At 40.9% G+C, this 123,664-nt stretch overlaps 1 protein-coding gene and 1 long non-coding RNA gene across 8 annotated transcripts; one reads left to right on the top strand and one right to left on the bottom strand.

Annotated features, from left to right (window-relative positions):
* Window positions 1-9,172: 9,172 nt before the first annotated feature.
* Window positions 9,173-12,439, bottom strand: LOC134421641 (uncharacterized). Its single transcript, XR_010028641.1, has 3 exons — window positions 12,177-12,439; window positions 12,052-12,098; window positions 9,173-11,403 (listed from the first exon to the last, which is right to left on the bottom strand). It is a non-coding gene; the product is annotated as an uncharacterized LOC134421641 (long non-coding RNA).
* A 3,831-nt stretch (window positions 12,440-16,270) lies between these two features.
* RBM20 (RNA binding motif protein 20) lies at window positions 16,271-112,158 on the top strand. 7 transcript variants are annotated; one of them, XM_063163215.1, is made up of 15 exons: window positions 16,317-16,404; window positions 17,267-19,642; window positions 88,687-89,866; window positions 91,486-91,547; window positions 91,705-91,796; window positions 92,142-92,233; window positions 96,118-96,261; window positions 97,188-97,319; window positions 99,109-99,188; window positions 99,997-100,681; window positions 102,536-102,634; window positions 104,045-104,714; window positions 107,077-107,196; window positions 107,895-108,016; window positions 111,874-112,158. In XM_063163215.1, exons 2-15 carry the CDS (start codon window positions 19,593-19,595, stop codon window positions 111,982-111,984), a joined length of 3,639 nt encoding a protein of 1,212 aa, XP_063019285.1. In that variant the 5' UTR covers window positions 16,317-16,404; window positions 17,267-19,592; the 3' UTR covers window positions 111,985-112,158. The 7 variants fall into 7 exon arrangements, with proteins under 7 accessions (XP_063019283.1, XP_063019282.1, XP_063019286.1 ...); XM_063163213.1 differs by lacking the exon at window positions 17,267-19,642 and having other exon boundaries at window positions 16,271-16,404; window positions 100,000-100,681; XM_063163212.1 differs by lacking the exon at window positions 17,267-19,642 and having other exon boundaries at window positions 16,271-16,404.
* Window positions 112,159-123,664: the final 11,506 nt, after the last annotated feature.

Below are 123,664 nucleotides of genomic sequence, written 5' to 3'. Positions count from 1 at the left end.
TGTGAGGCCACATGACTGCCTGCCTTGGCACATGAGGCTGGATGCTGTGCCATCCCCTCACACGTGGCCCAGGGTGTACATTCACAGGCACTTGTGGAGCCACACTGTAGGGAATTAGTAGATCTGCCATGAAGGAGCCTTGGCCCTTCTGTAACAGGCAGCACAGACATAGCCTTGGTTCTTCCTGATGGAATTTAGCTAAAAAAAATCCCTTAAGTCTCTCTCTGTGACTTTACTGGGAGTTATTGTGGAACAACCTAGAGGAAGAGAAAATGATTCCATTGCATGTAACCATACTGTGAGGAAATGGGGGTTGGTGCTGGAGTGACTGATAAAAGTTTAATGTGTTTTCCTGTGCCTTTTTTTTAGTGTTGAAGTGTTAATGAGCCTTTGAGACAATTTTTGATCAGTTCTCAGTGTATGCCACAGCATAAGGGATCATAGTTTCAAGAACAGAGATGGACTTATGTTTAAAACGAAAATCAAACATTCCCTTAGTTGTTGTTATAATAGTTCCTCTGTACTAATAATCCCTCAAAGACCAAAGCAAAAAATTGTTTGTTCCTTGTAAGGAAGAAAAGTTCAGAACCATAAAATTCAGATTACTTTGTGACTTCTGTCTCTCGGACTTCACCAACTGGCAGAAAATTAGATGGCGTCAAAGAATTACTGGAAAAGAACTTATTTAATTTTGAAATTAATTGGAAATTGTCATGTGTTTATAATGCTAACAGCTGTTTTCATGTCACTTTACTGCAAAAGAGAGCAGCATTATGCCTGGATATGGCTATAGAAGATGAAGCTGTGAACTGTGATAGAAATACAAGTCGAAATTAATGGGATGCACAAACAGGTATTTCTGCTGTCTGTATTGCACCTGTTAAGTGTTTTGCTTTCCTGTAGTTTTTTTGGAGATTTTGGAAGAGTTAAAAGTTAAAATGAATTAAATTAATTCTTAAATTTAAATCAATAATTTTACTTAAAAACTATTCAGATGAAATACGCAAATAACAATCTTGTCCTAAAAAGGAGTTGGAAAAATATCTAGTTTTTCATGGTTGTTTTGTTTTTGTAAAATGATGAAAATACTTCTATGGGGAACTCAACCCTTCTGTAATTTCTTACACATTGATCTAGGTCATATGTTTTTAGGGAAGGAACCAAAGAGGAAAAGTAGTTGCAGTAAAAATCAGCTGCAGGCAAACATGGATGAGTGTTGGCAATGAAGTCTGCTCCAGAGTGGTTTATTGTCCTTTGCTACCTCTGATTAGTGTGGCTTACCACACAGCTATTGGCTACCTTGAAAGATTGTTGGTAAGCAAATTGAGGAAGTATGATTCTAATGAAGCAACATTTGATGCACAGTGTACATGTGAAGGATTATCAGAGGCCTTGGGTGTACAGTGAGATATAAACCTGTGGGGTAAGTGCTTTCAACCCCTATCAGTGTAATAATTAATACAAAATGTGCCATTTAACCTATCTAATTGTAGAATTTGCAGGGAAATGAATAAAATCCAAAATAAAACTGTAGGGTGTATTAATAGCTGGTGTGAAAAGCAAAATTATTTCCAGGTTTGCATATCTGCTCTGACCTAAAAACCCAATTCCTTAAAAAACACATTTAAAGCCAAACAAAACTTATGGAAGCTGACAGTTCTTCCTGCAGCAAGACTTTAACAGTATCGAGGGTCCATTAATCATGTTCATTGGTGTGATCCCAACTGCAGTTTCTGAGATGGCTTTTCTAGGTTTGGGAATTGGGTGTTCTGTTTGTTTTAACCTTCTTTCCACCAAAATTGACATCTTATAATGGCACCACAAAATATGCCCTTATGAAAAATCTTACCAGGATCATTCAAAAAAGTTTTAAGGCTAGTTGCTCATTTAAAAGAGTCCCATTTATAGCAGCAAAAGTCCTGTCTTGTAGCCCTTGAGCTGAACTGGTGAGGAAAAGACCTCTCACCCACTGCTTAGACTGTCAGGAAAATAGTCTGAGTTGTGGGAGGACAAACAGGGATTGAGAGCAGCCTGGGGGAAGGGCTGCAGCCACACAGTGCATTTGTCATCAGTTTGTAGTCCGCCCATCCCTTGCTGCTGAGCATAGGCTGTTAGTGGATTATTTGATGAAGATGCTGAGGGAAACAGCTTCCCTGAGTGTATTGTGCAATCTGTTATGCAGAATTAGAGCTGAAACAGCCCATTCAGTGGGAATGGGTTTGTTTTATGTCATTCTTCCAGCCCAGGTTTATCTGTGTGGACTGGAAATTACAATATTCAATGCCCAGCACAGAAATTTTGTGTGAGGATTATCAGACTTAAGTTTTCTCAGTATACTGCAGTCTGGGCTTCCTGCTGGCACAGGAGCTTCCACTGCCAAGGTTTTTGAACACCAATGCCTGGAGTTCCAAAAGGAGAAGAGAATGTTTTCTCTGTTTCACTCCTTCCACATGACAATGACTATTAAAAACTTTTGCTCTTCTCTCACTTCCGCCAAGCAATTTCTTTTAAGCTTCCCAGCTGAAATAAAGCCATGGCATTTTCCACCTGAGTAAAATTGCTCAGTTTTCTTAAACATAAAGACATAAGCCTTGGATACCCAAAAGATATATTTTTAATTCTGCTTTTATTTTCCCTTCTCCAGATTTACACATAAAATAGATGTACACAGAAGATTTGAGGTGTTTCAGATACTGAGTGTATCAGCTTCCTCTCCTGAGCTGAGCCTAGGATGATTATCTGCAAATGAAGCTGAGGCAGCTGCACAGCTGCTGCCTCCTCAAAGTTGGAGTTACTTGCTGTTGCCCCCTCTCTTTTGCTGGGTGCAGCTTGGCACATTCAAGGTCAGCCTTTCTCATTCTCACAGTGCACATGTGGGTGTGAGTGCTTGCATCTGACTCCTCTAGCGCTGAGACCTGTCCAGGGGTGCTACATGTCTGATCTCAAAACAGATCCACCAGATGTTTATTATCTGAGTGCAGTGTGATTATTTAGTGAGGATTAGATTTCTTTAGGTTTTAAACAGTAATGCAATTGTGCTGTGGTTTTAATTAAGTGTTCGTTTCAATGGGTGCAGCTGGTGCTGCAGTGGTGGAAGGCAGGGTTTTTGAATCCATGTGATGCATCACCACCACGTGCTCGGTGCCTTGCTGCTGGCCTGATCTTGTGAGGTCTTCATCACAGTCCAAAAATAAAACTTGCTCACAATGTGATGTATGGAATAGTCTTACAGGGGAAGGTAAGGGAGAGTTTTATTGCTTGTATCACTTGACATTGGGACTGAATGGAAACTGGAAAATATTATGCCACAGCAATAGCCTTTCAAATTGCCTCTGAGTTTGCAAGAAGCAATTACAAACATTTATAATCCATTATATAACTTTCTTTTCTTCATTCCATCAACTCAGTTCCATAGAATTTCTCCTTTCCTTTCCTTTCCTTTCCTTTCCTTTCCTTTCCTTTCCTTTCCTTTCCTTTCCTTTCCTTTCCTTTCCTTTCCTTTCCTTTCCTTTCCTTTCCTTTCCTTTCCTTTCCTTTCCTTTCCTTTCCTTTCCTTTCCTTTCCTTTCCTTTCCTTTCCTTTCCTTTCCTTTCCTTTCCTCTTTTCTTTAATGCCAAGAAATCCCAAAGGGTAAAGGATTTTGTTGGAAAAACTTGCTTACATTTCTATCCAATTCTGATGTTCTCTTAAAAGGTTATATTAATAAACAAATGATATAGACAAATTAAATTCCTGCATCTAACTACACAGACCCAGCATTTCACTGCAATCAGTGTGAGCTATAGCTAGACCTCTTCAGCCTCCCTTGCCTGAGGCTGCAATGCTCCCGCTATAAAGCCATTGGTCACACCTCATTATTGAGGCTATTTGCAATAGTCTGCAAAGGACCAAGTAACAGATGTTTTGAAATGGCTAATCAATTTTTATAGATTTAATTAGGTTGATGTCTGCATGTATTTCCAATGTGCTTTTTCACCAAAGCTAGGGAAAAGATCTTAATTACAAATTCAGTCAAGCCTTTGTGAGGCTCAGGCTTCAATGTTAGAGCATAAGTATTACTTGCATGCTATTGCAATATTCTATTTTGGCCACTTACACTGGAGATTCTTGTCTCTGAACTTCACTCTTAGAAAGTTACATTTGGACTTAGATGTATGACACTTGTTGTTTGGAGTGACACACACAAATCCCCATATACCAGAATGAAAATTCAGCCCTAATCATCAAAGGGAAGTGAGGACTAAATGAATGTGTCATGCATATCCAATTTCTCCACTGATCATCCAGAGAAAATAAATCACAGTGGATGTCCTTCCATTTCTTTTTTGTTTCAAAAGCTAGAAGGAGTTCTCCGTTAAAGTCACCCTGGGTTTCCCCAGGGAATACTAAAATAAATTAATATTGTCTGATTAAATGTTTTGACCCACATTTAAACCACAGGAAAATGATAGGCCTATTTTATCATGGCAGCAGGCCAGCTTTTTTTTTGTGTGTGTGCTTCTGGAATCAGAGGATAAAACTGGAGGATCACATCTTAACTGAACTAATAACCAATCTCATTCATTTTAATATTTTTTTGTAACTGTACTTTTCCAGATAGATTTCTCATGTATCAATCTCTCAGCAATGTCTAGTGTCCATCTGTGCTAAGATCTCCTGTCTTCTTCCCATTATACATCAGAAAAGACTGCAAAAGTGATCCACAGAAAAGAAAAGAGATAAAAATGGGGAAAGGCATTGCAGAAAGGTCTGGCCTGATTAAGTGGAAAATTTTAAATGGCACACATTGCAGATATCCAAGTCACATTGATTTCAGTGAGAATAAGATAGCTTACAGTCCCTCATCTCTCTGAAATGTTCCCTTGCACCCTAAGGCAATTTAATTTGGAAAGAATTGTTGGAAGAAATATGATAGGTGTATAAAAGGAGCAGTATAAAAAGCATGCTGCCACAGCAAGGGCAGTGCCCTGAGATTCAGAACCTGCTCAGAATTAATTGAAATAAATTGGAAAGACTTCTGTTGACTTAAATAAGCTCTGGATCAGCCTCTGTGAGAGCTACTTTCAACACCCAGGTCTACCACAAATTTTTTGAATGGCTCAAAGCAAGTCATTCAGAGCCATATCCAGAAAGGGGGCCAGATATTGTAATGGGATTGCTCCAAGTGAAGAGTGTGAAAGGTTCTCTGTGTAGCCTCACACTAGGGCTCTTTTCAGAAATGTGTTATGAGCTGCTAATGTAAAAATAAAAAGGTTTTTATTTTACCTGTGGTGCTTATAGTTGTAGGATGCTGTCAAGACAATTAGAAAAATATTTAAAATATTAGGATTAAGCATTTAGGATTTAAAAAACAGCATCTGTAGTCAGATTAGTTTTGATAAAATGTCATAGGCCACCAGTCCTCATTTTTCCAGCATAAACTCACCAACAGCTGGAATAATGAAGCAGATACCTCAAAGGAAGACTAGGTTACTGTAAGCAATTTATTGTATCACTTACATATTTTGTTATCCAGCCTTTATGTGGATCAGAAGGGGATCTGTTCTCACTGCCTGGAGAATGGCAGAGCTGTTTATAACTTGTGTAACTGGGGCCAGTCCCTTGAGGTGATGGAGGTTCCTGGTGAGTTCTGCACCCTTCAGACCCAGTGAGCTGGGTCTTCCTGGCTGCTCTAACCCTTCACAAGCTCTAGCAGTGGTTTTGGTGCAGTCAAGAAAGCTCTGCAAGCACAGGAGCTGGGCAGTACTCTGTGGGATGGAGCCTTTGCCATCTGAAATGAGATCAGCTCAGATGGTCAGAGCATGGTGTTAATAACACCAAAATTGTGGATTCAATCCCTGTATGGACCATTTACTTAAGAGTTGGACTTTTAATACTTTGCCCTCTAATCATATCCTAGGAAAGGACAGACAGTTTAGCTTCAGATATTATAAAAGCTCATCTGGAAGCAAATATTTCAGTCAAATAACTGCTTCTGATCATTGTTCAAATTCCACTTTGTTTACCCTTAACCCAAACCAACTTTTATGCAAATATTTTAAAAATTGAAGGAATTAGTTTTATGTTTACATGTTTACTCCAAAATAAAAAAAAGAGAAAGAAAAATAATCACTGATCTTGTGAAACCTTCACCAGAGTCAGACTTCAGGAGAGGTAACTTGCATTTGAACTGAATTCCTGCTGCTTTGCCTTTTATATATTTATATTAGCTAAAGTAGCTTCCATACAAAAGGAAGAGACCAGTCCCAGAAACTCAGAAGACTGGAAATTAATGTAACTTTGGAGAGATGGGAACATGCAGTGAAACCTCATCCTCTGAAAAGGCAGAGGAATTTGAACTTTCCTGACATTTCTCTTTACTCAGAATTTATTTTCAATTACTTAGACTTTTATTGAACTATGGTTTAACTTTTCCCTTTGGATTCTGTCTTACCTTCCTCCTGCCTGTCCTTATCAATGGGCTTTTTTTTTTTTTTAATCACAGAGTCTTGAGGAGTTTTCCTGCTTCTTTCAAGCATTAACCTCACTTGTAATGTCTGTGCCTCTGCTTACAGTTTTGGTGTCTCTTGAAACTGAGAGGGTAAGGACACAACTGTGCTTGTGAGAAAAAATCAAGACAAATTATGTAATTCTTTCAGGAGTATTACCTTTCTTCTGAGCTGAGTTCAGCTTGAGCTGATTGATAAAGTTTGCCTGAGGCTACATATTTTTTGGCAATTGATCAGCTTACTGAAAAAGACTGTGTGACATGTCAAGTTCTCTATGAAAAAACAAGAGGAAAGGGGAAAAAAGAAAGAGGAAAGACATGATTTTAAAAGCTTCTTTTTCTTATTTATAGCTTTTTGTCCTGTTAAAGAAGAAAACAAATGGAATAATCAATGTAACTACAGCCTAATAGATTTCTCTGTGAACTGTGAAAGGTAAGGGAGTTTTCAGTGCCTAAGATGGATTATGTGTTCTTTGGTTCAAGGAGACCACTGTGAGATTTCCAGAAATGAGCATTTCCAGAAAGCATCATTAATTTCATATGTGATTTTAGGTAGACTTTATGCTTTAGCCTTTTCCTGGCTGAAGGCTGTTTTTGTTTTTCCTTGTATCCCGAGCATGAAGTAATCAAATGGCTTTGCTTTGGTCAGTTTGCAGACTGCATGGTAGGCCTTGCATTCCAGATTGTATGTGTGCAATGTTTGGAAGATTAGTAATGATGTGCTATCACAGCCAAGGGCAGTCCAAGTAAAAGCTTTGTGGACTGTGACTGATGGGGTGGGGCTTATGCCACTTCTTTAACCCTGAGATTGCTGGCCACAGTCTCATCACACATCTTTTTTTAACAGTGGAGGGAAAAGGGCCTGCATTTATGAGTGGATTAAAGCATCTGACTTTTCAGAAATTATTCTTTAAGTGCAAACTATCCTGATATGATCATATTTATTTTATATTTTGTATGTAGAGACATGTCTTCTTCAAGACTCTTACTTGAACTGCCTATTAGCCAAAATATTTAATAACTTGGATTTAAACAAGCATCAGTTAAACTAAGATTTTCTTGGGCTCTGGTTCAGGTTTCCTGGATGGGGCTGAATTTAAGGGTCACTCCATGTGTGAAATTTTATTTTCTGTTTAGGGCCTGTGTTTGCAACGGCTTCTGTGTCTGGGAGAGTGATGCATTCATTCCTTAGAGACACTGTATGACTTCCCTTTCACTAGGAACAAATACAAACATTCAAAATGTTTGTGTGATCTCTGCTTCTCTCTCTCTCTCCCTAAGAAAACAGCTTTTTCTCCTTCCCTACTTTGACTGTATCACTTTCAAGATCCTCTTTAGATGTATGGTCGTGCCTTTTATTAACATACATTGTTGGCATCTTCAAGCCACCTGAACCATGGACCTGTAGGGACTATGAAGACTTGCTGGACCTGCAAACTACATAAGTTTTACTACCTTTTGCTCTTCTTGCTTTCCAATGGATTTTTCATTGCCATTCCAGAGTTTGCTTGCTTCAATAATCATGAATAATGGGCCACCTAGGTGTACCTAATCCTTCCTCTTGCCCCATAGCTGGATCATGTTTAATTAATTCCTGAGAGATGGTTTGTGCAACCTATTTTAAAGCTGCTACGTGAGGTGTTTCAAAATTTGACATATTCCCTTATTTGCAATTAGCAGATTTAATTTGAACCTCTCTTTCTGTGATTCAAATCCACTTTCCCCTATCTTCTTCATCCTGGGGATCAAAACCAATTTATTCCATTCTCTTTAAATGTTATTTTCTGCTTTCAGTCTTTTAATTTCTAGACTGAACAATGCCCTTTCAATCATCCATTTTTTGTGACTCTTCTTTTTCAGGCTTTTGGTTAGTTCTATACTTTCTTCTGAATTTTTAAATCTATTTTGTAGTGAAAGTACCACTGCCAGAGTGAATGTAGTGTTCTTACTGAGGCCTTATCTTAATACCAAGAAAAATAAGGGAATTACATCAGACAAAACTCCTATTTATATAGCTTAGGTTGATGGATGCCTTCCTTGCATGATATTGTTGACTCATGTTCAGCTGTGATCCTCTGTAATACCCCCAAGTCTTGTTCAGAACAACTGTTTTCTGTCTAGTCATTCCCCATCCTGTAGTTTCCCAAACAATATTTTCCTTTCCTAAGTACAGGACTTAACATCTGTCCTTCCTCAGCTAGATCCTGTGTTCTTCACAGTTTCTCTGATCTCTCCAAATTGTTCTGAAGACTCTTTCTGTGCTCCAATTTGCCTGTAGCACTTTACCCCACATGCGCATTTCAGACGTGTGATCTGTTCCGTTACCCAGACGCTGAATAACAATATAGGAAAAGGAATTAACCCTTGCAGATTTCCACATTATACGCCTTTCTAGTTTGACAGCAGACTACTCATACCAGCTGTGAGTGAAGGTTTCCAAGAAGCTATGCATTCATCTTCTTGTAGCCTCATCTACAGTATGCTACTAGTTCTCTTTTAAGATTATTTTCTGTGATGGTGGATCTTTTGCTGTGTTACCTGAGAACATGAGTTATTGCTCTTCTTTTTACCCCAATATTTATCTTTGCTGTTTGTTTTCTATGCTCTCCCTCACAAGCTGCCGATAAAGAAAGAGGTAAACTCACTACTAAAGTGAGAAGTAACAAAGGAGAAGCCCTCCAGAACTCAAATCAAAACAGTTTTTTTATTCTTAGTATTTCCCTATCTTAGATGGCACATTTCAATAAACTAATTTGACATCACAGTAATAACAGTTATGTGTTTTCCTCCATGATTATAATAAAATTTTGCAGTTTTATCCCTCTATAATTTTCTTTCAATACTGCTGTTTCATTTTTCAGTCCCTATGATAATTATTTACAAAATTTATTTTACAATCCTATATATTGCATATTCTTCAGCTTCCTAACAGGGAAATTACTTTTAAAGTCCTTGTAGATTTTCTAAGGGGAAGGAGCCTGTGAAAGGTTAGCAGCAGTGGTAGTTCAGTGAAAAAAAAAAGAGCTGTAGGTTCTAAACTGAAAGGCTAATTTTAGCAGATGACCTCAACAGGTGAGCAGATCATTTCAGGTAACTTCAGAGTCCTTTGCTTCTCTGCATTAAATGTCAATGTCCATTTCTCTGTTGACTCTTACCCTGAATATATAGATTGCAGGAGCTGAGTTAGATTCCAGATCAGCAAGATCATGTTTTCCACTGGAAGTATTCCAGATGATGATAAACATCATCAAATAACTTTGAGCTCACCATGAATGTCGATGAAAGCATATCTCAGACTTCAGGGACACATAGTCTCACCTACCTTATCTAAATGCCATGAGTTGTTTGAAATCACTGTAGTATCTATGCAGCAAATGCTACGTGGATTTGGCACACTTTTGCAGGACTTCTTTTCTTTCAACTGTAGAGCTGGCCTCGCTGCACTGGACTGCCTGTGGTTACATGGCTGCAGGTCAGAATGTCAGTGGATTCCCCACTCTTGTTCACTCAGGGCCCACGGTTCCCTCAAGAAGGTTGTCTCAATGTAATGGCTCAGCGCCACTGTCTGGCATGCAGAACATTCCTGGTTTGTCTCCGGAGATCCGCGCTGCAAGTGCTGACATGTAACACCACAGCTGTGCAATTTGTCAGCGGACAAGGGGGAAGGAGCCCTGCCTCGCTCCGTCAGGAGGCACTGCAGCTCTGGCCTCGGCTCTGCCGAGCTCCGCGGCCTCCCAGGCAGGGCACCTCGGCAGCTCATGCCAGCAGGCGGGGCTCGCACATGGGGTCTGTCAAAAACTCGGTCCTGCAGAACATCTCTCACGAGTGAGAGGTCCCAGGAAGGGATTTGTTTGCCATAGAACAGACCACCATATCCTCACTATAACCTAACATCATTTATAGGCGCATAAATTGTGCAGTCTTTGGTGCTGTTCTACTTCAGCAGACTTCCAGAAATCACCTGCCTTCATATAAAATATTAAAAGACCCTACTTTGTAATCTAATTTATACTTAGTTTGTCTTTGTGTGTCAGTAGTATTTATCATTATCAAATGATACTCAGCAGTTATACAAAAATCAGCGTTTTACCATGGGTAAAGAAACCATTAAGTTTAGACTTTTCCTCCAGCTATGCATATACCCTTAGAACCTGCATACACATAAAGAAGAGTTAGTATTTAAAGGTGTGACAAATTAAGCTTTTTAATGTCTGGATATTAATTCTTTTACATATTAAGAATGAAAAATTACTGAAGTAAAATCTGTACTAAATATATTAATGATGGGTATTTTTATTAATAGTGAAAATGTGATAGTTATTACCTAGCACTTTGGCGATGAGAGGAAAAACTCCCCATGTATACATTAGAAAGGAGTGGGGTAAACAAATAAATAAGCTTTTATTGTTATTCTTTTGTGCTTATGGGGCCATGAAGGATTAGAATCAGAAGTGAGGATGACTGGAAGCAGACCAGTTACACCATGATATGAATGGAAGTTTGTAGTAGTGAAAGCACAAAAAGATAAGTCAGGTTATTAACATGCATATTTCAGTTATCTGAAGAGATGACAGTAACATCAAGGATTGTTTTAAAAGTCCTTTTTTTTCCCTCAGAGTGGTTTAACATTCATTTTTCACTGTTGCCATTATGTTTTCTTTATTTACATTTTGTTGTTCTTTAAGCAGTTGGCTAAAATAGTTAAAATGGTAAACATTTGCAATTCTGCAGCTAGAAAAGAGCATGATACAAGCCATTAATGACATAAGCCAGTATTCTGGGATCAGAGTGTGTATATATCTCCTAGGTATGATCAGTTGCACATTCCAATGTTTTCTAAATTTATAATATGTGAATTGAGGATTATATTGTCACTGGCTGAAGGTGCTGAGGGAATACACAGCTTCTCACAGTACCTGCAAAAGACATCATTAGTTTATTCCACATTGTTCTGCATCAGGCTTAAAAATCTGCGATGTTTGCCTTTCATTAGCTGGCTGTCCCAGCACATTTGAAAATCTCAGCTATCCATGACTGAGTATCGATAGCTTATCTCCAAAGGTTATCCTTTAGCATCTTGATCTGCTTGACTCTTGAAAGCACCTGATCTGTACACTGCAGCAGTCAGTCCAGCCCCTGAGTTTTGTTTTTCACCTTTCAGAAGTCTGGGACCAGGCTGTATCTGTCATTCGTAAGCTTCATTTTCTGGTTATACATGGGTTGATTATTTTGCTCCTAACCTAATATGTTTAATCAAATTCTTCAGGTGATTCTGTTCTCCCACAAAAACATCTGCTCTGTAACAACCTAATTCTAAAGGACTAGATCTCCCTTGTATTTTCCTTTCAAACTATTAGGAAACTTTCTGCTTTCAAAAATTTTGAAAGAAATTTTGTTTGTTTGCTTATAAAGCAACTAGCAGGCTTGAGCTAAATTTTACCTGATCCTTTATAAATGTAGCCTGGTTTCTGAATAGCACCATTTCAATGACATGCAGTCATGAGCAGCAGAGCCCACACAGGTGCAGGAAAATGCAAAGCTAGAGTAACTGCAAAAGAACCTACCAGTTGTGGCCACCTGTTGCCATTCACATCCAGTGAAAAGAAAATCACTGAAAAGAAAAAAATCAAAAGTGGTGCTGACTGAAATATTTTTCAGGAGAAGCTGATAGAAGTAAATAGAGACTTACCCAGAAGGTGAATTTCACATACCCAGGCACTGGAAATTTCTGCTTCAGTCTTCAGCTTCTCTATCCAAACAATGATCGGAGAGAACAAGAAAACACGTACAGCAAGCTCCAGAAACAGGGTTCAGGGTAACCTTGGAAAACCTGATGCATGGATTACCATAAACCGACTGAAGTGTTTTTCATTTTTTTAACCTGAATTTTCCCTCATAAGTTTTGGAAGTTCAGTAAGAGAGTGCTTTTCTACCTCTCTGCACAGTCTGTTAAGGAGTATGATACCATTCTTCCTAGATGAAGTCTTTTATTCCTGCAACTGGATACTTATGTTACTTCAGTCCTATTTCAGAGATGACATCTCATTCCACATGAAATCATGTTTGTATTTTAATGACTATTGCTGCTGCAGAACCGTCACAACACTATCTAGATCACGCTTTATAAATATGAATTGCAGTACTTGTGCACAGTAGTAACAGTAAAAACCAGAGTTTATTCTCCATTGAGTCTGGGTCCCTTACCCACTTCGGGAATAAACCATGTTAGACACACAGTGGTGCCTAAACTGCTGCTGCTCATTGCAGTTTATGTGAGCAGGACATTTACACCAGGGCACAACATTTGCAGCTGGGCCAGCCCTGGCCCTGAGGTACTCACGTTATCTAGGTTTTCCATCTTTCTTTTTTTTTCAACTGCTTCTTTTCCCTGATAATGAAGAGTTGATTATATATTAATTTTCAGAAGATTAAAATTAAGGCAAATAATTCTCCAAGGATTAAATTTCAGGTCACAGAAAAACAGATTTATGCATGAACCAATGAAAGGCCTTAGTCAGACTAATAGGCAGATTGACATCTTTTATTCTTAGATGTGTTTCCTTGCTACTGTGTAACTCTAGAGTTAAATAAGCTCTTAAAGCAATGAAATCATTGCTGTTTTTGTTGTTTGATGCTGAACTATTTGGGGAGGCAGTATCTGTGTGTGCCTGGCTCCATCACTGTCCTACTTTATGATCCCTTTCTTTTTCTCTGAGTTCTGCCTGTGCCTTTCTTGATCTGCTCCTAAAAATGGAATATTCTGGGTGTGAGTTCATTTACACCAGAGAGCTGCATCTGATTTATCCTCATGCAAGTTAGAACAGCAGTTAGATCAGGATTTCAGTTTTAGCATGCAGACTGCTACAACTGGAAACTCCAAAAAGGCATTGTAAGAGGTGGGGATTGTATAATTGTATTGGGAGATGCAGTAAACATATTAATCTCAGCTGAAATTATTAGCCAGGAGTGTTTTTTGCATGAGGTCTCATTAATACCCTGGCATACATACTTTAAAAAAATCAGCAGTTTTAATCTAAAATCATAGATATTTAATACATACAAAGTCAGCAACAGGAAAGTCAGTGTTTTGCCAATATTTTTAACAAAATCTCTATTAGCTGACTGTTACACAAACACAGAATGTGTCTCTAGCCAAGTGGAAAAAACCTAGAGTTCTGATTTCTCCATGCACATAGCTACGTTCCATATTAGGAGAACGGGAACTTGTATAGCTGTTAGCACTTGTTCAGTTCTACTGCCAAACCCAGACCCTAAAAGTGTGGGTTTTGGACCAGCCACTGTTGTTTTGCTCTTATGGCAGTGCACCAGAAATACTGTAAGGTTCTGCCAGAAAACTGCTTATATTGATTTCTTGAATAAGAGAGTCCATGAACATTGGTCAGTCTGTGCCTGCTCACATCCACCCCCTTATTTCCCTGTAGGACAACCTCAGTGAGCTTTCTACTGCCTTATGGTAAGGCAGGGACCAGATGGTGGTGAGGGGTCAGTGCTTTTGTCACACCAGATCATGCCAAGCCAAAACATGGGGATATGACAGAAAAAGAGAAAGAAAACAAACAAAAAAACCAAACCCACAAACAAACAAAAACAAACACGAAAAAACAAAAACAAAACCAAAAAACCTCGACAAGAAGCAAACATAGGGATGAGAACTGTTAAAATAAATGGAGAAAATCTTTGCAGAGTTTTAGGACCCCGTGCTGAGACTGATTGCTGAGTTGTACAGTGGATGTATTAAGTGCAGAAATAGTAGTGCCTAGTAAAACACACTTGATCCATTATTACAAGTGATGTAATATGTCTGTGCGAAGTAACACGTTCTTGTGACTATCCACCTTCTAATCCAGGGCCGTGCATTAGTGTCATAGCTGTGCTCCTGTTGCCCTCTGAGCCATGAGTCACCATCTTTCACTTCCTCAAATAATTACAGGCAGCAGTTGGCTGTTGCTTGGTCTCAAGGGCTTTCACTGCTGCTCAGGAAATTCACACAAAGCCACTTTTCTGTGGATGATCAGTGGACACCTCGATTTGCTTTAAACCTTGGGCAGAGATGGTCCTACGTGTTAAACATTTTTTTCCCATGAGTCACCTCATCTGTCTGTTAGACCTTACCTTTTCTTTGTTGGAAGATCAGGCATCTTGTAGCTGCACTGTGCTGACCACCCCTTGGCCCTCACTGAACCAGAAAACACATAATTTGCAAATTTTTTTCCTTGTGGGAAAGGATGTGAAGCTCCATTTTTCGTATTTCCTAGAATATAGTGTAAGTCAATGTGTCTAAACAAGTACTGATGGCTGTTCATTTTTAGAAGGTGCATTTGGTGTTACATTACCATTAAGTAACTGCACAACTGCAATCTGGCCCAATTCTCCACTGCCCTGCACCTGGTTGGTGCTCTCCATCTGCAAAGTGTAAAGTATGTGATTAATGCAACTAACTTAAAATTTTCCAGTCACTGGAGGTGGCATTTTGTTCCCATTTAGAAGGCTACATAGTTGTAAATGACTGTGCCAGGTGCAGGGGAGGAGAACCTGACCCCTTCAAAATTTGTCTTCCTGAATTAGGATTAATTTTTCAAAGAAGCCAGGATGTTTCTGCTTTCCTTGGGGTATGTGTGTGTGTGTGTGTGTGCTGGGGGGAGGGTGCGTGGCAAGCAGAGGTAGTGCAGGAGCAAGTACTGAAATGGTCTTTGACTTGTCCCTCTCTAATACGCAGGACCTTACAAAGGGAGCAAGAGCTGGACCAAACATTCTCAGTGTTACTTGTTTAATGCAAGAGTGCAATTTCTGCTCCATCAGTCGCCTGAAATTTCCTCCCAAAACGCGTGCAGGTAAAACTTTTTTTGTCACATTGTATCATCAGGCAGCAATTCCACTCCTTAGTCCTGTGCTATTACAGTAGCAGGTAATGCCTTCCTGAGTAGGTCCTGATGGCGCTAAGGTATGTGTTTGGAAGCAGAGAGCCCAGGATCGACATCCTTTATTAAAAGCCCATCATGGCTGGGCCCAGACAGGGAGAAGGGTCTGCTGTAGAGATTACTTGCTGCTTTAGAAGGTTTATTAATTGATTCTCCTCTCCCGTTTTATATCAGCCGACAGAGCCTGTATCTGATAAATGACTGATTACATTTCTTCAAAGGTGCTACCAGCGAGAAATTAGAACAGTACACACGCTTTTCCCCATGCCCTTGGCATTTAATGATCGTTAATTATTGCCGGAGGGTGAAGGGGATGGTTTGCTCTCACTCTTTGCTGTACAGCCCGTCCTTTGCCAAGCGCGGCCCCCGGGACCATCCCGGGCAGGGCCAGGTGCGCCCGAGCCAGCCTGCCCCGAACAGGTGCGCCCGAGCCAGCCTGTCCCGGCTGGGACACAGGGCAGAGCCGCAGGGCCGCCGCGGGGCGTGGGTCCCTCCCGTCGGGCAGGTGCGGGCGGAGGAGGGAGGGAACGGGCCCGGCGCCCAGGTGGGGCCGGGCCGGGGGCTCCGCCCGCCCCTCCCTCCGGCCCCGCCAGCGCCTCTGGGGCTCCGCGCAGCACCGGCCGCCCCCGCCGGTGGCCGCAGCCCTCCGGCAGGGCGGGCTCAGTCGCAGGGGGTTGCCTGTCCCGCCGTCGCCAGCCCGGCGGGGGGGCGCGGGGGGGAGCGCGGTTGTCTCCAGGGCCGGTCCTCTGCCCCCTCCCTCCCTTCGCTCTGCCACCCTCCCTCCCGCCGCCGCGGCCGAGGGCTGCGCGGCCACCCGCGCCTCCCGCCGCAGGGGCCGCCCCGTATGGTCCCCGCCGCTGCCATGAGCCAGGCCCCGGCTCCCCGCGGCGCTGACCCGCCGGAGAGCGATGCCCGCAGCGGGGCCCCCAGCCGAGGGATGCCGCCGCCGCCGCCCAGCCTGCCCCAGCTCCTCCACAAGTAAGAGCCGCCCCGCGTTCCGCCGCGCCGGGAGGGCGGGCGGGCAGGCGCGGGTCGTTCTCCCTCCCCGGTGGCGGTGCCCCCCTTCCCTCCCCCCGCGGCCAGACTGACAGCCGGGCGGGCGGAGGGTCGGCCCGGCACCGGCCCTGGCCCTGGCCCTGGCCGAGCGGTGCCCCGCGGGGCTGAGCCTCGCTTCGCCGTGCGTGTGGCGGCGGGCCCGTCCCTGCTGTTAGGGGCACAGACTCCCCTAAAGACCGGCAGTGGCCTCGCTGCCCTCAGAAGTTTTCTGCCCGAAAAGCTCGTGTCGGTTTGCCGAGGGTTCGCCCCGGGACCGCGTCTTCCGTGCCCGGGAGCTGGGCCGGGGAAGTTTCCGTCGCTTGCCCCGCGGCGGTGTGTGCCGCCTGCCCGGCCGCCGTTCCGCTGCTGCCGTCCCCCCGGCAGGCCTGGAGCGAGGGGCTCCTGGGGTGCCAGAAGCGATCGCATCTCTGCGAAAGTGTCCCGGGGAAAGTAACCTGTGCGGGTTTGGAAGTCTCATTAATGAGTGCAGTGATGCGAGCGGTATTTTGCTGTTTTGTTTTCCATCCAGAAATAGGGGAGAAAGCACTTCTGCTACACAGATGCAGTGGTGCCAGTGATACTTATCTGGCTAAATGAGAAACTTGAGGACGAACCGAATGCATTGTAGCTAATAGGTGAAGCATGAGTAAGGCCTAAGCTGATGATCTGTGCTGATTCAAGGTGGTTAGGTGCACTGTATCTGATTTTTCCCCAAGTCGTAACGTATTAGAAGAGGTAAGGGCTTTTAATCTGCTAACAAATACCCGGCTATGGAGCTGTTAGAACTGCCTTCTATTACTTTAAGATTTGAGCTGACGAGCCGGACACTGGGTGCTGCGCAGTGGTGAAGGTTGAGAACCGCTTTCGATATCAAGTCCCAGACCGCCAAGTGGACTGAGCCCGTGTGCGGCCCTCAAGCAAAGCGCGAGTATGACAAAGCACTGAGGAGCTGCCACGGCCTTGACGCTGGGCTTGAGCCGCTTTCCTGCAACAACTCCTTCAGCAAAGGCGCTGGCTTAGGCATCTCCATTATCACCTTCTTAACAAAACCCAACAATGTAATTAACGGAGGAAATGCTTTCAATTCTCTCACATTTGCAAAATACACACACGTACAGATAGACAGAAGTGCAATGTGTTGATGTTACCGCAAATTTAACGTATGAACGTTATTTTCAGTTGGGAAGCACATCAGCTTTTATAAATATGTAAATAACTGGACTTTCAAACATTCTGCAGAATGTGGTCCATAAATTTGATGCTTTATTTTCTTTTAGTCTGTTTGTTTTTAAATCATGGTTTGTAGCTTAATCGTGAAAACATTCAAGGTTCTTGTTACCTACATTTTTATTTCTGATTGGAAATACAGATTTGGAGATTTGCACTGAAATTGAAATACTAATTGTCTCTTCCTAAGTCCACTGGGCTGTTGCTGTGGTACAAGAGATTTATTGTGCACCCACAGAGTAATTTACACTTACTCAAAATCAGTCTTAAACCTTTAACTACAGTCTCTAAAGTTGACCTTCATTTTCTCACAATTACCAAGACTATGTTGCTACATATTGCAAGTCAGATAGGTAGATCTGTGGAGAATACTTCACAATTTAATTTCTCGTGTGGTGTGTGTTACGTATACGGGCATCACATTCTTTCTAGTTATGCTTCCTAGCGGATTATAAGCGGGAAAACTTGAAATGCTTTCTTTTTGACCCTACCTTTAATGGAAAGATTTGAGAGAGATGCAGTCTTCTGAGTGTTCTTTGTCATGTTAATGTGACGTAGGGTGGCAAACACTGAACATCTCCATCTAAGGTCCTGCAACTCGATCTTAGAGTTTTGTAACCGTTGTGGCGTAATTTGGTGTGTGCCTGTTTACCTGATTAATAAATGCACTGAATTGGAAATGCAGGCAAATTGTACTTTATTTTTATGGTAATAACTTGGTATTTTATAATCTAAACTGAATGTACAGTTCAATTGAAAGGGAGATGTTAGAGAATGTCCAGAATTGCTCTTCCAAGTTTATTTCCGATACGCTAGTACAGGTATTATATCTGGTAAAATACAATGGAATGAAAGTGGTGATTCTTCTACAAAATGAAGTAATGGTTTCATTACAGGAAAGAAAACAATGATCTTGTTTTCTGAGCATTTTGTTTTTCTTGACTTTTTTCAACAATTGCTATCTTTTTGCTTTCCAAGATGCAGTAAACAAATGTGCAGTTGCAGAATGCTAATTCAGAGCCAAATAGATCAGAATATTCTGTGGTGTTTAACAAAACACCTCCCTGTTTGAAATCTTTCTTTATAATATCATATAAAATATGCATTTTTCATTATCCCATTTAAACTTTAAAAGCTCTCTGGATTCCTTCTTTCTTCCCCTTTAGTAGTTTTGTTACAAAGGTTTACAGTTAGGTGAAGAGCAACGTAACTTTAAAAAATGGCTTCCTACATGGGCAGCTGATGAAGATTCATTGTGAGTGCTGAGCTTTGAACAAGGATTAAAATTTAGTGAAACTGGACATCTGAAATGTCTTAGCAGCTACATTGGCTGAACTCATGCAACACAGGTAGCATGCACTGTATTCTTTAAATGCTCCTCTGCTTTAAAATTTATAATGTAATTTTACTATAAAAGTACTACTGAACCTCTAGTTTGAAATTCTCTGCTGGTAGTATCCAACTACAATAAAATATAAATTGAAATATGTTCTCTACATGTTGTACTTTTTCCCCGAGTGACTACGTCAGTTGCGTTGATAGTAAAGGTCCAATGATAAGATTTACAGAGTTAAAGCATTCTATCTATGCAGGTTGTTGTGATGTTTGATGGGTAAATACTTCTTATTTTCCAAAACTAAAATCCTTATTGCAGTCAAAGCCCTCAAGCTGTAGAGCTGAGAATGAGAAATTGCTGGGAAAAGGAAACTTGAATTTACATGCTTCAGAGGATGATTTATAAAAACATACCCTTCTGTATGAGATAAAGAAGACTGAGAAGAAGAACATTGTAATGGTGTTGGCCAGTGTTCATAACTGGTTTCTGCTGCTGCTGTGTGGAAATGCAGGGTAGGGTCTATAGTGCCAGCAAGTGAAACACGTATTGGATATCTCTGCAAAGACCAATGTGTGTTTGGAACTGTTTGTTGTCTTGGGGCTTTTTCCCCCTCTCTGGGTAAGTCTGCTCTTATGAGAAAATTGATATGGTTTGAAAGTTTCGTTTATAATGTGCAGTTGCACTGCAAAATGTAAGTTTTAGATGACAGGTCAGTGTGTGACAAATTTTAGTACCTGCTGTTAGATTGGCTGGAGTGACTAAGCAGCATGAGAGAGTGGAGACTCCTGTTAATAATTCCAGGTGTGTGATTTATTGCAGTTTGACAGAGCAACTAGCTGGAAACAACTGAGAGAGAGGACTGAGTGGTGACTGTGGGTTAACTACAGAGATATTGCATGAAGAGTGCTTTCTATGAGAGTTCTTGCTGAAAACATTTGTCACGAGTAAACTCTGTTATTACAGGAGACCTCATTGTATTGAAATCCAACTCTTTGTATGCTTTTGGTTCTAATGATTTGTCATGGGTCATATCTGTCCAGTGGAAATAGAGCAGTTTTTAACTCCCTGTGTTGATGTAGGAATATATGTTTGGTTTACAAATTGAATAAAAGGCACCTTAAAACAATGGGGGGAAAGGCAAAATTAATATTTTATTCCTGAGGGGTTGTGCCCTGGAGATTTTGAGCTCCTCTGGAAGGAAGATGGAATTTCCAACATCTGCGCCCAAGTTGTCATCAGTTTGTGCCAGTTCTGGGGGCAGAGAGGAGGCAGCAGGCTGGTGCTGAGTGCTTTGAGTCCTTTATTTCTCTACAGCAGCAAGGAGAAAACTTGTTGAGAAAAATTATCTCCAAAAATTTATCTTTTTTTAACTCTAGCCCACTATGTTAAACATGTGGGGTTTTTATCATTGTCATCATTGTCTGTTTGTTTTGTGTAGTGTGGGATTTTCTTTTTCCTTTTCCTTTCTTTTTTTTTCCCTCCCTGACTCAAAGTCTCTCAGGAGAGATAAAATATGAAATGTACTCCCATTATATACATTAGTCATGGCAAATAGTTTGGCATATATGGCAAAGGCTAAGCTGATACTTAACAAGGAGAAACACTGGTTTTACTGTTTCTCTTCTTACTGTTACTGATACAGGCTTTCCATATTTATTTGCCTTTTAAAGTACATCTCCAAAATCTCAGTTTCTCCTCTACCTGATAGGGCTCTGAAAACTCACGGAGTTTGTGTTGAGACAAATCTTACAGCCCTGACTGGAGAGGAAAACAAAACAGAGGGGGCTGTAGTTGTCTTAGCTGAGCAGCTTTACCAAAACAAGGGACAGGAGCTGTAAAAGCAGCATGGTGTGGGACTGGCCAGGGAATGTGGGAAGCAAACCCACATTGTTAAGCTCCTCCTTGTGTTTGCCATTTATTGTCTCTGTATATTATGAAACAGGCAGTGGGGGAAAATGCAGTTTTTCTGGAATTGTCCGGCTTCTTGCTGTGTAATTACTGAGACTCTTCTTGCACCTCACCTGAGATAAGAATCAGGACTTCAATGCTGAATGTGTGTAACAAATGTGTGTGTGTGAATGGAGGGGACAGGGACAAACGGAGGGTGCTTCACTTTTAAGTTTAGTTGTTTTCCAAAATCAGCATCAGTGATTATAATTATCTTCAAGTCATGCAATTAAGATTTCTTTTTTATTTATTTCTTTTAAAATTTATTTTCTTTTTTTGATGGAAAACAATGACCCCTTCTTTATATTGGCTGTGACACAAAGGTTTAAGATTACTTAATCATATGGAGGTTCTTTCTTTTAAACAAAAATGATTGAAAGTGTGGAGTTTGGGACTTGGGTTTGTTCTGTTTGGTTGATTTTTTTTCTTTAATCTCTGATTTAGAACCCAACAGCTTACTGGCAGAAAGGCAAAATAAAAAGACTGAAGAGAGAGCACAGAGGTACTAAAGCAGAAAGGAGTCAGAACAAAAGAATTTAGTAGGAATGTGTTGCATGCAAACATTTCCAAGTAATCTGACTTTTATTTTCAGTTATCAATCAATTCTTAGTTGCCCAGAAATGTCAAATTTTAGTGGAGAGAGACATAACAGCAGTGATGCCACCTTTAGTGAAAACTTTAATAATGCACAATTTTTAAGAAGAAATATACTAAGTGACTATTGGAATACAACACATGACAATGGAGTGCTCTTTAGTAAAACTCAGTTGCCTGGATGTTGCTTTTAACTGGAAATTTAATATACTGCTCCCATCAGTGGGAAAGTTGGAAAATATATTCCTTTAGTTTTCCTCTTAATTCACCACTTGTCCTTTCAGAGCTGTGTGCACCTAACAGTAAGAGTTGTGTGTGACCTGCTGAGCTACTGCTATTGCTGTGGTGCTAAAATCTTCCTGATCTCATTTGGAGGAAAGTAAAATGGAGATGGGAAAAACCTCAGTAACCAGTTCTGATCCTTTCTGCTGGCTATCAAAGTGGGAAGAACTAGATCTTCAAAGATACTATTTTACTTCATAGAGATTGTAGAAATTTATTTAGGAAGGAAAAATGGGTTATTTACATGAAATAATAATGTCAAACACTTTAAAATGCTCCTTCAAAGAGAATCTGCTTTCTCAGAAGAGTAAGTTGTCTTGCTTTTTCTTTTATTTAGATGAATTAATTTCATATGATTTGCAGCTAGACACTTTATCAAACTGACTTTATTCCTCCTTTTTTTCCTCCTCTTCGTCCTTTGTAACATTTTATAGTTGATTTAAGGATGTAATCGCTCTGTTAGCCTCTGCCCCTCTCTATGTCCAGCTGCTTTCCCTTTGTCACGCTAATGACCCATCACAGTGGAGCTGTCACTTGACACAGAGGGGGAAACCAGAAAACGTCTCCCTTTGGGCTTTAGAAACGTTTAATATCTGTTCTGTTCTGACAGCTCAAGCCTAGCCCGTTTTACAAATGCCTTTTGCCTATTTAGAAGAAATGTGGAATGAAAGCATCGGGTATTCTGTTGCAGGAAGGGGGCAAAGGCTTGTTTTCTTAAAGGATCAGTAGGTACGAGTGCACAAGAGTTACTGTGCATCAGGATAACTGCATTTCTGGGTGTGTGTCTGCAAACTTGTGAAATGTGAGTTTAACTGATTTTGAATATGCAGCTTGTGGTGCAATTATCTTGTGCATCTAAGGAACTACAAGGAGGATGCATTTGTTGTTAGTTTTCTCCATGTCTGTGTTGGGAGATGAGCTGATCAGGCAACTCCCTGTTCAGTTGCCTGTTCAGGACCAGGGTGGAGTTGCATGAATGATGTTGCATGAATGATGCAGTTCAGATTTGTTCTTTACCATCTCGGTTGTTTAAAGATGTGCAGCTGTCCCACCAGCCTCTGCAGGGTGCTCCAAAGGTGCCATGAGCATTGCTGACTCTGGGGGTGACAGCAATCTGTAGCTATGCTGGTTGTGAGGAGCAGTCTATCTCCTGCATGATTTTAAAGCCTGTGTTATGTGAAATTTTAATGACAATCACTCCTTGGGGAGAGATTCCACTTCTGGATTACTTCTTCTGAAGAAAAGATAGGGACAGGATAAGGAAGTCTTTAACTTGTGTTCCCTTGAGTAATATCTTCTGCTGGCCAGAATGAACAGAGAAAATGTCATTTTGGGCAGCTGATGAGCAAGCTCCCTGACAGCTTTCTGATCACGTGGTCCCTTCTCTGACTTACCAGCTTTTGACGTAACAAAAGCATCTGGTGTTATCTAGTCTTAACTTTTCTCAGCTTACCATGAAACTTGTGATTTTGTGTAGATTAGGATGCAGAGTTTTAGAATTCAAGCAATGTCAAATGTCTTGAATTTGGTAGTGTCAAAAGCTACAGTTTTATTTGTCATGCCTTTGCTTTTTTCCTGGACGCACAGACACATGTGAGTTGGTGTGTCTATGAGTTAGGGACACTTGGGAAATGTGCAGAAGTTGCAGTGCATTTTTACTTATATTTTAATATTTGTGTTAGGAAACAGGCTTTAAGTACCTCTTCAACAAGTGGCTTGATGGCTTTACTGAGATAACAAATACTGTCTGTTTCTGCAGGAACAAATCTTGTTTGTGTCTCTGCTGATTAACATGTTTTCCCTCTAAGGGAAGATGCACCAAGTAGTTTTATTAGGCTGATCACACATGCAGTTTCTTACACTGACCAGCTTTTACTGTTCTATTTTTGGCCTCATTTTTAAGAAAATATTTTAATGTCTTTCTCACCCTTCTTTCTCACAATAGAGTGAGAGCAGATTAACTTCTGGTACAGAGTAGGTTGCTCCAGTCCCTGCAGGGCTGGGCACAGCTATGGGTATTTGCCTGGTTTGCAGTTTGGATGCTGTTCTCGTGATTGTCAGAGGTTTCCTCTGCTCCTCCACATAAAATTCTGCCTGAGATTATGCACAATTCAGTCTAAGGATGACATTTGGAGAAGAGATGACTGTCATCTCCTGAAACCATAGAGAGAAATATTAGTGAACTAGGGTGAGATTTTTTTTCAGTCCTAGGCTCCTCTTATCTTTCAAAGTCTTCCATTAACACGTCTTAACATTCACACCCTTGCTATCCATGTGCTCTGCACCATCCGTTTGTGTTCCTCTCATGGCACATTCTTTTAAGGTCACCTACAATTTTCCACTGTCCTGCCAACTCACAACCAAACACTGGCCTCTTTTCTTTATTTACTGCTTCATTCAAGGTCACTGTTGTGTTGTGTAGCAACACCTTCTCATGGTGCAGACAGGGCTGACCCTTTTGTTGGCATCTTCTGTTGACTCTCAGATGAACCAGGAGGTCTGCCTCAGGTTACTCTGCCATGCATTACACTCAGCAAAATGTCATTGTTGTATCTAGAGGTGGACATGTTTGTGAGAACTACACAATAGTAACTGATGGTTATATAGGTACCTCTTTGGTTGGCATGGGCAAACAGGTTCATAGGTAACATGTTGTAATAAAATAATCAAAGTTCTGTGGTACTTCAATTCAAGTCAACTCACTTTCTGCACTTGAATGTACCTCCTCTTTCCCAGCTTCTGGCAGATAAAAAATTGCTAATTAAATACTCCAGATTTGACAATGAAATTTAAATTAATCCCATGTCATGTATCTTTGTTAGATCAGACTTCTACAAGGCTTGGGATCAATTCTGTTCAACCTAGTAATCTGCATTGCAGATTACTAAAAGATTGAATTCCCTTCAAAAAAAAAGGAGTTAAGTTGAAATTTGGAAGGGCTAGAAGTGACTTTGTGATTTTGTGTAGATGGTTAAAGTATACATGTGCAGAGTAAAGCAACATGTCTTATAATATAAGTATATAACATATATATATTAGTACATACAAAATAGTATAACAATTTATAAATTGCATAAATAATGTTAGGTAGCCAAATGTTTGCTTGTCAGTGGTAAATAGGACTTGAATTCCTCTTTGGATATAGTGTATATGCCATGATCTTCTAAAGCCTTATTCATACACATGAGGATTATTTATGTGTGTAAGGCTTTAAAGGATCAGATCCTATCATCTAAATCTGCAAGGCTTCACGACTCTTTAGTGTTTGTTTCTTGGGGTAATTGCTGACAGAAGAGACCTAATGTAGTAGAAGCCAAAGTAAATATCAGAAAGTTTGAAGCATTAAAACTTCCATTTTTAAAGAGTATGGATCTGTGCAGGGAGGAGTAGGAGTCCATGCTCCTTTGTGGTGCTTAGTAGCATATTAGAAGTCTGACATGTTTTCAAACCAGTACTCTGGAGTGTTGAAGCCTCACCAGCTGCAGGGATTTGCAGAGTTGGAGGTGGAGAGGGGTCTACAAAGAGCCCATCAGCTCCTCTGCACAGAGCTGCCCTTACAGGGGGCCATCACTGCTGTCTTCTCATTTGTGCTGAGCATTTGGGAGAAATAAGGCATGGTCTTATGTCTCTCATCTAAGCTGGCTACTTGCTTTGCTTTCTGTGTAGGTTCTCAGGATTTTTTGTTTGTTATTTTTGCTGCCCTTTTAAAATGGAATAACAGGCAAATAGCAGATACAATTTCAGAGAAGCTTTTATAAATGTTATACCCCCGTCCATATGGCAAGAACATAAAATACCAGCAAATAATATTATTTTCTGGATCTCTGGCAAAATTTATGGAGGGAATCTGCTCTTAAACTGCAAGACAGCAGTTTGCAGTCTTTTCTGTACAACATACTGTCTCTTACTGTGTATTTTGGCAGCACTTGTAATCTCCTCCTGCTCTGTAAAAATATAAGACCCTTTTATACAAAGATGCAAACATTCAGAAGGGAGCCTCTGCATGCTTGTCTTATTGGTCTGCTTAGTATGATAGATTTTTCTCGTACCCTTCTCTGAAACATTAAAACCAACTGTTTTGCTTTTGACAAACTGTGTTATGTAGAAGTTGGTAGCAGTGTTCAAAGCCAAGGACTTGATTGGCAAGTTTTAGCTGTGAGTAAATTTTCACAGCTGATCCATAAATCCCCAGCAGACCATTAGGAGCTTCAGAGCGGCTCTAACAAACTCCCTTACAATAATTGTAGTTTTAAGTTTGTTATATTTAGTTTTCTCACCTCTTAGCTGGATGCCAGGGGGACCTCACTAGAAGTAAACCAGCTCTGTATTTACTTTTTTTCTCTAAGCTAGCAGTTTGCACAAATAGCACAGTGTGGGAGGAGGGCTTGCTGGTTGGCTCTTGGTGGACAAAACAGAGACTGACCAAGAGTGTGACTTGTGAGAGATGGACCCCAGATCTGGGATTAGACATTTTAGTAATTCGAGGAGACTTAAATACATAATTTTTAGCCCTCCACCTGCAGCCCCTGTTCTTAAGAAGCAACAAAACCATCAAGGGAGCAGGAAAAAATGCATCTTCAAGCTTCAACATGACAGAGTTGTATATAACTGTGTGAGACAGAGAGGCAGCTCTTAATTTAAGTTCCCTGAGGTAATTGTACTTATTTATCTGTAGTGAAGCTGGCAGAGTGACCAGCTTTTAGGAGTCAGCACTGCTCTAAGAACAGAACTGCATGGGTGGCAGCGGCGGGGGCAGCAGGCGTTGATGGTGGGAATGTTGCTGGATCACCTGGAAGCCTGGCTTGGAGAACACATCCCCCTCACATGCAGGAAAGCCAGTGCTGTAGGGACTGCATTGCATCTTCAGTAAGTCCTGGAGCATGCTTCTTATATAGCACTGCCTGACAGCCTAATAAAGCCAGAGAGGTTCCTGTCATTCCCCTACATTTAGATCCATACTGGGTGGACTCCGAAGCAAACTCAGACTTGAGTGCTTGTTTGAGCAAGCAATGAATATTTTGTATGTTTCCTTCTGAAATCGGAACTGCTTTGCCAAAAATGTACTTGCCCCTTGATGGAGTCTGGTGTATTACCTTGCTGAAGAGGGCTGTGTAGAAGGAAGGTGTGTCTGCATGGTAAACTATTTCAAAGGGTATTTTTCCTTTTTCAGGAGATAGAAAAATAAATTGAATGTTTCTGTCTTCTGCCTCAGAAAACCAACCTCTCATACCTAGAATCCTTGAAGGATTTGTTTATACAGGAGGGTGAAAGCAAAGCATTATCTGAATGATTTAGGAAAGGAAGTAATGAAGAATTGGTCTTTGAATTTTCAGTATTTTTTTTTAAATTTAGAGCAAGAAAAGCAGAAATCTCATTTATATTAAAAACTCTTTCAGAGAAATGCCTTCATGTTACAATTTTAATTTAGGAGGATCAGAAGCTTTGTTGATTAAGGTCTTGTTAGGATAACGATAGAGTAAGTAACTATAAATAGTGATGCAGTGAGTGATGATCTCTTCCTACAAACTTTGTGTTGAACTTAAGCAGGAGAAAGGAAAAATATCAGCCAGCAAGTTTCTTGCGAGGGAGCATCTCTAAAATAGAGGGGTCTACAGTAAAACAAAAAGAGTTGGTCATCTCTTCAGTCTTTAGTTTCAAGTGCTTTAACTTCATTTGATGCAAGAAGTCAAGTGGAAGTTGTCATTCCAATGGTGGGGATAGTGCTCTTGATGCCTGGGCCTGTTTTGGTATCTGACACTTAAACTAGAAATGCTAGGAGTGATAAGAGTAAATGAGCTCATTTCATGTGTACAAATGAAATGCAGAGCATACTTCTGCTGGGAGAAAAGACAGTGACCTTCATCTGAACAGCATAATGGAAAAAAATTTTCAGAATTGTATGGGATTTCTAACATAAATTTGGATTGGGTTTGGTGGGATTGTGGGGAAAAACCACATTGTGGTAATTAAAAATTCAAAACTCTGTTAAGATTAAAACCAAAAGGTATTGGTTATATGGATGTAAACAAACTACACATCTTCCTAGGCTCAGCTGCCTAAGTGTTGTGCTCTGCTTTATTTCCTCAAGAGCTAAATGGATGGGAAGCAGGTCACTAAAAGGGATGGCATGGTTCTTCTGTGCTTTTGGGGATGCCGTTCATTAAGACAGTGCACTAAAGATCATAATGGCAGGGCATCCTCACCTAGGAAGTGCTGACCAGCAGGTTGTTAATGCAAATTTCAACTGACTTGCATTTCACTTCCCTGGCAAATAGAGTTTGCTGGCTCACAGAAGGACCTGGAATGAATCAATGACCAGTCTTGAAGTATGTGAAATTTTACAGGTGGAGCCTCAGATGAATCTGTAAATAAATGCCAAATGTAAGAGGGAGAATCTTTCTGATTGTTGCTCTAAAATACAAGCAAGGGAATGTAACTGTGGAAGAGGATGGGAGACTTAGCAGGCTTGTTTTCACTGCAGGATTAACTCAGACTCCCGCCTCGGTTTTAAGCATTGTCATCTATCAAGAAAATTATTCTTAGGTAAAAATGTGCTTTTGTGACACTTGAGGATTTGGGGGAGAATCTGACCTTCACTTGCATAGCTGACACTTTGGAAAGAGTATGCCAGAAAAATAATCTACAAGCTGATTAGTCTTCATTTCCACCATTCCCTGAAGGACAGAAAAGTTGTCAATGTGATGCTATTGACCAAGAAGAATTTCAGTTCTGCCCTGCTGTCAAAATTTGCCAGCTTGAAACAGTGTTGGATGAGCAGGGCTCCCTCAAAATGGGGAACTTTTGCTTGGATTAGGTTAATCAGAGAAGTGTCAGCAAGGTGAAATGTATGAGGTATGAGGGAGCCATACCCAGAGCAGAATCTTCCTTTATGTGGGAAAAGTCTGTGTACTTCTCCCAGCTTCTTTGGGAGAGCCTAGGCACAATGCCAACATTAAGTCAAACAACATTTCTTGCCTCCTGCATCCACCCACCTTTCTGGTTGGTGTTGACATTTTTTTCCCAGCTCTTAATTAAAATGAGAATGAAGTTAAGGTGCAAACTCAAATAATTTGCTTTTCCCTCCTCATGATAGAAAATTACAGCTTTAGTAATTGCAGTGGGTGACTAATGGGAAAACAAAGTGTCTACTCCTGCGTGGATGTTATTTACCTGTGAAGTGGCCAGAGCAGTAGGGAGGTTCTCTAATCTCTGTGTTTGTCTTTGAAAGTGAAGTGATTTGAAGAAGCAAACCAGAACTTTTTCCTGGTTGAAAGGGTGCCTAGGCTTATGTACAGCCACAACAGGATATTAATAGAACATACTGCATTTCCTTCACATAAAAATACGAAGGGCACTTTGCTGAGAAAAAATCCTCCTGTCCCTTTCTGTCTTTGGGACCAGCTCATCACCCAGCTAAAATTAAAACATGAAGTCAGGCAGTTCTTGCTCTCTATTTTTAAACTGCTTCAGCATATGAATGTGAGTGTGAAATCTTTCTTTAGGCCTCTCTTAACTTAATTACCTACTTATTCAAAATATTCTCTTCTCAAATTGCTGAGCTATAATTATATTAATCTTTTCTGTAGACACACTTTTGCTACTTGATGTTTGTTTAATTAGTTTCATGCTTAATTTGTAGTTTTGTTATTATTTACGGTGATGGAAACCTCATGGTAAGTGTTTAAAATCTATTTTGATATGTTAAAAAATTAGCAAGTAGGTAAGGTTTTTGTGTATCTGCTCCATGTGTTCTTCTGGAAAATATAATGAGAAAGTGCTCTTCAAAAAAAGGTATTAATATTAAATTAAAGGGAATGTCTTTTTATTCTTTCATTTCTTCACATCTTTTGCTTTGTACGAGGTTATTCTTATTTTATTTTGGTTTTATATCTTTTCATTTGTTTGTGTGAAAGGGATGATGTGATCCCAGAACAGGAGGTGTGGTGGAACTGCTTATATACCATAGATTTGTAGCACTTTTCTGCTGATTTAGATATACTGAATTCTTCTTCCTGCATTTCAGTGAGTTTGAAAAAAATCCATGCAACTTCCTTTCAAAGTGAGCTGCCTTTGCTTGCCTAGAGCTCTGCTGTTTTCCAGTGGCACAGTCTCAGCCTGCAGAGGGTGTGCTTCCTCCTGCAAACCCTCCGCTCCCAGCTCAGCCAAAACATCCTGTCCATGAACACGGTGTTCAGAACCCAGTGCTGCACCCAGAGGTACCAAGGGAAAGGCTGTCTCTGTTCCCTGTGGCATTTGTCCCTTGACTTCTTTGACTTTCAGCTGTTTGAAGCACAGGCTGTGTGACTTATTCCCAACTGACCCCTGTCACTGGAAAGGACACTCCTGAGAGAACACAGCGTTTCTTTGCATACTCTTGTAACTGCTCTTGATCTTAACCAAAGTGCAAAATGGAAAAAACCTTCTCAGGGTTTTCCTGGTTCATTTGCTTTTGTCAGTGGGGAGTAGCTGGGGTGTCAGAGATTTTGGGAAGAGTTTTCCCTGCAGTTTCCTATGTCTGGCTAAGCAGTGATCAGGCTCCACTGCACGGGGTCCTTTCTGTTCTGTCAGGTAGATGAAGTTGGGTGAGGTGATCGGTTTTAAAAGGCATCACCTTCAACATCCTCATACCCCTGCAGCTTGCATATGGGAGTCTATTGCACTCCTAGCCCTGACAGCTAAATGAGTAAATGGCCTGCTACAAACTGTCTGCAGGGTGGCTGGTACCTGGGCATGGCAGTAAGTGTGATTACATCTGCCCAAGCAAATCCCGTTTTGGGATTCAGCCTGTTCTGACTGCTGGACACCTTCACACATCTTACCAGAAATACCAGAGATTTCATAGATTTGGGTATTGGATGACAGGGCATTTCTATCACTGGTGAGAAACATGTTGCTATTCACAGTGGTTTGTGTCAGTATAGTTAGATAGCCAGACAGTGATGTTAAGTAACACAAACCTGGAGTCACAGTCTTTTGGACACATCTTCCTGTGCCAATCTTGGTGCTTGGAACAGTTTGCCCACTAATTTGTTCCAAGCTTCCACCCCCCTCCCTGCCCTCTCCAGAAAACCCTTGGCAAACCATCTCTTCAGTAAATCCTCCTGCCTTGGCTGGCTGCTGTCTCTCTGTTCATGTTCTCCTGTACTGCTGCCCATTTTTTACTTCAGATTGATAATTTGTCAGCACAAAGATTTATGTGAGCCTATTACATCCTGTAAAGAAATACACAGACTGCTTATTCTTTGAGAGATGTAAAATTTAGTTTTCAGAGTTCAATGCAGATGTGGTGTTCACCTAGACAATTTAACAAAAATAATGCTAATTACATCAATAGATTGTCTTTTCTCCAACTGAGACTGCAGTCCAATGTAAAAACGCCAAACTGACAGTACCTGCAGAACTTCTGCTTCTGTCATCTTTGTCTGCATCTTCTGCTGTTGCTTAGCTTAATAAACTGATTCGTTTTGTATGTTTATTTTTGTAAATGAATTAGTGAAACACATGCTTGACAAAAGTATCTTGGCAAAATCAGTGCATTTTAATGGTGTTCACATACTTCTGTGCTTGAAATGAAGCCTGAAAAATTTGTCCTCTGGGATGTTACATTATGTTTTGGCCACTGGAAATGAAGCACCTGACAGCATTAAGCTATCGGGATTTCCAGTCATGGGCAAGCAGCCATTATGTATATGTTGATCCACAGTAGGAGATCTGGACAGCTTTTGATTTACTAGTGCTCATCTGTTCAATATGAGCTGGTGATCAGGACAGCAATTACCTTCAACATTGATTGAAGAGTACTGAAAAGGAAAGGAGAATTCTATGAATGCAGGTCTAGAAGAATTGCTGATTGTTCTTCTAGATTATCTTAAAAGTACACTTCTCAAGGTGGCAAAAAACTATTTTTGTAATAGTTTAAAAATAGCCTGTTTAAAAATATCTTACTAGCTTTATCTTATTTTAAAGCAGACACTTTTGAATTCTCTAATGTCCTTTTCAATAGATGGGGTTAAGTAACTGGAGAATTAGAAACTCTATCTGTTTTTTAGCAGGTTGAGCATTTATCCATTTGTTCGAATAAACAGATTTATTAGCTGAGTTATACATTTGGTTTTAAAAAGACTATAAAAATTCTAACATTGTCTTCATATTTGGGCTTTAAATAGTTGTAATAGTAGACTTAATTTGAAGAATTTGAAACATCCTCCTGTTTATTCCAAAAACGGCACGTGAATTTTATTTGTTTAAGTGGGTAATAAAACTAAGGGGCCAAGTCGTAAAGCACTTCTGACTGAAATTAATAAAAATAATGACAAAATTCCTGTCATGTGATGTGACAATGAAAACAGACTTTTTTGTGTAGCATCTCATGCAGGTATCTCAGTGTTAGTAATAGAGGTGTGTGTAATACATGAATATTTTTATGTGTGCATGTGTTTTGTAGGGTGTGTATGTTTGTGCACTTATGCACAGTTTTATTTTTGTAAGGAGCTCTTGTTTTAGAGATTATGTACAATTTTAGCTATTAATATTACTAACCTTTCCCAGTGTATAAATATTCCTGGTCTCCCACACAGCTGCTGTGTCATCAAAAAAGGCCTATGCTCTTTTCACCAGTCAATTGCATAAAATTGGTGTTGGAACAAGGATGTATATGATAAACTACTTTGCCCAAAAGATCTCTTGGTTTCTTACCAAATTTCTGGGGCTGCCTGGGTCAAAGCATGGATATGGTGGAAACTGACTATATTTCTAGGGCACAATTTTAGAAACAAATGGTTTGCCTTTCTCCAGTTGAGATTTCAGATTATTGCATGACCTGTCACATGACCTAACTTTTACAGTAACTTCTAGAAAGTACTCCTTCTATAGGTTTTACCACATTTGTATTAAATTTGTGACAAGGCTAGCCTGACCTGATTGTTTGAAGAGCTAGAGATCATGTAAGAGTTGAGATTGTTGTATCAATGTGGCTTTGTGTGCAGAGTGTGTGTATTTATATATATATATATACACACAGACACAGATATATTTTCTTCAACTGTGGATAATCACTCTGTTGCATATCTCCTTAGGGATACTGAAGTCTTGGAAGTAAAATGGGGATGACGGCCTGGGAAAGCCAATCCAGAGGTTTCATTTACTGAGCTCTCTGCAGGTTGCCCTGTTAAGGGCTTGGCTTTGTCTTACTGGAAAAGATATCTTAAGGAGCACGGTGGGATTTGTCAGCCCAGGGCTATTTGTAAAGGGGATTCACTGTGAAACTAAACTGCTGCATGCTGTTGACCCCTGTTGGCTTTCAGCTGTGGAGCAAGTTTCACAGAAATGGATCTAAGGGCTGCTGTGCAGACTTTGCTTCTCATGTCAGAAGCTGTGCTAGTCCCTTGCTGGCAAGGCTGGCTTCTCTTGTAGTGGGAGCAAGCCCTGCAGCATGTGCATCCTGGGCCAGGAATAAGCTAGGATGCTGGACATTTATCCTGGGAAAAGTGGGTGACACTAAAGGCAACTGTGACTATACAAAACACATTGTCTGCTGAGTTGCTCTGTGGTGCATTCTCAGGGCAGCATTTCTCTTCAGCAGCTGACTGTGAGCAGTTTTTTCTGCCCATCAGCACAGGAGTAGTGGATAGACCAGGAATACCTGGGACTGCAGTGCTCTGCCCACTGTCAGTCTGTCCCACCCACTCCCTGAGCTGTGACCTAGCTTTCTGTGTTGTCTTATGCCATCACTCTTTAGTCTCTCTGTACACCTAATAGAGCATGCTAAACAGGCACTGGGGAGTGTTCCAATCACCTTGCTGGCTCTGGAAAGCTCTATCCCAGTATGGTTCCTCTGAGCTAACTAACCCACTGCAAGAATGGATTTAGCAAGAAAACTTACTGGTGGAGATATGCATTGGTACATAATTGGTTAAGGATATAAGCTGAAAATCGAGTTTGTACTTAGGTATGGTTTTTATTAAGAACAATATCCTACTTAGGATTTCAGTAACATATTTTACAAATCACTCTTCAGATGCTCTTTCTGGAACTCAAACAGTCATGTTATAAAAGAAGAATGGATTCAGGAGGCTTCACAGTATTAGTGATTATATTGTAATGCTTTCCAGATGGTAAAACATGATGTAATCCATACTGCCCAGTTTGTTTCACTGCACTGGATACAGTTATAGTCTGTAAGTAACCAAGAGACTCTAAGAAGCTCATCAGGCTGTTATGAACAATAGCTGGTTAATCCATATGTTCTTTATTATGTTATGAAAACTGCAGATTAACAAATCACTTGGTGAATGCAGGAAGATTGATTGCTGCTCAAAGCTCTTCGAGAACTGGATATGCAACTCGGATTAGCTTAGCTCAAGATACACATTGGTGAATGAATTCCATTTTCCTCAGGGCTATGAAGTAGTTTGCATCTGTTCAATTGCAAACTCCCCTATCTGCACTGGGTAGTTTTGATTCCTCTTTGGAGAAATGGCAGGAATGTTGATTTGTTGCTGTTTACATTGATCTGAAATAAAATCACAGCATTAGCATCGCTGGTTGTGTGGGCATGGTAGCTAAGGTCAAATTAATTGCAGCTTGCAGTTGCTCATAATTCTGCCAGTGTTCGTGCAGTAATGTTGTTTACTAACTGGTGCTTTTATTAGACTGACAGACCATCATTTGAATGGCAAACCCATCAAATTTAAGTAGGCACTTAACTCAGGATTTTCTCAGCATTAATTGAAGGCGCCAGGGGTACTGTGCTGGGACAGGTGCAGTGTTGCTGTGAAGAGGGAGGATTTGAAGAGTACATGGGGAAGGAAAACTCCCTGTGCATCCTGACATTCAGCTGTGTAGGGTTTCTCACTTGAACCCACATACAAGAAGTGTTCAAGTGAGATTAGGGCTGGGGTAGGAGGTTTCAGTCTGTTGGCAGTTATCCTGTAGAGTGGGTTTTGTAGGCGCTTCTTTGGGCTATCCTACCCTTTGGTTAAATCCAGAAAAATGGGATGGAGAGAAGAATAGCAAAAGAGACATAAATACATGGTTTTAACTAGCTTCTGGAAACAAGAAAATTTCTTGAGGTGGGTTTAGTATCTTGTGGTTATCTGAATATCCATCTGCCCGTAGGTTGCCATTGGCAGGCTCAGATCCCTGGGTTAGTGCTATGCCAGATCAGATCAACTTTCTACCCTGTCTATAGGATTTCAGGCAAGAAAGGTTGGAGCAGGAGTTGGGAAATGCTGGAAAGAAGAGTGGTTTCCAGCACAGTTGTTTTTTTAATGGTTGTGTGGTGCTGTTTTACCCAGTGACTCCCTCATCTGGTTTTTATCATGCATGGCATTGATTAGCTGGTATCTGTTTTTAATTTTCCTTTATCAAGTCTCTGGGGAATTCCACAGTTCAGTGTCAGATCAACGCCTTGTAGGGAAGGGTGGAAAGAGGAGAGGTTTGCATGGTGCGCATGTCTCATTTTACAGTTTCCTGATGATCTTAGTTTGGCTGCTCATAAGAAGTATTTGTTGTTTGTAGTCACTCAGCCAGGCTTGTTTATTGACTTAGGCTGTCTTTGCTCACTGCAGTGTTGCTGGTGATTGAAGTGCTTTGCCATTCTGATTGCTTCAGCCTGTCCTCTGAAACAAAATTAATGACAGTGGCTTTTGGAAATTGAAGGGTAGCAGAGACCTCATTACAGTTTTCATTAAATATTCTTGCAAGCCCAGGGGAAGAGCTGTGGTGCTCAGTTTCATGTAACCTCTTTGCTTCTTTTTGCAAAGAGTTTGTGGTGAATGGACTCACCTGTGATTTAAGGGCTGAGAGCGTGGACAGAGCTGGGAAAAAGTCTTGAAAGGATGCTGTTTTCGTGCCCTTCTCCCTTTCCTTCTCTGCTCCTCAGCAACTTTTTCATCAGGTGTTCTCCCACTCAAGATCTTTTTAGTCTTCCTGATGTCCTGCCATGCCTGGATCTGCAATATTCCTAGTTTCTTCTCCTTTACCAAGCCTTCTTTGATTTTAGATTTTTTTTTTTTTTGGTGTAATAATTGGCTGCTTCTTCTTCAACAGCTGAACCTTTTATATAAGGCACAAAGTAGAAATATTCATTGCTTCTTCCTGTTTTTAAGAAATGCCATAGAGAATCACAGTAGATTGGACACCTTGAAGAGTTTTGCTCAGAAATCCAGCCCACTGAATTGGTTTAAGATGGTAGGAATAGAAATTCCACATTTGTTTGACTGAGAGAGACCAGAGATTTTCAGACTTGATAGAAGTTTGAAAGGTGACATTTATCTAAAGCCTTAAAATGCTCTATTAACAGCAGCTTTCTAGCATTACAGGGTCTCTCCTCAAAAAAAAAATAAATTACTCTCTTGAGCAAGGAGGGAGCAACTGCAAAAGACATTACTTTCCTGAGGAGGAATAGGGAACCTTCTGTGATTCTAGGAAGACTTTGCTGTATTTTAAAGAGGCTATAAAGTGAGTGGGGATCCTGCCTGGGAGGGTTGTTGGTGTGCAGAGCGCTGCTGTAAGCATAGATTTTGTGTTGGCTCAGCGCACAGACTGCAGGGCTCGCAGCCGTAAGCGCAAAAGGTCAGGATCACATTTAGCCCATAACTATCAACTCTGTGATACACTATTAGTCATAGAAACTTGAGAAATTTGTTAGATACCCTGAGTTTGATTCGGATATCTCGGGACAGTTTTCAAAATTCCATCGCAGCTTAAAGTGGTACTGCCAGTAGGAAAATCAGTAGATCAAAATATGTTGTTTTTAAAAGATTTTACTTCTCTTCTGCTTTTTGTGTATTTGCCATCATCTTCTAATTTTAAAAGTTTGAAGTTATATGTCAGAGTAAAAGCTCTCTGTCCAGAAAGAAATTCTTTAGGCATAATATGATTAAAATACTTTCATGCATCTATTCAGTTGCAGCAGTAGTACAGGATCATTTTAGCACACAAATAGGTTAAACAATTATTCAGATACAAGTGAGATTTTTTAAAAATTATTTAGATGTTCCTTTAATATTCTTAACTACATTTTTCTTCCCACCTCAGCTCTCAATTTCTGATTAATCGAAATTAGGCAATTTTTGTTAATCAGTAATGTGGTACCGTATTTTGTCGTTGTTTCTTAGGAGCTGTGTTTACCTAAATCTGCCATGTCAAACTGCAACTTTTATAGGAAAGCTACAGAGGAAACTATAAACCATGTATCCTGCATAAATTACTTCAGTCATTAAACAACAGGTTGTGCATATTAACCTTGCCCTTTTTCTGTTTAATGGGGAAGGCTTTTACGAAGCAGTCACAGGGCATGGTCTTTTTTTTGTTCTACTTACAGAAAAAGCTTTTTTTTGCAGAAATAATAGAACAGGATATCAAACTGTATTGTTTATTTACTTCCCATTGATCATAGGTAAGATCAACTCAATAACCATCCAGAAGTCTTGTCCTGTGCAGAGGCTCTTTGAGTAGATTAGTGGGAAGTGATGTGCAACTGGCTTGTGAATGGGACGAGCAAAATGGAAAATCACTTAAGTTTATCCATCGGTCAACAGTAGCATACTGCGGCACATCAGACAACTTTATTGTAATTAAATATTTTCTATTTAGATTTAACAAAATAATGTCTCACATTTGTTCATATTGTAGCTTATTCTTGCTTACTCTATCAGTGTATTTCTTCCCTTCAAGACAATTGCAGAAATGTCCCATTTTTGTGCTTGTTCTCTAGATACCTGGAGCACAGAAAGTGAAATCATTAGCTCAAGAAGCCAATACTTTATGAGCAAATTTAAAGTTGTTTCCCATTGTTGAATATATATGTAGTGCAGAGGGAGAACACATGTTTTTATTTGTATCCCATCAAGAAGATCGCGTGTCACTGAAAAACCCTTTTCCAAAAGCCAGAGTTAATTTCTCTGGCAAAAGAAATTCCTGTGGGGTTAGAATCTCAGATTGGAGACAGGCAGGTCAAATTCCTTATCACTTCTAAACTAAACATGTATAATATTTAGCTTAGAATTTAGTTTCATTTATATAATGAAAGCTATTCAGGCATGTCTGAATCTCCTTAGTGGTATTTTGAATTATTTTTTAGAGTATATACAGGAAAAGCCTTTTTTTTTTTAACATTAAACGACTATTAGGCTTGGATATAATTCATTAATTTAATTTAGTTCAAATTTGTGAATATAATTTTTTTGCGTAAGAGGAAGTCACCGTGAAGAACAAACATAATTGCATAATGTTAATTTCATTGCTTTAGTGAGTAGTTTTGTTCTGTTCTATACACTGATACTTTGTCAAATGTGATTAGTTAAATCCTACTTTATAATACCTGTGCTTTCAGTTACTATTTACACATTATTTCTCCCCTTGATTTACTGAAATTTTGTTCTCTCTGCAACTATTAAATGTCTTAGAATTCCATTATACCTGAAGATTTTGAAAGGCAAATATTCATTATTTTCTGAAACTTTCTCATCTTGAATTTAAAACACATTATGAAATTTATGTTTGTGTATAGTTTTGGGAAACAACCTTTCAGTACTCAGTCTATAGAACGGATGATTTTAGAATATATGATTTTAAAATAAAAGCAGAGATTTTCCTTAAAAAAGAAGAAAAAAGTTTCTTATGCAAGAGAGCCTTCCACTAGAAAATGTTTTTTCTTCTATTGGTTTGCAGGGAAATCTGCATGTCTCAGCTAAAAAGTATCCCATCACCTTTGTGTTAATTAAACTACAAATCTCAAAATCTGTTTTATTTAATTTTATTATTAAATTATGCATTTCTGTAGTGGGGAAAGTGTGGATCCAAAATCGGCCTATTCGAATGAAATAAAATGAATTGATTTATAATTGGGAACAGCTAGTGGAACCTGGCAGATAATCTCATTCAATGCATTTACTGGGTCCTTCATCTACAAACTCTAGTTTACATTAACTTACAGATTGTCCTGACCTTAAATTCTGTTTCAAGCACTCTGTTCCCTTTCAAAAGATAAATTTTCCGTAGGCCAGTGCTTATCTGCCTGACTTCCTGGCTGACTGGGATTTAAGCTATACTGGCTTGGACAACACAAGCAGTTGAACCGTGTAAACTCACATGAGTGCTCAGCAAGAACATGGGGAATTACTGAGTTTTTATCAGAGGAAAGCAGACAAAATTTTATAAGAGGAGAAACGCAAAACCAAAGATAATGAATCAGAAAAGGTAGTGTATTCATTTGACTTGATGATACTGGTTTGTTGAAATTGTTTGGAATAACATTTGGTAGTTAATGCTATTTTTTCCTTGATATATAAGAAGGAGAACACAGTGTGTCTCACTGCTGTGTGGCTATCCAATATTTTGTTAAGCATTTGTGCCTTCAGTCTGGAATATTGTGTTGAGTAAAAAAGGCAGAGGGAGGTGTATGTGTTTTGGTTTTAATTTGCAGTGGAACGGGTTAGTGGTGGTTTTGTGAAGACGCCTATTGAAAGCATAATGCACAAGAGAACGGACTTCAGGGTAGGATTTATTTTTCTTAATTGCTTCTATTGCTCTTGAAAAACATGCTTTTTATTAAATATAATTCAGAATTGTTCCCAAATGATTCCACAGCAGATATGGGTGCTGTTTTTCTGAAGTGCCTTAATGTGGTTTGCAATATAACTAAGAATGAGATAACTGTGGAAATGTTCTCTGCTGCTTTCAGATGCAGACAGTCTATTTTTGACCTGGAGACCAGTATCAAGTCCTGGGTTTTTGTTAGGTCAGGGGGGTGGGCACAGAAGGCCTTATCTCTTTTTTCCTTTGTTGACAACATACCCTTATCCTTCCTGGGTCCTGGGCTGTCTGCTTGATAGTGCTGGCATTTGAAAGACCTAGATAGGAGAAGTCACAAACTTTTCTCTATTTTTAAGGATGTTCATTAAAGTCTCTAACAAGGCTTAGTGAGCGACAGGGCTGTGGGAGAACACTGCTAGTGAGACCAGGAAGCCATAAGAAATCATGCTTCCTTAAACAGAGACCTGTTAAAAGCATGAATTAGTGTAAACATTTTGGAAGTATAAAAAATTCTATAAAATCATTTATTTGTTTATTTATTGATTTTGTACAATAGGTGTACTTTCAACGTGTATTTTTCTGGTGCATTTGGGATATTTTTTTAAATTAAGTAGTTAATTCCTCTTAATTCCTTTTTAAGAAGGGCCGCTGTAATTACATAATGTTTTATTTAAGGAGAAGTTAGTTACGTGCATTATTTTAAAGATTTTTTGTTAGATAAGTGGTGAAAACTTAATCTAGACCCTCATAAAGGTAAGGCATTGAAGGAAGCTTTTGAAAGAACATAAAGTTCTGTGCAAACTGTTAAAATGCATGAAAAAGTGCTTTGTCAGTGCTGGAGTGTGGTAGTGGGCCAGTTCCCTCACATTATGTTAAATTATGGGTTTTCTTTAATCATTTAGTGTTTGGGCTTGACACTGCCCCCTGCCCAAATTCTTGGACGCTGCAGTGTTGAAAGAGCAAAGCAGGTTAACTGCACAGTTGCTTCTCTCTGTTTGTGGGTTAATAATAAAGAATTATATCTCTGAGAAACTTTATTCTTTGATTGGCTTTATTTATATTGGTATTTAAAAAATAGAATGAAATAATGTAAATAAACTGTAACTGTGAAAATTTATTTTTTATTTTTAGCTATAAATAATGCACAAGAAGAAAATCCCTTAAGAGACTGCACCTTGTTATCACTATGGATAAATATAGGTGGTTTTGGCAAAGTGGTAGTTTTTCCTCTGTTTTCAGTCTCTTACATATTATAGCTACTTCCTTTACTGGAAGGGAAGGAGCAAAGAGAAGAAAAAATTTATTCAAAATAGGCATTTAACTGGTGAATGGTTCCCTATCTAAAGACACATTTGCAAAATTTAAGCAGAACTTTGAAGGCGGAAGTGAAAATTCATGAACTTCTGTGTTAACAGAAAAATGAAATGTTCTTTTTGTGTGTTCAGACCGTATAAAAATGTAATTATTAATAATCACTAAGTTGCCTTTGTCTCTTCAACTTAATCATACCATGGAAAATACATTACAGGAATACTTTCCTCATGGTAAATACAAAATACACTTTTCAGAGGTTATGGAGGTTATTTTATGCCAATTGTTCACATGCCTATCAACATGAGCAATTATTGTGTGATTTGCAATATAGTGGTAAATTTTACCTGAAAAAGAAAATTAAGGTGACAGATAATACATATTTGACCTTGTGTTAGTGAAGCCTTGCAGAAACTATTATTTAACACTTGCATCTATGTAATTTTATTAGTCAATGGGTGAAAATCTCTGTATGAGGGGAAAATACTGCTGTGAACAAAGGAAAACTGAAATTCCTTCAAAATGAGTTCTTAATCAGAGAAACCATAATTATCATAGAGGCAGTTTACACAGTCCAGTAGTGCATGTATAAGGTCTTCTCTGATCATCTTCAATGTATTAACTGCTTTCTGTCTAAATGGGATTTATCTGCAATATTAATCTCATGGACTGAGGTGAACTGTTTTAAAATGGTTAGAATGGGTTTTATGAAATCTAACTCAGAGTATTTTTGTACAGAATGAAAAAAAAGTGCTGCAAGTTGGTATTGAGTAAGGTTAAAAAGTAATTAGAAGAGCTGAACAGATATTTCCTTGATATCATACTTCTTACTCATATCACTATAGATAATTTCTGAGTGTCTGGTGAAAAACAGAAGTTGGAACCACAGAATAAATTGTAGCCTAATTAAGTCCCTGTTTTTCCCGAAGCAACAAAGATCTTCATACCCTCCAGAAGAAATTTGTTGGTGTATCTCTATTGCCATAAATGGTTTCTGTTGCTGTCATCCCCACAGGTGATGCTTCTATATTAACTAAAAGCAGTCCTAGTTATTAACTAAAAAATCCGAATCAGACAATGTGGTCACTCCTTGTCCTGGGAGTTTGTAATTCTGACTACACAGATTTGTGAAATGCTCTTATGAAAAATTGCAAATGTAGCAGCATAGGCTTTTCTGAAGCACTCCCAAATCCTATAGAGTGTAAATGTAGATTAGTCCCCAGTGATTCCTAGGACTAGATGAGTAGATACAAAAGCATTTACCTGTTAAATACTGTACTGTCGGTTTTTCCGGTGGATTGTACGCGGCTCCTGGTTAGAGATCTGTGAAGTTGCCGAATGAAAGTGTCAACAATTTTTCATGTCATTAACCCGTTTTGCAACTGACAAAAAAAGGAAAAGAAGCTTAGAAGGAAAAAAAAAAAAAAAAAGAAAGCAGAAAAAATTAACTGTGGTAAAGAATGAGCTGCTTTGGTCCCAGCCAGGTCCTCTCCACCTCTGCAGTTGGAGAATTGGGATTATTTTTTTAAACCACCTATCTTGAAGGATTTAAAGAGCCAAAATCTTCTTGACTAGTAGAAATGGCTTAACATCTGCAACACATTGATGTTTTTTATGTTAAAATTTGTCATGGTGACTTGTAAAATTTTCCAAACCCCAGCTTTCACGCTCTTCATGTATCAAACAGGTAATACAAGTCAGCAGAGTATCAGAACCATTCTTTCAGTAGTATTTTGCTGTCCTTTGCTTGAAGTTTGCTTTCTAAAGCAATGACCCATGTGCTTTTATTTTAGCTGAAGTGAAAGCTGGAAAGATTACTTTTTTTATCAGATCTTACTGCTGGTCTTCAATATGGATTCAGTAAAATGCTTCCCAGTAAATGGAGTGACAAAGAAAACTCATAATCTTGTTGCTGTTGCAGCGTTGTGTGAATGAAAACTGGAGCTGCTAAACTGTGGCAAAACTTTTCAGTACAGGCAGTGACCTGCTGTGTACAGCACTGGGAGCAAACCTGTGAAGGAGTTTAAGAAACAAATTACTCATTTGCACAATTTATGAAATACCACATTGATGTGACACGAAATTTGTTTATCTCAAATACTCCAAAGCCATTGTTCAAGTACATTTAATAAAATCAGAATGGAATTGTATTCTGTAGGAATAATTAGTTCTGGAACAGTTCTTTACATGTGTACTTAGAAAGTGCCTTTTTACTCAGTGCATATGTATCATAGACATAAAACTAAGCAAATCATGCTGTTTTAGAACTCCAATAAATGACCAAATTATCCATTAAGTTATACCAGTAAATATGTCCTAACTTATTACCCTCGAAGAGCAGGAAGCAGTATGAACCTTTCTGTTTCAGGAGCATGAAAATACATTTTGTATTCTTTTTATTATCTTCATCATATTGCTCGGTGAGATTGTACCAAAAATTAATATTTTAGAGACTTCTGTTCAACTCTCTCAGAATTTTAGTTTAATGCCAAGTTTCCAAAATCAATTGGCTTGAGGTTTTCTGTATATTATTTATTAGTCCCCCTGGAGCTTGAAAATTTCTATTTTAGAATTAGCAATTCTTTCTCTGAATCTTTGCTTCAAGAAACCTTCCAAGGAATCTTCTGCATGCTGTTTGGTATCTAACCAAAATAGGTGTTAATATCCAGTATTAAGCAGAGGGAATAAATGCTGTATTTCTCAATAAAATGGCTAAAGAAAGGGAGTGTTGGCTTTGTTGCACAGGAAAAATAGCTCATTGCATTCAGTTAGTGATTTCAAATACTCCTTTATGAGTAGATGGCATGAGACAATTTAAAGTCCAAGCCAAATTAATTCTCATCAGTAGATCTTCAATCCTAGAGAAGTTATTCATAAAAATTAATTTACTTGTATTTCTAGACTTGAGAGAAAAAAAAAAACCAAAAAGCACCTTAAAATAAGCCAATTGTGAAACCTGTAGAGATGTTGGTGACCTTGACCACTATCATTGAGACGTGCCCCCTAAAGAGCCAATGGAATTAGCAATTTTCCTTCCTTCATAACACAACTGGGACAGAGAAACCCCGTTGTCTTTAGCAGGAACACTTGGAAGCCCTCCAGTCAACTGGGAACAAAGAGTTGTCTGTCAGGGTCCAGGGAGCCCCCACATCTGCTCTGTAAACAGGATGTGGGGAAGGGTAAAATCCTCTCCATTTGTGACGCTAACGTGGCTTTGAGAACACCTGGAATTACTAGACCCAGCATTTGAATCTTATCTCTGGAGCTGATTTCTGATAGACTAAATCCCTGTAGAGGCCAGGTTTCTGTGTTGTGTGGGACATTGGAGTTTGGGCAGATTTTGCACTGAAGGTCCTGAACGATAAAATCTGAACCCAGCTTTCCCTTGGAAAACTGTAAAATAATTTAAACAAATAACTTCTGGGGGACTGTTTAGCTTAATTCTAGATTTCATTAAAAAAAAACCCCAAAACAAATGATAAAACAAAATAATAAACAAACAAGCAAAATCTTTGAGTAGTTTTTACTGCATTTCATTGTCCACTCAGAATTTTGTAAGCAAAAACAAATTTAGGCCTTTTTTTTTTTTGTTGATTACTTTCTGGTTTAGTTGATTTAATTTGTGTGAATGTTCAATGAAGCAGAAAACATTAAGCACAATCAGGTTGTTTAAGGAAGTTCTTTCTGGGCTTGAAAGAGTGCTAAAAAATACCTGTGCATTTTCAGTAGAGCATGAAAGTGTTTCCTCTGATCAGTGCACAGTGAAAATGGCCCAAGTACGTTATATTAGCAGTCAGCTTTTAGCGGAATGTATTTCAGCAGTTTCTAAGATAAATGGCTAGATAATAAAAGGAAGAAATATTTTGGTAGACAATTTGTATTTCTATACTTCTTCATCTTAATTAATCTATCTCTCTTTCCAACTAAATGTGCTATCAGAGTGCTGTCAAAATTTTACATAATAGTGCTGTTTACTTTTATTATATTCAGGTTTGGTTTTTCTGTATCATATAAAAAAGATTTGTTGGGTATATATTATTTTGTTTGTGTTATTTGGAGTGGGGAAACCATAAATGGGCTGCTCTGGCCTGACTCTGAATACTGCTAGATTTAAGGAATGCTTGTTACAAACTTGTCTGGAAACTTATAAAAAAATCTGTTTTCTATTTCAAAGATATTTTTTTGAAATCAGTGGCCTAATTGCTTGCATATTAAGTAGTAATATAAAATAAATTTTTATATAAAAATAAATAATCTGCTTCAGAATGCATGTTGTGGTAAATTTTACAAAACAGTTGTCGTAAAAATATGTGGTTACAGTCATCTTTATTTCTGGAATTTTAAAGTTTGTAGGAAAGCTCTGAAAGTAAAGGGTTGATAACCATAATTGAAATTGTGTTATTGAAACTTGTAGTTAGGTGTGTTAATGACTGCTTTTTGTATTCATTTCTCATTATGTAGGATAGCATATAATCTTAAAAATATATAAACTTGTTTTTGATGTTTTTAGTATTGGAAAGAACCTACAATTAAGGGGATGATGCAGAACTTGTTGAGGGGTAATTGGGTGTGTTTATTCTTGCTGTTTCATTTTTATGGTAAATCCCAAAAGTTAAGAATGTTCATGGATATTTCAATCATCTGTGTTTCTGCTGGTTTTCTTGAGTACAAGTCTCATTGATGTGCTCAGAGTATTAAAATTTGTTTGTATTCAGCTTTGGTTACTAAGAATGTTAAATTTCATATGTTGTATAATTGTCATCTTAAAAAAATCTTTAAGAAGCCACAAATTACAAAAGAGTTAATGCCTTAGATGGGTTTGTTACATCCTTCTTAGGAGAGAAGTCTGCAAAATACTGAAACCATAGCACTGGACATATCATAAGTTCAAATAAAGATTATGATAAGAGTGTTTGAAGGATTACGTTTTAAATCTAAAAAAAGAAAGAATATTTTAAATTTAAATGTTATGTGCTGGAAGGAAAATCCTGGTGACAGCATTGGTGTTAATCTGGCTGGTTCGCAGTTTGCCTTCACTCTTTCTTCTGACAGTCTTAATGCCACGTAATCCTTCATAATCTAAAACTGGCTATGCACTTCCTTTTACTGTGAAATGAAATATCACCTAGAGGTAAAAAGAAAAGAAAGAGTAACTGTTATAAACAAAAATCCCAATGTAAATAACAGATGTTTTTCTAATCACTTGGGAGAAAGTATCATGGTTGCTGTAACTTTTAGAATAATTTTCCATTACTATGCTGTTGGCAATCTATTCGACATTTAAGAAATTTGTTTTTCTGAATTGCTGTTCTGAGATGATTGAGTTACACATACAGCTAGAAGCTGCTATGCTGTTGGCTTGTTGGAATAAAGCACAATGAAAATAATTCTAGGTATTGGCTGTCATAGTAGGAAAATATTATTTAAAACATCTCATTCTTTGTGAATTCTCTAAAAGTAATTTTTCTTATTTTAGAAGCTTGTTTTTAACAAATAGTAATACCTAGCCTGAATTGATGTTTTGTTATCTTTTTCAGTTAAGTATTTTCAAACTTTTTTTGGGGTAAATTTTAAGTATATTTCTAAGAAGGACAGTATAAGGAAAGTATAGCAAATATGAAGGGCCATTGATTGGTATAAAGGAAAAATAATATGTGAGAGTAGTTAAAATGTTAAATAATTTTTGTTTCTCTGTAGTTAATACATGTGTGTCAATACTGGCAATGAAGAAATTTTCTTGAAATCCTCACTGAGCTCAGAAAGTTCTGTGCTATCCAGAGTCTACAGGGAAGAAGTGCGAAAACATTTTGATGTTATAGTTAAATGTCAGTGTATCACAAAGATTGAATAATATAAGCTTTTTGTGTCAGAAAATTCTTTGATGTGTTTGACATTAGATTTTTGTGGGGGATGTATAATAGATCATTATATAAATAGTTTTAATTACTACTAGTCCACATTATAATAGAGAAGTCAGCTAATGGTTATGCTTAACTATTACAGTGGGTTTAAGGGTGCATGTAAAAATTTTTAAGGCTATAAATTTGTTTTTCTTTGTATGTGTTTAAATATCTTGAAGGTAGATGAGTTTTCATTCAGTTGTATAACTGTACTTTTTCTTTATCGAGCAATTTCTATTCTTCTACCTTAGGAGAAAGTGTTTGTCAAATAAAAATATTGTAGTGTGTTACCCACACACTTGAAAATGAACTGGAAATAAAGAGCAGTTGTGTATATTATGAATTCCCTGCCTAGAAACACACATATCGTGCAGTCTCTTCTTTCTTTTTTCTTTGAGTTTAGGAGGCTTCAAACTAACTGGCTTTTTAAAAAATAAAGTTTATATTAGATTACTTTCAATTTTTATATCCAAACCAACTACCAGTGCTTTTCTTTCAAGTACTTTTAAGGAACATGCAAAATAAAAATACCTAACAATTATTTTGTAGCTCCTGTAAGATCTGTAAAAAGCAATGGCTGGAATATAGGGCAGATGAAATGACAGACATCGCAGTAATCTACCACGATACTGCAAAATTAATTAAAAATGTAATAACTAAGTAAAAGCACGAGGATGCTATGTTTCCCACGATATTTAGGGTGGAAGCAGCCTGTCGGTGCTCGGACAGGAGTGGGCAGTTGCGGTAAAGTGCGGAATCACCCACCTGGCTCGGCCCTGGGGGCTGCTCGGCCCTCGCTGCCCGGTGGCGCTGCCAGCGCGGTCGCCGGGGACAGGCGAGGGTCCTGCGGCCCCCTCGGAGCCGGAGCTGCCACCCCCGGCACCGCCAGGGCACCCAGAACTGCCCGTGCCGTCCCCTGCGCGCATCCGACAGCGCTGCGAGCCTCCACCTCAAAGAGTTTGTTAAGGATTAGAGGGCTTTAGCAGGGGTTCTGTGGTTTCATTGCCCCGAGCGCTGGAAAATGCAGTTGCAGCTTACACGGGTAGAGGTTACAATCCGTTTTGAAAAATGAGCTACTAGAGGTCCCCATTACACTGTGGATTAAATAATATGAGTTGAAGCAGCGATAAAAAAGAAAATACAGGTGGAGAGAACAAAGGAGAAAAATAACACTGGCAAGTAAACTGGGTGCATGGACTACTTCTGGAAGTACTTGGCTCGTCTTGACACAAGAGTAAATATCTTAATGGTTATTAGCCAGTATATCTTTGGCTAGTGGCAAGGCTCTGCAGGATCTTGCGTCCTTTTAAATTTACATATTAATTAAAAATGGAATGTGTCATTCCCATGTGAATGTACTGGGATACTCTCTGAGTGCAGTTTAAAAGATCAGTATTATAGTTTAAGTCATAGAAAACACAGGTGCAGAGAATAAAAATAAGATTGCACATGTTTTAGTCATTCCATATCGTGAACTGTTTAATTATCCTTCTTTGCTTGTAACTGAATATAGCCAAACCAGGCTTGTGTTTATGAGCAGCAATGGGTGATATTTCTTACAAGGATCCTTTATGAGATTGCTGTCCTAACTGACGCTCTTGACCAAAAGTCATTTTATTACCTTTAAGCCTGTCAAGATCAGTAGGTGATTCTTTTTTCACAGCTTGATATCAGATGGGACTATTGTGGCACATGGAAATATTATTTATGCTAAGATGTAAATGATTAAGTTTTATAGCAGAGAGTTAAGAAAGCTTGCAGCTTTTTCTTTTTAAATGGGCATGAAAAGCATTGATGTGCGTCATCAATGGTAATAGTCGTCTCTAAGGAAAAAGCACCTGCCAGAAAACGTCATGGGGCAGGGAAAGACTGTCTGTGTTCACACCATGGTTTTTAGTGTAAAGCACAGTTGGAAGTATGAGCTTGGATGTTTTTGTTGACGTCTGCACAGCAAACTGATATGTCCGATTTGTATTCCCAGTGAATAAACATCTGTATCACCAAGCCTGCCTGTTGTTCTCAGCAAATGAGACTACATTACTTTAACCTCTGGATGAAGTCAGCATTACCATGGTATGGGAGCTACATGGGTTTACTTTATCCACTTCTGGCTGTGTTGCTGTTGCTTGGTGCATCAGTAGGATGAGGGTGGTTGGGATGGCTGTATTTTCCAGTAGTCTGAAGACTCTGATTTCATCTTTCTTGACAACTGGGATTATATGTTGCTTTTGGTGGCCTTCTCAAGCTGCTAAAATGGCCACACTTTGCCGTGAGTTTGCCCATTTTGATCATGTAGAAAGTGTTGGACAGAAAGAAAATATGAAAGAGGGGTGAAATTCAGTGTCAGCATTGCAGTCAACTTGTTTACTAGTAATTAAGAATAACACTTCAGAAATAACCACCCCCCCAAAACAGACTTGCTATCACAAACAAGAAAAGAAAATATAACTTTTTTTGAAGTTCACTACATGGAAGCAAAATACGTGCATTTTATGTGCGTTTTTCAGTTTGGGGAGGAGCTAGGTTTTTTCAGGCCAGTGTTAGGCAGGAGAGAGGTTTACAAAGAGGTCACCAAGCTATTGTAAGAGCTACTCTGACATTGCTGCAGTTAGTGGGTTTGTCATGTTGGGTTACTGGAGTGACATTGAGGCTGGTTGATCTCTTCCAGAAGCATCTGAACTCTGAGAATAAGTTTAGAGGTGATTATAGTACGCTGTATCATTTACATAACTTATCTATCAGTAACACTTCCCATATTGTCAAGTGTGTGTGTTTATATATATGCCTGCTGAAAGGATTGGGTTCAAAGGATAAACTCTGACAGCGATGTGGACTCTATTTGACCTTGTCAAAAGGTAAGTACCTCCTCTTTGGTTGTACTGCTTTTCATAAAAGAAAAACTAAATATCTGCATGAGCCGTTTCTTCTTCCTCTACACAGGCTATGCAGGACTTGTAAGAAAAAGGAGCAAGTCTGATTATAACCTTTAAGCTTTTGATGACAATCTATTTTAGTTTTTGTTTATAAGCATTTTATGTTGTTAAAGACTTGACTCAAGTTTAGAATAAAGGACTGAAATAACAGGGATTTGGGTCACTGTTGATAGTCAGCAATGTCTGTGAGTGTGGCTTTTCACCAGTTTTCATGCTATATTAATCACAAAGTTTGAGAGCAGTGGTGGGACCTGTCTCCTTGCCATCAGCCCTCAGCCTGTGTGCCGGATGTGTCAGCACAATGCCGCTGGCAGATGGAAGAGTTGCAGTAAATATGCACAGTTATGGTTTAAGTGAAAAAGCTGTGGGAAAGGAAATACATTAATCCACTGCGGCTGTTTTTGCTTTTATGTAAGCCTCTGTAATAATTTTGAGTTTTTCCTGGATTTACCCTTTAAATTTCTAGATTCCTTTCTTGATTGGAGGAGGGGGTAGAGTAAAAATTGAACTGTAGCATTAAAAACCTCCCAAAAAACCAGAAGCAACTGAAAATTAATTAGGTTGTGCAGGTGAAAAGAAATCCTCTTCCATGTGGCCATTTTTTTGAACACACTTCAGGAAATCTTGGTGTAGCAGATCATAAAATGCACTCTTGCATACAAGTGGATTGTTTGTTTAGGTTGTGTTGTGGAAGTGCTGTTTAGGAAGTGCTTTAAAGACAGAAAGGATCACATCCCTGAATCTGGGAAGAGATAAACTTGATGATTTGCGTGTGAACTTGATATTTGAAAGTACACTAAATGTTTGGTCCTTTAACTCTTTGGAGTTTTGATACTTTCTTCCTACATAATCAGGAATTTCACTGAATGAGTGTGTCTGATTCTCTTTCTTTGATATTTGCAGTTTTAATAACATTTAGCATAAAATTGCTCAGGCCATAAAGAAGAGGACGTTGAAAATTTTACAAAACTTTTTTTTTAAATTCAAAAGTATTAATATAGTTTTGTGCCTCAGACACCTAATTTTTGTTTTGATTCTTATGTCATCATCTTGTTATTTCTTCAGTCACTACAGTTTTTATATCCTGAAGCAACCTGGTATGCTAAGAAGGAAATTTCACATGCCATACAAATGTGGAGGAAAATAGCTTTTCCTGTCTCATTTCCCCTTCTCCACTTGTTGTAAATCACCTTTGAGGTACATGAAATCTTTATTCCTTACTTTCATATTGACCCCTGCCCAGTGGGTAGCAGTGCAGGTTACCATGGTGGTTGTTCCAGTGCAGGATCTCCAGTGTCTCCGTAGGGTTCTGAGGGAGGGGTTTAGGCTCTCTGCAGATGCCGCAGCTGCTGTTGTGACATGTGGCAGGCTGGTTTGCCTGTTTGATGTTGGCGTGGGTGTTGCTGCAAGGACTGGGGACAAGTGGCTGTGCGCGGAGGACATGGGTAGCAGGAGCCTAAGCTTTCTCTGCAGAAGTGCTGTTAACATGGAATAAAATGCCTGCTCAAAAAGGGGTAGGAGTGGCAGAGGTCGGCACTCATCCAAGCCTAATGTATCTGCAAGCTGTGCCAGTTGCTTTTGGTACTTGTTGGGATGGATGAAGCTGTGGGCAGAGCTCTGTGTTGTTACATCTCAACCCATTTCTTGTGCTCAAGCCAGTTTATTTTAAGCTATCTTGAAATATCTCTACGCTGCACCATAGTGGGTAATGTATGCAAAGTCATGCATCTCAGTGCTATCAGTTGCAAATTACTCTCCTGTCACATGGAAACCTTACAAGGAAAAAAAGATAAATAGATGTAAACAGTGTAAGACTCAAGTTAAACTGTTGCTGACTTTTAAATATTGCTCTCTTGCTTTCCAGAAACTTTTGTGGAAGCTGGAAATACTCTAGGAAAAGGTGGCACCTAAGGACACTGCTGAATTAAGCCATGGCTTATGTGTGTTCTGTTGTGTCAGTAATTTCATATCCTCCTAAGAGCTTGTCCATCTTCTTACAAGGGTTTGATGTGGACACCGTCAGGGCAGGAGCTGATGTAAAATATGTATTACACAGCCAAGTCATGCACAGTGAAATGGGTAAACCCACATGCATATGGCCTGTGGGCGCCTCCTCACTGGTTAAATGTTATTTTTGTCAGGTCTCTCGTGGTACTTATATACATGATCAGTTTTAGTCTCCTACTTGTGGCTTTTCACTGAAAGGACATTGAAAAATGCAAATATTACCATAATAACCTAAAGACCAGGAAAATTGCATCAGAGATAATATTTTAAAAAGTTATTGAAGTACACTGTGAGCAGAATAACTTCAAGTTCAACTCTCAAAGCAGCTTTTGTCCTTAGGAAAGGAGGAAAATTTTGTATTGGCCAGTGCTAGCTCTGATGCAGATGAAGGAGACATTGTAGCCATGAAAAAAGCCGAAGGTGCAGATGTTTTCCTTGTTCAGATCCTCTCCTCAGTTAATGCCATACTATGCACCATGTGTGCACTGTGCCATGTGGATCCTGCAATTCTAAGAAAGGCTTTCTTTAAACATACACTGCAGCACTCCAGAGCTCTGGTGACACAGATCCCCATCACAACCTTTCTCCATGCGTCTTTTCTAGTGCTTGGCCTGTGCCAGATCCATAAGTATCTTAGGAATTAACTTTTACATTCCTCTTACCCCATCTTGATAATCTGAAAATCTTCTGTGCTGAAGCATCCGCACCAGGGCAGTAACATAGGAACATCAAATAAATTCTGTGTTTCATTCCCTGGTAGATACATTTGCCAGCAAGTTATACAATAAGATTGTGTGAGAAAAGGGTGTTACACCAAAGGAATAAGAAAATTAGAAATGTATTAATGACAGTGCATAAAAGTATTGATGACTAAAAGAAACAGGACTGACTCTTGACATAATTATGTTATCAGAAAGAAATCTTACACTAATCTTCAGAAAGAGTATTGGAAGGCCACTGCTTAATCCCTGTTCATTATATCAGAACCCTAGGTCTGCTACACTTGAGCTGGAGATCTCCATTCTCCTGGGTCTGTAGCAGCTTTTTTCGGGCTCTCCTGAAATTTGGGGCCTGATTGCACGATGGGATAAACCTAAATTTGGGGATCATCTGCTGTTTTGTTTCCCAAAACACATTATTCCTCTAACATAGTTTTAATTCACATTTTGCTACTTTTTTTATATGAACATGTAGGAGTTGCACTATTTTTCTGATCTTACCCCAAAAGCAGCAGGAGCTCTGTGTGTGTTCACCTGTATAGCACTGAATCCCCTTTATCTTTAGCCAAGCAGAACAGAAAGCTTGAAAATTAGTTTAAAGGGGACAAGAGAGGCAGGGATCTGATGTGCAGGAGATATAGATTACCCTACACTTGCAGAGGTCACACTGCCAAAAGGGCTTTTAATCTCTCATCAAGACATCATGAGAGTCTGAGGAGATGTATGTCAGCCAGTTGAACGTAATCTTTAAACAGCCAATTTCAGTTTCTCACTGTTGGTTATCTTGGTGTACTTTAGCATGTTCATCAGAGGGCTGTGAGGCTTTCAGCCTTCCCCTGAAGAAGTGATTATTGCTGATAAATGCGATGGAAGGTTTGTTCATCAGTAAGTGAATACTCATCGTAATGAATGACATTAAGTATGCTGATTAAATAGTAGTGGCAATCAGTAAGTTCTGACAAAATTAGCACAAAGTGCCCTGTTTTTTCTCTTGATGACTCAGATCTCTGAAAACCTGTTAGAACTCAATCTCTTTCTAAAGAGTTTCCCTGATTGTTTATGAAGGTATACCTCAAGGCATCAGTAACATCTTGTCCTTGTTCACCTCCCCTCTGCTCTGTTAGTCTTCAGAAGCTCTCCAGAGCCCCAGGCATGGCTCTTCAGGGGGTTGTTCAAGCGTGCTGGAATGCAAAGTGACCTTTGCTATTAACCAATGCTATGGAGATCAGTGGGAATGCAGCAGAATATCCCAGTGGTAAATCTGGAATCCTTAATTTCAGTTGTGTGTATTTTTCTAAATCACTTGTGCAACCAGGCTGAAGTTTGGGCTCCATGTGGCTCAACAGTGTAAACTAATTCAAGAATTGTGAAGAAGTGTTACTTTTCAAAGTATTCTGCAGTTCAAGCTGCATCGTCAGGAATATGAATTGGGAAGATAATTTAAGGCATCAATAAGCAGTTGAATGAAACTGCATAAAATTTAATTCACTTTAAAGATTTTTGTACCAAATTTGACATCTCACACAAAAGCTTCATAGCACAAAAGTATGTGACAGTGATGCATAATGAAATGTATTGTTGTTGCACAGTGTTTGCCGAGGAGCAGAGAACTATAATCTTCACAGAAGAGAGAGATAATAAATTGTTAATCTATTTATTGTTCTAGCTACTACTATGAGCAAACATCAGATTATTTTGAGAAGTACATATGTATGTGAATATCTGTAATAAATAATTTCTCCCACATTCCATTCCAGGGCAAGATTATTATAATGTGCTGACTTTGGCACAGAACCTGAAATCATTTGGAAGATAAAGCCAGTGCAGAATGTGTCAGCTTGCTTGTTAAAGCAGTGTCCCTCTATGAAAAAAGACAGCAAGTATTGTGTGATCATAACTACTGGGCTACTTCTTGGAAGCATTTAAGATATAAAATTTCTGACTTGTTATTTTTTACTTCTCAAATGAAGCAAGTAGAAGCTTCCTTTTTGAGAGAGGTACTGGCTCTGAATCTGTTGCTGCATTGCATCTGAGGTCTTTGCTTAGGAGGCTGAGCTGGAGGAGCTCTTTACAGAGAAGCCCTCTCTTTACAGGACTTCCTGGCAGTTTCAGCAGCATGTGCCTGAGTTCCTAGGATGGAGCCAGTAGTGGAGCCAGTGCTTCACGTTCCTGCTTCCACAAATGCAAAATGCAGTCATGCACTGCCTAGGACCTTACTAAGATCCAGCAAACCAGCCCCAAAAACCCTGTCCACAGCCAGCTCTCCCAGGGCTTGTCAGGTTGGTGGGTGATGATGGTGGAGAAGCAGAAGCCCAACCTTGCAGACTTCAGTGGTCTGGCAGGAAATCCCAGGAGACCTGCCAGGGCTGTCTTGCCCTGTTCTTTTGCAAAGAATATTTTGATTACAAGTGAATTAAAGATTCAGAGGCAACATTTTTAAAGCCATGAATATATAGTTAAAATAATTTATTATTTTTGGAAATAAAGAGAAATCTTTCTATTGGCTTCATCAAAGTTTGGAGTAACAGCAGGATTGTTGTTTCTAATTGCTCTGAGTGTACTAAGGACTGACATTGAGGAGGTCATGGTAGTTATTTACATGATAGATAATCACTGTGTAAAATTATAAGTGTTAGTAGTCATCTAGGCATGACAAGTGACACAGACTAAGCTTGGGTTTTCATGCACATTAATTGCAAGAAGACTTGTGTTCACCCAAATAACAAATGAGAATTCATCCAGAGTAATTTATATGGTACTGGAGTTGGTGAGGAATGGAGTGATCATTCTGTTTTGAAAGTCAGATTTCAGATTTGTTCTCTGTGCTTAGAGAATGGGTTCTGGTTCCAGGTGATGCTGTGCACCTGGTTTAGACACAAGATGATTTATGCATAATTTTTCATTAAGTGATTATAAAGAGGAGAAAAAATGGGAATCTGTTTTGACTTCAAAAGCTCTATTCTATTCATTAGGCTTATAAAACAATACTAAACTTGTTTTTGTTTCTTGTGCTAAGAAGTCATAGAGAAATGTTACATTGTTCCTAATCCAGGCAATCCAAAATCCAAATTATAAGCATCATGTGACTTTATTTGTTGATCACCAGTTTTATCTGTTGACTGTAGAGGAAACCAGGGGTGATTACAAATCTAAGCTTATAATATTTGTATTGCAGTAGGTAAATATAACAATGGCAGTATTCCCAGGGAGAACTTCCTTGATTTGAAAAACCATTAATTCATCGTTCCATCCTTAGTATTATTACAGGGTTGAACTGTCAAGCAGGTTTTCTGGGCTAAGATGAAGTCTCTCTTTAACAGAGCAGAGAAGACCTACAATGGAGTCACTGAGTCCTGATCCTGTAGATCACTATCTCTGATCAAATTCTTGTATTTGCCCAAACCTGATCAATTAAGATCTTGTTGCCCTTTGCAACTTCCTTCAGCCTCCCACCCTGAGCAGTCAGCAAGGGAGAGGTGGGCAAGGGGACTCTTTTAGGAACATCTTCATGAATTTGCCGTAGGAACGTGAAGAGACAATGGCCGACCACAGGAAACAAATACAAATATAATAGGTAATAAAGGCAGTAGAGATAATTGACAATACTGGCAAAGTAAGTGGCTTTACATTTCATATCTGAATATTTCATAGGGACTTATAGTTACCTGCAAGGTTAATTTGAGATTAAATAATACTGAAATTGATAAAATGTGAAGTGGTGGACACACAGTAACATATGCAGTTTCCACGTCTCAGATCTCAAGTTCTTTCCACTATCTTCTGCAGATGGGCTTGTTTTGCTTTGCAGATAATTTGCCTGTTGTTTCTCAGGTGTTTCCTGAGGGATTTTGGCCCTGCATGTCCAATTGGGCCTTCCCTTTTGATCTGAGCAGTAAGAAAAGCCTGTAAGTCTGAGGGCAGCAAGTCCCCTGTATGTTTCCAGAGGCACAAGGATGGAAAGACACTCTTGAGAGACACACAAAGGTCACTACTGCAGTGTCCATTCAAGAGCTTTATGGCTCATAGAGAAGGGTTAAATGTATTTGCCTGTTGGAGAGTAATACCCAGTTGTCACTGATCATAAATAATCTAAACTGCAGGTGGTCTTTGGTACCAACAAATGCAGACTTTATGACCTATGTTCAAGCTAGTAAACACTTCAGTGAATCTCTGTGCTAGCTGGGCTAAAAATAGTCCCTAACTCCACTGAAATCTACTTTAAGGATTTCTGTGTTTAAATAACATTTCTGCTTTACTACCTGCATTTCAGGAGAGAATGAGTAAGAGGCCGTGATCTAAATAAAATCGTTATGGAAAATAAGAAAAATTTAGGAGAGGAGTGATTACAGCAGCCAAGTGTGAAGGCTGAAGGCCAACACTATAAAGATGTGTTTAGATTTGTGTCTTAAAATGATGGCAGTGCTAGAAGCAAGGAAGCAATATCCTTGCAACATCTATAAAATCTCAGTCAGCAAGACTGCCATTTACTTGAAATTGTTTCTCTGTGTTTAGATTGATTTTATGGTGCAGGACCGTTACTTTTAGATGATCATTATTCCAATTAATGATTAGAAATCAGAACTTCTGCATATAGTTATGAATTGTAGCTGCAAGACAGAGAAATGCAACAAATCTTAGAATAGACAAGCAGTCCAGCCTTCCTGGCATGTTTCTAGAATTTGCAGTTATTTAATCTGTGCATTGTTTCAAACAGTAGCTGCCTAAGCTTCAGTGAGCAATGAACCTCTCTGCTGTAGAGCACCATTGATTTAACTTGTGGAAGGCTTACTGAAGTCATGTTTGTACACCTCCTGCTAGTTAAGCATGTGTTAATCTGTTAAGATTTACATAAGAAAATGCCAGTGTCATGGTCCTTCTTTGGGTGGGTTTGCTCCATTCCTGTCTTCCTTCTCCTTGCTCTCCTGTAAAAAGTACATCGCACTCGATAGCCAACAGTCTGAAACAGCAAAACCATCATTAAGCAGATGTACTAAAGCACATAGGAGTTCTTGAATAAAGAAGAGATTTTGCAGATTGAAATACCAAAATCTAATTATGGGGAGGCAAGGCCAGCAATAGAAATCTAATGTGGTAAATCCAGATTGAGGTGACTTCTCCAGCTCTGACAGTGTTGTAAGATGCGGGGAGCTGAACAGTAAGAATTGATTCTGTGTATTTTTGCAGAGTACATACCAAAACCTCTACATTTTGGGGTGGTTGCCAGGCAGTAAGATATGATGTAATATTTTGCCTGGAATTTGTAGCCCTGGAAAGTGCTATCCCCATGCAAGTAGGGATGTCAGTGGAAGGGATGGGATTCACTTGCATAATTTTTCAACATCTCGAGGCTGTCGCTTATTCCCTGGTGGGAGTGGGAAGGAAAGTTACGAAAGACCGGCATGGAGGAGTGCTAAGAATATTTCCAAAGAGGTGTTTGGTTTTGATTTGTTGTTGTTGGTTTAGGGTTTTTTTTGCATTATTATGAATTCAGATCTATCAAATTGTTTGGCCTGACAGGTAGGTTTGTCTACTCACACTTATTTTGAAAACTGGGTAGCTGCTAAATTGACATTTTATTAATTCCAGTGCCCAGAAGTGAATCCATGCTGTCCCTTTTGATTAATGGCATAGGACACCAGTAGTTTTGGACAAGTGTGGTCCATTGTCCTGTGAATCTCAGTAATCTATGCCTACCTTCATCCAGAGAGCTAAGTCATTCTTTTATAAAAGCAGAAGAAGCAATAAAAGTTTGTATGGAGTTAAATTAAGTCAGAAGCATGTGTGCACATTTGCTCCGAGAAGGACCTGTAAGACAAATTGTGGTAATAAAGTTATTCCTGTGTTTTTGTCTTTGCAGGATCTGGCTCTAGGTATTGAACCACTTGCAAATGTGTTTAAAATAACCCAAAGGGAAGAAGGGAGGTAGAGTGTTTCTATTATAAGGTTGGCTGCAGAAATTTTTTAATAAGGATTACTTGTACTAAATTGTAGCACACAGAGTATTTTCTCTTTCTATAACTACTCTGAATGGGGAAATGGAGAGAGAGGAAGAAGGTTCCTTACATCCATTGTTAGATTTATGATTTTCGGTGTACTGAGCTAGGTTCTGTGCTATGCTCTGGATCTTGTAACAACCACCCCCTTCCCTTCATGTAGCAATGTACAGCCCAGTTCTGCCAGAACTGTTTTGACTCCTAGGAAGCAAAAAGCAATTTGCACATCCACATGTAAATGTTGCAAACTGCAAATTGCACAGGAGCAAATGAATCCCTTTTTGCATCTGTTTCTGTGAAAGGTTTGATGTTCATGTTTATTTATATCCCACAGTCCTTGCCAAGTGTATGATGTAATTTCCTAACTTGTGGCCTCATGACTACTTGCTGATGTTATTCAATTTCAGAAATAGCATGAATGAAATACAAACTTTGTACACCTAAAAGAAATCTTGTCTTGTCTGCTTCTCCCACCTGTCATGTCTCTGTATCTAGAGAAGATGCTGCTGCCATTGCTGGCTTCAGAGATCAGGTGGTGAACTGCTGCTCCAAGGACAGTTCCTGTATAAATCATTCTGTGAGAAATACAGAATACCTTTTCTCTTTTGTGCATAAATATATATGTTGTAGCTTCAAGGTTCAAATACATCCTGAGACACTGGTGCATATGGTTTCATCCATTTACATGTGCATTTAAGTTGGTGCAATAGCTTCCCATTTCTTCAGTTGAAGGGCTTACGCAATTTTCAATCCACTGCCCTTGTAAAAACAATAATTTTATGGTTTGGAGCTGTGTGGCGTGTGCACAGTAGGCTAAGCTGATTGGAAACACCAAGGTTTCCCGTGAAGCTGGTGGGATTGACAGCCACAGCTTGATGATGAAGACAGATGGAAATCTGCTGTGTCTGCAGGCTGTCATGCCCAGCAGATCTTAAGGTTGCAGCTATGTGAACACAAGTCACACAGCAAAGCCAAGGCCCCAAAGCCCTGGTCCCTGGAACTGGTGGGATATGGAGGAATGAAGACAGTTTTCCCTAAATGCCTGTAGTTGTTAAGCTTCTTGGCTTGCTGCTTTGGAGAGCTAAGGCTGATATTAAGACAAGCCATGATTAGTGCAGCAATCCCATGGAGGTGAGGAGTTAATCCAGGTATATTTCTCATACTTTCCCCAGGGAAGGTCTAAGCAGCATCTGCTTCACTTGTGTTGTTGACGCATCTGCTGAGTATGTGTCAGGTAAAACTGCTGTCACTTGACATTGCTTGTGTGGAATGGCTGTTCCTCCCTCCATCAGCTGGGCCGGGGCAGGCCACAGCCAGGGTTAGTCAGTGGCTGCATTTGGTCTTGTCTCTCCTGAGACACTGGGATCTAGGTGCCAGTTTTAATCACTATGAAGAAGTTTTCCCTTAGAGTCTGTATCTTTTATGACAGATAAGCAGAAGTGACACATTTTTTTCAATCAAATATTAAAAAAATTCTGTTTTGTGCCCATTACTCATCTGCAAGAACATTGAGAAAAATATGTCATTCTTATTTTCCTTTACGTTTCACATATTTTTGTTTTTATTTTTTCCGTTTCACCAGTTTTAAATCCAAGTATGGAGCATGTAAATAGGAAATATGAGTTTAATGCCTTTATATTATGTCTTTTTTTAATCATGCGGGGGTAGTTACTAAGTATGAGAGAGTGTAATACAATTTTTACCTTTACATAATAATATTCATGTTTTAGTAGCTGGCTTTAGCCTCTCCATCATAATTTGATTTTAGGTTTGCAGATTGGACTTTTTTAGGTTTTTACTCTTACCTGTACAAGACGTTTTTAGATGCAGTTAAGAAAAACAGTCTTGGTTTTCATTTCAGTTCAGAGCCATAACCAGAAGATAATTGTCGGGAGAAAGGAAGAAAAGTATACAGCACTTTATGAACTATTTTCTTATAAACCAATAGAACTTACCCCAGTAGCAGAGCCCAGGCCCAGCTCTGGGCTGTGTTCCAGGGAGTTGCAGAGCTCTCTGCATGCAGCAGCCTTGTACCTTGCAAACTGGAAGGCAAGGCATCTCTGACATTACAAGAAGCAGATATAAAGGCATTGAATTAACATTTCATTTACTGCATTGGGTGTTATTGCTAAGTCAGATGTACAAACTGAGCTTGGCTTGCAGTGAAGACATTGATCCCTTAATACAAAATATGTGCTGTGGGAGACCAGCAGGAGAGAACTGATATTCTCAGTGACTTTAAGAAATGTGTATTACTAAACCCTCAGGGAACTATTTGTGTGATGAGGGTCATAAAACTCATGGGATACTTCAGTGGCTGAACCACTGCCAGGTCAGGCTACTGTGAGTGAGCAGCAGCTTTGAGTACTCTATGCAGCTCTTGCAAGAAATCTCAGCAGCCCCAGTGGAAGCAGGTTTACAGAGCTCTGTCATTGTGCTGTCTGGTCCCTGCCTTGCTCTATATGGTGCCTGGTCACTTCTCATGCTTTCCAAGGCCCTGGTAGTGCGTGTGTGTAGTGCAATGCAGTTTGCTGGGAGTGAACTCTGTGAATTCCCCCTCTGCTCATGTGCTCATCCAGACTCTTAGAAAGGATGAGCACAAAAAAAAAAAAAAAGAAATCAAGCTGGATGTTATAGTATTAAAGAATTGATGAGTAATTCATATCCACTGAGTTTTGACTGCATGAGGATTAATTTGATAATCAAAGTCTGGAAAAGAATCTATTAAATAAAGCCAGAGACCAATGGGAACTAGTCTGCTGTATGGCGGTATGTGGGAGGAGAAGGAAAGCAGATATGGAATATTTAAAAATGGACCATTCAATGTGCCAGAGATCTGATGCAGCCAATAATAACTCACTTAGCATTGCTAAAAACAGATAATAATCTTTTAATGCAAAAACCACAGCACACAATACCAGCTGAACCCATTTCAGACGTCATGAAGAGGGATGCAGATGCATTGATCAAGGGAGTGAGATTTGGTGGTTGCCTAGGGACCAGTGAGCCTGACCTACTTCCCAAAGAGGAGGCATATGCAGATTTGGATGGCTAACCCTCTGATGTGGCATTTCAGAAATGCTGAATTTCATCTCTCTGGAGAAAAATCTTCTGAGCAAACTTGATTGAGAAGAAAAAATTAGAAGTGAATAAATTAATTTGAGATTTTTGTAAAGAAACCTTGCAGAATGTTTACTGCACTCTTCCCACTCAATAACAGAAAAATCAACAGGGGCGGTCTCTCTGGGAAGTATAAAATAAAATCTATGGCTGATGGAAGAATTTAGATGTTTCAGGAGAATGCCACTAGAAAGGACTGAGACCCAGTACCAGATAAAGACTGTAAAGGAGCTAGAATTGATGCAAAAAGCCAAGAACTGTTTGAGATATATCTTGCTTTCCAATAAATATTTCATTTCTCTTTGTAAAAGAGCAGGATAACTTTGTTGTATCAAAATAGAAGGATACAGTACGCTAAAGTCAATATTTAGTGAGACTATGGTAATGTTTTTCCTAGTAGAACTGCACCAAAAATCAACCCACAGAAATGGTAATTGATTTATTCCACTGCCTTAAATCCACCAGTAAGCCACTGAAAGTTAGACATATGCTTTGGTGGCTGGGAAGAATTAGTGGATAGGAAAAGAGTGGCATTATTTTTTTTTAAAATTATGGTGTATAGCCTTTTCTTCAGCAAGTTTTCAGCTCTAATCATGGATGATAATGCCACTTTGCAGATACTAGATTGTATTGTGAGGGAGTTTTATAAAAATTTGACAAGGAAATCTTAAGTTTGGTGTCCAGTTCAGCACTTGAGAGGGGAGATGTTCATAGGCTGTGTAACATCAGATTACAATTGATAAGGTTCCTCTGTGCTTCACCTAAATCAAGTTACGTTGAGCTGAATGAGAGTCTTGGGCTGAAATTTCTCTGGTGGTGTAGAGGATCCTGTGCTCTTCCTGATGATGTAGATGTTGTGAAATAGTGTGAAGCCAGTGTGCTTTGCTCTGGGGCTGGGAGGTGAAGGCTGGGTGATAAACCAAAGAGATAAATTTTAATTCAGAGCTTTGAGACCTTTCATAGGTACAACCTCAATGCTCTTGTTAGGTTTCTTGAAAACAGTGAGATTTTTTGCATACCCCACTAAACTGGTAGATTTAAAGCAGGTTTTTCCTCTTTCTTCTTCTAACAATGCTGTGAGGATCTAAAGAAAATTTCCTCTTCACTTTTTTTCCTGGGTTCAAGTAGTTTCAGCTTGAGAAGATACTGCATTGCATCCAGCTCATCTGTATGGTGACTGGGGTTTGCAGGCAGCTTTCTCTTTGCCTTCTCTTTCTGCAATAAATGGCTGCCAGGCCTCCCTGATGGGGTCCTTTAAAAAATAGAAAATATCAAATGTGTGTACAGAGTACTTCAAAATTACAAGAGAAATGAATCTACAACATTATTTTGTTGAAGAAAAGTTGTATTGTTGGTAAGCACTCCCCGCTGCCGGCAAGAAAGTCCCACGCTGGAGCGGAGAGGGTACAAGGGCAGTATTGTATGTGAGTCCTGGCATAAATCTCTGTCCTTGCTGCCCCAGCACACTGGAGCAATGCAGAGGCAATTGCTTTAGTGCAAGCAGGCAGATTGCTTTGTGCAAGCAATTCAGCTGCTGCTCGTGAGAAACAGAACTGCAGGAGCTGTTTGACTGACTTTCATATAAATGAAGCGTGATCAGAAGATGTTTCTGGTGGAGTTTTGAGTCCCAAAGATTTCACACTTCTGCGCTGCCCTGTGCAGATGCCAGGGTACTGATCTTGAATGCTAGCCCAGAATTCCCAGAGAGTCAGTGTTCAAGTGCTGGATGCAAGCTAAGAGACCTCTGCAGATGGTTGCAAGGTGGCTTTTAAAACACTTTTGGGAATGTGAGAGCTGGCACCAAAATTATTTTGGAATGCAGTCCGTCAGAAAGATGTGATGTAAACCAGATTTCTGTGTGCTGTTACAAGTCAGTACAATATTAATCTGGTTGAATTAGTATCATTATTACTTTATAAAGAGACAGTTCTATGGCTTCTCACTGATTTTTATGAAAGTCTCTGAAACACAACCAGGCATAACAATATTTTTTGGAGATGAGCTGAATTTGTACACTGGAAGAGAAGGCACTTAAAGGGCTGCCTTCCTCACTGGCGTGAATTTTACAATTTCACTGGAAAAATGGCCACTTAACTGAATGTGAACTTAAACAAAATGCTTGTCTAGCAAATCTTCATTCATTTTGATGATGATCCAAGAACCAAGGCAGGGAACTGGGAATACCTCTACCAATTCATGTCCTATAAATACCATTTCTTGGCTCAATTTTTATGGTTTCATGTGTTCTATAAATTACTCAGACATACCTGTAGCTGTAAAATTATTAAGCAAATGTACCTTTTGTGAACTGGGACATGGGGTGTTTTAAAACTTGAAATGGCATCTTTGGTAGAAGAGGTTAAATGCTGAACATTAGAGAACTTAAGGGAGATTCAGAGCTTTGTAGAGGCTTGGCAGGAAGAGGATGCTCTTTTATGGCACAAAATCTAAATCAAGATATATTTCTGTGTCTCAAAGTGTCATCCAAATCACATGCTGCAGCTCATCTCTTTCTGGTAATGCTGTTTGACATACTGTCAGTAACACCGAGTATGTTTTTTCCCTTCCTCAGTCTCTGTGTGTCAACACATTTACAGCTGTGATTAAGTATCCTCTGTTGAACATTTCATAAGTTTTTGGGTTATCTTACACTGAAATAAGTCAGTCTTCATCTGAGAGCACTAAACTGCATGTACGTCCCATTGCTTTTTTGAAATTAAAGAACATTAGAATGAACCTTGTGTGAAATAATAAAATCATGTGTGTACACCTAGGGAAAAGGTTGGTGAGAAAGCTGAAGTTGTGTAGCTGAGTGGGAGTTTACTTCTACAGTGTGCTGAAAAATGTCATAAATGTATTCACAAATTGTTTAAATTCTTAAGGGGGGGAGGGTTTCTGCCATGGCATGTGAAGATTTACTGCCCTCTACTGTGCAGTTGAACACTGAATATGCGTAACAGATAAAACAAAAGCAATGAATTGGGTTAGTGTACATTTTTTGGAAGGGAGGCATGGGTTAGGATTTAAGGTATTATCCCAGACAGACTGTGGGGTTTGAAGTTCTGGCTGAGCACGGGCAGGGTGATGATGCAGAGCAGAATCCAGTGCATCAGCTTCCAGACTGTGTGTGTAACCAAGTGGCCAGGCACAACCCTGGGCTCTCCCACTGGCACTGCAGTTACAGATCCGAGGGGTTTCTTTAAAGATGCCCTGCAAGTGTTAGAAGAACCTGCAGCTGTTTCCAATGGATCTGACTTTTATTATCTTTATAAGGTAGGTACTTATTCCTAAAAACCGTACTGAAGCTGATACCTCTTAGCACATTTGTACGAAATAGACTCTTAACCAGAGATAGAGATTTTTAAACCCCAGGTAGAGTGGTTAAATTCCTTAAGATTTCTGCATGTTTTATTAAGGTAAAAGGCAAAATGCTGAGTGAGAAATAGTTGAAGTGTCTCATTGCTCTGGCAGGGAGAGGGAACCTAGTAAGTGGATTCTTGTTAGTTACTGCCCTCCCACCTGTAATAAGGAGCTTTTGAGCTTCTCTCACAAACATTTTGCCATGATATGTGACTTTTTACTCCAGTGTGAATCTCTCCTTAGTACATAACTGAACGGACTTCTGAGCTCTTGCATCCTGTAGCTGGGGCTCTAGGTCCCTTCATGTGGGCCAGGAATGCAGCCCTTCAGATGACTGAATTCCTGTGCCACTCTCAGGCCAGCTGTATGCCTCCTTAAACCTGCTTCTGGATCTGCCCTGCCTCCTGTTAATTCAGGCTTGTTCCAAAATTTGGAAGATGCTAGTTAGGTGTCTGTGCTGGCTGCTGAATCCATAGTAGCTTGGCAGTGGGGGGAAGCGGGTGAGTGTTTAGATGTGGGTGCCATTGAGACTTTCCTTTCAGGATCATTATTGTGCTTCAAACTTTTGCTAGACAAGTCTTTGTAAGTTAAGAGAGAGATTAAATGGTCCTCCAGCATTAGTGCATCTTTTCCTTACAACAAAACCATACATTTCTTTTAAGAATCAATTAAGCCTACAATTAGAATTGCAATTTAAGGCAGTTCTAGGCAATGAGGAAGCTGTGGTGAACTGATCAAGAAATTCAGGCTGTTGTTAAATTCTTTTCTCCCCCAGACAGAAAAGTCCCAGGCCTTCTTCAAGTAAATAGGTCTTCACCTATTTAGATTCAATGTTAGTTGGGATAAAAACTTAAAGCTGAGTTTAATATCTAGAAAAAAGCCCACCTAGGTTTATATTGTTGCAGTAGAAGGAATCATTTAGGGAAGTATTCAGAAGGCTTTTTCTTCATTTTGCTTCTTGCAAGATTGTAATTTTTTCTGAAAAATTCTTACACGTGGGCTTGCATGTGTGCGGTACCTCAGAGCTGTACCTTGTAGTGTTTTGGCAGTGTGAGCAGTTCTCATTTTCTGCTGTGTAATTTTATTCTACTCTATAGGATCAGAGTTATTGGTCTTATTACAGCTGTGTACAACCACAGCTCTATTGCATCTAGTTTTATGTCCTTCACTGTAACAGTGCACTAAATTCTGATAGTAATAATGCTAATTATATCAAGAAGGAAAACAAACAGGGTGGCATTAGTGAGGAGTCCTTTTTCACACTTTCAAGACATCATTACAACTATCTGAAATTTCTTATTAAAATGCCTCAAAAAATTGCATCTCTCTCCTCTCTCTGTTTCTACCATTTTGTATTATCTATTCATCATTATTTTTCTAGCAGTTTGCTACAATTAGGAAAGATTTCCAGAAGGATAAAATTGTCTGATCTAACTGAGGCTGTTCCCTTCTTCCTATAGAGAGTTGAATGAGTCTTTGTAGTCCTGTTGCTGAATCTCTGACAGATACAGGTGCATGTCAGTTGTTAATTTAATTTCTCTGTACTCACTCTCAATTTTCCTGATAGATCACCCCTGAGGCCTGTATGTAAAGCATGTTTTAAAAAATCCCACTGCTTGTAGAAAACAGATCCTGGGAGACTGATGACACATTCACATAATTGTGAATCATGATGTGGAAAAATAGATTTTTCTGGATTGCTTTTAAGAGTTCTGCTCAGCTTTATCATAATTAAGGCTTTTCACTGTGGTATTGGAGTTCAGTGTGAAGCACACATTAACTAGTATATTATTAATGCTGTTTGTTCTTACTCTGTCAAAAGAACACCTCAGGGTGCCTACTATAAATGAGATCCTAAGATCATGGTAGGACTTGTGCCTTTTTGTTTATAACCATAAAGGAACCAGTATAATAGAAGTGCCAGTGTGTATTTTTTGCTGGGTGACTTAATATTGTGCTATTTCAAATGGTGCTAATTAAAAATGATGGCATTTTTGGTTTTCACATTTAAAACACCGCAGTGTAGAATTTGGTCATTTGTGGGGAGGATCTACAGCATCTGCTTATCTTTTCATTCTTGCTGTGCACCCTGCTGCTCTAAAACCTGTGATTCCCTGGAGCAAATTGGGGTTGTAAGATGCAGATGTAGAAAAGGGACAAGGATTCTAATCCCGAAGGAATTTGGCTTTTTGGCACTCGCTCTAGGCAGACAGGTGTGGGTGACTTTGGAGCTGGCTTTAGGTCTGTCACTCGATAGGGCTGCTAATGAGCTGTTTTATGCTTCCTTGCTGTAGTGGATGATGTTGTAATTCCGAGGATAGAATCAGGTTTCCTTTCGGGAGTATTGTCTGCAGCTCCTCAAGAGATCTCTGCCCAGGATCTTTCATGGAGCTGTAGTTAAAGTCTTTTCTTATGCACACATATAGTTATTCTTTTAGTAAATAGCAGTGCCCACCCAGATACTGGTATGCTGAAGCATAATGCAATGAATTACTTTCTTCATGCCTGATGGGAGGGAATTCCACAGCCTAATTGGTTGCACAGAGCACTGAGCAGGACCAGAGCATGGGGAATGCTGTCTTGCAAATGACAAAATGCTCCTTTACAGTCAGATGCAGAGCGTGTCAAAGTCTGTAATGAGCCTGACTGAATGTTTAGTAGTGTAAAGGCATGGAAGTTTAAGAATTACATTAAAAAATTTAATTCTGTCACTAATTCTGTCACAGTGGTGTGACAGAATTGCATTGTCAATGCACTGAGGCTCCCATCTGACCATTAACAGCATCTCCTCAGATCTCTAATATGTTACAGCAAATGCCCAGAGGAGGCTGAGTCTGTACTGCTGAGATCAATAAATATTTCATCTTTGGGTGAAAAGAATGGTGGTGAGGAATACAGCCTGCAGTGCTTTTTGTATTTACCTTTGCTTTCCAGCAGTTGGAAGCTATGACAAAGCATGCTGAACATAGACTGGTTTTTTGTTTGCTTACTCAAGAGTATAAAAGCCTGACTAAATATGTGTCATCTCTGAAACATAGCTTTAGAAATGAATCCAAGATTTTGCTCCCTAAGTTGAAGGAAACTTTTTTAATAACTTTTTTTTTTTAGTTCTATGCCATTTTTCACTCTTACACAACAGTGTTTTAAAAGGAGATGACCAGCTACTTTCAAAGCATTGAAGAGTGGTGTTTTGTTTGTAACCTTTTACCTTGGGACAAGAAAAAGCAGTAGATGAAAAGTTTAAAAGGCTTCGTGTGGTTTTTTTTTAATGTGAACAAATATCAGTTAGAAAGCTTTTATGGGAATAAATGGTTTTCAGCTTTAGAAAAAGGAAGATACAGTTTATTTGGAATACCCCCAAATCTGTCTGTGTTCCTAACAGGGCTCCTCAGGTGTCTTCTGTAAAAGAATCTGACTTCAGAGTGCAGCCTTCTCTTGACGTATACTGAGATTTTCAAGTGATATATGAAATATTTAAGTATCTCTGAGTAATCCCCCACTGCTCTACTGCTCTGTGATTATTTAGCCACTGCTGGGGAGGAGGGTAATACTGGAAGAGGGGATTTGAAGGTGGAGGGAAAAGGGACCTTGGATTTTAGTGCAGAAGGCATTGCACTCACAGGGAGAAAGAGAGACAAGTGAGCAAGTGGGCCCCAAAGCTGATAAAGTGGAAAGGAAAAAGCATTGCCTGTGCTGTGAAGAGTTTGAGGGTGAGGACATCTAAGAGAGACTTCAAGCCCTGGGATCTGCAGAACCACTTGAAGAGCTCTGTCATGGTGGAAGGGACAAGGGCCGTGCACATCTTATGAAGGTGTTGGTCCCACTCATTTAGACAGGAGATGCATGTTGAAGTTCTAGCTGTAACCTGGTGGAAAGGCATGGATAGGGGAGTGGCAGGACTTGGCTACCAGGTGCTGGAGGGAAGAGGAGAGGATCCATGTGGACAGCAGGGTGGAAAAAAGGACAAGCAGGTGGAACTGCAAAAGATCCCTTGCCAGAGAAGAAAGATGGTCAGAAGTGGGAGAACCTGCTAGAAGGTTGGGGAGATAGACCAGCAGTTTGCTGTTGCCTGGATATTTGTTGAAACTATTTTCAGGTCAGTTTGGAAATATGCACATTGATCTGAGACTGTTTTCTACCTGTTTCTCTTGTACTGTTTATCCCTTGCACAATATGAATCCACGCATGGTCTTTCACACAATCCAGTGAAAGACATGGAGAAGCCAAGTGCATGTGTTCTCTGTTCCTCTCATTCCTTTTTTTTCTTTTCCTCTGAATACTCTGATAAAGCTTTATTGCAGATATTGCTACACAGTTCTTAACTCTTTGCTCTTTAACATTCTGAAGCCAGACATCCCCATCTAGTGGTTATTCCACCTTCACTCACCAAATACCACTGTGGGAAGGATGCCCTGCACACAGAGCAGGACGACCAACTGCAGCCCCTCTGTAACTTCAGTGCATTCCTTATGGGTGTCTTAAGCTGTTGTGAGTCCAGAACAAAGCACTTACAATTTTTTTCCCAAAGGAAATTTTTTTAGTACTTAGTGGGAAAAAATATGCTGATATATGGAAGGGAATTATTTTACTACTGCTTATGACACAGCAAATACACATGAAGATGCTTATCATCATAACTGTATGCAGAAAATAAAGCAGGATCGGTCTTGTTTGTTAACAAGAAAATGACAAAACGAACTAGTTATTAGACATTGCTTTGTGAATCAAATTATTACATTAAAGTAAAATTGTTGGGACCTTGTAGCACATATAATAATGGGGTTTTTTTTCAGAGAAAAACAAAATCTCTTGTTTTTCTTGTTGGAGTCCTGCTTCCAGAAGGCCTCACCATATCTCCCTGTTGAGTGGCTGATGGGTGTTGTTGGTGGCTGTGAGTCAGGAGCAGGTCAAGGCTGGTCTTTATCCAAGAGGTGCCCAGGCTGGGGCTGTGGTGCAGCCATCTGACCCTCCTTGGCTGTGAGGGAAAGGGTGCCAACAAACAAAGTCAGGCTCTTGCAGCCTGGGATGGGGAGACATTTTCAGGACCACTTGGGATGGGAGAAAGAAGGGAACCCCCCTGTTAATTAAAGACAAAGTCAAGGTGTGCACCAGGTGTAAACTCCCATCTTCTTCCCCACAGGAAGCTTCATTGTGCTTTCCCCACTCTGGGATCTCCTCCACCTGTGGGCAAAGAAATCTCTCATGGACTTCATTGCAGGAATGGAAACAGAGTTTTCTATTTCTCCTCAATCTTTAATTAATTTTACTTCTCTTCTTGAAGTCCCTTTTACTTTCTCTACATACATACATTCAGAGATCACAAGATAATTTGTTGGATCCCTCACCATGCCCTGAATTAAAAAGTCTTCAGGGCCAGTCAGATTTTCTTTATATCAGGAAGGGCTAAAGTGTAGCCAGAGATAGAAAGCCAGAAAGGAAAAAGAGGCTCTTTATCCCTTCTCCTGCAGTGGGGGAACATCTTCAGAAGTGTCTGGCTGAGGACTGGGTGCAGAAGCTGCTGTCCTTGTCAGCTGAATAACTCACCCATGTTTGTTGCTGGAGATGGTAGTGAGAATATTCAGTTCCATTTCCACCATCCTCAAATTAGTATTTTTAACATGTATTTTATATAGTCATTTTTAAGAAGAGCTCTTTAATGGAAATGTCCTACTATGAAGGTGCTTTCTGTTCCCATAGCTGAAGCAGAACTGGTTCTGCTTTACATCTGCTTTAATTTTATTTTTTGTAATCTGTTAACGACTAACGAGCCATTGGGTGGCAGTATCAGCCAGTGAGCACCTCCAGCAGTTGCTGAGCTAAATGCAAAAGTCTAGGTAGGAAAGATGACAAATTACAAGTTTCTTAAGATGGAAAACATACATTGGTTTCTGTTTGAAGAGGCTGTGTTTGACTCCAAACCATATGTGTCTTGAAAATCTTTTAAAATTAAGTATGATCTCTTTACTCTACCTTCTTCAAAAGCAGAAGCCTTCATTTGTAATATCAAGATTTTTTTTGTTAAGAAACACCTATGAATGTAGAATAAAATTAATCCCGTGCTAAGAATAAGGAAAAGTGCAGTGCAGGAGTTCTAGCTGCTGTGTGCCTTTAGGGTTTGCCTGCACAGGGGCTTAGGTGCTCTTTGATCTTGGTGTTCCTGAGCTGAGCACACACACCAGGGTAATAGCATCTGGGATTCACATCATACATTTATTTTCATTTTAATTTTATTCAATATTTTGCTTAATACAGAACTCACTTGTGTATTCAGCTTCATGACTCAAAAATAGCATTTGTGGTGACCTACTATTTAATTCTAAATTTGGAGGCAGCCGACTTAAAATATCAATGTATTTGTGATGATGTAAAACTTGCAAAACTGAGTAAGAGTGCCTACTTTTAGGCTCTATTTCTAGCTAAGCCTGTGTTTTCTGTGATAGGCATTGTAGTTATTTTTGTCATGGAGATGGTGTCAGTTCCATTGTAGGCATTTTCACAGAATTACTGTTTTATACATTCATGCTGTTAGCTCTCAGCACTCTCTCCTGAGTTCAAGGCTGACAAGACCATGAATGCTGCAAGCAAATTTTAACTTGTTCATAACGTCTTTCACTTCAGGAACCCCATCCTGATCCTGAACAGGAACATTTTGAGAGGTACCAAAAAAAGCTTCCATGATCATGTTGTTCACATCTTGCTTTCAAATGCACCAGATAATGCCACTTGTTTAAGCTTAGTCATGTCTGGGGGAATGTCAGGAGTCTGCATCACATGAGCTGCTCCTCAGATTTCCCAGCCTGCATCAGCATGTTTTCCTGGGTAGAAGCAGAGTAGAGACATTATTAAATTGTTCATCCTAGATGTTAGTATTGATATTAACTCTTAGGCTTATTCTGTGATTTTCATGCAATATTTCACATTTACATTCAGCTGATTCATGTGAAAATACTTTAGTATCTTTTTTTCCTGAAAGTATGTGCCTCAGATGGAAGAACATACATTCTAACCAACCACTCTCTCTGTGTTTTTGCTGATAATTTCATTTTCTGCTCAACCCCCAGACTTACCACCTTGGGACATCTTCGAGCCACCATTCAGCTTAATTTTACACATGTGTATCCTTCCCATGATCTGTTCATAGACCTAGTGTTGCTTGTGCTCTTTCCCTCCTTGGAGACCAGGAGGCCAGAAGGACCATTGGCCTGTCCTTGCTCATGCTGCAGGTCAGCAACCTTCTCCTGAACAAACCCAGGATGCGGCACACAGGGAAGCACTCGGTACAATCTGAGTTTGTTCCCTCCTGCATTTGCGGCACTGGTGATAAATGCACCCTGCCTGGAGATACTCCAGACTGCTGAGATCTTTGAGCCTTTCCCCCTGAGCATCATTTCAGCTGCTCAAGGGCCGCTGTACTCACCACACCAGCTGTGCAACACGTGGAGAGGATGAGAGATGAGGAACCAAAAAGGCTGGCAGCACCAAAACGCTGGGTTGTCTTATGCCTTGCCATCAGGTGACTCATATTCAGGACAAAATCTGCTCAGTGTGTTTGACTGCTCCAGGGCTCTGTTCCCAGGGTCTCTGATCCTGTTTCAAGAGTCAGGAGTAGATTGACATTGCTTCCTAAGGCTTCAAGCCTGTGTTTTGTCTGTCCTCTCCCTGCAGTCCCTCCCCCGTGGGGCACATGGAGCTGGATGCCCCTCATGTGCCCATATAGGGAAGGGTGTAACTCTGTTGTTGACATTGGCTAATCCAGGCAGGCATGTGAAGGGGCAGCAGAGTGTGATGCTCACATGTAGCGTGGCAGATGGCACTTGGGACTGGCTGTCTCCATCACACGCCTCAGGACCGACATATAAGACAGGGAAAGAGCTTTTTTGCATACCTCTGCATGCTCCTGACAGAGTTGCTGAAGAGCTGGGCTGTCTAGCTCCATGTACTGAGCCACACTCATTCCTAGAGGAGAAAATTAATGAATCTTTCTTGTGCTGCAAATTATTGGCAGTTCTGCCATAGTTTTAATTTCCTCTACATCAGTGCATTGTATTAGGTGAAAATAACTGAGCAGGAGCAGATGTCTTGCAGAAAACACCATCCTGTATTGGTGAAAGCCTAGCTGACCATGCCTTTTTCCAAATGTATGGCCAAATGGGACAAAACTCAACTAAATGATTTGTTACTGAGTTTTCATCAATGACATCTAGATAGCCCTCTGAGTTATTTGTATGTTAATGCTGGAGTAGGCAGCCAAGCTTACTGTGTGTGTTATTCTCTTTGAAGCTCCAGTGATGAGCAAAGGCTTTGCTTTCAGTAGAAAAAACAGAGGGTGAAAGTGCCTGAAAGAATTAGCAACACAGAGAACACAGGCTGGATCATAGTTGGAAGACCTGACTGAAGGCTTACTAAATCTGACAAGAGACTTCGAGACTGATCTGTTGTGCAGGAGGATTTTAGATAATCCAATTAATTAACTGAAAACCAGTGTACCTATGGAAACTGCTCAGGATCTCTTTGTAATGGTGCTGAGCACTGAACACGATCTTCAGCTGCTGTCCCATCCACCAAGTTATTTCCCTGTGTGATAATGAACCACTGCATTCACTGTGGACTACAATACAAAACCTAGTAGGAGCAACAGAAAAATAGGAAAATCATTAAAGCAGGTGACTGTGCTCTGCCCTTAGATGGAAGCAGCCAGCAGTAGTGCAGGAAGCCAGCATTTCTCTGCAGGGAGAAGGCTTCAGCGTCTGTTACACATATGGATGACTGGGGATTTACTGGCCATGCTTAAAGTATAACTATCTTCTTTGCTAAATTGTATTTTATGTGCTGCAAAAATACTTGCTAGCGTATTTGATTGGCACAGTCTTTGAACCAGGTGGAGAAGAAGTGTGAATGCTGGACACACAAGCAAATCTCAGCTTGGCAGAGGTTTTCCTAGCTAGAAAAGACCACTAAAGAGTTGAGTCTGACCTCAGGTGTAACACAGTTATTTCATACTGTGTGACCCAGAGGGTTCTTTATCATCCCAAACCCAGGTTTTACAGCTCATCCCCCCTGATACCAGAATTGACCTGGACTCTGGCAGCAACACTACGCTGTGATTTCACTAGTATATATTAGCACATACATTTGATGCTGCCAATCTTGGAAGCCTCAATCTCTGCAGGCACTTGAGCATCTTAAAAAAATGATCAGAAATATTGATGTGGGCCTGTTTTATTATCAAACAGTGGTTGCACTTACAAACCCAGAAGACTATGTTAAGGTCTGTCATTGTTTCTTGATGTCATGTTAAAAAGTATTTATGAAGTTTGAATGGTCTTGCTAGTGGTTGTTCAAAAATGTCAATGTCCAGATGCCCAAACACTTTGGAATCACAGTTGCGTGGAATATTTCTGGTCTTCAACTTACTAGTTTAGATATAGATATTCAAGACATATGTTCAGTTTTCCTGTCTATCATAAAGAAGTTGTAGATGAAGTTGTCTGATTCCAGGCCCAGTAAGGAAGGTGGTTTCCTGTCCTGGTCTGTAGGACCAGGCTGTAATGCTTAATTAGGCTATAATGCTGACTACAGAAAGAATTGTAGCTTTCCTTTTTAAAATGATTTGTTTGAATATTGCTATATGGAGCTGGATGGAGCTCAGGAAGAGTGACTGGCTGTGAGTAAAAGCTGAAGAAATACATGAGAATTTTCTGCTTGCACTGTGAAGACAGTTTATTAAGATTTTTTTTTTTTTTTTTTTTTTTTTTTTTTTTGGGTGAAGAAGATAATTTATTTTACTGTGCATTACATTGTAGAGGTTAAGATGGATGAAACACACTCCATGTAAAAAAACCCCCAACTTATTTGATTGTTTTAGAAATATGGGAATTCTTACAGCAAATCCAACCACAGTTCTGACTGCTAGCATCTCATTTCTTGGCTATTATAGAAGCATGACTCTAAAGCTCATTTTTGTGGAATATGGAGATAAGCTTCTTCCAAAGCCCACTCTGTAGAAGGTAGTTTATGCCAAGAAACTTTTAGGCTCATATTCCATCCACATATCAGGACGTGTTCTTTATTCAGTAGTCTTCTTTGAGTGGGGATGCTCCCACATCTGGAGATCTCAGTCCAATTCTTTTTCTAAATTCTGTTGTTTAAATATTCAAATTGATCCGTCACATTTCTGCTTGGCTTGCGTTGATGCATCTGACTTCTCAGGATGTTTTCAAAATGACGTACTGATGGTTTTTGTAACAGTAATACTATGATCCAGAAATTCTGGAGACGGGGCAGAATCTAAATTTTTTTGATGCTTGCTGCGATAAAAAGAGATTTTTAAACAAGTGAAGAAACTTCAGAACCCAAAAATTATGCTTAGGTGATTTATATAAAAAGATTGATTGCCAAATTACAAAGTCAAGTCTAAACAATCCCAAATTAGAGTATTAGTGAGCAAATTTCCTGAAAAGCTGCATCACAGGACTTAAACCTCCTCATCAAATATATTCTTGCCTTTGACTTGATATCTCTCCTTGTATGCCAACTGCTCAGCTAAAATCTGTTCTCAGCTGCATTACTTCATCTATGCTTTTTCATTTTTTGATCCAAGTGGTCTGAATAGTTTTTTTTCCCTACTCCCACTAATATTTAAAGACTGCCAGTGAGCCTCTCTCATCTCACCAGCCCCAGAGAGCATCATATTACTTTAGCAGAGGGCATCAGGCAGTTAGGAGGCCTTGCAGGTGCCAAAAAGGTGGGTATTGGGACTATCTGAAAACAATGAAGATGCTCCCAGCTGAAATTGAACCAGCTGAGAGACTTCACAGTCTCTCTCCGAAGTGCATCCACTTTCAAAATTAATGGAGTTTTTGATCCCTTCTGATCACTTTTAAGGTTGCAAAAAACCCTAAAAAAGGCAGATAGATGTTAACTGTTAACTGATTTATTGTGAATGGCATGTCTTTCCTTGTGAGCAAGTAGGGAAAGGAGTAGCTGCTAGTTTCTTTCTCTTTCTTCTTCCTCCTAACTTAGCAGACAGATGAAGTGAGGACATGCTACAGGGATGAGACTTGCCAGACTGCCAGGAACACCACGGTTTTGGGGCACGTTCTTTCCCTGGGTGTGAAGGGAAACTCAAGTATCTGATGACAGATGAAAATGCAGGTTAGGGAAAACCCTATAACTGAGAGAGTGAATTTCTTCCGTCTTTGGAGAGATCAGCAGCCGTGCAGCCTGTATGTTAGGCAATGTTTTCTGCAATCAAGCTGCCTGTGTTACTCTCCTTGCTTTCCTTCCCCATTGGCCTGCCGTGCCTCGGTGGAAAGAATGCCATCCGCCTGCTGACAGGGCGCAGTTGGCTGGGCCAGCAGCTGCGGGCAGGGAGAACCTGCAGCGCTCGGTCACATGAACCGCGTGCGGGCAGCGGCGGGGATTAGCTCTGCTCCTGGCCGGAAAGGTCCCATGCGGTTCCCAGGCTGAGCTCGCCATATGTGCTTCACATGATTGTCCTGAGGGTGACACGAAGTGGAGAGTTCACATTCGAGTGAAAGTTGGTTTGTGTTTCTTCACCCCGTTTAATGTAATGCAGATGCAGAGCAGAGCATGAGGGCGCCTGTGCTGGGGGGAGAAGTGACAGGCTGTAGAAAAGCCCTGTAGCTTTTACTAATTCCTTCTCCTTCCCCTGAATTTTACGCTGTTTCCTGATGGGAGTTGTATGTGTGAAGGAACCCCCTTGGACCACCTGTTAGGTGCCTTTCCCCTTTCAGTCATGGTCTTCGCCATCTCTTAAGCTTTGGGGGTTTTATATTTGGAGAAAAGCCAAAAACTTGAACAATAGTTTTCTCCTTTTGAGGGGCGGGGAGAGCTCTCTGACGTGGTGCAGGAAGGAAGAAATAAGGCAAGAAAAAATTAGAAAATATGGATGGAGATCCCTCCAGTCTCCACTTTGAATGAGTGTGAAGTATTGCAGGATTATAATATTTTTTTTTAAGGTAAGAGGTGCGCGCTTGCAGGCTGATTTAGTTTGTGGTTTCCCTTACTGCAAGGTAATTTTGGAAATGGCATCTTCCATAGAAGGATCATGTCGCATACAGAGTGCCAGTGCTATTGCGAAAGGTTTCCAGACTAATGCTGGAAAAAGGAAGTTTAACAAGCTCTTGCTGTACGAAACATTGTCTGATGGGCTGAGGAGGCTCATGTCCCTGTGGCAAAATAGGAGTATTTGCCTTATTTTTATCTTTGGATGTGTGAGAACAGCTCATTTATTTATTAATAAGAGAATTTATTTCTTAATTGACATATATACTATGTCATGTTAGAAGCAGAGACAGCAAAATAGAAGGCTTTCTGTCTATGTTAATTTTTTAATAGTGTGAAATACGGGAAAGGTCTTCGATTTTGCCCCCTAGATGTAAGGCGTAATATATTTGGGTTTATGGAAGTGCAAACTTTGTTCTTGGAAAGCTTTGGTTTTCAAGGAAAAGGTGGATCAGCAATGAGAAGAACCTGCTGAGATAACTTGCCGAAGGCTGCATGCAGGTGTGCGGGCTCTGCGCTACCTCTTGCTCTTGCCTCGGGGTCCGAGCAGAACCTGTGGCACAGGTCAGCGATCGCACACTTTTGGGGCAGTGGATTAGTGCTGGATGATGACTTTTCCTTTCGCCGAGTGTTTCTGAGCGGGCGGAGAGCTGATTTGAGCAATAATATGCTCAAGCTAACAAATATCAGCAGTGTCTTTCCTCAAAACCTCAACTGTCCTTCAGAAGCAGCCAGCCCAAGCATTTCCAGGGACGAAATGTAATGTATTTGAGTGCGTGTTTTAAGAAACTGTTAAAACTTCAGCTGGCTAATGCTTGTTGTCTTCCAGAGCAAGGACTTGCTTTGTAAAATTCAGTCTCCCTCAGTCTTCATTAGTGAGCCGTGTTTTTTCCGCAGTTTGCCTAATTAGACTGTGACCCTCTTGCCAGTAGGATCCCGTGGTATTACACTGTACAGAAGCAGGATTTTGGTGCTGATACTTGAAGAGATCGAGAACATATGGCATAAACATCAACCGATATTGTTTGCCATCCACACTTGCTGCGTGTAATGCAACAGGACGGGCTCCTGGTGGCCACGTGATCCGCCTTCCAGTCCTCCATTTGGGGTGGGTTTTTTTGTTCCTAAAGTTGTGACTTTCTGGAAGGAAGCTTGTAAATAATCGGGGTGCAGAGAGCAGGTAGAATGTCAGTGGGACGTTCCTGGGAGGCATGTGCGCAACGCTGACATCGGCTCCTGGCCGCGCTCCCTCCGCACCAGCTCGCTGCTCCCGGCAGCCCTTCATGTTGCAAGAAGGTAAGATCATGTCGTGTCACCCGTGTCCACCCACCGCTGTGCCGAAAGGCCTGTGTCCCCCTCCTCTCAGCAAGGAGGGACACTAATATGCCAAGTGGAGTATCTTAAGGATCTTTAAAATTTGATTTTGAAGTTCAGCTCTTTCCGTAATGAAGGGAAAAGACAGGGAAGTGCAGCTCTGGCGGCAACAGCTAACTGGGATTTCAGATTAAAGATACGGTCTGCTTTGGGCAGTAGCTTCTTATCGTGCTTAGCTTTTTGTAATAAAGGGCTTTTAGACTTTAAAAGACATTCCACACCCAATTGTATCCTATTGATTTGCCATGGTTAACCACCCGATAATAAGCCTCATAGTCTGTGTTAGTAGGCACAAAGCAGAATTATATTAGTGCTGTTTACAAGCAGTGGGCAAAGAGTTGTTTGCAAATCGTGGAAGAACTCAAAATACCAAAATTTTTTGAAGATGTTTGAATTTGGAAATGCCTTCATTAGGCTATGAATAGAGTTCTTTGGAATAAAAAAAGAGGAATCAAAGCATTATTATTTTTTGTTTGTTTTGTCATTTTATTGTTTGATGTTTTTCTAATAACTGATACTTTATACTTCAAGAGAGTTTTTTATTTTCAGAAGTAAAGGCTGGTAAAGAAATATGATAGCATTAAGTAAAATAGAATTTTTTTTGAAAAAGGAAATAACAGTAATAACTTTTTTGGATGTCTTTCCACACAAAATTGAATCTGGGTCCTAGGGTGTTTTGCAGTTAAAAGATACATCAATAACACAAGGTGTAACATCTGCTGTGCAGGCCAGTGAGATAAGTAAAAACTTATTTTTCTTCGGTCCTGTAAGCTCCATAGACATTTAGACAATCACTACTCAACAGAGCATGTGCATTATAGTAAAATGGACAGACCATCAAGCAAAAATTGAGAGGAAATAAGGCAGTGCTTAACCTAAAAGTAGTGGCCGGCCGTGTCCATTGACAGTTCTGTCAGCAGGAGTGGGCAAATGCCCAGCTCAGGGTTGGGGATAGGTTAATATCTTCACACTTTTTCCTTCCTATGGCTGCCACATGCAGTGCTCTGAAACCTGATATTTTTGATCAAAAACTGATTCTTAGTTTCTGTCTTAGTATACTAATCAATTTTACCATGCAGAGCTTGGAGCATATTAACTGTCAGTTACTCCTAATTAATACTGAAGGCAGACAGAAGGAGAGAACAAAATAATTGATGTTATTTAATACAAAATGCCTCTTCCAATTTTGTTTCCTTTGTTTGGTTCCTGTTCAAGATTTAAGCACAGTCCTGTTTTATGTTTTGTTTCACAAGGTTGATTGAATGGCAGTTTATTATTTAAGACAATAAATTAAACTTCTCAAAGCCAAAGAGTTGCAACAGTTCTGGCACAGGCTGTTTTCTGCCAGAAGGAACATGCTCAGTCTGATTCATGCAACTGTTGCCCTCTAACATAAGAAAATTAAAGAAAACCTCCCATATACCTTTTAAGATTCACATTAAATTTCTGTAGCATAGAAATTGGAATTCATTAGAGAAAACAGTGAGCAACATTCATTGCAAAACAGATAATGAAAGCTTCTAGGCTAAAATACCCTGCGTATTACTTCTGTGTAATAGTATGAATAATATGGTCTAGTATTAAAGGCTGATTTCAAAGAGATCATGGAAAGAGAGCAAACTTACTAGATTTTTTATGCTTAAATTAAATATAACCAAAAAGGGGCACAGAAGCATTGCTCTTGTTACAGTGAGATCAGGAAGGCTTTGCAACATGCTTCAGTAACAGCTGAATTAGGTTGGGGCTTCACAAGGTTCATGTATAATTTATGTACACCAGTAGCATGTGAGAGTACCTAAACAATAGGAATTTATAACATTTATGTTGTGTTAAAATATGCATAAAGGGAAAACAAAAAAATAGGCCGAAGTATATAGTCGTGTAATATAAACATCTTAGGCAATCAACAGAGGTTCTGGTTTTCTAATCACAAATCTGACTGAAAAATAGCTGAAGCTTCAGGGGCTTTGGTTGGGTTTTTAAATGAATGTATTACTTTAAATTGCCAACATTTCAACATTAGCAGTAAAGAGAAAGTAAACCATCTCGGCCACTGCAGATAGGAGCTATTCCAGCATTTCTGCTCCTGCACTCATGCGCTATGTTGGTAAGGAGCACCTAGCATGTAAACAGCTTTTAGGGGAGATGGTGATACTAGATTAATTCTGAAGTGATTGTGATGCTCCTGGGTGACTTGTGGTCACAAGCTGTCACTTTTCAGCTGACCTAGCATAGAAACAGGAGAGCTGAGGTTTGCATGTGATTTCTGTAGCCTGTGTCAGTAGTGTTCTGCCAGAGACTTAGTTTACTAATATGCTTTTTCATTAAACTTTTCAAATGTATCATTGGCACTAATATTTAAAAATGAAAGGAGAGTTTAAATTTTTCCCCCCACAAATGGTAATCCTTTCTTTGAACACAAATGAAGCTACTTTAGAAATAAAAATCCTTCTTTGTACTCTATGCTTTTCACAGTTATATGTCGTTTTCCTGTCTACAAACTGAAGATATTACCTTGGTAAAAGGGCTTTTATGTTGTCTTATGTTACTGTGAAATAGAAATGGCTTATTCAAATGAAGAATTATCTGCCTACCACATTATGGCTCCTACTTTCAACACATAAATGAAAACAGCTGTGCCTCCAGGCACTGCAAGATATTGATACATTCAAACTTATTATTATTGTAGTGGTTAACAATGTCATGCAGAGAACACATTAGCAGGAGGTGTGGTGAGATATTACTGTAAAATCTCTTGTAGTAAATACTATATGTCAAGGATTATTTTTCAGTTGGGCATTTGTCTATGCGTTCATGTAAAAACCTTTAAAGGATTTCTGAATTGTGTTTCTTCTTTTTTAAGGTCTGCATTTTCTTTTCTTCATTACATTGAAATAAGTTTTCCAGATCCTTTCCCCCCAGAATTGTGTTCTTTGCGAGGGGAGGCCGGGAGCAGCGCTGGGTGCGCGGAGCCGCGTGGCAGAGCGGCCGCGCTCCGGGACAGGGGTGCGTCTGCTGGAGCCCCTGCCCTGTTCCCACAGAGTTACCTGGCTCTGCCAGTGCTAATCCTTGTGCCTGCCTTTTTGCCCACCCTTTGGATTTGCATTGTGGTCCATATCACCTTTTCTCCTGGTTTTCATCCCCCAAAGGACCATCTGTGCTCCTTGGTCCCAGGCAAGTTCCCAGTGCTGTTGTGTTGGCAGCTTGGGGCAGGAGCAGGAGGGGTTTGAGCACTCAGCACCCCGACACCACCATCTGCACAGGGCCTGTGGCTGTTGGGGTCCTGAGTTACTGGGGTCCCTCAACACCCCTCCTTACAGGACCCCTGCTGGGATGCTGGTTTGCAGAGATCATCCAACCAACCAGGACTTTGGCCAGTAAAGGGTATTTGAAGCCTAGCTGATAAGAGTTGTTGCAGGAAGGGTGCTGGGGAGACAGGCATGGGCAGAATGACACTGCTAGACTGTTATAGCAAGCCCTGAAAGCTCCACAAAACTGTGACACAATTTCTCTGCTAGTTTAGAACTTTGCAGCATGTTACTGAGGGCGCTGATCTGGTGCTATAGCTATTTCTGACAGGTTTTAGGGTAAATTTAAAATAAATTTTGAAAAATATTTTTCTTTAATTTCAGTAAATAAAGGATTGCATTTCCTTGGGAAGCAGTTGCAGTTAGCTGCTTGCAGTATAGCTAAAGGAATTACTATGCTGAAATTTAAAATATAAACCAATGTTCCTATGTGCACACTAATGTTCAAAGACATCTTTGACATACTGTGGAACATCATCAAAACCAAGCAACACTTAAATATCACGAAACAATATGATAACTTTCCCAGCTTTTGGAAATAATGACTTAGAGCCTTGGGCTTATGTAGTGCCTTTGCTAGAATATGTGCCTTACTTGAAAAGAGTTGAACTTTACCTAACTATTTGTGGAGAGATGCATTGCGTGGGGGAAAGCAGAGATAAGCCCAGTATGTAATCTGGAGTTTCACACAATGTAAGAAGTATATTTTCAGGATAAAACATGTACTGGGTAACATATACAGGAAATGTGATAGCCAGCATAGACCTCGGTGGTACCTGGTATTATTCTTGTGTTCTAAGTGCCAACTGTTTTCTATGGCCCTGGATTCAGCAACTGAAAGCAGCTAGAACAAAACAGAAGCAAATGTTGTTGCAAAGAAGCCAGAACACATAGTTGATCTTAAGCAACAATCCAAGATAACTTCCCCAGAAATATAGAGCAAGAGTTTTTAATAAGAAATCAGTCTCACCAGAGGTGATCCACTCTTTTGTTCTTGCAAATGCAAATATGTTTTGTTGGTTTTTTTAAGCAGAAATGACTGTCAGGGAGGAAAAAACATGGTCTCCTAAGCATGCAAAGCAGAGCTGCAAGGTGGATAACATGTCCTTGAATTACTGGTGTTTGGAGAGCAAATGGAAAGCACACCACAGTTTCCTTATTTGTAACATCCCTAGTTTATTTGATGCCTTCATTGATAACTTGGGTGAGCAAAGTGTCCATTAAATTGATGCTGAGAAGAGAGAGTTTACAAGTGCTCTGGAGGCACCATGGGAATTCAGAGTAATCCTGACAAACCAAATCTGATCTAATATGGATGCAATAGTGATGAGGATAAAATGAAATTGTGATACAATTAATCCTTTGGACAGTCAAAAAAAGCAAGGACTGAGCTAGTCCTTATTGTGTGGAAAGTCAGACCGCCTGAGCTCCCAAGATTCCTCCCAACCAGCATATCTGGGCAATATCCCTTCAGGAAAGGGGTTGGGTGTAACAGGGAACCACAGGGCTGTGCTGTTATAAAGAAAAGCAATCAGCCTGGGGTTTGCAAACAAGTGCAGCACACAAAATGTGTAGAGAAGGGAGCTGGGATGATTGCAGAGAAGATATGGCAGCAGCAGCTACAGGTAAGAGAAGCCCTTCTCTGTGGGCATGGGATGATGGGCTTAGGGTGTCAGCAGACAGCCACCATAGGCTTCTAATGAGTTTTATAAAATTAAGGGGATTTGAGCAATTTGACCCTGAAGGTCATGGAATATCCACCAAAGTAGCTTCCTAAGAGCAGATTAAACAAATATGTCCCAAGTGGTTGAGTTCAGCTTGATCCTGCTTCAGCAACTGGTCTAACCATCCTTCTAAGATCACTTCCAATTTTATTTCTGTGATCAAAACAAAGAACTGTTATCCAAGACAAAGCTACTGTGTTTTGCCCTTTTATCTTGTTCCTTTCTTAGTGAAAATTACCTGGCAAGAGAACATTTTGGCTTCAAAGTTTCAAGCCAAAACACAAGCACAAGGACTCTTGGTAGGAGGCAAGCACTTAACTCCCATTAGCTTTGTAAATATCAGGGTTAGCAGTTCTGTGATAACGTTTTACATTTCATCTTCTAGATAACTGTTAGGTTAGATAATTGTCTGGGTGGTAGAGTTTAGCATTGCCAAACATGCAAAACTCACTTGGCAATGCACATGTATACATTGGCTGATGTTTTATTTTCCTCTCTCAGTAGTGTAATGGAAGGCTTTAGAAATCATTATTTGGGATAAGAAAGGTTTTACTTGCAGCTTATACATGTATTAAAGTAGCTTAAGGTTTTTAGTGCTCCCCATCATTAGCTGAACTTACTGGGAAACATGATATCTTTTTTTTATAATTTCTAACCAGAGCTCAGGAAAAAAAAGTTTGGTGGTAGATGATTTCAGAGTTTAAATTATGAAGGTGAAGGGTTATCATCTTTCAGCAGTCTTTCTAAGCTTTTATGACAAAAAAATTCATTTTACTTAAACAAAAAAAACCCAACAAAACAACTTCTTGTGGAGATGAAGGGAAAATAAGCAGTTATTTAATATCAGCCAGAAACAACCTAAGAATATAGGAGAAATTTCCAGAGTTCATTTTCAACCAGTGCTCCAGTCTTTGTTGGTATAAGTGCTGGATTTATTCAACAAGCAAAAATGAATATAGATCCTGTATTATTAATAAGATCAGCAAAACAGCATTATATTAAATGTAATTATAATAATTTTATTATCATTAATATATGTTGTGGAATTTGCTGAACTTTGTCTTTACTCCTAACAGTGTTTGAAATATGATGTTGTAGTTCCCTTGTGTTCAAGAGGCTGGATTCTGTCCTCACATACAAGCATGCAGTTTTAATGAAGTGCTGTCAAATTATGCATTTTAATTTGAAAACTACGTCTACTGCTAATATCTTGCTAACTTCATCATCAAACAGTTGATTTGTATATTTTTGAGGCATATTTGCTTTTTTAGTACAGTGGCAATTGTTTTGGATGAGTTTAGAGAAGGCAGCCTGGTATATTTCTCATAAGTGATACATTACAGGGAAGGGATATGTTCACCTTTCTGCATAACAGAATTATTTTGTGCTTGCATAATTAGGAGATGGTTCTGTGTGATGTATTCAGGAGTCCTGAATCATTAATTTAAAGTTTGCTAACTGATTCAGAAGCAGCTTTAGAAAAACCAGCATGCTACTGCACACATTTAAATCTAATACTGTACTAGTGCAGAGTGAGGATGCATTTAGGATACTTGGGTATGTTAATGTTCTTGTCATTTTAATTCTGAATTTTTAACATAATAATACAGACTGCTTGGGGGAAAAAAAAGGCACACTCTGGAACAAAAATTATTAAAAATTTCTCTTGCGAATATTTTGACGGGTAGGTGTAATTATATGTAAAGGCATGTCTTGGGGAGGGAATGCAAAAATCTTAGAATATATGCAAGATTCATGGAAGAGACAAGAAAAATTCTGCACTGCTATGAATTAGATTTTTTTTAAAAAGTATTCAAATTCACACCTTATGCAGCATTTCAAATATTTGTGAATATATAAATAGTTGTAACTCAGATCATTAATTTATTAGTCCAGATTTTTTTTTTCTTTCCTAATTTTGAAAGGTGCTGGGCAGCATTGTGAAACCCTTAGTTTTATCAGTTGAAAATCAAGCTCCAGGTTGTTGGTCTGTTCTAATAGACATGTTTTGTGGTCAACCTTTTCATCACTCTTGTAGACAGGATTGCTCAAATAATCCAGCCATCTAGATACCTTACCTCTGACACTGTTCCTGGATACTAAAAGCATAATAAAGATTACAGGGATAGCAGGTGGGCTGAATTGATTTATGGTGATATGACCTTGCCAGTGTTTGCAATCCCATTGTGAGTGCTGCGATATCAATGTACAATTTCAACTCCCGTCTCTCAGAGCTGTGTGAAAACTTGTCTGGGCTATGGATTTCTTTGTTGAAACGGTGTGGCAGCGCTCCTGCCTGTCATTATTTCAGCAAAGAAAGACCATTTCTGGCCTTCCTAGTGGTGCTGGTGTAGGCCAGCTGTACAGCGGGTGTTAAATAAATAATTGCAGAGGACAAGTTCTGTTTACTTTTTACATTGCTGACCTTATAATCGGGAATGTTTTGCACAGGATAGAGCTAACTATGTCTGACGCAGGCCAATTCCCTGAGAGCTTCATTCAGCTGCTTTCAATCATCTTGTGGCAGAGACCCCCCACAAGCAGCTGGGGGCTGCCTTTCAGTAACCTGAGGATGAGCTGGGGGTGGGAAGTGTGTCCAAATGGGGAATGGCACCCACAAAATACCTTAGCTGAGTGCTATCCTCACCTTGTGTTTGCACTTTCCAGCAGGTTAGTAAGTCTGTAGCAAGATTATTTACAAAATTATGTTATCAAATACATAAACGTTGTGGTAGCAGAATAGAAAGAAAGAAAGAAACTTTCAAAGCTGTGCACGCTGGCCCGGTATATCTTTTGCACCATGTATTTCACAACAGAACAGAAATCCTTAAATCTGGGTATGTGTCTAAAAGATGCTTTATGTACAGCTCTTCTCCAACCTTCTATCTCTATATCTGCTTTCCCACTGACCCAAGAACAAGCACTTCCTTCTTTGCCTTGGTTAGATGATAAAATATTCTGTTTCGGCTGTGGGAGGATAAACTTCGCAACCCGAAACACCCTGAAATCTGGAAATTCATAATAGACATGGATTTTGAGGGTTTGGCCATTCCCAAACCTATTGGTGCATGGGAACAACTGTTCCTTCTTATTCTGTCCCTCTCTAAGTGGATTGGAGGCTGTGGCTTCTTCATACAACCATATGGTTGAGTACCACGTGGTGTGAATGCCATATGGTGTGAATGCCACATGGTACTCAACATACCATACAATGGGTTCATTTTCGGTAAGGTTTCCTGGAGCCCCAGTCTCTCCTTGGTTTGGCCTGCTGGCTTGCAATCCAGGATGGAGCCAGCAGGTACAAGGGGCTGGTGCTGCCCTGCTCCACAGCAGGGTCCAAAGGCTGTTGGTCTGAAGTGGCCAGAGCATTTCCAGTGCGGCTGTGCAGGGCACTCCAGGCCTTGCCTTCCCCATACCCAGCAGCAGATCCCAGGAGCAAGCACAGAGCTGGGGAGAGCCAGCACCCAGAGCATTGCCCAGCTGGGGGTGCCGGTTCTTGGAAACAATGTTCCAAACTTGGTCAAGACATGAGGAGGCTGAGGCAGCTTCAGGGCTTGTGGCAGTGTCAAGTGAGAAGGTTTCTCTGGAGAGGGAGCCTGTGCCTGTATCCAGCAGGTAACCACCAGAGCTGGGGAGTGGCTGCAGCTGTTGGGATAGGCACGCTGCTGCGTAGGCTTGCAGCACAGTGGAATTAGATTGCTGGGAGCAGGAGTCATCTGTGGCTCCTGTGCTGAAAACATTATATGCTCCTGGCTTTTCTTTTTGAGACCACTGGGCAGATCTTATTTGCATGCTTTGTAAAAGTTTTTTAAAGAGTTTTGCAGCTACTTAAAGAACAAAGGGTATAACTAGCTATAAAATAAAACTGTTGTCAGGCCTGTGGTAAATGCCAGAAAACACACCATGAGTCTGGACACTCCAGATGCTGGTGGCACAATACAGCCTAGGCACAGGGCCATGCCATGGCCCCCGGTGGCAGTGACAGTGCATGTGCCATTGTGGCATCCCCTCTCACCACATGCACTCCTCAGCAGCTTTGTGCGTCCTCAGGATCTCCCGGGCTGGGGTTTGTGAGGCTCTCCATGCTGTTTTGACTGTACTTGCACACTGACTCTCATCCATAATCAAATTTACAGCAAACTGGGTTGTAAGTGCAAGTCAGAGAGTAAGTGATGGAAACCACACGGGGAAACAAAAGGCACCTCAGCTCTGAAGCTGAGCACTGGTGTCAGCCTGTGCTGGCAGGGAGTCGTGTCATTACATAATGATGCATTTATCCAAACGGTGGTTTGTGTTTTGGGAGACAGATGTGCCTTGCAGTTGCTAGTGGAAGTTAAATGTTAAATATGAAACCCATTCATTTTCTCTTAGTCATACTTTGGATTTAAGCAGATGTTTTCCTAATTTGTGGTTTTCAAATGTAGCATGCTGACAAGACATTTATCATTAACTGCAGCTTCATCCATGCAGTTTAGCAAATTGGCCAATTATTAACAGTGAGGGTTGCGTGGTGGTTGATGCATGGTTCCTGCTACTTTGAAAGGCCTCAATTGAAACTCAATACATTTTTACAATATAAATTAATTGAGCTTTGGACCACGTCCCTGTTGTATGAGTGTTCTCTGCTCTCACTGTCAGAATGAACAGCCATTTGTAATGCAATGAGTAGCTGTGCTGTCTGTGAGCAGAGGTGGTGGAAAGTGAAGGATAACATTTTTCCAGTAGGAGCATGAAAATGATAGTTTGGTGGTGGTGCTGGGAATTGGTGAGATATCTCAAAGGTGTTTCCCAAAGCAAGAAACCACCATATGCCTGAAAAATTAATCTTCTGTTTTCCCAGCTCTGGAGTTCAAGCAGGCAATTCAATAATTTACTCATCCCATGTATGAGACTTGAAGGACAACGCTGAGTGTACCTCTTATTTCTAGGAAGTATAAAACCTTGATTTTCACCAGCTGGCACTGCAGAAATTTTGTCTTTGATTCTAGCTGAACAAGGAATACTCTTGAGGACAGCTTGTTTGTAGTTGCTTCTCATTCACTTTTTTCATCCTCTATATTTGCATTTGCAAAACTATAGGCTTTGTTACAGAACAAGCTGCTGTTCAGATTAATAACACAAGGACTGTAAACAAAATAAATGCATGTGGAATATTTTCTCTTGCTTTATGCAGCCAGATGTGCTAGGTGGGAAATACCTGAGGGGCTGGCTTTAAAATCCCATTTGATGTCCTCTTCTTCACATTACCTGCTTTGTAGGAAAAGAGAATAATGAAGGTATCACAAAATCAGTCAGGATCAGTGATGTCTCAGCAGGGGGGCTGCAGGTTGCATGAAGTGCAGAAAAGGGGGAAAATTGCTGATTTGGGGACGGTGTGGGAGGGCCTGTATGGCCTTTGCTTTCCCTGAGTTTGGATACACTAAACCTCTGGCAGCAGCTGTGTATCCCATGCTGGGCTTTCACAGGAGTTGGGCGTAGGTAGGTGTGGGGTGAATTTGGCTAACCCAGATGCTGATCCTTTGCAGTGCTGCCAAACTCCTGGAGAAGAGTCCATTCTCTGTTGGCGCCCCGAGCCCCCTGCTCCCCTCGCCGGCGAGCCTGCAGCTGGCACAACTCCAGGCACAGCTCACGCTCCACAGGCTGAAGTTGGCTCAGACTGCTGTCACCAACAACCCAGCCGCTGCCACTGTCCTCAACCAGGTGCTCTCCAAAGTGGCCATGTCACAGCCACTCTTCAACCAGCTGAGGCACCCCACGGTGATGAGCGCCCCGCAGGGCCACAGCGCAGGCCCGCCCCAGGGGCCTGGCATCGCTGGCACGAGGTTTCCCTCTGGTGGCATTGCCTTTTCTGCCCAGAGCCCGGGCTTAGCTGCCCCAGGGGGAGGTCTGGGAGCCGTCCAGGCCCAGGCGCCCAACGCAATCGTCATGAATCCCTTTGGAAGTGTCATGGCTCCGACCTCCGGCCAGCAACCCGTGGTGGTGGGTCTCAGCAAGGCAGGGGCTTCCACATCTACTGCTGCAGGGGGCTTTTATGAGTACAACAAGCAAAATGCTGTCACTGCCACCTCTCAGGCATTCGCCTCAGAGGGGGAACAGTCCAGCCAGCACAGCTTCCTTGCTGGCGGCACCCACACTGCCACCCCAGCAGCAGGGCCGCGCTACGAGAGTCACTTTGGGGCTCCCGGCCAGCTGCAGCACGAGGCGGCAGCGACATTTCCCAAGGAGTCCTACGGGGCAGCAGCACAGCACGGTGCAGCACGGGCCTTCCCCAGCGACCCACACACGGGCTCCCATCCGAAAGGAGATCCCGGCCCTGTCTTGCATGGCAGCAGTACAAGCAACCAGTGGGAAAATATCCCTAATTTCCCCAGCCAAAACAAGCCTGACCTCATGCCCGGCGACAGCCTGTGGCCGTCAGCGAGTCAGCAGCAGTATGAAATAAGAAACGAGCTGTACAACCCCGAAGAGCCGACACCTGACACAAAGTTCAGCACGGCCGCCCCCCCCGCCTTCGGCCGCCTCAACCACAGCGCGCAGAGCTTCGGCAGCCCTCGCATGAGGCAGAAGGAGGAGCGCAGTGGCGGCACGCCCGACCTGCCCACCCGCTCCCTGCCGCCGCACCAGCTTGGCGACCTCCGCGGTGTGGCCCCTCTCCACTTCCCCCACATCTGCGCCCTGTGCGACAAGAAGATCTTCGATCTGAAGGTGAGTGGTTTGAGGGCGTCCCTGGGCATGGGTCAGACCCTTGGACAGGCTGTCAGGTGACTGATCTGGCCACCAGCTCCTGCCACCCCTCACTGCCAGTGTCCATCACCACAGAGGTGCCCTGAGAGACAAAGAAACAAAAGGCCTTAGTTTTGCTGAGGCCATGGTACATCTGTTTCATGGCAGTTACTGGGGCTTCGAGATCGGGTTTTGTTCCACATGCTGCCGTGAAAGATGGTGAGATTACAGCACTGATGTAAAAACGTGAGGTCTGAGCTATGTCCTAGCTCACCTCATGGGCCCAAAGTGAGGCAGGGAGGAGCTTGAAGCTGATCCCCCAGTACTCAAGCCAGTGTTGCAACCCCATGTCTGTAGTTTCATCTGCTTCTCTTTTTCCGATCCCAAAGGCTTCCGCCTAACACAGCCTCATGGAAGCAGCTTTCTTAAACAAACCAACATATTTTTTTTATAAACTTATTTTAACTATTTCTCTGTAGGAAATTTTTCCTCCTTGTGTCTCACAAGAAAATTAGGTCTCAGGGTCCCCAGGGACTTTGACCTGAAAGCAAGAAAGCTCTGCACATGTAGTACAGACTGTGCTCTCTCTCACTTTTTTGTTCATATTACCAAGGGAGCTCCAAATTCAACCTCACCCTCAAGAAACAGCTTCCTAGTTTCCCAGGCAGTGTGTTGTAGGTCACGTTATTTAGGTCAGGTCTGGAGAAGGCCACTTAAGTGGCCCTCTGAGCCCCACAGCCATCCATGGTTGTTCTGGCCTCCTGGTGAGCCCTGCTCAACAAGTGCTTGTGACCTTTTCTCTCACATCACAGGACCAGCACCTAACCACAAAGGCATGTGTTCTCATGCTGATGGTGGCCTGACAATAAAATTATAACAGCATGTATGTAAGAAGGAAAATGACCAGCAGATTAAATAGTACCTGATCCCTAAAAAACCTGGGGATTTGGGGTATTTGAATATATTTGCTTTCATGTTTACTTTTTAGTCTTTTAGCAATGGCTTACAAAGTGTTTTGCTTTGTTTACTGCAGCTTGTGGTGCTGGGCTGAAGCAGACCCTGTCTAGGGCATGCTGGGCATTTGTTTTTTTCATTGAACACTTAAAAAGTGCAGGGGGAATGCCATTGCAGTGAGTTTCAGGAGATCTGTTAGTTGGTGTTTAATGCCTGCCTCAATTGAATCATAGAAATGTAAATAGCTAAGTGTACTTTCACAAATGTTGCTGATCTAGTGAAATAATAAGCACTGTCCTGGCTGCCTTGAATACTGAACACGTTCTTTACAGACATTGCAGGAATTGAAGGTGCTTAGCACTTTGCAGGATGAGGTCTTCAGCAAGAATTAAATAGCTTCATTACTAGAAATACACTGAATTTAAAAGCTAATACAGAGAAGGTTTTCTTTTGTAAAATAATTGATAATATTCAATTAATGAATCAGTAAATGCACTGGTTGAAGGTGTGCTTGGCTCTGACATCACATGGTTTCTTCAGCATCTCAGTATTGGTTTTAGAATAAGGTAAACTGAATGGAAGAATAATCTTTTGTAAATTTGTCTCAGGATTTTTCCTGTGTTCATTGTCTCTTTGTTTCAACGTAGGACTGGGATCAGCACATTAAGGGAAGTCTTCACATTCAAAAATGTATGGCTTTTTCAGATAAGTAAGTATTATTTTAAAATGAATTCTTCAAAGTGAATTTCTAACCGAATATCCATTACTTCAGTGGTTTTCCACTGGGAATTTACTGCCTAACAATGAAGCTTTAATGTTTTTGGTATATCATGCATGTCCCTAAAGTTCTTTTCTTTCTTTTCCAGCACTGGTATCCGGTGTATGTTAAGCTCAGCAGATGGAACATTGCATTTATCACCAAATAATGCAGCAGTTTTCAATCCATCAAGTATCGAAGGTGAATGATTGTATGTGCAGTAGTTAAAAACACTTTTTTTAATTGAAGGGGAAATGAGTCTCTGAGGAGAACTGTGTTTTTAAAATGAAATGTGATAAAAGTTTCAAAGGAAAAATTTTGAGAAGTTGTGCACAAAATAATGAAAGCCAATACTGTGTCCTTTGAAATATGAATTTATTTTTCTTTCAAACAATAACTAGTTTTCATGCTACAACAAAACAGTGTATAATTTGGTGTAGAGACTATAAAATTATTTACTATGTAAATGGGGCATTGTTTACTGAGCACATTAATGCAATTAATATGAGCCAAGATTTAATGAAATGTGTGTAATCCATTCTTTAGATTATCCACCAAATGTTGGCACCTCCTTTATCGCTACACCAGGAAGATCCTTTGGCCAGCCAGGTCCTACATTTTCTTCTCCTCCATCAGGGGTAAGAGTGAGTACCTAAGCAAATTGATGTCTCTGTTTCTTGTAGAAGATTCTTGTAGAAGCCACTTCTGCTTACTGGAATTAAAACCCTGAAGGCTTTCTTTTAGGCAGTAGTCTGAATATGAATGTTATTTCAACTTCCCTACAGTTCTTTTATGCTTTTGATTTTGACCAAATATGAACTTGATTGTAGTTTTTGTTTTGCTTTGTTTTTTCCAGTGCTAACAGATGTTTGCTTGTCAGAGTTATTTGGGGAGGTTGGTAAATAGGTTTGTGTGTGTTTTCCATTGACTTTTTTCCCCCATTATCTGAGTCTTTTTGACCCAGGAAGGTCAGCTTCAGTTTGGGATGAAGATTTGGATTAATTTTGAGTTACCTTCAATATTGAGCCCATAGAACAACCTTCTATCTCTCTGGTTATTTGTAGCAATTGCTCTCTGCCTCTCTCACACTGAGGTCCTTCTCCCAGGTAGCAACAGTGGCATGGAGAGTGGCTGCAGCTTCACTGTTATTCTCCTGGAGGTCCCAGATCAGTTCATTATACTGGATTAGCTTTTCCTTTTTAGTGTATTTTAGTTTAGTTTATTTTAGTGTAGTATTTATATCCTCTGCTGTCACTGGTAGCCTTTCAGCAAGTTTGTTTTGATGTGGAGCCTTCCATGGTTTAGGTTTATTAGTCCCTGCCTGCTTTCAGCACAGGTACCCAGTTTTATATTGCTCTAATGCACACTTGAATTCCTAGCTCTATAGTCAAAAAATGCCAGAAAAAAGAACCAACATTAAAAGGAGTTCTTACACTGACAAAGCAGAAACATTTTAAAAGTGGAAAAAAAAGGCAAATAAAAGCAAACCATATTCATAATGAAAATACAAAGTTGTTAGGCTTATGAAACTCATAAAATGAAACTCATCACATATCAGAAAGCTACAACTAGAGCTGGACACACCAAAGACTTATGTTAGGGCGTTCATGGAATAGCAGCAGTAATCCAGGGGTTCAACTTTTCACCTTGTTAACTTTTATGTATATATCTCTCCTAATGTGGTCTCAGACACTGAAAAGCCAGGTTGAGTTGTGTCCCTGTGGCACTCCAGTTCATTGGAGTTCATCAGGCACTGCTTGCAGAAAGTTCACCCAGATTTCCTTAATCCAGCCAATTTTCTACAGTGCAGTTTTTACTGTGCAAGAGGTTATTTGAAGGGGTTTCAGCTTCTGCCTGTCACAGGCACTGTGAGTGCAGGCCAGCAAAGAGCAGAGCTGCTCATGACAGCTGCCTCCAAGGTCAGAGGTGGACTAGTAGTGGGCGCAGAGGAATGTTCCTTTTCATCATGTCTGTCAACTTCGCAACAAATGAAATCACTGCTAATACCAGTGTAATTTCTCTTTAGAATCTGTCACTATTTATCATTTAAGCTGCCTGAAGAAGTCCTCTTCTGAATGACCTGCAGTATTTTGAGACATAAAAGAAACAATAACTTTGATTTTCCTGGATGCTGTAAATCCCTTTTTTCTTCAGAAGCCTATTGGATGAACAGGGAGCTATATTAGAGGTGTTAAGACTGAGTTTGCCAGCTGTCATTCACTCTGCAACCCAGGTGGCTTATAATTTATTACACCTTTGCATGGTAGTATTCACTTTCAGCTAAGCTGCTGCCATTTAACTGAGCAGTAGGAGATTACACTTGACCCTGCATGTAATCATAAACAAAGTGTTCAGATTTCTGGAAGAGCTTGCTCTGTGCTGTCCATCTGCAAATAACTCTATCCCTCTGTAAAAGGCAAGTGCTACCAGTCTTCACTGGGGCGTGGTGAGCCATTAGCACTGCAGGGATGAGATTGGCAGTTTCTTACTATCTTTGTAAAAAAATTTCATGTGAAGCTCAAGAAAGGGATAAAGAATTTGAAAAGCAAGAAGCAGCAACAACAAATGTAAGAAAACAACTGTAATTAAAAATCACCAGATTGGATGAGTGAAATAATATTGTAATTAATATGAGGTACATTTTGCTGTTGTACATAATTTTTTTTTAGATTTGTGGTTTTTTAATAGCCATGCAGCTGCATTGGTAACCCCTTGTAGATATTGGTTGCCAAGAAAGTTAACTTTGAGTATTACTGAAAATTACATGCAACACCTGGCATGTAACAGCTCCTCTAACTTCCTGATTGTAGATATGGGAAGGGTATATTCCTTTTCTGGCCATGATTTACAGCTCTGTTTAATGAATGGATCCAGTTTAACTGCAATCAGCTGACAAGATTATTGCTTGGTGCAGCCTGTTGGCTTCTGGCACGAGTATGTGACCACTTCTTAATCAAGAACTACAGCAGGTTTATGGCATAGCATTTTCATTTAAGCCATTGCCAATTGTGGGGAAGTGGCAATGTCTTACAGTTGTTTGATTTAATGTACTGAGGGCTGTGTGTGGGAACGTGGGCTCTGGAGCCAAGGCACTGAAGAGCTGAGCCTTTCTAGTCCAATTGACTCTTACATATCATCTTTTAACAGATCCAACAAAACAAACAGAAGGTGATTGGTGATCTGGAGTGTTCTTACACTGGGACTGCATTTAATGTTTCCTTTTTCTCCAGCTGTAGCAGTGTTCTTCGATGCTACATGCTGCCTTAACAGATGTGTGCAGACATCACTACCTTTTCTGTTCAATTGGAGTTAATTGCTTCATCTTTTTTCAGGATCAGGTCTTTGTTATTTTTCTGCCAGAATAAAAACCTAACTTCTGGACTTTTGCACTTCTCTTTTGACTTACCTTACGCACCTGAGTGGGCTCTGTGAGATGCAAGCTCAGTAGCAGATCACTGTGTAATGCAGGGTTCTAATGCAGCAAAAATACACAAATGGTTAAGTGGTGAAGTCTGAGGGGAAGGCAACAGGATGGAGGTGTAAATAAGATAACATTAGCTCTGTAACTTGTGAACTTGCTGACAAGCCAAACATTTGTGATGGCTCTGGTGAACTTGATCCCACAAGATTACATGATTTGCATCTTCCCTTGAATGGCACAATTTTAAATGAAGGTAGAGTTACTTCTTCAGTAAAATCCTAATGGAGAGGTCATAAACATGGAGGTAGTCTGAAAAGATTTAATCCTGTGTGAGTGACGTTTTGCTTGTCATTAGCTATGGTAAATTAACATTCTCTCTGGCTGTACCCTGATGCCTTTTGCACAGGGAGTGTAGAGCCTGCTTCCCATGCCAGGGAGATGGGCAGCTCTTTCAGAACTGCCCCAGCACTCCAAAATAGACTTCTACCCTTGGGAAGTGATCACCACTCCAGTGCTTTGTGCCTTTGCCAGCCCAGTTCGGGAGCTCTGCGTCTCTGCATGTCCACTGCTCACTGTGCCTGCAGGGGGAAGTCCTTCTTCCTGTGTGTTGTTGCAGTTAGAGGGAAAAGTAGCAGGTTTTCTAACCCCAGGTACAGCTGTGTGTCCTCTCACAAGTCCGGTGGGATCACTTTTACCCCCCACCCTGTGTGTTCCATGAAGAAGGATTTTAATTTAGTCCCTGCTATCCTGAACACCCATGCAGTGATTTCCAATATCCATAAATTCAGCAAGGACTGCAGTGAGTAGTTAGTTTTTGCAGGAGTATTGTTGATCCTGTTAGAAGGAGGTGTCGGCCTTCTAGAAATCCTCTCTGGACTTTGCAAAGTCCAGGGACGGAGACTCCATTGGACTGCAGCTAAACATTTCCATTTCCATTTGTACTTCTAAACCAGGATTGTAAAATGCAAGTTTTAAAGAATATTTTTTCTTAATAGCAGGTGAGCAGAGCATATCATTTTTTTGCAGAAATGTAAGATGTTATCTAGTGGAGAGAATATCTAACATACAAACATTGGTTTAAGTTGGGTTTTTTTCCCCCAGTTTCCCCAGAGGAAATCTACATTGGGTCGAGTTGTTCACATTTGCAACCTCCCTGAGGGAAGCTGCACAGAGAATGATGTCATTAACCTGGGCCTCCCATTTGGAAAGGTCACCAACTATATCCTCATGAAATCTACTAATCAGGTACTGTACATTTGGGGTTTCCAGTGTTGACATCTGTTGGCAAAAAGACATAAAGATATAAAGACATAAACACGAAGACAGTCTTTGGGGGGAAACCTCTGATTTAGTAATAGAAACTTAAATACATGAAGTCTGCTCTCAAAGTGAAAAAAAAGTTGGTGGTCACTGAATTAGATGAGGATGTAAACATGACCACATGTAAACAAGTTCTTGTTTAAAAATCCTGGCAATCTTAATGAAAAAGTGTTGTGAATCTGTACTTCTACTAATTTTTTTTAAAGTGAATTACTCCCTGCCTTCTCTCAGCCATTTGTTAGCGTTACTTCAGACTTCTCTTGTTCTTTATAGTAGCTTAAGTATACTCTAAGTATCTTAAGTGTATCAGTGGTGTAAGCTGGTAAGAATAGAATATCTTCTCTCACATTCCTGCAGCAGACAAAATGGATGGACGTAGAATCCATGCTGGTGGAAAATGTTTGAGATTGTAATGTGTAAAAATCACAGAATCATAGAGTGGTTTGGGTTGGAGGGGACCTTAAAGACCATCTAGTTCTAACCCCCTGCCATGGGCAGGGACACTTTCACTTAAACAGGTTGCTCAGAGCCCCATCCAGCCTGGCCTTGAACACTGCCAGTCAAGGAAGATTAGATACCAGTCATTTTGTTTTTAACTGAACCATCTTCTAAGGTGACATATTGGCTTTAATAGCTGGTTTGAAACCATTATTTGCAGTTAAAGAAAAAATGAGAAATGGAATGGACTATTATAATCTCAGTTTCAGGCCTGGAAAGCTACCCAATTTTGTACTATCAAGACATTTTGCATGAGAAGCATCCAGAGAAAATTTATTATGCTGCCTTTTCTCTCTTTTACTTTGTATTCTTAGTTATGTAATAGATTGTAAAGTTCTCTTCATTTGTGCTAGGCCTTTCTGGAAATGGCTTACAGTGAAGCAGCCCAAGCCATGGTACAGTACTACAAAGAAAAACCTGCTATGATAAATGATGACAAGTTACTTATTAGGATGTCTAAAAGATACAAGGAATTACAGCTGAAGGTAAGATGGTCATTCTTGATCAAATTATATGAGTTTCCATGGCACATCTGGCGAATACATTTTAAAAGATTCTTGCTGATTACTGATTTCTAATTAATGCTTCAATATGATGGGAAAAGAAATAAAGATAAATTAAGCAGTGTATATTATTGATCTTTTACACTTGCTCTTATTCTAAATTGTAACTCTTGGAAGAAACCCCTTTTTCTATGATCGTTTCATACCATTATTTCAAAAATCCCTCCTGAACTTCATTGTGAGCAGACTCCTTGGTCTAACAAAGATCTAAAACACAGCCGTGTGTAAGATACAACATGTCAGCAAAAATAAGATTATTCTATCCTTTTAGTCAGGCATTAAGCCCAGAACAATACTTTTTTCACTGCTTCCATGCCTGAGCCATAGCAGTCTTGACACCAAGCAGTGGTAACAGGACTAAACAGAATACTGATTTCTTTTTATTTTTTGTGAATGACCTAAGTTATAAAACATGAGGGTTTTTTTCATTTAACATAGAGTCAAACCAGAGCAATATTATTTAGACTTTCTGTAGAGTGTGTGACACTTCTGTTCTGGACACTTGAGTGATGTCCAGAGATCACTGCTCTTGTGAAAGTATTTATAGAGGCTTATATACTGTCATGTAATGCTAAGAGAGTAATTTTATTTCATGGTGACTTGGACCAGAACTGGCAATGCAGAGCTTAAGAGCTCCATATTGTATTACCTAACACAGCACAAAGTTATTTTGTAGAACAGCTCTGTAATGTTCCAATTTAATGTTAAGAGTCCTTTATGAGCCTTGGGGAAAAAAAAAATAAAGGAACTTGGATAGTTTGACTTGACCTTTGGAAAAGCCTCTTTCTCTCCTGTATGTGTATACTAGCTTAAGGAGACTTAAAATGAGTTGCCAAAAGTTCATAAATCAGGGCAGACTTTCCTAATGGTGGCATAGGGAGGGGTTCAGATGTTTGGTGGTGGAGATTGACAGAGAGGCAGGAGTTACCCAGAGGAATGTGATAGTTTGCCTAGATTCCAGGAAGATTTTTCTGCTTTTCCAATGACAATTTTTCAGGTCACGGAATCATTTTGCTTTGCAAAAGAAAGCAAGCAAATAAAAATACCAAGAAGGAAATAGTCATGAGCTAGCACATACTGCTACAAACTGCTGAGTTCCTGCATGATTATGTTGCTCATCTGTGTGTGCTCCAAGTGTTTGAGGAATTGTGAGCACTCCAGCCTGTGTAGGGCATCCTACCTAGGAGTAATCAACACCCCAGGATACATCTTGCACTTAGCTTGTCTGAAGCTCTCCTTGTCTAAACATAGTCCTTTAGAGCTATAATCCAGAATGAATAACTCTGAGATCAAGAGAAGGCAGTTCATACCTAGAGGATCAGAGATAGGCTGCTATACCTATTTGATTCTGTATCAGAAAAATTTGTCTGGTTTGTTTCCTCTTAGATCCAGTTCCTAGAAAATGCTCTGTAGTGATTGTGTAACAAGGTTTGAAAACAAGCTAGTTTTCAAAGCCTGTTAGAGCAGCCAAATATGAGGAGAGACTGCTACAACGTAATGGAGCAAATTTTCCATTTGTATCATTTTACTGCTTTGATCGTGCTGTTGAGAAGGCAACTGCAAAAGAGAGTGTAACCACAACACTGAAACTAAGTATTTCTAGTTCTGGAATAATTCAGTGAAGCATGGATACTGTTTCTTGAAGGACAAATCACCTGTGTCAGCTTGGAGAGTAGGGCAGCGCGCTAAACAGTGTCTTTGTTTATTTTAGAAGCCCGGTAAGAATGTGGCTGCTATTATCCAGGACATCCACTCGCAGAGGGAGAGGGACCTGCTGCGTGAAGTGGACAGGTAAAGTTTCTCCAAAGTTTGGAATTGAAAGTCTGTAAATCTGCAGATATAAGGAGCATTATCTGTGTACTTCCCTCTCATATTTAATTTTCTTTCCTAACTGGGATTTCACTTATAATATAGTATCTATTTTTATACAGTTTAATAGTTGGTACAGGGCCTGTATAATGAGATCCAATTGAAACTGTGCATGTTATGAAAATAATTCTTTCCTACTGATTATGTCTCAGAAGGTATGTCTGGCATGTGAAAAGCATAAAAATGAAACTTTTCCACTCTCCTCCCTGTTGACTGAAAAGCATAAAGGCTGGGGGTGCTTTGAGACCAAGTGGGAAGGAGACAGTTCAGATTAAAATGTATTTGGGTACATTTCTGATATCTCTGACTTCTGGAACTTTCAGCAAAATGGGAGAGGAATCACAGTCCAAAAACATCTCTTTTAAACAGGTGGTCTTTGTCACTTCTGTGTCAGAGATGCCCTAGCTGAGTGAGTATTATGGGTATACACATTAGGGTCATTGTAAAGGTATTAACATATTATAAGCTTTTAATGCTAAACCCTTCTGAGATGCTTTTAAGAATGAATGAATATATTCTTGACAGTTCTGTGGGGATTTAGTTAAGCTCTGTGGCTATGACACTGCCTTTTCTCCCGTTCACTGTTTGCAGCTGTGCAGTGCATGTCTGTGAAAGGCCTGGGGTCTCAGGTTCGCAGTCCCCAGGGCAGTCCCCATGAGCCTCCAGTGTACAAGAATTGGTAGACAGCAGTGGGTCAGCCAGTTTCAGTAGCTGCCTTTTCCCCCTGCAGCAGGTACGGCACCGAGAGGCCCCGCTCCCGCAGCCCCATAAGCCGCTCGCTGTCCCCCCGGTCCCACACGCCCAGCTTCACCTCGTGCAGTTCCCCGCACAGCCCGCTGGGGACCGGCAGGACCGACTGGGGAAATGGGAGAGACGCGTGGGATCAGTCCCCCTACTCTCGACGGGAAGAGGAAAGAGATAGCAGAGAATGGCGAGAGAATGGGGACGAGAAGAGGGACAGGGCTGACACGTGGGTACACGAGAGGAAACATTACTCCCGACAACTGGACAAGTTTGATTTGGATGAACGGCTTGAAGGAGGCAGAGGACACCGAGAAAAATACTTAAAGACTGGTTCCCCTGGGTCCCTTCACCCTTTGTCTGGCTACAAGAACAGGGAAGATGATTATTACAGAAAATCCTCTAAGTCAAAATCTGACAAGTTTCAGAGGCAGCTGCAGGATTTACCTGGGAGATCTAAGAGGAAGGAAGAGGCAAAGTTAAGGGAACGCAGGCATTCTTACAGTGAGGACACTGCCAGGGAGGAGGCAGCTGAACAGAAGCACAGCAAAGCATCTGAGGGCTCCAGGCAAAAACAAAGTGATAAGAATAAGGTGAAGAAAGCTGAAAAAGACCAAGAAGATGCTACTGCTGAAGGCAGTGATGTAAAGGAAACCAAACCACCTGAGAACGAGGTAAATAGAGATCTAAAACTATATGTAAGAGGAAGTGTAAGTGGTGAAGTAATACATTTTCTGAAATATCTTAGAGAATTTGTTGTGGGTGTGATGCCAGCAATGTGAAATGTTTTTCCATTATGAAATTAGGGAATGTAGTCACAGAAGAAGTCTTGGAAGGCCATCTTGTCCGTGCTTTTGCCCAGACCATGCAGATCTATTACACTCTTGTGGTATTGGTTATATGGACATTATCATTTTGTATCTAGCATAGAACCTTTGGGTAACAAATGAGGGGATGGGGTCAGACAGCTGCAAATGAAACCAAGTGACAGTCTGCTATTTGCATGCAGGTTGTGTGTGAAGAGGCAATTGTCCTCCTCCTAACTCTGTGCAGAATGCCCCATAGCTGCTCTTTCTGCATCCATCACCTGCTTCTGCTGCCAGTGAGGAGGATTGAGTTATCTGGAAATTAAGTAATACTTTAAAGAGGTGCACAGTATTTATACAGGGAAGTGGTTGCTATACTATTAAAATGGAGAACGAACTTTTAATGAGAAACATTTCTTTCTGGATAACTCAACAGAGCAATTGTTTCTATTAATCATGTGTGCCTACCCTCAACTGTGGCTGGCAGGGATAATTCACACCACTCCCTTCAATGTTCTGGCAGAAATCTCTTCCCATGACAGAAACCACTGAATCAGCTCACCTATAAAATTATGCAATCTCTGGAGAAATACTTCCAGTGGTAAAGTGGCAATGTTTGTGGTTTGATTCTCCACTGGGAAGAAGTAGGAGGGGGAACACCTCCAGATACCTCATTTGCTCGGTCTCAGTACAGCCCATACTCACATCCCCACCCCTTGGGGATCTGGTTACTGGCTCTTGGCCACCTTGCCACCCCTGGAGTCCCCCAGGGATAGCTGCTGCCATCCACCCCCAGGTCTGTTGGCACAGGAGCCTGCAGATATGCTTGGCAGACCAGGGCTCCATCTCTTGCTTATGCCTTTGTGCTGCCGGGGCCATTGTTGGTTGTTTCCAGTTGACCTTCTTCTCCTGAGGGGCTAAGTTGGTGGAATTTCCTAGATTTGTAACTCACTAGTCTGTAACCAGCAGCAGCACTGCCTCATGCCATAGATAAGCATGTTTGTACCACCTTTTATCATCTTTCTCCTTTGGCTGGTGTTTTACTGTGGTGTGTGGTTCCCTGGGAGGAGACGTCAGAGAGAAATGTCAGACAGCATCCCAAATCACACTCCTCTGCATGTTTTCCAAGTTGTTTTACAGTGGCTTTGCTAAAGATATACCTCTCTGGGGACTATTGCTAGTAATTTATTTTAAAAGGAAAAAATAGTTTTGTATGTCTTGGACTCACTTTTTGCGTTGTCCCCCTTTTACTAAGTATGAGGTAGTACTGTGGTTTTGTTCTTCCCAAGTATGAACTGTACAACCAATTCCATTTTCAACTGATCCTGTGTCAATAAACTAAACAGTCGAGGTCTTCTGCAGTGTTTAACACTGCTGCTCTCCTTACCATATCTGAGCCAACATAACAAATGTGGGTAGAGAACAGAAGAGTGGAGGCTGGAAATTTTAATGAATTGACATTCTCCCCCACCTGTCTTTCAGCCAATTCTGTGATATAAATTACACCTCTAATTTAGTTTAAAATTCTTTTTCTTAATTCTTATTTGTACAGCTCTGCTAACGGAATTTATTGTTGGGTCTTTTCCCACAGCCTAGTTGACTTGCATAAACTTTAGAAATAAAGAATGTGACCTTGTGAGTGACTTTGCTTCTCTAAACCCAGAATAGAAACATACTAGAGCACCACTGTGTGTTGTATACATGTATATGTATTTATTTTAGCTTGAAAAAGAGGAGCAAGTTCCAGTGAAGAGCTCACCTTCAGATAATAAGCAAGGAAAAGAATCTGGAGAGATTCTGGAAAACACAAGGAAAGAGAAGGTTGGTGACACATTGTTGCTGTAGCTTCTTTGAGAAAATGATTGAAGCCTCAGGTTTGGTAGAATGTCCTCCCAAATTAAATATTAACCTCTCATGAAAAACCACATAAAGGGGTTGGATGAAGGAAGTTGTCAAAATTAGCTTGCCTTATCTTGACCTCTCCTTTAAGGGACAGCTTTTCCTGAAGTCTCCAGAATTCTTTTTTTAGTTACTCTTTGCTCATGTACATTGCTTCACATACATAGCGCTTGGCAGTGGCAGCTGTGAGGAATGTATGCCCAAGTGAGCTGGGTAACTTGGCAAATCCTGCCCAAAAATAGGAGATGTGGTCAGTTAGTGGGGAAAGGAGGGGAGATGATGAATACTGCTTAGAACATTGGCCTTCTGAACTATAGATAGCAGTCTTCTGATTGTTTCTGGTTTTAATTAAATAATGCCTTTACAGCACCCCTACAGCTGCATTGCAGTCAGGGACAGCAATGTCCCTGGAATTCCTCCAGCTTCATTTCTGTAGGGTCATGGGTTGATGGTCAAATATGGAAGATATTGATATCTGTTGCTGCAGAAAACTGATCTCCTGGCAAGAGCAGTGCCAGCTCACAGAGTTTTCATGCTGTTTTAGGATTCTAGGAGGGGAAGTGTGGGAATGGCCAAACAGGAGGAGAATACGGATTATTAATAGATTGTGTGTACACAAGGAGTCTGGGAGTTGAAATCTAAGATGCAAGTGTATCTTAAAAGTAAGATATACCTTTTAATTCTAAGACTTCACAAGTCCAGTATTAGTGCCTAAGTCCTGTAAGTCTGAAACTGCATGTATGAGGTATTTCAGAATATGTGCCTTGGGGTATAACTGTAAACTTGCTTTTTTTTTCCTAAAGTTTAGGCCAGTGGCTCCCAGCACAGTCCCTGCCAGAGGGATCTTGCTGGTGGAAGGAAATGACTGCAGAAGGAAGCCATGTTTTCTCAGTCACCATGTGAATTTAAAGGACCTGGCCCAGGAAAAAGAAAGCCACAGTGGCTTGAATGGGATTCAGTATATTTTCATTGCACTGAGAAGGAGGCAGAGGAGGGGGATCACACAGTAGCATCAATTGGATAACAAAGTGTAACACATTGTGCCTTGCTCTACTGCTTACAGAACAGCAAGGAGCAGAGGACTGGAGAGACTGCAGTCCCCAAGGCAGTTACAGAATCTTCACAAGGAGAAGTTTATGTGATAATTCAAGAGTTTTTTTGTCCTTGTGCGTAAGATTTAAAATCACAGCACCAAGGCATATCACTCTTTGAAATTAAAACACAAGAGGAGTTAGACATGGCCATATCAAGGTTTTTCCTGGTTTCAAGGACCACTTTTTACAGTGATTAATTATAATCACCAATATCTCAAATGTTTTACGTCTGTGACAGGACCGAGACTGGGAGAGTGGAAGTGAAATAGAAGGTGAGACCTGGTATCCTGCTAACATGGAGGAATTAGTGACAGTAGATGAAGTGGGAGAAGATGATTTAATTATGGAGCCTGATATAACTGAGCTTGAAGAAATAGTCCCAGTTGATCAGAAAAATAAAGCTGCTTCAGAAATGTGTCCCTGTATGTCAACCATGCTAGAACTGAAAAACGATCACAGCCACTTAACAAGAAGTGACGACAAATTTGCCCATAAAGCTTTAGAAACAAACTTCAGAACAGCAAAGGGCAGTGCAGCTTCTAGTGGCTGTCAGGAAGATGATGAGGATGATGATAATGATGATGCTGTAACTGAAGCATCAAGCCTAAATCTGGACCCTGAACAGAAGCCAGAGGAGTTGAAAGAAGACCAATCTGCTAAGGAGTCTGATTGCCAGCAGAAGGAAGGAAAAATTGATAAGAGCTCTGACACTCGTTTAGAGCCTGAAGATCACCAAATACCTTCTGTTCATCTGAAAGAAGAGACTCTCCAGCTCCCTGATGCATTTATAGATGATTACAAACAGATGGGATCACAAGGAGCTGAGAGCAGAGAAGTTACGGAAACGCTCATTAAAAACGCTAGTGAAGAAACAAGACATGGAAGCCAAGAGTGTCCAGAGGCCAAGGGTAACTACTGCTTTTTTTCCCTTCTGCCTGCAGAGAGCCTTGCATGTTTTCTCTGAGGGTAGACTGAAATTTATTGCTAACAAGAACAAGTGTCGTTAATAGTATCAAGGCTTGTCCTTGGAGCAGCTTAGTAAAAGAACCCCAGTGCCTTCGGCCAAGCTAAATCATTAGAGCCTCTTAGATGAATAGTGTAAAGGAAATATGATAAGCAGCTTGCAAGCTTTCTGAAAGGCATAAGCTGCTATAATTGTCATGTCAAGGTTCACATGAGTTTAGCTGAAGTCTTTCAGTGCCTTGCTAAATTTATTTTGAATTGTCAATGAAATGAGTGACAGTCTCTGAAGGTCAACAGAAAAGTATCTGTAATGTCTGGCTGGCTCCTGGACAAGGTGGGTATTCTTACACACTGTACTGAAGCATTTTTAATATGGATATCGTGCATAGATTGTTACTTCTCAGTCCCTGTTCATGCAAATATATGCCTTTTGCCAGGACTTGCTTTATCATGTCCTGTTCTACTGCATGCTGCCTTTAATATAACTGATAGGATGTGCTGTGAGATAATGTCAATAAATGTAATCATAGCTACCTATTTATATTTGTCAGGAAAAAAGGGATCTTGAGGTCTGAAAGTCAGTTCAGTCCCTTATCATGATACTTGAAAATGGGCTGTGCATAGTAAGATGAAGTGATAAACTACATTGAGTATGTTGGTCAGAAATGCTCTTTTTTAATTGCTGCCAGAGCCCATGTGATGGACAGGGGCTTTTGAAAAGAAGCTGATGGAAGATTTTTGAGAGTGCAATGCTGGAAGCATTTCATGTGAGCATCTGATTTTGAGCTAACTTCTTGCTCCAGGACAGATTTGAAACTCATTGGTTTTTAATACTTGCCTGATTGGCCTGAAGACACCTTGCCAGACTTTGTGTGTTTGGAGATAATATTGCCATGGGACTGGGCAGGGCAAAGTTGGCTCTCCTGGGCTTCCTGGGCAGCCAGCTGATGAAAGAGTTGGGTGTCTCAAGAGCATATTTACTAGTGTTTCCAGCATCTCAGCTTCCAGCTTGTCAGCAGGGAGCCTGGAAGCTCCAGGGCCTCTCATGCTTCCCAGGTTTCAGACATGGACTCATTATCTGGGATCTGCTGTCCAAGGCTCTAGGCCCTCTACCAAGGCAGCTGCCAGCTCAGAAGCACAGAAATCAACTGAAGTGGGGCTTCAGTTGCTGCAAAGGCCATGAGTGTCTAAGCTTACCAGCTTACTGGGGGTCCTCCAGGTTCTCTGCTGCAGTATTGGAATCCTGGGGTAGGTTTAAAGTTAACTTGAAAGCCAACCAGTTAGGATTTTATATTATTTTCTTTTAAATCATGCAATAGACATATTTAAAAGTGAAGAAAAATTCATTCTCATAGCCAGAAACTGTAGATCTTTGAACTACAGACTTGAAAGATAGGAAAGGTTTGGTTTGGGCAAAAACATGTTTGTTTTATAAGAAAATATATCCCTTATTTAGGTGAAATTTGCAATGCATTAGAAATTTTGTCAGGGCAAGTAAAGTAGTTCTTTGACGTAAGGACTGAAAAAGAGGAATCAGACCAGTTTATCTGTATTTCTGTAGCTTTGTGATAGCAAATTCCTCTTCTTTTTAAATAAAATTAATTCATATGATAACAATCATGGGAAGGGACATCATCTGTTCTTTTGACTGGCTATATCTACCTCAGCAAATCAACCCAGTGTTTCCACATCTTGAATCTCCTGCTGTGTCAATTAGTGTCAGCCAGCAGGGACCCACCATCCATCCCTACTATTCAGAAACCAAAATCTTTTAGTGGCTGAGTGCCATAAAGCAGGAACTATCCCTTGGAGAGATGAGGATGGCAGGAGTGGCTTCAGGGAGAAGATGCCAATGATGCTGCAGGGATCCTACAAAAGGCAGCTTTGGAGAATTGTATTCATCAGGTCCTGCTGCCCCCACCATCCCATCTCAGCAGCCCCGGTGTCAGCCCAGCTGCAGCACTGATCATGCAGTAATATATGTGATTAAAAAGCTGCAGTCAGGCCATACTTCTGCCAGAGGTGTGTAATGTTATAGCTCTGTTTATAGACTAAAATACAAAGCCCCCTCCAAACATAGCATTAAATTAGAAATAGAAAAATGGTATACTGGGAGAAAGCAGAGTGACTGCACACCATAGTACAGCTGCTGGAGTTGCACTAAACAGGCCTCTGATTGGAATGGAAAAGCATTTTTTTCCTGATTTTACTTCATTTATAGATCCACCCAGAAAGTGTTCCCAAGAAGCTTTACAAACATCTCTTTAATAAACTGTTTTTATTCAATGCATTTATTCATTTGTTAAGCAAATTCTAGGTACTTGGAAATGAGATCTCTGGAATTCCCGGAGGTAGAGCCTAAACAAAGGCCCTCTGCAGCAGGCTGGGAGCAAGAGGACGTCTTCACCGAGCTCAGCATTCCCCTGGGTACGTTGGGCCGCCCCCTGCAATACCCAGGGCTTACAACAAGATGTCACTTTAAGGCTACTCGCTATATTTATTTCTCAGAGCAGATGTGAGGAGAGAAGGAGCAGAGTCTATGACAGACGGGTAGCTGTTGAAAGAAACAGCCTTTTGATTCTAGATCATTGCTAATTCATTCCAAATGAATGGCAAAAGGCAGCTGATGAGATGAAATAAGTTCCCTTAGACTATATGTGAAATACATATGAAAAATTACTTAGTAATTTAAAAGTCTTTGGCATAAAGCATAAACAGAAGTATTGGCTTTACTGTGTAAATACTGATTATGAGCAAAACACCTGGAAGAAGTACATCCTCAAAAGCAATCTGTGTAACTTGAACATGTATTTACTGCTAAACAGTATTATTGCCTTTCTAGCCCTTGAGGTTACAGAGTGAAGTTTCCAGTCAATATTATGACAAAATAGATTTTAAAGCATGTATATCTAAGAGAGAAGAGAAAAGGTGTGTTTTCAATACACAAGATTTAAAAGTGCAGCTCAATATTGCAAAATTAGGGAAATCAGAGAAGTGATTCAGGATTCAGTCTTCCTATTCTAATATTTAACTAAATAGCATGTTTTTTTCTTTGAAAACAAGTTTATTATGAGAGGGATAGGATTTCAACTGACACTTTAATGTAATTCAGAATTTCTCAACAGGCGTGGAATTCGTGGTGCCTAGAACTGGGTTTTACTGCAAGCTCTGTGGACTCTTCTATACAAATGAAGAGACAGCAAAGACAAGTCACTGCAGGAGTACTGTTCACTACAAAAATCTCCAGGTAAAAACACACCTGAAGCTACCTAACAACAAGCTTGTGGAATGGTTTGTGTGTAAGGTAGATGATGTGATAAAAAAATAGTTTTTAGTCTGTAGACAGAATTCAGATGAAGTGAAATTCAGGTAAACAAACTTTTCAGTAGTTCCAATCATTAGCATGCTAATATCTCACTCTCAGGTCCTTGAAATCAACTTCTGGATCATAGGTAAAAAGAGACGATAATTTGATCTTCTCATCTACATTTGGTCCTTGTGACTAGCACAGCATGCAAGTCAGATCATTGATTCCCTGTTTCAGAGGGTCCCAGATGTTTCTGTCACTGGGAGTGACCCCAGCAGTTCAGTACATCTTAACATCAGGAGCATTAAACATGGCATTTGTCTGATATCATAGCCAGAGCCATTTCTGTGTTGGTGTGGGTTCTCAGCGTGTTTCAGCTCACAGCTCTCTGTGACACATGGGCTCTGTCAGGCATTTCCTGTGACCTGCTGAAATCCCCTCCCTGTGTGCAGAGCAGCCCTGCTGGGTCATTTCCATCGGGATGTGCAGGAGCATGTCAGTGCTTGTTGCTCCATAAGAATGTAACAAAAACACGTCAGCAGTTGGTAACAGCGCAGGGAGACCATGTGTGCCTGCAGTTCAATCAAAGACCTGCCTTTGTCACTTTTGAGAGGCACCATCAATAGAATCAGTCACAACAGCCTGAGCATTGCCTGTCCTAATGTCCCATGCTCAGGGCTCCTCGAGGCTCCCACCCCCAGTCCTGCCTGTGAGCAGGGTGTGTACACTACACACACGCTTGTGCTGGCATTCTCATAGCAACAGTCATGGCAGAACAAAGCAGGGCTGCTCCTCCTTTGTCTGCTCCTTCCCTCTGCCCACAGTAACTCTGCAGTAACTCTACTTCTGTTCAAGTAATAGCTCTCTTTCCTTAGCTGGCTAGTAGGCATTGACACTCACAGTCAAGTAATTTTTCTGGGAGAATTTTCTTCTTGGTTTCCTGAAGTTCCATAGCTGTAATTATATAAAGGCCTCTGGCTTCCAAAGGCTTCCTACAGAGCTCTCATACTTGCTCATAATGGACCCTCTAAGTGCAAGCTTGAAAAACAGGTGCCAAGTTTGCATTCCTTTTTTTGCTTCATACAAAAAGCCCAGAGGGATTCACCAGAAGTGGCACCACTCAGTGCAGGCTGTGTATCCCATGCAAGTCAGTCCCTAAGAAACTCATTCTAAAGAAAGATTGCAACTCCTGCCCCTGCCCCTGGAAACTGGTTCCATGCAAAGAAGAGGGATTTTTCTTTTTTAATTTTCTAACTTATTTTGTTAAAGTCATAAGAAACAGGCCCAACTAAAACTGACTTAGTGTGAAAATAACCTCTTTTTCTCCCCATTAAGACATTTCCAATGAGTACTGTGGGAGATAGCTAACACTGACTTGAGATAAAAGAACAAAGACTATAAAAGCTGTTAAAATTAAATCTGCCAAATGCAGCAATAAAAACAGGCTGTTCTGTCAAGCCATACCTATTCTCTTGCTACATACAGGAAGTAAATGTCTTGTCCAACGTTTGCCTGCTCAAATGGAAACTTAGCAAATTTAAAATCACTGTCCTGTGCTGCTAGAACCCTTTTAGTCTCCATAATGATCTTTTATGCATTCTGCAAGGAATATGAGGCTTCTCCTGTGATGATGCAAGTTAATGAGTGTATCCACCAATGTAGGAACTAGGGACTCTGTAGTGCAGCTATGGGAGTGAGTGCTGCTGCAGTGTTCCTGTTCTCTTTCCTGAATGCCAAATGCCATCATCCAGTGACAACAACAGTGTCCCAAATTGTCTCACAGCTTTGAGTCTTTTATAGCTGATTTGCTACTTGTTGTCTCTCATGTGATCTCCTTGAGCCACATCCAAAATATATGTTCAGTGTTTGGATTTGGATGCAACACTGAACAGCTTGTTTGCCAATTTTCTTCCAAAAGCCTTGTTTATATGGTGATAGTTTTGTCTTGAAGTAAAGTAGTCAACTTTATCTAACTACGATGCCCCTCAAATAATATCAATCACTGATTTAAAAAATCAGCTGTTTCTTTGCCAGCCTTGCAGACTTTTTGTAATTTTTAATTCTCTTCATCATAATAAATTATTTTCCCAGGTGATATTTGTATTTACAGATACACTGCAATTCCCATGTCGAAAAAATCCATATTTTTGCCATCCCTTCCTCCAGCTACCATTCATCTGGTGGAAGCTACCTTGGCAACTCAGTGCAATATTTCATCCTGTTTTCCATTGGCTTTATGCAGTAATTGTCAAAACTTGTATTTAAATGGAAAAACATACATTTTTTTACTTGACTTCCATTTTGCTATATATTAATCTGAATCTCAAATTTCAAATCTGGTGTTTGTGGTACTCATGACAGCTGGCAAAATCAGCTAAAGGTAGTGGATAGAACTCAGTCTTACTTTGGTTGGTGCTCATGAAAAGCCCCAAAAGCATGGGTTATCTGATGCAGGGACAAGTGTTAGTGATTTATTACAGTTCATGCTGTACAGAACACGTCTCCCTGCCTTTATGGTCCCTATATCTCTGTATACTACTGTAACATTTACTCTGGCTTTTTGCCACGTGGAATTTTGCACCCAGAGATCAGGACTGAGAGTTGTGTAATTTCCACAGCCCAGTCTCTCTAGTCAGAGTAATAAGGGTGCAGTCCATGGGTATGTCCATTCATTACCATTGCTGAGTAACTTTCAGATGAACCTCTTATATTCAAAACTTGTATTTATCTGAGAGAATGTGGCAATTCTAACACAGCCCTTAGGATTTTTACAGCCATTTCTTATTTAATCTCTTCCCCATGGATGCCAAAGAGTAAACTGTACTCTGGGGAAATCCTGCAAGTAGAGAATTTTGCAGTGATGTGAAAGGACCTTTTCAAAATAAATCAGCATAAGAAAATAGCTAGAATAGGAGTTTTATGATCCTAATAATGTGTAGATCAGTTATTCTTGAGTATAATGGAGGTGATGTGTGTAAATCATTAAAAAGAATACTGCTACATTATTATGCTGGAATTTCCCAGGTGTCTCTGCACTAACTGTTGCTGAAAAAGTTTCTTTCCATCCATTTCTATGTCTCCTGACCTTGAATAAATAGTTTGAGCACTATTTTGAGACCCATACCCATTCATCATCCATTTTGTGTGCAGCTCTGCCAACTAAGAGCACTGCCAAAAGGCTGAAAGCCTCACTGGCCATGTCTGTTCTTTTAAATCTCAGTGAGTACCCAAAGCAGTGAAAGGCTTTATCTTAGAGAAACACAATAAAGGTAAATACTCTAGCCAAATTGCTAAATTGTGTTGATTATTACTGAGTGTGATTATTCCTTTAAAACAAAATGTTCTCATACAAAAGGTGTATCTCTGAGCTGGACATGCTGAAAATATCATATATAAACTTTAAATCAAGACTCTGAAATCACATTTATGTTCTGACACACCAGAATGCTTTTGACTCAGTGGAGTTAGTTCCTGCCCTGTAGCACAGGGGAGTAGAGAAGAGGTGAGGTCTGGTCACACAGACTGATGGGGAGTGGAGTCCTCCTGGTTCTGTCACCAGTTCCTCCTGTGGCACACAGTAAAGCTCTGAACTTCTGAGGCTCTGCATGTATTCAGCTAGTTTGCCTGACACAGCCATATCTTCTAGCTTGAGTTTTCACCAAAATGGGGCTTCTGTGTGCTTTCTTTTTCTTTTGAGATATTGGAAGAGTTAGAGCTCTGAAGAGGCATAAAGAATCCTGTGTTGAATATTTCCAGTTTTGGTAACAATGCTTTGTTTTTTTTTTATGTGATTGCAGAAATATCTATCCCAGCTTGCAGAAGAGAGCCTGAAAATGAAGGAAGAAGGCAGCCCTCTGCCTCAGGATGACACTGGCATCGTTCCTCACTTTGCAAAGAAAAAACTGTGATGCAGATGAACTGGAAGAGCTGTAATGAGTGAATGCTGATACCTTTTTTTTTTTTTTTTTTAATTTCTATGATATAACTGTCAATTTGCACTGTACAGAGGAGGGGAAATAAAGAGCATGTTCCATGCATCTATGCCCAGAGTGCCATTAAAAACCAAAATGCCTGAAACTGTTTCCCACAGTGAAGCAATGCTGGCATATCTGTTAGAAGTGGAGCAATTCTTTCTCACACTCTGTGTGCTGGGAGTGGTTTCCTAGATTAAATCAGAATTCTCAGGGATTCTTAAAGTTTTAGTTCTGATGTAACATGTCAGGTCAGGTGGAGTACTTAGAAGCACTCAGCATCCTCCAGTGGACGCTGGAAGGAAAGGAGATGTGACTATTTATAGGCTTTAATGTTGCTTAAAATATCTTCAGCCATTTGCCCCAGTGAGAAGTAGGATTTGCATAAAAGTAGATTTTGCTAAAACTAGTGAGTAGATGGCATAATGTAAACCCCATCAGCACCCACCTCCATGTCTTAGAGCTTGGTGAAATGACAAATGTTTGTGTTGTCAAGCACTGACTGTACACTGGCAGTGTTGTGTGAATTCTGGGGGAGCCACAGTCTGTCCCAGGGACCTCAGAGCCTGAAGCCAGCACAGCAAGAGCAGTTCAATGCACGTGCTGACAGCCAGCCTGCTCTGGTTTCAGCATTTTCCATGGTGTGGTCAGGGTGTTCTCCAGGGACCGTTGTGTTTGAAACTCTACTTTTTGATAATTCTAAAGGGTGCCAACTTTGAGTCTTACAGACTTGAAACTCTCATGAGAGGCTTTTTAAAGTGCCGCATGTTTGGACCATGTCTCTTTTAGACATTTTATTCAAGATCCTTGCTTTTGGGGTCTTTTTGTTTTCTTTAAAGCTTGCTTTTCCTCAGCTTGGCAATGTTGAATTTTCCTGGTTTTTATGGAAAGACGCCAGATTTCTGATATTGTTTTTGTATTTTATTTCCCTGAATTTTTTAAGGTGAATACAACAACTGATGGCTCACGGAGCACTGCACTGAGAACACAGGATGCACCAGCAGCTCTGGCATTATTATGACCTATTGTTTCTGCACAGTTGTTGCTTAGTATTTTGCAAAGTCCTTTTGAAATGCACTGTACAAGTTTCTGGTTCATTTCAATAGGGCTTTGTGTACTAAAGTGAATACGCATGCAAACCATTGCCAGGATTGATCCCAGAGTTTATAAAATGCCCTGTGCAATCTGGGCAGATGGGGATTTGCAGGCATTTCCATTCTTTGCCTGACTCTAATATTCATCACAGTGTGTTCTGTAAAAGTTGATGGTACTGGATGTCCTCTTTAGATGTTGTGCAGAGGAAACAGTTTCCCAGAAGGTTCTAGCTTTCCCTAAGAGTGACAGGGAAGTTGCACAATATTGCAAAGTGGCTAAATTGCCAAAACTGCTTCCACCAAAGTATTTGTTCCATTATGTCTTGTGCCAGCAGCTGTGCTCATTCTCTGAAGTACCCTGTAGCCAGGCAGTGTCTCTCAGAGGTGCCTGGTGTTGTTGCCTGAAGCCCTGTTCCATTCCATGGCCTGTGCTTTCCACTCATTTTTACCAGAGGTAGGCTCAGATTTCATAGTTGGAATTCCTGCTTCTTGCAAGCTGAGGGATTCTTTGCATCCCAGATTCAGACAGAGCCTACCAAACAACGAGGGGAAATGAAAAACATTACAGCCTAAATCCTCTTTTGTCCAGGCTTGAAGTATATTAAGACTTGTGTCCATCTGTCATTTAAAACAGCTAGTTTAGTTTTAGTCTTGGGGGGATTTTTTTTATTGTTTTGGTGAGGGCTTTTTTTGGTGGTTTCTTTTTTTGGTTTTTTTTTTTTTTTTTTTTTTTTGGTGGGTTTTTTTGGTGGGTTTTTTTTTTGTTTGGTTTTTTTTTTGTTTTGGTTTTTGGTGGGTTTTTGGTTTTTTTGGCTTTTTTGGAGGGGGGGGGGGGTTGTTATTTTCCTCTGTGGAGAAGAAAAAAACCCACCAATATTGCAAACCAGGTATTTTTCCTTCAAGGGTTGGGTTTTCCTTTGACTGTTTGTTTTTCACATGGCAGTGAAACTTGAGCACAGGGCCATTAGGACAAGAGCTTGTATTGCAGGCTGTAAGATGATGAAAATGGCAGTAAAGATTGTGCAATTGTCTTCTAAAGTGCAGCTCTCTAGCTGGTCATGTATCATCTGAATATGAAGTTCCCTTCGTGCCCTTCAGCACAAACTGAACACAAGGGAAGGAAATCAGGCATCAAATCTTTGAAGCTAACCCTGCTATCAAACTGGGGCTCTCACCAGCCTAATGGGAGCTTGTTAGACCATGTGGTTAAGCTTAATTGGATGTGAGACATAGCTGACTGTATATCAAAGTCATATGCCTCCAGCAGCTTTATCCCCAGGTAACCTCAAATGAGAAAAGTATCACTGTTATTATTCTTTATTTGTAGTGCAGCAGAAGCTACAGGTCCACTGCCTTTATTATAGGCAAGGCACAAATCCACAACAAAGACTTTCCCAGGCCAAAGAGCTTTAAATCACACTTTCTGAAAACAGACAACAGGTGGATACAGGCAGGCAGGGAAAGCAGCAGGTAACCATGAGATTTTGACTGGCAGCAGAAGAATAATTAAAATGAGTGTTTACCCAGGGGCTTATTTTTGGATTTATGGGAGATGATTCAAACTACTTTCCCCCTCCTCTGGTTCTGAACCAGGTTCACTCCCATTTTTCACAGCTTGCAATTAACCTCCTTTTTTTCCCCTAGACAGTTGCATTAGGAATACAAAATTCCTCCTTGATACAGTGGGTCTTGGTGTCCTTTGGTCCCCAGCCATTGAAGTTTCAGTCTCCAGAGGTGGAGCCTTGACCGAGGCTCAGCAGGAAATGTCCTGGCTCCAGACACCTTGTTTGGTCACAGCTACAGGCCCTTGCTTGCCACTGAGGAAGGAGGTGGCTCTAGATGGCATCTCTGCCCTGTGCAGTTTCCTCTTCTGGAGGGAGATGACTCAGGTGAGCAGTGCAGGTGCAGAGCTCAGCCCCACAGCCCTGATCAGAGCCAGACATTTTTAGGGCTGCTTTGGACACCCCATCCCTTTGGGCTCTGTCCTGACAAAACAGCAATCTGCAAAATCCTGGGAACAACCAAATGGGCACTTCCCCTTCTGAGAAGGTCCTTCCTCCCCAAAATTTCAACAATTGAAAGCAATGCCAAGTCTCAATTAGCTCCTAATGATGCCCATGATCAGTTTGCAGCCTGATGCACTTTGAGAACTCAGAGCTAATCTCCTTCCCTCTCCAACAGGCCATCATGCAATGCTGACAGGCACTCCTCAACTTGTCTCTACTACCTATTCTGCTGAGAAAGAATTCTGCTGTAGGCAGCCCCTTACCTTCCTCAGCTTGTGTAAAAATGTGCTGTTTCTTTTGGTTTATTATATTAAACTCTTGACTTTTTTTAGTTGGCATAATTTGTCATCACTATAATCCACGCTCTTTATTTCTATATATATATATTTATATAGCACAAAGCAGGCTCAGGTCTAGCCAAACAAATATTGATATTTAAAAAGGAACTTCCTTAATATATCAAAACCATTTCGATACATCTCAACCAAAGATTGCACTTTTGTAATAGGGACTATGTTTTTCATCTCTGTGAAATCTGCATTGACCTCAAATAGTCTTTAATGTCAATCTGCAACCTACTTCCTTTGAAGAAAAAAATGAAAGAATTAAACATTTTCCCCATTAGATCAGACAAAGTTTCTGGCTTTGACACTAAATTAGTGTTAGGCTGGTTATATTCAGGGTTTTTTTTTCTTTTCTCTAAGGATTAAGGCTGTGATTTGTTGAATTATACTTGAACTGGACCAGATGTACTATTTATTGAGCTTATATAATCTTGTTAATTTAAGTTTTGGTTTGTAAACAGTTGAAATTTGTTAGTACTTGTTTAATTATGTAGGACCTGTCACCAATATTAACTGATCTGTGTAACTGATTGCAAAGTGTTTCAATTTGTGTTTCTTAAGAAGAAAGATTTTAATAAAGAGAATTATAAAGCATATACATTGGTGGGCAATTGACCCAGAAACAACATGCTTCTAGCTTCCCAGGGGATCTATTAAAAATCAAAATGAATAAAAGATAGTTTAAGGAGTAAGAATGAAGCAGGGGTGTAAAAGGTTTGCTTTTAAATATAATTTTTACAAGTTGTGGTTCGTGGTTCTTGCCAGGGAGCTCCCACTGTGCAGATTGGGAATGATTGCCATCAGCTGGTGCTGAAATTGAAGTGAGCACATCTCAGCAGTTCACTCTGTAATTATCATTAATTGTTATTACCCACTCCTATCCCTCTAGATATGTCCTTACTTCCCTTTTTATTTCCAAATGAACTGGGCAACCTGTCTGTTCCCACTGGCTTTTTGCTGTCTCCATCCAGGTTGTCTTCTCAGCCTTCTGAAAGCATCACATAAAATATTGCCCAGCCAGGAACTTTCTCCATGCCATCTCAACCTACGTCCCTTAAGTTTACCCAATTCTTTTGTTTCCCTTGTGCTCTCCCTCTACCTTTCCTGATTTTTCTTCTTTTCAGCAGTGTCCTCCCCAGTGCCACCCCAGCTATACAAGGACCTTTCCCACTCTGGCCTTTTCCTGGCTCACCACCACTGCCACCAACCAGAGCTCCTGGGAAGAAATACTCAGCCTCAGCCAGGGTGACCTAAAGACATCCTTGTACTAAATATTTAAAGAATGCAAAGAGGACAAAAGCTGAGGGGAGACTTTATCACCAGATCTGATAAATTCATTCAGTGGAAAACACAGGGAGGAAAGCTGAGACACCAATGTCTGGTCCACGTGCAAGGCATGGCATGGGGCACTATCAAAGCATGAGCTACACCTCCCATCCCCCTCTCTGGGAGGGAAATGGGTCCTGTCTGCCCCACTGAATGGCTGGGAAAATTCTGACTCTGCAGCTCGCTAAATCAGTGCCTTTTAAGTAATTGTTTTGCAGGTGAGGCACACATGTCATATATTTTAAGCACAAGTGGTTTCAGTTCTTCTGTCCTGGATGTACTGAAACCTTTGTTCGTGTGATACCATCTCACTGGAGCTGTGAATCTCTCGCTCTAGAAATCAGGCAAATGAAATAATATATTCATACCAAAGGGAAAAAACATCCAAACTCTGGTGTTCAAACACAATGTTTCAAGTCCAGGTTTTGTCACACTTAATATTCTTGCTGGAAAAGGGAACTCAGGTCTGGAAAACTTCACAGGTGAGCAAAGCATCAGCTTGGCCTTTTCACACACGGCTGTGACTGAGCTCACTTGGACAGCCAGGCTGTGAAACAGCAGGGCTGCCCAGCCTGCCCCCAGTGCAGGTCAAGGCTGTCCCAAAACAGGAGCCCTGTGTGGGAGGCTGACCAGGAGGGAGGGCAGGGGCATGCAGGGAGCTGGGCATGGTGCTGCCAGCTTTGGGCCAGGCTGACGTGGTGCCTGTCTGGGGGGCGCTGCCCTGGCACATCAGCTGGGCTGGCAGCCCCTGTGTGGAGCAGCCTCCCCTTCCTGCCTTTTCAGTGCCCTGGGACTGTGCTGTGTTTGTGCAGGTGGCAGCAAGGGCAGCCCAGAGAACAGGTTTGCCTTGGTTACGTTCCCACGTCCAACTCCAGCGGCCTCCACGGATCTGTGTCAATAGGTCGAGCTCTCACGTGCTTTGCTCGCTGATGCAATGCTGCAGCACGAGGCCATGGGAGCATGTGGTGTGTATTCGTGGAAGGGAAGGTCCCTTGGCTGGGGACAAGAGGGGGACTCAACAAGAGACAGGGATTCTCCCTAAAACCTCTTGGTGGAACTAAGTAATGCAGCAGTGGAACACAAAATACCGACAAAGATCAGCATTCAGCGCCCTGTAGTTGTGTCAGGGGAAGTTTAGGTTGGATATGAGGAAAAGGTTCTGCACCCAGAGGGTGGTTGGGATCTGGAACAGGATCCCCAGGGAATTGGTTTTGGCTCCAAGCCTGACAAAGTTCAAGAAGCATTTAGACAAATAGCACATGGTGTGAATTTTTGGACTTTCCAGGAGTTGGACATGATGATCCTTGTGGATCCCTTCCAACTCAGAATGTTCTGTGATTCTGTGATTGTCACTGCACTGCCTGAGCTGGTCTTACTGACCTGGTGGTCAGCAATCCTTCCCAGCTCTCCTGCCATGCCCCACCTCCCCTTTCCTTGCCTTCAGCAGATTATGGTGTATTACAGCACTGGCAATCTGGCCCCTTTCATTTTGGAACAGTCTCGTACTGACCTGACTTACTCATGGCACCATGGGATCCTCAGTCCCCAGATGCAGAAGTGAAAGAAGCAGAAGTAGTTTCCATTTTTTCCCTCCTACCTGTCCCCTTTTGCTGCCAACATCAGGAGGGCCCTGGTTGGTGCCACGGGGGTGTGGGAGCAGGCAGGAGAGCAGTGGGGCCACCAGGATCCATCTCCCACGCTGTGAAGATGATTTTCTTAGGGCTGATCTGCACACAATTGCATCAGCCTTCTGCAGGGTGAGATTTCTAATCAGATACCCAAAGCCAGCAGCTCTCTCAGTTCACATCAGGCCTGTTCTGGTTAAAGGGCTGCCTGTCAGGAGCAGCACTCAGCTAGCTACCTGAACTGGCTTCCTTTAAACTGAAATAGGAGCATACATCAATTTTTAATTAACTGGATCATCTGAATGAGTGGGCACGTCCAAAAGCTTTTTGTGAACTAGAAAGCTGCGTAGGGCATGCTGAATTCAGCCTATTAAATGTTTAAATAATTGCCACGCAGAGTCTTGGACACTATTCCTCAAGGTAACACAGTAAAGTATCAGCAGCACAGCCCTGGGTCAGGAGGCAGCTTTCTCAGCCTAATTTCTTCCCTGTGCCTTAGAAACAAAGGCTCTTGTTTAAAAGCTGTCCTCCCGTTGTTCCTGAGCCTTGTTTGAGGACATGCATATTAGTTCCACCTTCCTTAAACACTGCCTTGGTGTCTTTAGAGAACACAGGAAGCCTGTTTTGTTTGTGGGTTTCTTCTCTGGCTGGGCTGCTTTTGCATTGCAGCTGGTTTATCTTTGGCAGATAGCAACGTGTTCTTGGCAGCACATTTTCACCTTGAGCTCACGGGGTGTAGCCACACTGTGTTTTGCACACCTGTGGTGGAGAACTAGGAAAATGTTGCCTGTTTGTGTCAGTGCTGAGATGTAAAAACCAGTTTCCCAGCAGAACTGTTAGTGCATTGTAGAGGTTCTGGCTCCCAAGGCGTGGGCACACTGGAGGGTGGGTGTGCATGTGTGTGCATGAGCAGGGCTTGTGCTGCTGCATGGACTTTAGCACTGAGCAGCTGGCAATGGGACATGCTTCTCCATTACAATCACAAGTAAAGTTGTTTTGGTGTGCCCAAGCTGAGTTTTTGACCTGCTTATCTGCCCTGCTCACTGTCACCTCCCACAGCACTGTCTGTAGGTGGAAGCTGTGGTGACAAGCTTGCCAAGACACGGCCCCACCAAGACATTCACAGGGACTGGTGTCAGTGTTCCCCACAGTGCCCTTGGACAATCCACAGGGTCTCTGGAAAGAAGGGAGACCTCAAACAGGTGTGCTCAATAGCAGAGTGAGAAGAAAGAACACTGAGACCAGCAGCAAGAGCAGCCCAGGTGTGTCCTGATGCTAATGGGGATCAGCACCACTCCAGCTGAGCTATTCCAGTGCCTGGTTCCAATTGAGAAAGATTAACTCAAGCAGGCAGGATGGATATGCTAGATATTAGTCTGCCAAGATATCAGCAGGCTGATGCCCCTGTGACTGCATGTTCACAAGCTGAGTTACATGCTCCTCTGCTTTTCTCTTCCTGCAGAGGCAGGTGCTGATTCACGAGCTGCTGCTGTAGTTCAGCCACCAGCACATCTCTTCCCAAACCCCTTCTGGAGGGTCTGATCTTAAAACCAGCAGTGAGAGTCTGGTTGAGCACTACTTGAGCACTAAGGTAAGTTAAATACTTGTTTAAAACAGTAGCGGATATGAGCAGTGTGAGGGAGCACTGGGCTCTGCCAGCCGGGTGAAAGGAGGAAAAAAACTGGAAGAAACCCCTCAGAAATATTGCTTGGATATGTTCCTTCCAGGAACTGCCCATCTCTCTGCACTTGCTATGTTCACACCATAGCAAGGAATGGCATGAGCTCACTTTCATTAATCACTTCTTGTCAGGCAGGCAAAGTGGGAAGTGAATTCTGTTTGCTGCAAGCACCGTGCAGGTGCTCTGAGAGAGTGGATGTTGGCTCAGCAGGAGCAGGGAGTTGGGGTGGGTCAGCTGGTACCCAGCTAGGGCCACTGCGGTGTCTTGATTGCCTGTGAATGAGCCTGAAGGTGCTCAGGATAAAGCAGAGTGATGCTTATGAGGGTTTTGAAGCTCATATTTGCTCTTATTTGGTTCTGGAGGCTTTCAGCAAAGACCACCCACTGAAACAAAGAAGAATCACTTTCCTGAAATGGAAGGGACCAAGTCATATATTCAATCTCTTTCATACAATCCTGTGATCTTGTGGAGCCTTTGAATTCTTCTTTACCTACAAAAGGTTTTCTACAGAGCAAAATGAGTTCCCAGAGCAGAAAGATGCTCCTTTTCCAAGGGGATATGGGTTGTTGAGGCTTCAGGTAATGCTTCAAGGTGAGTTGTCATATATTTCTAAAATAATCTTTTCCCACCACTTTCCTCATGTCAGCATTTCTAGAGCTCCAGTGCATTGTGGTTGCTGTTGTTATGTAAGGATTTATGAATGGCTGCAAAGTTCAAAGGCATATTGGCAACCCCAAGTCCCAAAAACCAGGAGTCAGCCCAAGCCCTGCCCCACTTCCCAAGACAAAGTTGTTTGCTGACTATTTCTTTTCTTAATTTTTTTTTTTTTTAATTAGCCCACAAACTTTAGGATCTCTTAATTCACCTCCCAGTTTTTTTTTTTTTTTTTTTTAGCTTTTAGGTTCACTAGTTTCATGGTTTCAAATCTTTCATCCACAAAACCTTGAGGGCTAGGGGCATACTTTGTTTATAAATGAAAGCTAAAATTCCCTTGTTTCAAGGAGCTGGGATTTTAGGATATAATCCCCAAAGCATATAAATTGTGATAAAATCACAGGAGTTTCCAGCAGTGCACCATCTTCTGTGTTTGGAAGAGGTGGTATTGGATTGCAGTGAGCTGCAGGCATCACTAGCTACTGTTATTTAGTGAGTCAAATAAAAATAATATTGTGGTTAAACATGAGCTCTGCAGGCCTAACTAAAGAAGATAACCTCATCTATCTGCAGTGCTTCACAAAAGCACTGCCTTTGCAATCCTCTGGATTAAGGTTCACACTGAAGCACTCTGCCCCAGAAGCCTCTGCATCCCTGGCAGAGTGCATTTAAAGGATAAAGGCTCTCTGGGATGCAGAGGAGGCTGGTGCCAGCCAGGCATCTCCTGGGACACGTGGTTGTGGCTGCTTCCAAACCAGGAGCATTTCAACCCAAGTAATCCTCCTTTCTTCCCTCTCATTGCTCTTGAGTGTTGCTTTCATTTCAGTGTCGTGCTGCCTTTCACGTAGCCCCCCTCAGCCTGAATCAGATCCCCATTGTCTGTGTTGTCAACACAGCTGTTTAAATCCCTTCCCCCAAATTCCCCTGTCTTCCAGAAAGCTCCTGCCTGCAAGGCCCAGGCGCTGCTCTGAGTTTGCAGCTTTCTGTCAGGTCCTGGGCTGAGCTCAGATTCCTGTTTGGACCAGCATGAGGTAAAAATGGAAACAAACTCAGGAAAACGCTGCACTTGAGCAGAGCCTGATGCTCCCTGGCTGCCTGCTGGAGGCTGCTGCAGCCTGAGACTGGCACTGCAGAACGAAGAGAATGATTAGCATTATTAAAAATGCTTTGCAATTATGCAGCACCTTTTCATCTAAAGATTTCAAAGCTTTGTAGCACTCACACAAAGTTACTTATTATCCCTGGCGTTTAGCAGAGTCAGGAAAGGCAGGAGAGCAGCTAAGTGACTTGCCTTAGGTCATGCAGTAAGTCGGTGTCAGAGGTGGGAACCCAGTCCCGAAGTGCTGACTGTGTGGCTCATGCCCCAGCGAGAGGACACACCCCACCTGCTGCTGCAGAGAGGGTGCCAGGCAGCTCCTCAGGGTGGGCAGAGATGGGGGAAGCACTCAGCCCAGCTGGAGCATCAGCACAGCCTGGGCACTGCCCTGGAAACCCCTGGCTGGGAGCAGCACCCACCGTTCCCAAGCTCTGCTCCGTTCCCCAGAGCCCTGTGGCTGAGGGGCTGTCCTGGGAACCCTTGTGCCTGAGGCTGCAGTTCAGCTTGCCTTGGCATGCTGTGGGGTGGGTGAGTGCAGCCAGGGACCTGGAGGGCCTGGAGGGCGAGGTGTGATGGCCCTGGGCTGAGCATGGCCACTGCAGCCCCATCTCCAGCCCCATCCCTCCTGCCCGCTGGCCATGCTCACATGGGAAAGTCACAAGGACCTTCCTCAGCAGGGAACAATTCAACCTGGGGGACACCACTGAGGACCAGAGGTGGCTTTCCCTGTATCAGCCATGCCAGGCTGCTGTTCTCCCACCAGTTCTGGCTACAGTGAAGGTGCAGCAGCACTGGCGCCCTCCAGACCAGGTGGTCCAGCCTGGCAAGGAGCCTGGATGCACATTCAGACACCTGCCAGGACATCAGGAGGTGTTACACTCTTTGGCCAGCTCAGCGGGCTGGGCTGTGGGAGGCACTGGGAACCAAACCTTTATGCCCTGCAGCAGCAGAGCTGAAAATGTCAAGTCCTTGTATGCTGACACTTTTCTGGCTTCAGGCCAGTGGCAGGACTTAGGGACAGTGTCCTGTTTTCTGGGAGGAAAGTCAGAAGGAGGGAGAGGAGAGGTGGAGGAAAAAGCAGACGTGAAATGGGGTGAAGAAAAGCATGTAGACATTTAGACCTCAATGGTCAGGAAAACACCTTGGCTGAGTCTCTTGGCCCCAGTGAGGCAAAACACCTTGTTAGTGTTAACCACAAAAGGTGACAGGCACAGTTATATTTATAAAGTTTAAAAAAGAATATTCTAAAACACCGACTACTTCTGTTCCACCACTGAGCTACTTATTTTTACCCTAGAACTATAATGAAAATCCACTCTGGTCAAATTTTTTCTTGGAGACTTGAGAGACTGCAGGTTTTTTAGTCATAAACAGTACCCTGTTCAAAATATTATATCCCATTTATGAAGGCAGGCGTGACTGATACAGCTTCAGAGTTCCAAGGGGCATATTTAAATAAGTAACAGGAACTAATCCATATAGTCAGCTTTCCTTAGGAGCCTGGGGATTTACATGTCTAAATTTCACTGGGATGAGACTCCAGGATAGGGGATAAAACCCTAGTTAACTGGAGATAAAACCCAGGAAGGGGAAAAGCTTGGAGACAGATGCTGCAGTTGAATGAATTTATACCTCAGAAATGCTACTTAGAATGAACAGTCATTGCAAGGAATCATTTTAAAAAGCAAAAGAACTGATTTGGTATAAAACTCCCTATGTCTCAAAAGGGAGTCAGAATTTTGTCTTTTAAAGGACAGTAATAAAGAACAGAGAAAAGTTTTTTCCTGCTTG

The sequence above is a fragment of the Melospiza melodia genome, chromosome 9 (assembly GCF_035770615.1).
Source record: "Melospiza melodia melodia isolate bMelMel2 chromosome 9, bMelMel2.pri, whole genome shotgun sequence".
NCBI classification, from domain to species: domain Eukaryota; kingdom Metazoa; phylum Chordata; class Aves; order Passeriformes; family Passerellidae; genus Melospiza; species Melospiza melodia.
Note: the sequence above shows the minus strand (reverse complement) of the source record. Positions and strands in the feature narration are given on the sequence as shown.

What these genes read in the sequence shown, in the direction of transcription:
- RBM20 (XM_063163212.1), top strand. Translation starts at nt 16,271, where the DNA reads ATGGTCCCCGCCGCTGCCATGAGCCAGGCCCCGGCTCCCCGCGGCGCT. An exon ending in TTTCTTCTCCTCCATCAGGG is followed by an intron (nt 92,234 to 96,117) that starts GTAAGAGTGAGT and finishes TTTTTCCCCCAG; the next exon opens with TTTCCCCAGAGGAAATCTAC. An exon ending in AGAGTGTCCAGAGGCCAAGG is followed by an intron (nt 104,715 to 107,076) that starts GTAACTACTGCT and finishes TCATTTGTTAAG; the next exon opens with CAAATTCTAGGTACTTGGAA.